This window comes from Chiroxiphia lanceolata, chromosome 6 (assembly GCF_009829145.1).
Source record: "Chiroxiphia lanceolata isolate bChiLan1 chromosome 6, bChiLan1.pri, whole genome shotgun sequence".
In the NCBI taxonomy this organism is placed as follows: Eukaryota; Metazoa; Chordata; class Aves; order Passeriformes; family Pipridae; genus Chiroxiphia; species Chiroxiphia lanceolata.
The window spans coordinates 25,922,302-26,064,102 of record NC_045642.1 but is presented as its reverse complement, the minus strand read 5'-3'; the positions used below and the strand labels follow the sequence as shown (position 1 = coordinate 26,064,102).

Genomic DNA, 141,801 nt, shown 5'->3' with positions numbered 1-141,801 from the left:
TTCTGAGCCTAAACAATTAAAACAAAACATCTAAGTCTCTGTTTTGTTAATCTCTTAAAAGTATAATTGTGGCCAGATGTATGATGCCTATTTTTTCAAAGTAAACTGAATTTTAGAGAAAAAAGCCTAATTTCACAATCTGCCGATGCAGTACATCAAGTTAATGCCAGAGAAGAGTTGGCTGACATGCAAATTTTCCAGTTCATGCATCTTACGGGTAAATTATCATATTTATCCTTCTGTGCTTAGTTCAATACTAGAAACCTTTCTGTGGGGTCACTAGAAAAGTTTATACCATGCCTGAACAGTGATTGCCTGATGCACAGTATGACTTGCCATTCAAGTACTGCATCGCACGGGTGTGTAGATACAGCTTGGTACAATGATACTGGACACAAAACTGTGTGGTTCTCCACCTGGGAGCCTTGAAGGTCCCAGTGGTCAGATAGTAGGAACCTGTCTCAGGAGGGGCAAATGAACTACAAAAGGGGTAAAGGCATTCCCTGACATGACACAGCTGCAAAAATGTGCACCTGAGCAGACCGAGCCAGAGAGGAGACTGAAGACAGACTAGCCTTAAGCTGCAGTGGAGCTAATCCCAGCTGCCCCTGTGGCAGGTGACAACTGAGGCAGAGACTGGGATATTTTGTGTGCCTGTCAGTCATGTGCCATCGCCACAAGAGCAGATGGGGCAGGCATGGCACACAGGGACCTGCCTGTGTGGCAAGTAAATACACAGAGCTCATTCAAGGCTCTTTCCCTGAATACACTCACTGGTTCACCCTCAGCCCAGTCCTGTGTGTGGACAGTCGGCAAATTTGGCCTCAGGCCCAGCCTTGAGGCTGCTCTTAAAATTCAGCGTGGATGCAGCGACAGTGTCAGCTTTAGCATTGCATGTCTCAGGAACTCAGCCTCCCTGCATGCTCTCTGGGCAGGACTGCGGGCTCCATGCTCTGCTCCCACATGCAGATACACCAGACCAAACATTTTTCCAAGGTAACTGCTGTTTGCTCCTCAGAGGGTTGCAATTGCAGAGCAGAAGGAACTCAAGTCTTCCTGACAAAGCAAGCTGCATGGAAGCAACGTGTTAGCTTACCCCAAACTGTGAATCACTTCTGAAAAGGCAGACCTCTTCCTAGTGTGTTCATACATATAGAGAATCTGCATAAACATGCCACATGTCTAAGCACATGGACTCAGCCATATGCACCCATGAATACACACACTTCCTTCCGTGTGCGTGCGTGTGCGTATGTATCCCTCTGCCAGCACCAGATTTCTGGCAGGAGCTCCTTCTGCCCTTGCCCCACAAACAGCAGGCACTAATTCTCCCATCTGCAGGCTTCACCCTTTTCCTTGCCTTGCTTTCTTGCCTGCCAGCAGACATGCCCTCTCTTTACCTAGGCAGTCTTGCAGTCTCCCCACTGTTTCCTAAACTGGTGCTTTTTAATCAAGCAAATTTTCTGTTGAAGCCTGGTGTCATCAGGGGAAGTGCTGGAAGGACCAAACGCTGCAGTGATTAGATAGCATGACATCTGAAGCCTGTCCACATCCTGCCTCTGACTGGCACCCCAGTGGCACAGCTGGGCACACCTAAAAGCCCCAGAACCACACACCCTGAGCAATTACACACCACTTGTCTCTGCCTTGGCTTATAGCGGACTGTATTGCATACTGATGATACAAACACAATAGCAAGAGATCACAAACAGAGGTGTCAAATATGATGATTTCTATTTTTCTTTTGTTTTCTAAATTTGTCTATAGGCTATTGTAATTTTGTGTAGCTTAGTGATGCTTTGGCTCAAAGCCAAAGGCAATAGTATTTTGAGGCAGCTGACTGCAAGGTTAGAAATTGGGTTAATACATTTTCAAAACCAGCCTTAATATTAGGTGGTCATCTGCTTTTCCTATTAGATCAGTCTTTTTAACCTTTAGCTATGCTGTTTTGCTGTATGCTGTTCATAGAGTTTCACAGTTATTTGAAAACCAGACTTTGGCCCAGCACTTCTATTGTATGTGTTTCAAGAAACAGCATCAAATCTAGCCTCATCCACTGCAAAGATTAAAACTTCACAGAGGACTGAGTTAGGTCTGATTAAAGTAGAAATGCAATTACACTTTCTTTTCCTGAGTCTTCAGTTTTTTTAACCCATACAAGTGTTAAATGCAGTCTGGGGTGGAGGTGGTGTGGATATTTGTTCTGAATGGTTGTTCACTTTTTAGCACTTTCAAACAAGAATGATGGATTTGAGACCAAATCCTGTAATATTTGTTTTGATAGCACTGCTGAATTCAAAAAGCTTGAATGACCATTGTGATATTGGTTCAAACCCCCTTTGTATAATTATATCAGGCATGATTTCCATGCCTCTTTGTAGCACCATCTCCTGAAGAAAAACAAGCAAATACTAAGGAGGGTAAAAAGAAAACAGAAAGTGTAGATGAGGATAACTGCAATTTTTTTTCTTACAATAAAAACAGACCCAACTCTGGCCAGAATGTCTCTCACATGTTTTATCCTCCCCCCAAATCCTTCCTAGGTTGTGTCATTTTAAAAACCTGCAAGCTGGGACATCAAAGAGAGGCTAGGCATAAGAGGAAAGCAAGCACAGAGGCACTGTAAAGAATTAATACACAAAGACCTGTGGGATTAGTGGCTGGAGATTTAGGTCTGTGCACAGTCACAGAGGAGACTGTGCAGACAGACCATGTGAGAAGATTTGCCTTGAATATCAGAGTATCCTGGACAAGGGTTTTCTCAGCTCTGCCTTGCAGGATGGGAAGGCAAAGGCAGCACAAGGAGATCTACACTGAAACAACAGCTGAGTTACTGCCCCAAAGCCAGATCCCTTCCTCCCAGTCAGGGCTGTCACATAGGGAGGTTTGGTTTTGTTGGGGCAGTTTGTTTTGGTTTTGGAAGGATATGCTTTGTCCTTGAGATTTTTTCTTTTTGGACAACCAACATTTGGGGCGAGGCCATAGATTCCATCAATGCAGGAGACTGCTGCGTCTTTTCTTTCTAGACTGAGCCCCCAGCCTGCGAGATCAGCATGGTGTCTCTTGATCCTTCCAAATGAAATTAGGAAAATGGGCTGGCTGACTTGCATCTGTCCTACGCTGCACGAAATGGCCTTGCAGAGGGGGCGCATTTGCTAGGAGAAGTAATAAATGTAATTTCCTCCATGAATTAGCTGTGCCACACTGGCTCCAAAGGGGTCGAAGGGAGAAAAAGAAAAGAGCCACTGTCTGTTAAAATACCAGCCCCTGACTTATCAAAGGAAACTGGATATCAGGTCACACTTCAAAACCTAATGACAGCCGTTCAGGGGATTTGATCAGACCCATTTTCTTAGCTCAATTTTTACAGGGCACTAGGTACCTTAGAGTGAGCAAGGAGCCCTCTGTGCCTTTGAGGAGAAGGTGCCTGGAGGATAGACCAAGGGGATGGAGGGAAGGGCAAAGCAGGGCACCGGGTTGTAGCCCTGGCTCTGTTGGTGCCTAAAGTGACCTTGTGTAGAAGCAGGAAGAATTTCAGGTCGGCAGAATGTAATTACTCTGGTTGGAAAGTTGCCAAGATTCTGGCATTAACATCCCCATGCCTCTAAAAAATGCCACAGGGCCAGAACTATAGATTTCTCCATAGCTGAAAAAAAACAGCACTGGAGAGGTAGAGGAGCCTGTAAGCTTTGTGAGCAGCTTGAATTGTTATATAGTGGGGGTTGCAAAAGCAGTTACACTTTCCAAATCTCTCTTTTAACTTAGAAAACATGGCTAAATTAAAGATATTCCCCCCTCTCCCCTTTTTCTCTCTTCTAGGAAAGGAAGAAGAAATTCCCTTAATTGTGGCATATACTCCTGGTGTAATAGCACACACAGATTGTGTTTGCACCAGATTATTTCTTCTCCTCTTCCCCCACCCTCATTGCTTTTGCAAATCAATCTCATTCAGGACAAAGTCTACAGCAGACAGAACAACACTCAATTTTAGCACTGTTCCGGTACCAGATGAAGACTGAGGAGCTACAGTGCCCTCAAAAACCACAGGTGAAGTCCTTTTTTCTAAGCACCTCCTTCTACTTTGCAGCAGCTCAGAGGAAGCCAAACTGTGTCCGACACTTGGCCAAAGTTTTAACAGGCCTTCTGTAGCACCAGAGCACCCTAATAACACTATTATAGGGTATTGGGTCCTGCTGAGTTTCATTGCAAGCAGAAACACTTTATACAACCAGGTGTGGAGGCTTCCTAGATAGGTCTTCAAAACCCAGAGGCCTGGATCTGGTGCCAGAGGAGAGGAAGGGACACGCTAGCACAACAGCTGTATTGGATTATATTCATAATTCTCAGAAATGTACAGAAACACTTTCCAGCATGCAAACACTTGCATGTCAGGATTAGTCTTGAAAAGGCAGAATTGAATTCTTCCCTTTCCTGGCACAGTATTCTTGACCCACAGGGGATCAATCAGCTTGTAAGCTACAGAAGAAAATATCTTTTCATATACAGCATTTGCCAGGGGTTCATTAGGGGGGAAAAACGGCACTGCTTTAGACAAGGAGTGGCATTAACTTTTCTTCTTGCAAAAGGCAAAGGATATGAGTTACACAGAAACAGGCATGAAGTTCTGAGGATGGGGACCCCAATAGGCAAGCCTGATGGACTTCGAGACCCACATGGCATCACCATACATTGCATATGCAGCTATGACAAAGTTGTGGATGTGCAGCATGACTTCACTTTTAGATAAGGGTTGGGTCTCCTTACATGACAGTTGTACAGAAGAGCTTGATAAAGCAACATGGAACAGTCACTGACGCCATCTCTTGCATTTTTCTTTTCACGTTTTGTTTTCAAGCCCAGACTCTGAAAGCAGATAATGATGAAATACTTGTATTTTCAAAGATAGCTTCTGTCCTTCTCTGCTGTAAAAGGAAGTGTAAAAAATGTTGGCAGCCCAAAACAGAAGCAATAGAACCTCATTTTCTAAGTGTCAAGATTTCTTGATCTCAGCTCTTCACCTGGCAAGATTGCTTGAAAGCCTTGGGGGCTCCTGCCTCAGGAGCTTGCTTTCATACCTGACCTGCAACATCTAAACAAACATGCAGGAACACATTCATTGCTTTCCTACAATTTTTGTTCTTATAGTTATTCCTATTTTATGAAAGCTAACAAGAGAGATGCATAGTCTAACTCTCCATGAGAGCTGGTTTTATTCTAGGGGAAAAATCTGTAGCGTTGTTGCTCTTGTTTGTACCTGAAGAGTCAATGAAAGTCAACCACTCCTGCATAGATTTTTGGTGGAAGTGCATTTGCTACTTTTTCTAACAAGGGAAAACAGGAACAGACTGCTAGAGAAACTCACATGACTGCAAGTGAATCACTCAGTGCTATTTCTTGTATATGCACAAAGTTTTTCAGTCCCAGCATGCCCAATCCTCAGAGAAGACTATACCCCTTACTGTTTTGACTCACTACAATACCTGTAGGATAAGACTGAAGCCCAGACTGTGCTGTGTGCCAGAGAGAATAGTTCTACTGGATAGATTAAAAAGGACAAAAAAAGGCAGTCATGAGATGTCTCAGAATATGCAAGATGATGCTCTGCTGTAATACAGAAAACCCCCTAAGAAGATGATAAGCATAAGCTCAAGTGTAAAAAAAAAAAAGGCAGGAAAAACTGACCACAGGCTTGGATATTAGGTAGGAAAAGGAAGCTCAGCTAGTGTCATTCCAGCACAGACCACTTTATTTCAATCACATTTTAAACTAGGAAAGAAAGCTGTCCGTGGAAGCCCTGAGTGCCTCAGAGGCATTCTGTAGGTTCAAGCCCCGCTGAGATTGTGTGATAGTAATTCTTTCACAACACCACAGAATATGCTGAGCTGGAAGGGAACCTCAAGGATCACTGAGTCCAACCCATAGCCCTGCACAGGACCATCCCCAAGAGTCACACCATGTGCCTGAGTGCGCTGTCCAAATGCTTCTTGAACTCAGTCAGGCTTGGTGCTGTGACCACTTCCTGGGGAGCCTGTTCCAGTGCCCAACCACTCTCTGAGTGAAGAACCTCTTTCTAATATTGAACCTAAACCTCTCCTGACACAACTTCAGGCCAGTTTTCCCTCCTGGCTGCCGGGGCACTGCTGACTCATATTCAACTTGCCTTCAACCACGACCCCCAGGTCCCTTTCCCCAGCACTGCTTTCCAGTACCTCATTCCCCAGACTGTATGCCCTGAGGCATCCAGGGTTATCCCATCCCAGGTGCAGAATCCAGCACTTTCCCTTGTTAAACTTCATATGATTGGGGGATTGCCCAGTCCTCTAATTCATCAAGGTCTCTCTGTAGGGCCTCCCTGCCTTCAAGGTATTCAACACCTTCTCTGAGTTTTGTATCATCTGCAAACTCACTCAGTATCCCTTCCAGTCCTGTGTCAAAGTCATTTGTGAAGATGTTGAAGAGCAAAGGGCCCACGACGGAGCCCTGCAGAACCCTACTAGTGACAGGTCACCAGTCTGATGTCACCCCATTCACTGTTACCCTCTGTGCTCAACCTGTGAGCCAATTGCTCACCCACTGCATGATGTGTTTATCCAGCTGTGGGCTGGACATTTTGTGCAGAACTGTGAGAGGTGGTATCAAAAACTTTACTGAAATCCAAAAAGATTACAGCAACTGGCTTCCCTTGATCAACTAGGCAGATTACCTTCTCATAAAAGAAAATCAGGTTTGATGAGCAGGACTTTCCTCTCATGAAGCCGTGCTGGCTGTGACCAATGACAGAGTTGTCTTTCAGGTGTTTTTCAATACTTCCCAGAACAATCTTCTCCATAACTTTACCAGGCACTGAAGTGGGACTTACAGGCCTGTAGTTTCCAGGGTTCTTCTTCTTGCCCTTCTTGAAAATCGTGTTTGATTATGCTCAAGCAATATATCTGCACCCTGAAACCCCAAGCCTGTAGCTTAGGGTAGTTAGATAACCATTGCAGGTGCTGCTTTTATAAATAAAAACTTTCAAAAACTTATGCATATCTTAATCAAGGTGCAATACTGAAAGGATATTCACAGATGGCAGCCTTTAGAGTATTCCTCATTCCTGAGGAATGAAGACATGAAGCAAGAGCAGCAAGAAACCACCAAAGACTTACTAGGTGCTCACCATAAGGTCATCGGATTGCAATATGATAGTCCCAGTGGAACATTAGGAAAGAGTATTTTCTTTTTTAGAATGGCAACAGTCTAATTTTCTGGCCTCCTCATGAATGATTGGAGGTCTCGCATTTCTGGATGATCTGGATTAGTGTAACTTTAATCTGCCGCAGCACTCATTCCGTCACCAGCTCTGGCAGCAATCCAGACAGAGGACAGAAAACCTCCAACAGACTTTCTTTGGGAGCTTTCTTTTCCCAATACCCTTCATGGGCATGGTGACAGAGCTTTTTCTGACTCAGAAATAATTGTGTCTTACACTCCCGTTGGCTTTGAGAGCCTGAGATAGCCACACAGCCATCTGCCACAGATCCATTCCTCCCATTTTATCATATAATTATGTGACTCAAAGGCCACAGAGTAAGCAGGTATCACAACCAGGAACACATACTAAGATTTTTACACCTTCAAGGGACAAGAGCATTAGGCAAATGGCAACTTATCATGAGCTATTTTATTTGGTTCTGGTTAGTATCAGTTTTGAGAAAAAGGTGTTGATGGCATGAAGTCCTTCATGATATATTATACTATAAAAAGAGGGAAAGGGGGAAAATAATCAATACTCAGTTAAAAATAGACTCTTAATCTTTCCTTTCATCAGCCCAGTAACTGAGACCAGGAAGCAGAGCCCTGCTGAACAAAAACTAGAATTGTGGCACTTCTCATATGTGGTGGCAGATTAAACTATGACAGTTATGAAAAAATACCCCTTCTTTATGAAGTATCCTGTCTTACCACGGCCTGACCAAGACTCAGGATGTATAGCAGAGTAGAATGCTTTGTGGGAGACTCAAAAACTTACACCACTTGCAGCTGCAAAGCTTCCTAGCTCTTATTAAAGAGAAAGATTAGCCTCTACAAGTACCCAGTCCTGAGTCAGAATCACACATCATACACAAAACACATTCAGATTCACTCTAGAGTTGGGACTGCTATGAATGAGTTCCTTTAAAGACGAATTAAAAGTGTGGCATCTGTAAATAAAGCAACCTGCACTTATGAAGCCAGACATCTTCACTAGGAAGAAAGGGTCTCAAGCCAAAGGCAATAAAATATCTCAGTAGGACTATTGCAGAGTTTAAATTCCGTCTTTGAAGTACCACATAGTACTGTTGTTATGTGTGCTAATGAATAGCTCAGCATTCTCAACTAACTCTCAGTTAAGCACTACAAGGAATTAGAAATGCCTTGTGCCAGCCACTGTTTCTGTGAAGTCACTGGCAATGTTTTTGTGGTAGTTTGACTCTCTGAAGCCTTAAAAGTGGCATTCCTGAGGGTTTCCATAGAAGAAGGGAAGAAGAACGTGGAAGCAGGTGTACTGGATAAATAACAATAACCCTAAAATTTATTTCTGAACAGTTCTGAGCACCGATTTCAGCAGCAGCAAACACAAGTGTTCAGCAGCACTCTGGATATGCATGTGCAAATAAGGATGAGACAGAGACATGTAGAAATGTGAGTTATCTGTTCTCTAATTCCTCTTACTCCTTTTGGTTATGTTCATTTGCAAGAGACTAAGGCCAGAGAAAGCAGTTAGGTATACTGTAATCAATAACAAATCAATTGCTTTTGAACATGAAACTCTGCACCTCTCTGCTATCTAAAAATACACTGCACAGGACATCTTTCACAGGAGATGCACAGTATCACTAAGTGGACCAAAGCCAGGAAGCAAAGCCAGGATAATAGCAGAGAGAAAATAACTGTCATAAGCTATTAACAGTAGCTCAGTGGCTTCTAAGCTGAGCCTCACTTTTGCTAGCAAGAAAGGTTCTGGATACTGCTTCATTGAATACACTGCCCTAAGAAATACTGCCTCATTCATTTGAGCCTCTCTTTCACCTGCTAAAGAGCAGCATTTTTGATCTTGTATAGGCTTGAAGTGACTTTACACTGCGCAACAGCCTTGAAAACACTTTCAAAGAAATGTACAGAGAGGGATGCTTTTAAAAACATTGAAGTTCCTCTGGTTTTATTTCTGAACTCTAGAGGCACTTCTGTTTGTTCCCTAATTAAACCCTCACTCTCCATTCCTTCACTTAAAAGGTTGATGTAGAAGTTCCAATACATCTGTGAAGCATTGTAAGTAGTGTGACAGCCTCAATCTACACATAGTCCTTGGGAATTCAGTGGCTGGAGCAGTCCTGCTCGAGCTCCCTAAGAAGGAAGCAAGCTCAGCAGCATTACCTTTTGCCAGCAGTGAAGTAACTCAGCTCTACCAGCTAACAAATATAGCTGTCTTTTGCAAAGATTAAGGGGGGGGGGGGGGGGCAATGGACACAATCCAGACTCCATCTCTTCTCCTGGAAAACCTCCCTTCCCCCCCCCACACACCCCTAACCCAGTTAATGAAATCCCCTTTAAGAATGAGACACATCTCTCCCCAGTCTCTGCTGCCTGACAGAGCTTTGTGCATTACCAGCAGAGCATTAACAGCATTACCTGTGCTGTTACCATCTCCCAAGTGGCCTGTGCAGAGTCAAAGAAGCAGTCCTGCTGCAGAGTGCCCCAGTCTCCCTCAGCAGAGAATCATTAACCCTGCATCAATACTGAACTTTAAAGTCTGCCAATTCCCCTGGAATCAGTTAACACCAGGCAGGTCTCTGGGTACCAGCAAAGAAAGAAGTATTAACAGACAGTGCTCTTTGGGAGAAACATAAAACCCAAAAACAACTCCCCCCTGCATACTTGTTTTTACTTACACTCTGATCAGTTCCAAGAAGTCTGTTTTTCACCCAGCATGCTGCTGTCAGGATACACACAGTCTCGCAGTTGACTCCCATTTGTCATGATTATTGTTTCCATCAAGAGAGATCCTGCCTTAGGAATACACATTATCTTTACATATCCAAACTCTCAGCAGCCTGAGAAACAGTAAACTAAATAGCTCACTATCACCAAGAGATGAAAGATGAAAGTTCTCCTCCCTTTTCTCACCTCTTCACTCCCTACACATACCTTGTCAGGTCCTATTGCCCATTGCTGCCATCCACAAGCCAGAAGAAACGAATGTCAGATCAGATGCACATGAAATCTCTGCCTCAGGCTTTTCTCCCTCCCTGCAGGGTTTCTGGGCAAGACCCAACTTAATCAAGGGTCACCTGTTCAACAGAACAGCTAAAGGCTCCATTTTTCTTCAGAAACATTGGTCTCTCTATCACAGGACATGGTTCAGCCATTCTCTTTCCAGAAAATAAATAGAACATATTAGTAAGTGTCCCACAGCCATCTACAAGGATAGTCTGTCATGTTGCAGTGGTGCTAAATTAGGACAGTCATAGATAGTCTCTGAAAAGTACAAGAAATTTAGGTTTTTTCCCTTCACAGTGACTACTGTGACTAGTTTTCACAAGCAGTTGCAGAAGTCGAATTAGAGAAAATGGCTGTTATATGAATTAGCATTTGGACTTGCATGTGTCTAACAAGCCACAGCATCAGAAGTTGTTTTTCCTCTGGCTGCAGCCTCCCCTATTTTTCTTTCATACAGATTGCCTAGTAACTCAAACTTTGAGCATACATCATGGGCATTGTTTATAGACCCACAAGTAAGAGACACTCTCTATCACCTATTTTCAGGAAACTTACAGCAAATCAGCAACTTCACAATGTATGTGTCAAATAAAATTGCACTTGGCAAATAAATTCAGAAATTGGAGAGGAAAAAACGTGGACACAGAAAAAAAGGATATAACAAATGTGCACAAGCTCAGATGGCCAGGAGCCGTTTCCTTAGAAACCGGGCTAAGGACAGGAAAATCCTCTAACCAACAGCAATTTCTGTAGCTGGGCATCCAGATTTAATAGTAAAGCCTTGTGTTTTAGAGTACAAGCTCAAAAAAACAAAAATTCTCCCTCTCCTCCAGATTATACAGGCGTAACACACTGACAGGAGTAGATAGTGATGGCCTTGTAAGGTTCAGATGCTAGAACTACTAGTGACAAGTGCATGACTGTACACGATACAGCTGAGATTCTGATAAACACCATCCTTCCAGAGAATTGGCAGGAGGGTGCTGCATTATCAGCACCCAGTGTAATTCTCAGGGAAATAAGCTGCATTTACTGTTCTGTGGAATCAAGTCCGAATTTCAAAACCTTCCATCTAGATCATCTTAAATGAAGAAAGAGATTTCACAAAGTAAAGGGGTTCAATGGAAACTTGTGCCCTTTATCTACCAGTCCTCCTGGGGGATAAATGTAGAACAGCTCAGCATTAGCAATCACCTCCTGTACATGTCTAAGGCAACTTTTTGGGAAAAGTTCTTCAATCCAAATCCTTTGCCAAAATTCACTGTAGATGGCACCAAGACAATTTTTGGGTTTTACATGTCTTGTTTCATATAGGGATAGTTACTAATAGAAAGAGTCTAAGTGTATATAGATTTCAAGTAGTAAAAATCTGTACTACAGGTCTTGTGCAGCATAGGAAACTGGTGCCATAAAATATATAACTCCAGTAACACTGCTCTAGAGTATGCCAGGGAAGACTTGTTCCTGCAAGGACTCCAGAATAATTTAGATATAGACATGTGGCAGTGGTGTGGTTGTCTCAATGCGCAGAGCAGCAGAATTTGGTTAAAGAACTCCAAAACACAGTAGGAAGTTATTTTTACAGACTAGATATTGGAGAGTGCAAAGGTGATGCTGGTCCAAGGAAAACAAGGGTCTTCCTGCCTCATGATAAGGTGGGAAAAATTGTCTCAGTAAACAGAAAAGGAAAGTCTTTCTGACTACATTGGTTGGTTAGAGGTCTTGATCGCAAGAGGACTGAATGTTCATTCCTAGCACTCTGGGCACAACCTGTGACTGACTAAATCTTAATCTGTATGGTGGAGAGTACATGTATCTTCAGAAATCTTAACAGTAGCTGAAAGAAATGGGTTCTTCCCTTACTATTTCTTTAACTCAAGAGGTGTCTAGTTGTCCGACAGTGCAATCTTTGAGCCAGTGGAAACAGGAAAAAAACCACAAAACCTGTTCACAAGCTGATTATTATGCAGATCAGCAATCGTTATCCTTTCTCTCATTACCTCAAATGCTTTCTGCCATCTGTTGGTAACAAACCTGCATCTGGCAGATTACCAGAGGAGCCCTAATCAATGGGTAATTGGGGTAGAGGATTGTGTGGACAATCATGGACGAAAGCACAGAAAAACTTACAGCAGGAGAAGAAACTTTGTCCATCACAAGTGTGAGATCCTATACCCAGCATTTGTCTACCATTGTGATAGAAATCCTTCTTGTTGGGAAGAGTGTGGAGGGGGGGGTACAGAGATTTGTCACAGGCAGTGGGATGAATTATACCAGCCTCTGTAATGATACCTCGTGCAAAAGGTTAATTTCCAACAGATTATGCCAGTGAGTGCTGCCAGGAGAGGCACAAGCAGAGCAAGCACAAACATGCATGAGTTTGCATTTCCACAGTTGCCTCTTAGAACCATCTGTTAATGAGACATAGAGGATACTACGCACTCTTTCAAGTACTGTCTCCTACTCAAGTCTCTTAGTGCCTTCTTGTAAGAAATGCTCAAAATATGTCCACTGCAGGTTTTCCTTTTCCAGCCATGCATTCAAGGTCCTGCCCCATTCCGTGTAGTCCTTCCAAATCTTGATTACAGCAGCTCAGATCTAATGTTCACATTATTCCCCTGGCTTCCAAAAGAAACAAAGCTTTTTAAATCCTACTTCTGATGCCAAACTCCCAACAGAGACATACTGACAGATTTCAGCTGAATTTCAGAATGAGGTAGAGTTACCAGAGTCCTACAAGTTTTGAGAGAAATGGTATGTGAGTCAAACAGAGAAACCCAGCCAGAACCTCCAGCAAGGGAAAGCAAAGGGGAAGTTGCTTCTCTGCATTCCCATCGTCAGCTGGCCTGATCAGTCAGCAAATGCTTTGAGCTACTCTGCACACGTGGAGCTGTCAAGTAGCTACCACTGCTGCTCTCCTTCTCTACCTAGAAAGTAAGATGAAACTTTAACAGGCAGTTGTAAAGATTTCTGCAAGAATCAGATTTTATTGATTCACCTTTCAAAGAACAGATCAAAACAAAACCATCACTGTACTGTTTGAAAGGTCCACCCTTCTGCCACTCTATAGACTCAGAGGACCATTTCAACCAGAAAAAACGGTCAGGGCATTTGACTCTCCCTCTCTAATCACATTATAATAGTGATAGAGATGTCAAGATATCTGCGTTTAATAATGACACAATAAATCAACAAGGCTGAGTAATCTCCCAAAACTAGATCTAAGGGTGTTAAAAAAGTAGTGCCTTTTTTTTTTCCCCTGTGCCTTGCAAACCAGTGCTGTGTTATACCTCTTTGCACTGGCCCTGGTAGCTGGGAAGGCACATACATAACATCTACTGCCCAGATACCACCCTAGGAGTGTTGCATTCATTGGGGCACAGAAGAAATAAGGAATTCTTGTAGTAAGAAAGTGGCCCAAAGAAAAGAAGGAAGTAGAAATCCCTATAAATATCCAAATCCTGCCAATGCCCACACATGCTGGGCTGGGATCCAAAGTAACTGTTTTGGGGCGATAAGAATCCTTATGAGGCACTCGAGCATGGGAGAGGAGCACCAACACCCAAGCTAAGATGTTAATGAGACTGTGACCAACAGTCAACATCCTAGAGTGATCTAATATCCAGGTTGTGGTGACTAAAAAGTGAGAATGTGAATTTTTACCATTCAAAGGCACCAAAAGGAGACATAGGAATGCAAGTGAAAGTTGGTTTTAGAAGCATGTTCCCAAGAGATACAGATCTTATTTCCTTCCTGATATTAAAGGAAAGGGGTGACTTTGATATGTACTGGACTACATTAGGGCAGAGAGCAACACCCCCATTTATTCAAATATTTGTCTTTTTTTTTTTTTAAATTCAGTGTTCCAGGGACATTACTGCAATCTCCATCTAACAGCTGCAGCCTGCGACATGTTGCATTTATGTCCCCACTCAGTAGGCATCTGGACACAATAACTTTTCATAGGCTACCAAACTGGACTGCTGCCAAAACCCAAGGGTTCTGTATAGCTTGTGACCCAAATCATCTAACTTAAAACTTTCAGAGATGGAACAGAAAGAGAGTTGGTAGAGAGGTTTGCCACACTGCTTTTTGGGAGGGTTGTTTTTGTTTTGACCCACCTCAGTCACTTCTCTGCAAGATGGGATACCTGTTTGTCAACAGAAGGAATACCTTCTCCAGCCATCTTGAGCCTCCCATACTCATTAATAGTATAAGTCAGAAAGATGAGGGGCATAGTGAAAAGCCAAATCCCCTTCATATGTTAGTTGTGGCACCAAAAAAGCAGGGAAAAAAACTCAAAAACCTCAGACTCAGTTCTTCAACAAGACCATGCTACTGTGGGCAATCTCTGTAGATTTAAATATCAAACTTTGTTAAAACAGCCATCCTATTGCTCTGCTGCTCAGACAGCCCAGCACAGCTACTCCAAACAAGAGTGCGTTGGTATTAATTCAGACATGACACTGAATTGTCCTGCTGACACCTCAGCAGTGACTCAGCTGCGTAAGCATCTAAGAACATTTTAAAGATCCTAGTATTTCCATACACAGACAGCATAGTTTAGGAAATAAAACCACCTAAAAGCCAGGTATGACACTCAGCAGCATCTAGGAGAGCTGTTTATACATCAGTAAGTCTCCTGAATCCAAAGTATGCTCTGTCCTACTGTCCTACTCTCCAACTCCTCCTCATTCCACCAATATAGGAGGCTTGTAGATCATCCTCTTGTCTGCTGCAAATGATAAAATCTGACACACCCTTCCCAGCCACAACGTTGTGATGCTCCTGTCTATGACTCAGAGAAAAGTGATACACACTTCAGGCAAGAGAGATTGGCCAGAAGCAAGAATTTTCAGAGCCTGTACTATTCTGCTGTATTGGAATAAAGACTGCGAGCTACATTCACTACCCTCGCACAGCTTTGGTCTGTCTCCTGTGTTTCATCCTTCTGAAATCTGAAAGTCAGTGGGCATCTTGTTACCTTCTCCACATAATTCTCTTCCTTTCTTCCTTAGTTTTCAAGCTTAGTGGAAGGGAGCTTCGCCACTCACCCCATATTAACTCTTTCTATATTTAGTATTTATGTCAGAATCAAACAGTTCTTTGCTAAAGCAATAAGCAGAGAAGGTGAAAGAAGTGAGTGAGAGACAAAGGTGGCTGCTAAGATGGTACCTGCCCCAGTGACAGAGAATGAATAAAAAAGGTACATGTCAATCATCGCTGTTGATTTGTGCCTACTCAAGTTCACAGAAGAGAACATTTCTGTTCCCCCTTCATTAGATGTTTCCTGTACTAAAATATTTTTTGCTTTGGAAACCCTGCCACTGCAAGTCTTTGAAGTATATACTGAGGATTACCATAAACAACCTTTCAGAAGAACACAGAAAGATGACATGGTCCTAGTTATTCCAATCTCATTAACTGGGCAAGCAGGCAAGTTTGAAACAGACTGAAGAACATAAGGAATTGTTTTTCTCCCAAAAAGGCTGCTCAGCAGAAAGTATCACTGTAACACAAATGCAGATGTCGATGTGAGACAGTCATGCTGTGACACACAGGCAAGTATTAAACAAAGAATTGGGACATCTAGGAGAGTAAGCCTCAAGTCTCTGTTTCCTCCTCACCCAGCAACATTCTGCTCAACTCTCTCAAACAGCATGAGCAGATCGAAGTTTACAGCCCTGTTATCAATGATGGCAACATATGGTTCAGCTACATGTGGAATATTTTATTTAGATAAAAATTATGTCGATAGTTACTATGAGAAAAATTGGACAACAGCTATTTTGCTAAAATCACATTAATTAGCCAACAATTTTTTACTACTCATGACTTCACAGGCTCTTACCAGAGAGTATCTTGTTCACATGGTGAAAAACAATACAGCAGCCACCTAACCCAGTCAGGCCAGCTGCTAATAATCGTCATGTAGAGTCTGTAGAGTCCTAAAGAATTAATCCATCAATCCTCACGCTCTTTGTCTGTGACATCCCTCAAAACCACACTGTGCACCTTGCTTTTAATAAATGTGAGAAAATAAAAGAAGAATCTGTAGATTGAAGAACAACTTTATTTTGAACCCAGTTCCACTGCAGTAACTTATTTATTAGAAAATCTATTCAGTATGTACACACAAAGAGATGAAAAAAGACTGTTGAATAACTGACTAATTGGGAAACACAGATGTCTGCTTAAGTAGAGTCCAGCAGCCTCCAAATTCAGGCTGTGTTCTGAAGATCATGCCCCATGCCAAGTGACCAGCACTTGGAATTGAATTGCATGAAGTAGAGAATACCTGTTGTTGGATACCAAACCAGTTGTTCAACCCTTTTTCTATAAGCCACCACCTACAATGAACCATTCAATATGAAATGAGGGCTAGGCTATGGTTCAGCTTCTCCTGAATACTTTCAATTGTAATAAACCTCTACCAACAAATAGTATTCTGAGCTCAGAAGAAGCAAACAAATCATGTGTTAAACAAACAAAAGGCTAGATCTAATCCTCTTCTGAAGACAACACAGCCTACAGCCACCACAGCAGCACAGCAGGAATATATGAATTCCTGCAAAGTAGGGAAATGGTAAAATTACTATCTGTCACATATCAGGTACAGCCTGTATGCTCCTTTACAAAACAAGGATATTTATGTGATGCTTGGAAGCATATGATGAAAACCTCTCTGTGCAGTGAGACAGCCTGATGTTCTACAGACACATCAAGCTGTGCTTATTCCCACACCAGCCAAGCTCTGCAGCTCAAGTGTTAAATTCAAACAGCTCTACCACCATCATCATAGGGGTTGTGAAGCTCTGTGGCAAGTCTGAACCCAATACCGACTTGTTGCAACTTGGAAACTGTCCTCTGCTGAGCTGTCCCACAATGACAAAGAGAGTGTGTAGGATCAATTACAGCTCTGCTTGTAACTTTAGAATGTTCCCATAGATTCCCTGTTCCTAAGGATCCAGTCTTACTTAAACAAGCTGCCTCCAATACCTTTGGCCATTACAGAGAGGAAATGCCTGAGCCCCTTTTTCTCTCCATCCCAGCCAGTTTCAACACGTAGATCTAACAAGTTTGTTTAATCTTTTTGCCCTCCTTTCACCTGAAAGCAGCTGCAGGCCAGGTTGCCTTAAAGCTTATTCTCTAAATAAGTAGCCTGATGCCCTTCCATGAAATCTGGGAGTGAAAAAAAACAAACACTGAGTCGAGGGGGAAGTATCACACACCTCCAAAATCACAGTACAGGCATGAAACTCAAATCCTGCAGGGTTCCCAGTCTGGACTGGGCACACCCAGAGACAGCAGACAGCTTAGGAGCTGAACCCATACATAATTCACTGCAAATTTAGGGCATGCCTGTAATGTTCCACTTTCAAGCCTAAGCTTTTCAATTTTATCAAAATTCTTACTCCAAAGAAAATGAATTTTTTCTTCCTCAGTACCTCAGTGTGAACAGTACAGATCCATCAATATTACAGTTTCATTGGGGAAGCCTCCCTGAAGTCAGATACATAAAGTTTGGCCAAATTATTTTACAGAAACCACCATTCCCTTTCCTTTCTAGGGTGCCCCTTCCTTGATGTACAAAAACAACAGAAGATCCTTGCCAGCCTCTCTCTGCAGATGCCTTAAGATTCTCCCATAAACACTACACATACCACAGTGAATCACATGGTACTCCATCTATTCTGGGTAAAAATACTTAATGCATCTGAATAATAACAAATTAAAAATAAAAAACACTGTAAGTCCTGTACGTTTCAAACCTAAAATTTCAGCTCAGCATTCTTGTTGCAAGGAAGAGGCCTAGTTTTATTCTGCCTTCCCACAGCTCAGTACAGGCTTGTTGGATGAAGTGATGCAAGGAATGAAACCCCACTAGAAACTAAGAATTTGCACTTGTAAACAAAGACAGTCTATATGTTTACATTGACAGTACAGTGGTGACTGGGAACTACCCATTCCAAGAAATACATGCTAATGCATGACTACAGTCTGAGTCAAACTACAACATCTTATTTTGATGGAGTACAAGATGTACTTACTCCCACACTTGCAGTTTTATTGGGATTATGACCCCCTACTCAGAGGCAAAAGCAAACATACTAACTTACCTGTTTATGCAAGCCAATGTCCAATATCATATTACAAATCCAGCTTTACTGGTGCTTTTAACAAGACACACTAAATATGAACTGAGGCAACTAAGGAGCTGTCTCACAGTCTGTGCATCTGCTGTCAGGACAAAGTGAAGAGGAAGCAAGCAAAAATGGCCAGGCCCGAGGCCACCAGATATTGCAACTCCAAGCCCAAGGATGATCTCTCTACAGTTTATTAAATCAACTAGGTCTGTAGGGAACTTACACTACAATACAGCACCGTGTTCAGTTTTGGGCCTCCCACCACAAGACAGATATTGAGGTGCTGGAGCGTGTCCAAAGAGTAACAACAGTCTGGAGCAGAAGTCTTAGGAGGAGTGGCTGAGGGAACTGTGGTTGTTTAGCTGGGAGAAAAGGAGGCTTAGAAGGGATCTTATTGCTCTTTACAACTACCTGAAAGGAGGTTGTAGCAAGGGGGAGGTTGGTCCCTTCTCCCAGGTAACAAATAACAGGATAAGAGGAAATAGCCTCAAGTTGTGCCAGGAGAGACTTAGATTGGATATCAGGAAAAATTTCTTCACTGAAAGAGTGGTCAGGCATTGGAACAGGATGTCCAGGGAAGTGACGGAATCACCATCCTGGGAGGTATTTAAAAGGCATGTGGATGTGGCACTTGGGGACATGGTTTAGTGGTGGACTTGGCAGTGCTCGGTGAGCAGTTGGACTTCATGATCTTAGAGGTCTTTTCAAACATAAATGATTTTACAATTTTATGATACTTACTTAATTAACAGAGTAAATGCATCTTTTGATACTCAAAACCTGAAAAACAGTGATCTGGGAACAAAATTGCCTTTTAGTTAAAGACAATTTTTTAACATCTTTACCTCCAGTAACTACCTTACAGGTCTGTATCCACACACCTCCAAAGGCGCTGGGATCCTGGTTCAGTTCCTCGCTTTTGTACCATTCTTTCTTCTGCTACAGAACACCTCTCTGCAGCAAACCTCAGTATTTAAATGGACAGCAATGACATCTAGTGGCTTGTTAAGAATTTGCCTTTCTAAATTTCCAGCCTGGGCATTCATTTTTCGAAAGGAGACAGAACACACTACTCTCCAAGTTTCAGTTAGCTGCTTCCAACAACACAGATCAACAGCAAGTGCACCTGAAATTCTCTGCAAACTCTTTCAACACACACACTTGCCATTGTCTCCCTCAACTCTGAGTATTTCCCCCCATCCCTTGCTCAAGACCTAGGAGAGGTGATGTAGTAGGCACAAGTTTGCTTTAGGTCTTGCCTGCACAATTAAATTTCTTCAGTGTAGATCTAGCTATAGGTATTTTTTCTGGGTACACAGGGCTGGGGGTCCCACCCACCTTTTTGGTTATGCTGTTCTTTAGTTGCATTAAACTAAATGGTAGGGGTTATTCACACAGACAAGGACAAAGCCCAAGGCCACACCATTTGTAACAGCTGGTATACAGTTCATTCATAGCTAAAAAAAACAAAGGACTGAGTCCTAAAATGTACCTATGTTGAAATTACAAGGAGAAAAGATAAAAACACTATTCTGAAAGCAAAGAGAAAGACCTTGCAGATTAGATTTATGGGAGAACAGTAAGCAATTCACTTCCCTCCACCACCACATACCCACTTGCCTCCCAAAAAAACAAACCCTCTTACCTTTTTCACTGAGTGACACTGCAAAATTGCCAAGAAGTACGAGTGGTTACTGAAACTTTTGAAACATGTGACAATGCAAAGAAAGTTCAAAAGATACCTTTATGTAGCTTCCTGTACTACTGGCACCAGTCATTTAATCACTGCTGCAGTCTTTGCTGGCAGTAACACTCTCCACAACCTTGACAACAAATCATGTAAATGATTTTTCAGTTAACAATGGTGAGGAGGCATGAGATTTGTAGTATATGCATCTGGTGTGCACTCCTAGAGCCAAAGAAAACTACATATGGGGGTTTCTGAGCCGCCTCTTAATGGAACCACTGAAACAGTGGTTTCTGATAAGCCAAGAAACACACACCACCAGGTGGTAACAAGACTGCCTATCCCATGGCTCCAACAAAGGAAAGAGGATTTCAAAACCTCAGGTCTTCCTACCGTCAGATCTGTTCTTTATTACTCATGTCATTTTACACAGATAAAATTCATTCATTCCAGGCTAGTTCCCAATAAAAGCATAGAAGTTCTTCTGAAGTTCTGAACTGTTACCATAATTCTTAGGTCAGATCCTTGAGGACACCAATTTATACTAACACGAAGACCCATTTCTACAACCCTATAAACAGGGAGATTAGGAGATTGAGAGAGGTACTCAAGACAAGCACATTCATATGAAAGAACTGAAAAGGTTTTTCAGAAGACTGTATTTTCTATTGTCTTAATTACAAGAGTATGATTTTCTCCTTTTAGAACATTCAATTCTTCTGTCAATTACTACCTTTGTGATTCAGCCCGAAACAGCAAAACTTAATTAAAATTTTATTTTCTTTAAATGAATAAGGAACCCTTGTTAAATCTTTCAAGAAAATATTTTGTTCCCTCACTCACAAGTAGTGATTGCTATCTTCTGGGAAGAATTTTCCAAATTGGAGCAATAGATAGAAGCAGTGACTTACAGCCATTTCCAGAAAGTATCAAATACTACCAGGAAAGCAAAAGACTTTTTAAGCACAAGGTACTGGCTTTAAAGGGCAAAGCAAAATTTCACAGCACAGAACTTTTCCATAGACTACGACTGAGTGAAACTCTGACTAGATCTCTAGTCTAGTATCAAGTGCAGCTTGAAGAGAACCACTTCAGGATAATACAAACAGGTTTTGTTTCTGCTTGCAGAACATCAGTTGAAACCTTATTACTGCACATATCAATTTTGGTTTGGGGTGAAGACAAAACCAAGACCCGCTATACAAAGGCAGTCATAGTAGGAACAGCATGGAGAGAGGGAGAAATGGGTGAACAAGCATTTCCAGAAACAGTACCTAGAGAAAATTCAAATGGATTAGGCTTGTGCATAAAGCTTGTGAGAAAGAGAATTACACATCTTGAATTGCAGGCAAATTATTTTAGTGTATTATGAGACACTCCTGCTTGAGAATTATACACATTCTTACATCGCCATTGCATAGAAACATGTATTTGTGTAGCATGATGTTTACAAAATACATACGCAAGAGCATTTGTCCTTTCATGTTCCTCCCATGTATGTGGTTATAGATTCTCAGCAAAAAGGAAAGAGATGACAATTCCAGCTTTGAAAGTGATAAATGAAGGCTACATTGCTTAGTGTCCTTCACTATCTTTCCCTTTAAGCTTGTCTTCACCAAAACAAATACCACACAACAAGGAACACAGATCATGGGCTATTCCCAATTCCTTCTGGACAAGACACTCCATTAGCTTCCCATTGAGAACCTCAGAAGAACTGCAAGCAGCAAACATCTCCTAAATATATTCCAGGATGTAAGTTAGTTCTAACTATTGCTCAAGTTCTTAAACAGCCATAGTTGTATCTCCCCATTTTTCAGGACTACTTCTCTGTAATCCTGATAAAAAGACCCCCCTACTCTCCTTAGAGTTCCACAGAAGCCACCGTGTTCCTGCTCCTGGAGGTTACACTGCCACCACGGAAGTTTCACAAGTTGTGAACAAAACTACTCTCACACACTGACAGCTGCAGATTTGGGAAAAACTACAGCCAGCTTTGCATCTCCTCTTCATACTTTTGGGGATCAATAAAAGGTTTGTCAATGGATCGGATCATCAGCTCACCACAGTACACACATTCTGCTGCCACGATATCATCAATGTCAGCTTTAATCTGTTCCCGACTCTGCTGCCCCTTCCCCAGGCTAATGGTATCTGCATCCTTGGGACGATGGTGGCTCTTGGACGGCTGACTGGTAGCTGCCAGCTTCTTCTGAAGATCTTCAAGTTTTGCCTGCTTATAAGCAGGAAGGTTTGGCAAAACTGCTTGGAGGAGACAGTCATAGTGAAACATGTGACCACACAGGAAAAGGTAAAAAGGGCGGTTTAGAAGTGGAAAGTCACAAGCAGCACATTTTTCCTGAGGTTCCACAGACCCATATTTATTTCTCATTTCTTGGATGTCCTCTCGGATCCTCTTGGCACTCTGGGTGGCTTCCTCCATCTCCCTTTTCAGCTCCTCAATGTGTTTGTTGTAGTCCTCCAGTGAGTTACAGATTGCCTCCTTGAAATGGTCAATAGTGACAAAGTCTGGAAAGAATGGCAGCACATCTTCAATCTTCAGCAGGGCACAACTGGACAGGCAGGCCATTGCCTTCTTGACATCCTTCTCTTCCTGAACAACATGCCGAGCGATCTTCAACCACAGCTTCTTTCGGAGTTCCTCATCATCTTCAGGAAGATCTGCACAGGACTTGGCAAGATCAACATCCACCTAGAAGTTGGACAGACAAGGAAACAGAGTTAAGTTTCCCTCTTTGTTTATCCACCATTCAACTTCAAAGCCAGCTGTCCATTATAGGAGGAATTAACAGAAAACTTCTCTTTGCCTAGGACTGCACTACAGACCTGCTCCTTGTTTACATGTCAAACATCTCTCCTCTCCACTAGTATTCCCCCATGATGATTCGCTTGCTACCCAACGGAGAACAAAGCCCAGGACAAAAAGGGCAAATCCATGTTAGAGTATCTTTGCTGGTCACACATTTCAGCTAAGACATAGCAAGGCCAATAGAAAAAAATCCAGCATCTCAGTGAACATCAGATTAAGCTGACGAAGGCATTCTTCTGTGACAATTTTCACAGCTAGGAACAGGAAGTAATTAGAATCCTTAACAGTAGCTATACAAGTCTTCCATAAAGGCAGATATGTTAAAGGTATTTTATGTCAGAGACTGAGTTTAAGACAGACAGTACTCCCCCTTGTGCTTTCCACGCCCCTACCCTCAGTTATGGCTTGTAACAGTCAGCTCTCTACTTAAAACAATCGTGAAAGCATAGAAGTATGCTGATAGAGACAGGTCTTTCCTCCTAGCCTTAGCTGCACAGCTTCAATCCTGATGAGTCTGTCCAGTTCCTCTCAATGCTCCATTGTTCAAGGTAACTTGAATAAGCTACATTGCTGTATATCATAGCATGCACAGATACACACACACACACCTGTAAAGCGAGATCCACAGCCTCCTCATATAATTCCATCACTTTGTAAATATGGACACATGCATGGTGGTGCCCATGCTCTGCACACAGGCGCAATGCATACTTCAGGTCATAGTGGATCCTGTTTGGGTTGGTTCCTGCTTGCTCCAGGTATGACAGCAGTGAGTCTGGCCGACATAAAGCGTAAAGAGACAACAGGTAGTTGTGAATGGCTTGCTGGGTTTCCTCCAACTGATAGACACAGAACTCCATATATCTAATGGCTTCATTGATCTGCTGGGTGCTGGCACTCTGGCTATAGTTAACAAGGGCTGGAATGAGGTTCCTGGCATCCAGTCTAGAGCCCATAGAAATCCAAGCATCAACTACCTTCTTGGGAATATGCTGGATGAGAACTGGAGAGAACTTGTAGAACAGCTTCTCGTCTCTGTGCCTGGACAACACATTTAGAGCCTCATCATACTCATCATGCTGGCAGTGGTGAGCTACTACACGCTCGTAATCCTGCATGATGACTGCAAAGTACACCATGTGCTCTGTGTCGCCATGGCTTGCCAACAGCTCATAAATAGATGCCCGATTATTAAAAAGACAGTCTTTGTTTTTAGGACTGCTCAGGAAAGTGCGAAACTTCTCCCGTGTATCTAAATAGAGATTTCGCTGTGAGGGATCTCCTTCCAATATACCCAGCCAGTTCAGGTACAGTTCCGTCAACCACGTGGTCAGCAGAGTGGTCTGTGTCTTCTCTGAAGGTTTTAGGTTACTTAGCTTCTTAATCAGAAACTCCATCAGGGCCTCTTCTTGCTTAGCTTCAATGAACTTCAGAGCAATTTCCTCAAAGTAGTTCTGGGTCAGTGCGTAACATTTGGCACTGTCTAGATATCTTTTGTTTTGGAAACAGTGCTCTGCCTCCTTTGCCAGTACAATATCTAGACACTCTGGACGGTCCTTACAATACTCTTTAGCTAAATCAAATTTGTTCATATTCATATACATCTTCCACACATCTCTAGATTCCCGTTGGACATGGTAGCGGAACACTACTTTCTCAGTGTGGATCCATATCTGCTGGACTGTGGGATCTTTGATCATGCACGTCAGCAGGCCAAACTTCTCCAGGAAGAGATCTTGGAAAACAACCTGCCCATTCAGAGTGCATACAGCCTTCACCCGGTCAGGCAGCAGCAACAGGAAGTGGAACTGGGTAAGTACAATGGATATTGGCTTGTTCACAGTTATGTCAATATCAGAAGGATAAACCCAGACCCGTTCATCACTCAAAATGGAATCAGGACGACTATAATCCAATGTACCATATAAAACACCATTTCCCATCATCCAGGCAAAGGAGCGTGGGTTGGAGCGCAGTTTTGGAGTGTAAAAGGCTATCTCGCTGAATCCCAAGTTGGCCGGAAACTCCCGAAAGCTGGGCAAATGGTCAGCATGCATAGCAAATATGGAGCTGAAGCCTTGCTGCTCTGTTCCTTCAGGCACTTTGCCAACAAACTGGAAGAGTCTCTTCCTAGTGGTTGCGATAATAAAAAATTTCCCTTCTATCCCTCGTTCAATCTCCAAGCAGCAGACTGGGGCAGGTCCTGATTCCTCCTCCAGAGTGTAGACCTGTCGGAAGTACTGGTCAGGGTTAGTGCTGAAGAGGCTTCCTTCGCTGACAGAGATTTCAGCCTCATAGATCTGCCCCTGGGATGTCCCCACCAGGATGGGCCCAGTGTTGGTCTCTGAACCAAGAAATTTGTTCCAGCCCACACTTTCAATCAAGTGTCCTTTCCAGCGAGAGAGTGCCCGCACTTTCTGAACACTTCTGTTCAGGTAAAGGCATTCACTGGTGTTCAGAGCAATCAGGAGATGGGAGCCTGCCAACAGGAGATGGGTATGGGAAGGAGAAGGAGAGAACAAATTTAGACTGTGCCTAAGCAAGCCAAATTCCTGAGGCTTCTAATCCTAACATTTGATAAATTCTAATATCAACATACTTAATCCAACACTTTCCCAGGCATTCACAGGAATGTGGGGGATTTCCATGTTGGATCAGAATGGTAGTCCATATGTTGCAAACTTACATTACTAGTCCCAGATGTTTTAGCAAGAAGTTAGTGTTTCAATAAATGTCCTAAGGATAAACAGTTCCCAGAGTTCCCTGCTACACCTGGGAGTTGGTGAGAGATACAAGCATCTCCTTCCAAAATTTCATTTAGTTTTTTAAAATCAGTCAAGGCTACAAACTGCAGATGTTTTATGGTCCTTTTTAAAAATCCTTATATAAACCATACAGCACAGAGTGATGGCCAAAAATTTCCTTTTACTGGCTTTAGCAGCCTTGCTTACAACAGCCCAATTGCATGTGTTCATTTTAGAGAGTTCTGAAACACAACACAGACACGACAAGCCAGTGTTTTACTACTAGCAAAAGGGCAAATCAGTAAGCAGGGTCCCTGGGCAACAGAGCCTGGCCCAGAAGATTGACCTGTTCTCCTTATATACAGAACAGAAAGCAAACTTCACCAGAGCTTTGTTATGCATGCTGAATTGCACCACTGACCACTGTCTGTAAATGTACATGGTCCACTGCCTCACCTGTGTGGTCCAAAAACATCTTGTAGACTCTGGCTTCATCTTTGCGTCCCAGCTCTACCTGATTAGGTTCATCTGGCTTCCCAAGATCAATCCTGCAAAGAGAAACCATGAAAGCGTGCTTCCAACAGAAGTCCATGTCCATGTAACTCCTTACCTGTTTTCCATATTTGGCTCATGGCTTCTTATCCAGTTTGCAAATATAAGTTCTCTAATAACTTCAGAAAAAAAAAAAAAACAAACAGGCAGGGGAAAACAAGCAGTAACTTCAGGACCCTGGCAGCATTACCTGAGAATGGTGTCTTTGCCAAGGCTCATACAGAGCTGGTTAGAGGAGACCACTAAGCTGTTAATTTTCTCTGGAGGAGCAAAATCAATCCTTTGCTTGTTAAATATTGGTGTTTCCTTCTCCAGTCGTGCATTCACATAGCCTGGAGAAAGAATGCGAACACTTAAAAACTAAATAAGACAAAACCCCGCAACAATAATCCCATACTGCATCAAAATCCAACCTAAAAGACTAGAAGGATCATTGCCTGCTCCAAGTTTTACTGAAAAATGCGTGCTCCATGGAGCATGAACACAGAGAGCAGCACTCATGTAGATATGTATAACAGGAAAGAAAAGTAATAATATGCTTTACTGTCTTGTCACAGAACTGCAGACTTGTTGTAAGTATTAATTTGAAAGCACATCGAATTGCAGGGGATGCCAGAAAACTGTCACATAAACTGCAAAAAGAGCTGAAAATGAGAGTAGAATCACATAATAATTTGTTTTCCTTGATTGACAGTTTATTTGTTCAAGACAGGAAAGAATGGTTGGTATCACACAGCACAAAGAGGGCTCTGAGCAGACACTACCATAGAAGCTACCCCAGAGACCATTGTGCTGTTAATTGAAATATGTTTCTCTCTCATTCCATGTTGGAATTGAATGAGCTACCATACTTTACATCCATCACACACAAGCTAAAGCTTTTTTTAAAGCCACGTGGGGTTCATCGCAGAGAGAAGTCTGTTGGATCATTTGCTATGGGAACACAGCTGGAGCCACAATGATGTCTTTACCATGACCCTGTTTACCAACCATAACACCATCCTAATTGCAACTTTCCAGCTTTTGCAGGACAGCATGGGACCTACTTATTAGAGCCAAAACAACAGCTAAGACTTGGTGATTGCTGAATCAGTGATCCAGCCGTGTCATAAATCACTTCCTGAGCCAAGACCCATTCAGACTGGTTTATTGTTTCATGGCAAATCCCAACATGGAGTCAGACTAACCTATCCTCAGATCTTTTCAAAAACCATGCCTGAATTCTAAGAAATGCCCAATGAAGTTAAGGTTAGAGTTACAAAGTTTTACAAGACACAGCTACCTAATAGGACACATGCTGCGTTTTAAGCCCAAAGAAGCAAACCTGGCAAATCAATGAACTGAAAATGGGCATGTGTACAACCAGAGCAAGTTAACTAATGTGACTAATTAAGTATTCAGCTAGTCAGTTTAGTCCCAGCCAGCTTGGGAAATGTGGTATACATGGTAAGGCACATTGAGGGATTATTTATAAAAGAGATCTAGGTGGAAAAGGCAGAGAATGGAGGAAGTCTGACCTGAGAGAAGCGACATACTTTTGGAGAAATGTGTTAATAAATAAATAAATCTTAGAGGTACAATGCTTTAAAAACCTCTTATGATCTTCAGTACAGATGGACAAAGCACAAGATGCAGTTCCTTTGGCTATGACAATTGCAAAAGTCCAGCCAAAGGCAAGCGGTCAACAAACAAACTTTAAGACAGGTGAATCTTTAATACATGTGGCAGTGCAGAAAAGCAGCACACCAGATTTAGTTTTCACTGCACGTGGGTAGACCTCAGCACCAAGAAACATGGGACTTGAAGAGGCCATGCCAATCTACTCCTAAATGAGAACAGCACTCTCAGCTTCCTCCTTATGAGGAAGCAAAAAACTACAAAGGTGCTCAGATAACCCAGTGAACTGTAAAATAAGAACACATTCAGATAAAACCAAACCCAGATGATGATACTCATTAGCAAAATACTGGAACATAAGATCCACCAACAGATCTTATCACAAAGTTTCATCCACATCTGTCCCACGAGTTTTTCCAGTGACTGAATTTTCCATATGCACAAAGTCTTACACAACTCTCTGTCAAAGAAAACCACAGAGGATCTCAATTTGACCAAACCACCTCAATCCTGGAAGCAACACAGACTGATACTTTGCTAGGTTAACACATGGGCTTTGCTCCATATGCAAGTGAAGGATCTCTAAAGCAAGCAGATCCATGCAGCAGTTAGCCTGGACAGGATGATCAAACCCCAAAAGAGCTAGAGCAAGTTAAGGCTGTCCATGGTCAAACCAGTTAACTAGGAAGGTGTAAACTTAAAGAAAAAAGAAATCTGGAATTGTATCTGAGAGAAAACATACTACTTCAGCCATACAGAGCATAGGCCTAACATTCTCTAAACTGGGACTACCAGCACCACTTTGAAGCACACTCAATACACAATGCAGCAGGACTTTAGGTTGGATAGAGAGTCACTGCTTGGTTATCTACAACTTTGACAAACAATACCTGCAGTTTAACAAATGCAGGGGACAACTAACTGAAACTGAGAAATATGTTTCAATATCTTCCAAATTTTCCAATCTAACCTTATGGACTGCTTTCAGGAAATTAACTATTGTATCTTTTTCCAAAATAAATTTGCTTAAACTTCAGATTGCCCACAAGTTTTACCAGTCCAAGTTTTATTAAAAATTGCCAGTCTGGTCTGATTTAAGAATAATTAAAATGCTGATTAGGCTGTGCCTTTGACATTTACCAGTTTTCCCAATTTCCTTTGCCAACATCAGCTGTCAGCAAACAGGCAGATTTCTCAACTGTAAAGCAGCCATGACTGGAGACAGGTGTTGCAGCAGTCAAGAAGAGAAGCTGAGGCCTTGAAAATTTATTTTCAGTGACCTAGCCTGTCCCAACACTGTTCTGCACAACAGTCTTCAGGCCACTTATTCTTTATCTAACATTACAATACAAAATAACAATTTATGTCAAAACAAACAAGAGGAACATACCTACTTCAGTACTTAGGCTCAGAGTAATTCTGCCAGTGTATTTACACTCAATAATATCCACAGCATGACAGAATTCATCAATTCTTACTGCATATATGAACCTCACAACCTGGTTTCCCTGAAGATTCACAGTGGGCAAGACTATATGAAGAAAAAATTTGAAAGAATGTGTCCATATATTTCCAAACTTGTAACTCAAAAATGCCAGCTCTGCACAGCAGCTGGTATTACCATGACAATACCAGATAGAACAGAATCGTCTCATAACCTACATTTCCCTGCCACACCCAACAAAATGTTGAATGGTGGCATCTAATAGGGAATGGTTATGGAACCTAATAAAGCTTGAATTTATCATGGAATATTCCTGCCATTTGTTTGCTTTCTCTCACAGGAAAGAAACAACTGACTAGTGATCACACCATCACTTTACATCAATTGGACACCTCCCTGAATAGGACCGTACACCAAAGCTTCACAGATCTTGACAGAAAAGTTTAACAGCGATACAGACTGCTTTCTTGGTAACCTTGCCATCATGTAGTCAGCCTAAGGGAACCACTCAAAAGAAATGAAGTCTTCGGAAACTGCTCCTGAGTTAGGAAACTAACTTCATACAGGTACAGCTGTGCACACATCCATAACACCGTAACAGCTGGCTTCCTCAGAGAGGAGATAAAAAAAGAAGCAAAGTGATTAAATGTTCTCAACCAGCTACCATAGCTCTGAGCTGGGCAGGGCTGAGGTGTGGCTGGTTATAACTTGTGACTACAAAGGCATACGCCACTTGGTGCACGCGTGTTCGCACCGCACGGCACAGGGGCCGTGCAGACCCTCCCACAGGCAGCAGCACCTCAGTTCTGCTAAGGGGCTGCATCACCCCTGTGCTCCACCAGCAATCAGGTGCTCCCTGTGTCAAAGTATTTCACCCAGCAAACAACGGAGAAACAAATCGCAGCTGAAAGCTGTGCGACACACGCACAGCGATACACCTTTCCCTGGAAGCACTCCCCACAGCCTGACACATCCTAGTCACCACCCGGAGCTGCCCGCTCGCCTCCTCGCTCTCAGCAGGAAGACCCGCACACGGAAGGCCCCGCCGAGTGGAGGAGGACGCCTACCGGAGTGCGGGATGCCCACGCTGGCGCGGCTCTGCTGCACAGAGGCGGAGCGGTGTAGGGAATCCTCGTACTCGTCCAGGATGGAGGCCATGGCCGACGCCGACACCGCTTCCAGTCCCGGCCCCGGCCTCGGCGCCCCCCGAGCCGCGCCGGCCGCTCCCCCGCGCTCAGCTGACCCGTCACGTGGCCGCACCGCGCCTGCGGGCCGGGCCTGCCGGGCGGGAAGGGCCGCTCCCTCCTCAAAATGGCGCTGGATTTAGTCGCGCCTGTATTCGCATCCCGGACTTTCGTGTCCCTGACCTTCCCCCGAGAATGGCTAACTGTCCTGTACCCTTGCTTCCAGGCCTTGGGCTCCGTGCAGTGCCCGCGGCTTCTGCTCGCTGCCGTTGATGCCAAAAAGCCTCTGTTGAAATAAGAAAGGGCCTGCTCAAATAAACAAAGGAGTTTTATATGTCAGTAATAATCAGATGATCTTTTATCGGCAGTTTTTTATGCCAGTGATAAACCAGAAGTTCCTCTATGGGAGTTGGACAGTCTGGTTTCGTTGCTGAATATAACAAGATAGAACCATGCCAAACTTGAAAACCTGTATTTATGACCAAATAACGATAAAAAGAGGTAGGGTACCATCCCAAATGAATACTAGAGACCCCTCAAATGACCCCTTCCCAGATACGTGTGCATGTGTAATAAGATCTATGTAATTAATTACCATATGAATAAAGATTCTTGGAAATAGGCATAAACTTCTGAGAACGTAAGTACATATGCATACAATACTGTACCTGGTGCTGTAACAAAGTAATGTTGGCTTTCTAAGCTGTAGCTCTGGTTTGAAAGTTTTCTTTCCCCTTTTTCGGTGGGGCTGTCCTGTTGCGTGCAGCTGTGTGCACGAGAAATCCCTTCTGAGTGCAACAGCGTGCAGCACTAGAATCAGTCCTGATGGTCCTCCAAACACAGTATTTCATAGTGATTCTACTTACTGCAACTAGGGATTGTCTGTTTTTAAACACTCCTGTAAAAACTCCTGTGTTGTGGCTCATGTGTAGTACTGAGTGGTAAAATCTTGCCTCTATTGCTAGAATGATGATTGAGGCACAGCATATGGGGATCCAGCTGTTCTTGAACTATACTAGACTTGCTCTGCAAGTTTATCCCAGCTTTCTAGACTAAATGTGTTGGACCCAGCTTCTGTATTGCTAAATAGTGCTTATAACTTGAGGGTTTCTTTTGTTCTGGTGTGCTAACAATTGTTATTTACAATTTTACCTGCTAGATTAAACTAGTGGAATTTATAACAATGTATAAAAGACTAATCTTTTATACAACCCTTTGGGTTTCACAGAATCACAGAATATGCCAAGTTGGAAGGGACCCACAAGGATCCATGAGTCCAACTCTTAGCCCTGCACAGGACCATCTCCAAGAGTCACACCATGTGCCTGAGAGTATTGTCCAAATGATTCCTGAACTCAGTCAGGCTTGGTGCTGCGACCACTTCCCTGAGGAGCCTTTTCCAGTGCCCAACCACCTCTGGGTGAAGAACCTCTTTCTAATATCCAACCTAAACCTCCCCTGACACAACTTCAGGCCGTTCCCTCAGGCTCTGTCACTGGTCACCACAGAGAAGAGATCAATGCCTGCCTCTCCTCTTCCTCTCATGAGGAAGTTGTAGACTGCAATGAGGTCTCCCCTCAGTCTCCTCCAGGCTATATAAAATGAATAGAGATGTCTATGTGTATACTATATGTATGCTGTATACTATATGTATGCTATATACTATACTGTGAGTTTATACTGTATATTAGATGTAATTTTCACTTTCTGGAAGGAACAGAGAAATGTTGTCCCACAGGATACAGGACAGTTTGCAACACGGAGGGATCCATTACAAGATCGAGGAGGTCTTCCCAAACTTAGTTTGGACATCAGGTGGCAGTGAGGCACCACTAGCAGCAGTGGCATGTGATTGCCTTTGGACAAAGTTATATCTCCTTTTTCTCTGGTCTTTTACTGGACACCTCACTCCCATAAACTAGGGCTGTGGTCTGCATCACTCAACCTCAGGCCTTCTCCCCAGTGCTTAGCCAAATATGCAGGTCCCACGCTAGCAGGGTTCCTGGAGGCTCCAATGGTATGCCTCCACAGGGTCACCTCTGCCTGCTTTGCTAAAAACAGAACATGGCTTTTGCTGACTCTGCCTGCCTGCAAGCACTGACAGGAGCCAAGACCCAGTTCCAGCTTCTGCTCTTTAGCTTCTTTATGTGGCAGCTCTGAGCCAAAATAACAAAACCACATTCTTTTGCTGTCTAATCATCCTGATCATCATAAGCAGCAACTGTTCTCCTTCAGCTTCTTAAAAGGTACATACAAATTACATTAGGTTTAGGGTAATGAGTTAGGAAGGGACTTCTTGGACTATCAGATCCATTCTCCCACTCTTGCAGATACCACATCATATAGTCCTTTCTCTAGTCCTATCAAGCTCTGTCTGAGAGCGTGGGTATTTTTTCCCCCAACTGCTCCAGCTCGTACCTGTTCCAAATGCTCTCAGGACTTCAAACTCTGATTTCAAGCTCTGATTCCCAGCCTAACATAAGCTGTGGCTAGTCTGAATCCTTTTGTTCTTGTTCAAACGCTGTCCTTTAGCATACAGGACATCTGAGAACGTTCATTTCCTCTGCAAAAGTCATAACCAATGATAGCCTTCATTCAGATGTACCAAATCCAGGATTTATCAAGAAGTTCCTGCCTTTCTCATCTTAAAAAGATGAGGTGATTAGTTTCCTGGAGCATCCAATAGTTCTCTGCATCAGTTGCAGCTTCAGCTTATGTTTATGTAACAGGGCTGAGCATAGTTTAACCCCTTATTTCAGGTGAGGTCTCCCCCTGTTGCCTTCAACAATGATGCTCATACTTTTTCTTTTCTTAGTCATATTTTTAGCAGTAGAAGACTGAAGGGTTATTTGGTAGGGGGGAAGTAAACTGTCTTGAAATATATCTAGAAATTAGGCTAAACTGACATTTTGCACAAATTTCTCAGTGTCCAGCTCTATGGGCTGTTTCCACTCAAAGCCTAGATTAGGACATATCTTTATAATTTTTTTTCTTGGTCATGTCCAGAAATGAAAGAGATTTTCTTTCTTATTCTGGCAGCTGTTATAGCCTGTTAGGGCTGATAGCTAATGAGAAACCTGTGTCTGATTTTAGTGTGGTTAAATTGGAAGCCAGATTCTCACCTTATTTGGAAATGAAACACCAGCCTAAAGCTAATCCAGGCCCACAATCCTGCTCTGTCCATCTACACTATCATCTGCTGTGAGTATTTAATTTACAAACATATACAATAATTATATCCCAGTGCTACATTCACAGATTTGGTATTCTGAAAAGGAGAGCAAGGGTTGCAGGCAAAAGATTTATCAGTTCTTTGATTCACCAGGAATGTGTGGAGAATCAGATGATTACATTTTGTGTGTAGCAGTGGTATAAGTCTAGAAGAGGAATTTGTGGGAGAGAACCTAGGTGATTTCGGTGATATGTTTGGATTGGAAACCTAAATCCTGGTCTTGTTTTGGTGTGACTGTGGTCACAGCTGCAGTAATTTGCAGTAATTTTAATTTACACAGTTAACATTTTCTCCAAGCTATGGACACAGCTATCAACATCCAGATGCTGTATGACATGCTGATCTCTTCAGTTGTCTTGAGGAACAGATTCTAGATAATGGTCTTGACAAACATATAATGTGTCCAAGGTCCAGAATTCCAGAATATTTAGCCTGTCTGAATCTGGGCTTCCTCAACACTGTCTGTGTCATTCCTGGCTGCCCTGTCCAGCCCACACTTTGTGCACCTCAGGGCGTGTATGACTGTAGAGTGAGACAGTTCATTGCCCTACAGCAGATGAGTATGTGATCCACAATCCGAACATGAGTGCTGATGCAGAGGAGACAGCCGGAAGATGTGGCTGTGGGAAGAGGTAAGGGCAGAACCTAGTGACACAATTATAATTTGAATTAAACCCTGGACTTCCTCTTACATTTCCACTACAGATGCAGTACTGATCATCATTCCACCTCACTGTACATAGAATATTCCTTCGCTGTGATCAACATAAAAAATACACTGCATTCATAAAAGCCATAGGCAAATAGGTGTAATTCCCCGAATCCAACAGCCTCCATAAGATACCAGCAAAGATACAGCCAGGCTCTCAGACACCCCTTTACCTGCTTTGAGGATAGCGCTGCAGATACCTATGTTCTCCATCCAATCAAGAGACTTTCTCCCAGGAGAAGGGGGAATGTTTTTGAGTGACCACTTGAATGCTATGTACAAATTAATGCAGTAAAAGAAGTCTCAGTGGCTGTGTATCCATGGGTATTACAGTTACCCATGAGAACCTGAATTGAAACCTACATGGGGAGCCATACAACAATTATAATTTATCCTGAAAGAGATCAAAGCTAACAATGAGTTTGCCAGAGCCCACCTCCTAATGATTAACCAACCTCCCAAGCTCCTCAAACTCATTGTCAGAAGCAGACTTCCTGCAGACTGGTAAACGCTGGGTGCAACCATGTTATGCCAGAGCAGCAATTGCAGACTTGCATACCCTGACACCTTAAGAAGTTCTCCCACAAGTGAACTACCAAGGTCTGTTGATGCTACGTATGCATTCCAGATCATTCTACCCTTTGTAAGCCCACTAAGTGCCCCATGGAAACCTAGAGCGTAACCTCTCAGTCCTACAATGAGGATAAAAAGGACAGGAACCTTTTTCTGGTCACCAAGACCCTGTAGCTAATCCCTCAGTTCTGATCTTCAAGGAAGATCCATAAAGGATAAGCTTGAGAGCCGAAACTGGTAACTTGGTTGAGACAGTGGTCTTATAGCATTTTATGGTTTTCCTAGCAATCCCTCTTCAACCCAGCTCCTCACTGTTTGGTGTTAACTGCCTTTCCCTGTTTCACAGTGGGATATGAACTTTATCACCTTCCTCTTGTTAATTCCCTCGCCCATTCCAGTTAATTGTTAACTCCTCTTTTTTGATAAAGTGTCTAATTGATTGACATAATAATAAATTAAGCTCAGACCATTGTCTCCCGACCTGTCTGTAGTCTGAAATTTGCTGTTTCTCTTTCAGATTTAAAGAAAGGGCTTTGAGTGCCTTAAATCTTGCCTGTTCTTTCACATTTATCAGTTGATGTATTAAAAGATGTACCTTCTCCAGCAGATGGCAACACACTTCTAGATTATTTATAGAACAGATGAGAGGTAGGACTCGTTCCTGTGCAAGTCAGATGGGAAATGAATTTCTCTTTGAGAAGGGGGCTTAGTACAATACAGGTGCTTGTCTCTCCTTGGAACATTTAAGAAAATATTTTCTGAGCTAGTGACATTGTCATGTCATTTAAACTTATTATTCTGTAGTCTTAAATTGTTGTGGCTCTTTGCCTCCCTGTTTAATTGGAGTGGCAGTGAACAGATGAACCAGAACATCTCTGTGCATCTCCCATGGCATGCTCTTATTTTGAAGAAGCACTGGGGTAATTCAAAGGCCAGGATAGTGAGAGCTGTATTAAATGTTGTTTGTCTCCCTTTTTTTTTTTTTTAATTTCCCAAAAGGTATTTCAAAACCACACATCTCCAGTTCACACCAGAAGTACCCATTAGCTGCTCTAGGATTGTAAAGTATTTTTATTGCTATGAACTCAGAAACTACAGAGTTCCTATCAATCAAGAACTCTATATTGGAAAGCAAATACTAGAATATTATTTCCTTTGATTTCAGTTGTAGTAATTTTTCTGTCAATAGCCACAGCCTGATTTTTCACTGACTTTTGTGTTGTGTCTGTTTCTGTCTCTGTGAAGTTGATAGAAAATGATATGAAGAAGCATTTGACATCACTTCCTGCAGGTTGCAGTGACCAGACAAGGCACACCGCAAGGGAAAACTGAGCTCAGGCTCTTGTCTTCACCCTTTTGTCTGTCACTTCTTTTAACTGGTAATTACACTTGATTTTTCCCAGGGAGGATACTCACTCAGGTGCATGACAAAACACTGGGTGACTCAGCACTGGTTGTCTCATTGCTTATGACTATGAATGCGACCAGCTGGGCAGCGGCTGTATCTTGATTTCTTCAATGTATCCCTTGGCATCGCAGGACCCAGGTTGCTCTGGAACCTGCACTCCAGTTTAGCCCCGTTCTCAGTCTTAGATCCCCCCTCACCAGCCCTAATGCACAATGACATTGTCACCTGTTCTCACCGTCCCCCCATTTCTCATCATTTAAGGTTTTTCTTGCACAGCACCATAAAAGGATTCAGAAATGTGATCCAAGGGCACCACTTGCAAAGGGAGCATACTGACATACGCAGCCCACCTGCACAAATGCAAGCAACGCTGAAGGCTGCGTTTGCTCACTACTGTGTTAAGAGTGGCTGATAATTTTTTCCCTCTCTCTTGGTAAGAGGGGAACCCTAATATTTTTAAAACTGAGTTCTGCCAACTCCCGTAACATGAGATACTTTTTCTGAGGCAATGTGAGTAGATCGGTAGGCTTTGCAAAAATGATAGTGGCTTCCAGTCTGTGACTTTCAGACAGGAGTCAGGAGCAGAATATCAGCCAGGTACAAAGAAGACAACGTTGTCAGAGGTGAAGACTAAGGGATTGTTGGAGGTGAAATATTTCTCAGGAGCCCATGAAGTCAGGACCAGTAGCTGCAAAAAAAAAGTGTCACAATTTCCCAAAATTATAACACTGCATTTCAGAAGGGAAACTATGTGGAATAGTTTGAGCTGATCCATAGTTTTTCCCCACAAGGGACAAGCCCTAGTTTCCTCCTCATCCAAATTGGTTTATGTACTGGTCTTAATTTGGTCAATAGGTGAATTTCTCCTTCCACACGAGCAGTGAGAAAAATGGCTATAATTATGAGAAAAAGGAAGAAAAGGAAGTGTCTTCCTCTAAATGACTGTTTCTTTTAAAAACAAGACTTCTACAGATGTATAAAGTTGGTTTGATGGTAACAATCACACAGTGCCTAAATATGTAGACTTATTTCCACTGTAAATCACTTTGTACTCTAATGAAGCAGCTTTTCTATTTCATTTTAGAAGCTACACATGATAGTGCAGCTCAGCTGAGTAACAGCTAAACGTTAACAGTACCTGAAATCTATATTTGATCTGCCTGAAAAGAGTTTGACCTTCTGCACTTAATTCCTGGTGGATGGGAATTCACATCATGAGAAAGACCATCATAATTTGTACTAATTATAATTCTTGGGAGAGAAGCCAAATACAGCCTTGCAGACTGTGTATTTCCCACTCAGACACAGCTGATTTTGGCAGAGGAGCATGTCAGGCAAGCAGCATGCAGTGGGGCTTTCCTGCTGTGCCTGCTACCTACCTGGCAGAGCTGGTCCCTGTGACTGTCGGTTCAGCAGCTCAGGGAATGGGACAGAGTTTCACTGCAAAAAACCCTAAACTGTACAAAAAAATCTAGAAAACCCAAAATGTCTGACTCCTCCCTGTGTTGTGAAACTAAACTTGCATCTTCGGTTCACTGTCAGGAGCAAGGCAAGACCTGAGAAATGAACCCATGGGAGCTGCCCTGTTTGTTTGCTTAATCACTTAGTTTAAATATAGATTAAAAATCACTTAACACATTGACAAGTTGTGTGTGCCAGCCAACGGCTGTCAGAAGCTGCAAGGAAAAAAGAACGTAGTCTCAGAGCATGGTCTCAGAAGGAAGAAATTTTAGGAGAGGAATGAGAGAAAAAGAGTGGAGTGGGGCAACAGTGTATCTTCTTAAGGGACATCCATTCCCAAGTAAACAGTATACAGGAAACAAGAACTGTCAGCTTCATCTCTTCCCCCTGCTACTGCTAACAGCGAACAATTTGGTGAATAATCCCTCATTTACATTCATTTCTTCTGATTGAATGGAAATGTCATAGTTCACAGAATGTTAGCCTGTGTCTGAAGTGCACTGAAAAAGCTCTGCAAAGTCCTCACTTGATGTGCTGCCTGCCCTGGGGTAGTGTGTCCTTGCCTGTCCCATTGGAGGCAGAGCCACACCTCACACGTTGCAGCACTTTTTGCCTTTTCTGGAGCAGTTCAGCTGTCACCTGGCTCTGAACTAGCACTGGAGAGTGTGGCACCAGAAAAAGCTAATCTAATACAAGCCAGTCCCTTGAGACTGCAGCCACTTGCTGTAGCAAGACTATCTGTCATATGTTTTAGCAGCAGTCTAATTTCTAATACCATCACCTTTTTTTGTGGCTGTGTGAAAACACAGAAGGGGTTGATTAAAGCAAACTGCTAGAGAAAACTGCAAAGAAAAAGCCTTCTTCCTTCTTGTTCCCAGGAAGCTTGTGGGCTGTCTCCAAAGAGTGGTTGTACTTTGTCCACTGAATCTGAAGGGTTGCAGCGCTTGTGACTTTCTGTCAACCATAGGGAAAAGCATTCTAGACTGTGCCTGGCTTAAAGATGTCTTCTCAAGTTTAGTGTTAATACAGGTGAAACACCTGTGTATCTTCTCAGTGTGGATGCAAACCACAGCAAGACACAAGCTCAGGAACTGCTAATCAGAGGCTCCTTGCAGCACAAACCTGCCTAGTGCAGACAGGTCTTCCTTGCTGAGAGCACCATGAAGGACATCATGGTAACTAAATTAGTGGTTCATAGACAGCCGGAGTTTAGCTCCTCCATTAGGACACAGATCCATTTTCAAAGCTGATGTTGCAATACTGGGTATTGCTGGCATTAATATTTTCCCTCTAGTGTTTTCAATCACTTGGAGGTGCTATGGCTGGTGTGCAATGATTGCTGCGATAGTGTGGCCACATCTCTCCTTTTAAGTGGTGTGCTTCCAACCTTCTGTTTGTTTAGTCCTACTTCTTTAGACAGAAGGCTCCTGAGGGCAGGGATGGAGCCGTCTTCTTAGCTGCCAAGGGCACAGTGTGGTTTTTGAGCTACCAAAGGTGAATATGAAAAAAAGGCAGCAGGCTGGGAACTCCTGCACATGTCCATGCAGCTGGAAAAATACACTCTGTGGCTTTTGTCAGCATATAGCAAGAGCTTGGCTGGATCAGATAAATGACCGTAATGACAATCACACAGTTAACAGATGTGATGTGTTTCGGGCATTTGTTTTTCATTGTCCCTCGGAATATTGACCAGCGCTATTGGCTTTATTCCTTTCCTGATTTTATGGCAGAAATCACAGATGCCCCAGGTGGGGCAATGGCCCTGCTTCTTTTGAAAAGGAAGCAGGAGAGGGACGGATGGAGTGCAGCTTTCCCATGTGTGCACGATACAAAGCACGGCGTGGCCCCCACCGAAATTCCGAGGGCAGGAGCTGCTCGGAGGGCATCGCGGCGGATGGGGGTGCAGGACCGGGGCTCTCGCCCGCGGGACGAGGCGGGAGGAGGCGGCTGGGTCGAGCAGGGCTGAGCCAGGCCACCTCCCGGCGGGGCGGACCGGGGCGGGACTAGGGAAATAGGGGCCGGTTTTGTGCGTAGGGTGGCAAGTGTAGTGATGAGGAGCGAGGCTCGGCGGGCTGGAGAAGGTGGCCCCGCACGGCAGCCCCGACAGCGGCCCGCTCGCACGGGATGGCAGTGACCTCGCCGCGCTGTTCCCGTCGCTGAGTCCTGCGGAGCCCCCTCTGCCAGTGCCATTGCAATTGCCATGCCTCCCCAGGAGCTCCTGGATTACGCGCCCGCCCTGCGGAGACACAGCCCTCCCCGGGGCAGCGGCCCGGAGCTGGGCATCAAGTGCGTGCTGGTGGGCGATGGCGCCGTGGGCAAGACCAGCCTGGTGGTCAGCTACACCACCAACGGGTACCCCGACGAGTACCAGCCCACCGCCCTTGACACCTTCTCCGGTAGGTGCCCTCCCGGGCTGCGCGGGGTCTGGGGCGGCGGGGGATGATCCCCATCCGCCGCGGCATCGGGACGAGCGGGGCGGAGGTGAGCGCTCCCAGTGCCGCAGCTGCCGGCGGTGCTGCGCGCCGGGTGCTCTGCGGTCAGCGCAGCCCGGGGGCCCACAGCCCGAGGGCGTTTTTGTGACTCGGACCGAGTCCTTCGGGCGTTTCCGAGGTTTAGCAGATGGAGGTCCTGCGTTCTGCAGCTCTGTGTCAACCCAGCGTGTATCGAGTTGGTTTGCAAGTGCCATGACCTTGGGCACCTTCCTGGTTTTGTGGTGTTGTTATGACATAGATGGGGGCTTAATTTTTTCGTTATTGTTGTTTGTGGTGGTTTTAGCTTCAGAAATATCACAGCATTGCACTGTAGGCTTTGTAGCTTCAACTGACATTCAGGAAAACCATCCTATTCCCCACGTGTGTGCTGAAGTTAGCATTGAAGAGAAGTTGGCAAAAAGTTGAAGAGCTTTGTAAGTCAGGCTAGAATTGCCTTCCCTGTCAGCTGATGAGCTCTCATTAGTTTCCACTTTTCTAAATGCTATCTTTGTTCTTGTTCTACATTCCTCTTCCTTTGGGCTCCGATTTCTAATATAAACCCCAGAAGGATACAAAGCCCTTTGAAAGATTTCTTATCTTTATTTGATACGAAGAAACACAACAGTACTTGATAATACAGATTGGTAGATTAGAGATGTGCTCGAGTCAGACCAGGAATGAGACATGTAATGTGTCATAGTCTCAGGGTGCTTAGAGGGAGTGTTTAGTTTGTCTGAATGTCCCCCCACTTGCTCAGTTTTATACTGGGAATTGTTGATTTACCAAGATCTTCCACTGTCACTTGAAGGAAATAAACTGGGAACATGTTGCTGTTCACGGTCCAGCAGCCCTTTGGGAACAAATGTAAGGAGTCCTGAGTTCTTCAAGGGAAAGGTTACTTCTCTCTCTGCTCGCTTTACATTGATGTGTATGGTTTGGGCTAAGAGAGGCTAAAAATTACCGTATTAGCCTGCACATTTTTTTTGAAAGGGCAAATCCATAATAAAATTATCCAGAAAGGTGAAAGCAGCATAAGTGCAGAGATGCCCACATCAGCAATAGGCAATTTGAAAATAGCTGCACATGGGTTTAGTCCCACTCTGGATGTCCCAAGTACTAAGCCTGCCTTCAGAGGTGCATAGGATTTGCTACTGATAGAAATCAAAAACATTAAAAATAGGTATTCTGAAGTTCAGTTTCTGCTTCTTGTGAGGAAATGGGAGAATAGATAAGTTTCCCTTCCCACCCTTGCTCTTAACGCGAATAAATCTGAGGAAAGTCCCTTCCTGGATTCAAAAATTATGGTTCAGGATCCACTTCAGAAATTTCAACCCAATTCCTCCCACTCTTGGGGAATACCTGCAATTGCAACTGCCAGCAGAACTGAGCAGTTTACATCCTGACTTTAATCCTGGTCATGGGACTGTGATGCCAATAACAAGATAGGGCAAGGTATTGCATTATTAGGGAAACGGCTCTGGGACAGTGACCCAGCCACATAGATCTCTTTGGGTGCTACCTCCTGCTGGGTGTCACTGCCAGGTAGAGCAGCCTTGGGTGAAACGCGTACTCGGTGACCTTTCTCCACCAGGCTATCCTGTTCTGCCGGCCCCTTCGCTATTGTACCATGATCCATCCTCATCCTGAGGGCGCGGACCTTGTGAGGGCGGTATTTGGAGGGCTGTTGCAGAGTTGCTAGTGTAGCTCAGGCTAGCAGGAGATATGACAAAACTTCGTGCAAACGCTGGAGCAGTAGGTAATATATGTGGTGCCTGTCTTCTGAAGACGGCAAAACATTTCAGAGATGCTAATTCCTTCTCTCAATGCACTTATGAGACAGAGGAAACCAGATACTAGAAAGGCAAATGCCTGCTGCCTTGAAGATCAAGTCAGGATCTAGCAGGTTCTTTGATCAGGAACAGGTTTCTCTTCCTCCTCTGGGGCAAAGATATGGTAACAACCCAACTTTTCCCAGTCACAAGGAAGCAATGACTTTCAGCTATGCCGTGAGGAGTGGCACTGTGGTGGACGCACCCACCCCTTCATTTTTCCTCCAGTCTCCCACCAAAGTTCAGGCCATCTTTTGTCTGTGTCTCCCTCTTCCTCCCCCCCGCCACTGCTTTCAGGGAGGAGTGTTCTCCTTCAGAAGCTTGTGTTAAACTCTCTGAGTCAGTTGTTTCTATCAGTTTTCTCGCCTGACTGATTACTTCAAGAATTCCAAAAACTTGATCTGGCTTCTGGTTGGGAGTTTTTTTGTTTGCTTTTGCTTTTGTTTTTAATGAAGAAGACAATAAAGCCTCCTCTTTGCACAGAGAAATGGAGTTTTGCTAGCTCGTGTCAAGTGCCAGCCATTGTCACCTTAGCCTCGATGTCTGCCTCTATTCACCCAACCACAACCCCATCCACTTTGTCTGGACTTTCAAGTGACTTCCAGCTCCCCAACCATTTTCTCCTTTTCCTCAATTCCTAACCAGTCTCTGTGGTATCTATGTGCTTAAACATCTAACAGTTTCATTCCAGATTTCCATCAGAGGTCCTGCCAGCCCTCAGTCTGAGTCAGCTGATACCACATGAAGGCTTACTGTGATTAGGGAGTGAAATGGGAGCAAACTTTACATGTGTAACTAAGCAGTTTTCCAGTTTTCAGTGTGTGGATAGTCTCTAAAGGGGATGTCACTCATCACTGTTTCCTTAATAGCTTCTTCATTTCAAAGATGGATTTAGGTCTTGGTTTTACCTTAGCTAGGACACTCACAGAATTTTTTTTTAAAAGCCAAATTTCTGATCTGAATGGGAAAAATCTCTCAAGTTTCCTTGGCCAAGAAGCTAGGAGCAAGTTGCTGAAGTTCTCAGTTTGTTTTTTATCCTTATCTTCTTTCCTGTGTTGTGGAAGAAGGACGAGTGGTTAATGAGGACACTGTTTGGCTAAGGGTTCCTCTTCTCTAGAGGAACAGTTGTTCAGTAATGTGGAACTATTCTTTCAAAATACTGGACAAGTACACAAAACACCTGAGAGCCAACAAAATCAGAGGGTCTGTTGCAGGTCTCTTAATGTTCCTAGTGCAAGCTCCAGCTGTTTTAGTGAGGTTTGGGAGGATGGTCAGCTAGGAGGACAGACTTAAGTGACTTCAGTGAGTCTGTTCAATGGGATACGACCCACAGTGCTCGGGAATGGCCCATACAAGTGTGTGTGTGAATGCTGATCAACTGCTTTAGACTCATCCTCATTCTCTTTCTGCTACAGTGCAGGTCCTTGTGGATGGAGCCCCTGTCCGGATTCAGCTGTGGGACACTGCTGGACAGGTAAGCTCTATCAAAGCATATTCCAGTTCTGATCCTGTGGGACAGGGACTGTTGCAGGCTTTGAGGAAGGCAGTGTTGAACTGGGAAGAAAGGAAATGCACTACCCCAGCACCAGCCATTTGGTGAATGGCTCTGAAACTTGTGTCTGAAACGTGGCATGGCCACAAAATCAGCACAATGCTCTGCCTCTGAGGGTCTTTCTATCCTAGTTAACATGTGGAAAAGCTACCGAAGTATCATGCTGTTAGAAGATCAGTCCAGTGAAGACTTCTTTTTTCTTCCCCCCCTCTTCCGTTTCCCCCCCTTCCTTTTCTACAGGAGGACTTTGACTGTTTGCGTTCTCTTTGTTATCCTGACACCGACGTCTTCCTTGTCTGCTTCAGTGTGGTAAACCCAAGCTCCTTCCAAAATATTACTGAGAAGTGGATCCCTGAGATACGAACTCACAACCCCCGGGCACCAGTGCTGCTAGTGGGGACACAGGCAGACTTGCGGGACGATGTCAATGTCCTCATCAGCCTGGATCGCTACCATGTGAAGCCTGTGCCCCGGCCTCAGGCAGAAGGTCTAGCTGACAAAATCCGGGCTGAAGCCTACCTGGAATGCTCAGCACTGACTCAAAAGAACCTCAAAGAAGTTTTTGACATGGCCATTGTCAGTGGTGTTGAGCACAAAGCACGGCAGGAAAAGAAGATGACCGCCAAAGGCATCAAGACTCTCTCCAAGTGCCGCTGGAAGAAGTTCTTTTGCTTTGTCTGAAGCTGCTTTAAAGGAAGGGGAAAGAAACACCTAAAGCCAGTATTGGCTCTGCACCTTCTTGGAGTGACTGCTCCTATGGCCCCAGCAAGGAGGGTATGATAAGCTGCTGGGCTTGGAAACCTGTGTCTTGCTGGGTACAGTATCAGATGCCTGGGAGACATGAACTCGATTGCCACTGTGCCAAGATGTAGAATGGTCCAGGCAGCTATAATACCTGCTGGACATGTCTGTAGTGTCCCAGACTAAGGGGAGCCTTTAATACATGAAGACTCAGTACCCCAGAACAGGCAGGTTCCTTACATTGTTCAAAATTACCAGTTTCCTGGTCGAAGCTCACACTCTTTTGAAGCTCTGATGCAGCATAATAAATGTGGGGGACTTTCGAAATCGGCCTGTGTTTTGGCTGATTTACAGGCTTGGCAGAGATTAGGGCAGGGGCGACAGCAATGTGGTCAGACATGGGCTGCAGAGTTTGTAACATGAGACTTGGGTTCCCCCTCTGATTCTGTTTGCCAAAGGTAGAAGTTACATGGCTGTGAAAAAGCAGCACTCTTTCTTAAAGGCCCTCTATTGAGAGTACCCTTGAGAAGGTATTTCCTAAATAAATGCCATTAGCAGGCTGAAGAGAAAATGGACTGGGAGCTACAGTAATACTTGGAGCAAAACTTTTTTTGAGAGGACTGTCTACTGGGGGCCAGTGTTACAGTCCTATCCTAAGAGGTAGTTGTGAACTTGGGGACCTACTTTGGAAGGCTTTTTGTGTGTGTGGTGTTTTGAGAGAAAGAACAGGTGAGGAACAGTGATGAGTGGCTCTGTCTAGCAGCGACAAAACTCTGTCAGCAAAGGCTTTATAACACTACCAAGGGGTGAAATGTAGAGGGAGAGCCATGCATGTAATGGAAGAACAGAGAAGGAAGAAAAAGAAGAGAATAAAAAGGAAAAAGATGGAATGGAAAAAGGGAGATGGAGAAGGAAAGAAGAATGAATGTTATTAAATGAAAGTTGTGATTCTACTTAGCTGAGATGCTAATATTCAGGGAATATTCTAGGGACCTGAAAAATTTGCTAGTGGTATCAATTTCAAAGTAATATTATCCATACATTCAGTTCGGAATCAAAAGGAGGATGTTGTAGTGAGAGAGAGTTCCTCTTCATCAGTAAAATCCTCCATTTCAGATCTACACAAGAGAACAGAATTTACCTCGTACAGTTCTTTCTGAGGCTGCAGAACAGGAAGGGAGGGTACAGGGCTTATTTCTGTTGTGCTTCCATTTCTTAAAAGTCACTGTTTGATCTGCTGAAATCAAAAGCAAAGGCAATCCATGAAATTTCTGCTGGAGAAAAACATTCACTGTGTTTGCTCCCTTCCCCTCTCACCTGTTTCTCAGGGGATTAATATCGTTGTGGGTCTATTCACATTTTATTACAGAACTTTCATCAATTTCTAAATCTTCATTTGCAGAGACATTTCATTTTGGTTTATGTAGCAGAGGGCGTGACAGGTCTGTCAAGCAATACTTTCAATACTCGGGGTTCTCTGCATCTGGCCATGACCCATCACTTTGGGAATGTTATGGAGTGATGTGACAGAAAGAGATATAGCTATGGATGGTTTGCCCTGGACCAAAAGCAAGCTTACACGAGCTAGTGAGCCTGTAAAAAGACAAATGCAAGTAATGCAGTCTGGCTCTAAATAAATGCCTGCAAACATCTCTCACAACTATCTCTTTTTGTGGTGCAGCACACTTAGTCCCTAGGACATGAGACAAGACTGCTGTCTCCCTGGGCAGTATTGCAGGATGAAAGAGGTGGACGAGTTTTCCTGCAAAGGGAAGTTGCCCACAGCCTTGGAGCTACTTGCAGGGTAAAGCTTCGAGACCTGAAAAGGATGGTGTAGCAAAATGAGCTGAATGTTGAAAGACTCCTCCTACTGAAATGCCATTCAGGTCCAGGAGGAGTCCTAAGAGGTGGTGAGTATAGAGGCAGTAGCTAGGAGTGACATGTCTGACAAAGGTTTAGGTAGGACACCGCTTCCTGAACAAAGCCCTCAGCAATGCATCCCTGCATGTATTCCTACCTGTACAGGCACCTTTGCTGTATGACTAGTTCAGTTTGTTGGGTCTTTACACATTTCTTTAGCCTGTGAGAGCGGGAGCTGTGGTGTGACCTGCCAAAGAGCATGCCATACTCCTATGGAGAAAATCCACAGGTGGAAAGAGCACCAGCCTCTCTCCTGCTGAGGAGAGCAAGGGTTGTCCTGCAGTAGCTTGGTATGAAACAGGGATTATTTCATTCTGGAAAAGAAACTGTACTAAGAGCTACTTTCTTCCTCTGTGATTGCATCTAATATTTGGTCAAATAAATTTTTTTAATGTCCACAATTTGTGTTTGTAATTTTGTCAGTGCAAATCAAGTTGGGCTTTAACATGGAGGAAGAGTTATTCCATTTTACTGACAATAGCATAAGAGGGAAAATAGCCTCAATTCTCACTCCATGTCCTAACCACCATTAGCAATGGTAAAAATCGCCTCATACCTGAAACCTTCCTAGTTCCTTCTGTCGCCTCAGTTAATCTTTCTCTACCTCAGCAGCCACTCAGGGTGAAAGTTCCTGGGGGTGATGGAGTAGCAAACATCCAAAGCTTTCAATGCCTCTCCCCAGAAGCCACCATCCAGGGGTCAGTCAGGAGGCCCTCCCAGCACTCTCTGAATCAAGCCCATGTAGGACTTGCATTTGGAGCCTTAATAACAGCATGCTGCTCTGTCATTAGGCTGGTGGGTAATTTAGCAACCAGTTTCATTTAATGTACCTTGGTAGTTAAACACTGTTCAAGTGCTGAAAAATTTTGCCTGTGTCACACAGGATGAAAAGGTTCTATCCAAGACAGCTCACAGGACTCCTCCTTTTAGCCCCATCTTCAGCATTAAAGATAGGTCAAGACCCCTGCCTGTCCACATCTGGGCTCCCTTAGCTGCTCCAGAGTCAGAGGACTGGGAAATGAGGCTACTGAGGGGGCAGTGTGGTGGTTCACCAGAGAGCTAGGAGAGAAAATAGACAAAAACCCCAAAGTGTAACAGAGGTAGTGAGCAAATAGAATTCAGAAATTAGAAGGGAATAGGAAACTAATGCCAACAAAACACAATTGGGGAACTTGTGTTTTGTGTGGGGAGGTTGTTGTGGGGTTTTGGGGGTAGTGGTGTTGTGTGATTGTTTTTTGGTTTGTTTGTCATTGGGGGGTTTTTTGGTTGGTTTTTTGCTTTTGTTTAACAAAGTCTGAGATCACACTGTCCTCCTGCAATCTACTGTTTGCTAGATGTAAAGTAACCTGTGGGAATATTTGGAACAGGCTCCCAGCTTTGCAGCTTCCTGGCACTAAAGCTTACAGAAGAACCTGTGAATGGAAATAGCAGCAAAGTGTGAATTAACTTTACTGTGGAGTGAGTCATTCCACTGAGCCATATCCTGTCATGTGCACAATAAGCACTCTAAAACTCCCTGAAACCCGTGAACAAAGCTGAACTCCTGGGTGGGGGTGTGAATCTATCTCGTTAAATGGAGTTTCCTACTAAAGCCACCTGAAGTGTCTGTAAAGCCTTGCTCTAGTCCTCTCCTTGGTGCAGTACTGGATCTGTGCTTTGGTAGTTTGGGCTTGTTTCTGCCTTGCAGTGTTGCTTGACCAACCTGTATTTTCAGATGCTGCTGGGAGCACAGGGGAGTTCCTGGGATATGGTTGCTAACACAAACCGCCCCACCAAGCTGGATGAAGCTAGCTCAGCCCATTACTAGGCCAGCACAATTCCTCACAAGTGATGCTTACTTTCATGCCAGAAAGGACCTGTATGATTAGTTGATCTGACTTGCTCCATCAGAGCAAGTTCCATCAGAGCAAGTTCAGCATCAGATGTTAAAAGTACCTTCTTTCTTTCTCAGGACTCTAACTTGGATCCTGGACAGCAGACTGGTTCACAGTCCTTGCATCCAGCAGAGTAACTGATCAGGGATTCCCACCTGCATAGGCAACACTGCAAGTACTTCAGGTACATACCATGTTGTATAAATCCACATGAAAGCCAGTGTGCTTGCTGCCACTCTCAGCTGCCATCTCCAGAGGAGCTGAGCTCGGGTGTCAGCAATGGTAGGAACACAGTATAGAAAGGAAGGACCCTTTAGTTTCCTTTTTCAGTAGGTAGCACACCCTAAATAGGCTTAATTATGCCAAGAAGGTTCCCAGCTGGCAACACTTTCCTGAGCTTCCACTGAACCCTGACTGGGAATTAATCCCCAAAATAATACCAAGTTTCGTCTGACTCAGCACAGCCTCCTTCCAGCACCAGAAGGGCAGGTCTAAAAGTCCTTTCGGAGATCTTTATGCCCTGTAAGTTACATCCTATTTACTTTGAAGGGACAGGCTGAATTATTATGAAGTGAGCTGACGAGAGTCCAGCAGGAGGAACCCTGCTGAAATGCAATTACCCGTGAATGGCATCCTCTCCCATTTCCTGAGAGGGGTGTGATTGCATTAACAACCTTATCAGTTTCTTAACACCCCTCAATATAATCCTCAGGTGCTAACCGGCTTTTTTCTTCAGATTGCTCCAAGTTTAATGCTATGTATGAATTAAGCAACCATTTCCAGCTTGGAAGCAGGGTCTGGCTTGACTTTCCTCAGCTGTAGTGGCAGCTAAGTAACCTTCTTCACCTTTGTTCTTCATACCTCTCTGCTAGGTTGGCCCCCTCCCGTGATCCTCTCTGCAGCCTCTCAAAGAGCAGCATGGGAACACCAGAGGAGCAGGAGAGAGCAGAGACAATGCTTAAACAGACACTGTCATCACAAGGAATGTTTGTCCTGTCACAGACAGTGTGTTAATGGAACTGCTGCTCTTCCATCCTGCTGAGAGGTCCCCTCTGCCCAATATACTGTCCTTATGGTCTGCTTATACATCTTAGCTCTCCTTTACAGCATTTCCTCTCCTGGAGCCCTGCTAAATCACTCAGTAGTGAGGCTGGGAGATAAAGCAGATATACAAAGAAACCACTTGAACTTTACAATATGGTTCCAAGACTATTCTCGCTGCACCAGAGGATGTTTGTTGAGACCCAGCACCTAGTCTGCATCTGCTCACAGAAAAGGAATCAAAGAGCTGGCCCAGCTGGTACCTGGCCCTCTTGGAAGCTGCTTACTCATGACTCTGCTGAGTCCTGCCCTGGGCTCTCCGTTCCCACAGTATAAATACAGCATTTTACTTGCAAAGACCTATTGCACAAGAGAGCAAGGTATGTTTCAACGTATCCCTGAGACAGGTTGCCTTTGCTGCAGACCCACGTGATCCCCGTTCCCAGGGTGACACCATGCCCTTTACAGCTCCTGGACTGAGCTGCTCGGCATCTAAACTTGCTGGACTTGTTCTGGAGGAGCAGGAGGAGATGTGGGTCCCATCCTCCCCCTCCAACCCCTTATCCCCAGCACTGCCCCTAGGGCAGTGTTGTGAACTGAAGTACTCTGTTTTCTGCTGCTATGGAGGAACATCAGGTGCAGACAAATTTGGCTCGCGGACAAGTTTCACCACGAGTCACTAAGCCAGGCTTTTCTTTCCCATGAGATAATCTTGGGCGGGGCAGACAATCTCTTAAAATTAAAATACAATGAAAAGACAAGGGCTTCCCAGGGTCTAGGGTAAAGCTCCCTTTCCTTGTTTTCTCAGAAAGCAAGCCAGGTTCTGCTGAAACCTTCCCCAGGCTTTTGGTGCAGCAGGAAATGCTTCAGTGGCAGCCTCAGAGTCAGACCTGGTTTCTTGGCCAGGGTACAGTACCTGCTGCTCCCCCAGCTCCCAGCTGGCAGCCAGGGCCCACCCATGGGACCTGGCTCTGCTGGTGGTGAGGGTGGAAGAGCTTGACCTCCCATGGAGGAACCTCCACAGACCTGCAGAGGAGGACAGTGGGAGAATGCAGTTTAGCGAATCAGGCATGGACAGCAAAGCCCGTGGCACCCCAACGGCTGCACTGCCGTCATTGTGCTGGTGACACAGTGGGGCTTTCTGGTGGGGGCAGCACTGCTGATTTACAGGCAATTACCTACATGTGAATGCTTGTGGCGGTCGTTTAACAACACAGATGTTAGACTTTGGGGAGCTCAGGGCACTCAAGTTGTGGGCTTGCCCCTTCTTCCGCCATCCGCATAAGCATCTTGCCCTGCCACCGAGCATAACCCTCTGCTTCACCAGGTAAACACCTAGTTACAAAGCTCAGTGGCAGCAGGGACACAGGGGCTGGGATCTGTCAGGGATCTAACTTGGAACTCATTTGCGATGCTTCAACACCTCAGCCCCGGAGACTGAGGTGCTTTCTCATACAAAAGGGAAAGTCAGCTTCACGTGCTGCAGCAGGGCTCATTGTGGGAGGATTTGGTTTTCCAGTCACAGACTGCATCCCTGCAGGGCTGGATGGGAGAGAGGCTGGGAAAATGCTGCCCAAGCAGCGAAAATGGGTTTCTGGTGGTATTGCAGAATCCTTGCTGCTCTCCTGCAGCAAAGCCCTTTGCTGGGCCCCCTGCCTGGGGAGCACTGTGTGCCTGGGGGTAGCTGGTGCCTGCTGTGGCCAGAACCGCTGGGATGGCTCTTCACAGCGCTGAGGCAGGAGGAGTAGCCAGCTACCAGCAGGGCTTCAGAAACAGCGCATTCATCTTCCCTGCCAGTAAGCCAGAGAGCGCCTGGGGCGGGCTGATGACGCACAGCACACCTGAGATCATTTTCATGGGAATAGACCCGTGAGAGACAGCGAGAGGAAGAGTCAGGGAAACTCTCCCAGCACTTCAGTCAGTGTCAGCATTCACAGGGCAGATTTCACAAGATAAACAAAAGCCTTTAATAACTGCACTGGAGGGAGACACTGAAACCCTGTGAAACCTCTGCCAGGAAAGAAGAGCAGCAGGCTTCTCACGGAGCACCAACGCCACCAGCCAGCCAGAGACTTGGCAGGCACAGAGAAAAAAAGGCTTGCAAAAACCAAACCATAAAGATCCAAGTGTGGGTACCCAAGCTGTACTCCCAGCTGTGGATAGTAGTACACATGGTGCTATATATAGCACAGAGGAATATTCATTCCACTTGCTAAGGGGTTTTAATAACAGGGAGCAGATGAAAGACATCAGCCACCCTGGAATATTATCTGGGCAGCAGTGTATAATTTGAAGGGAGGGTAGGAGAGGATATCTAATGTTGTGATATCTTCTGTAGGATGATTTGGTTTATTTCTTGTAAGCCGAATAGATTTGTAGAATAACAAGTTATTAGCATCTAACAGTAAAGTCTTACATGTACAAGACTCCTTTCACAGGATGCTAAGCCTGAAATATGGGTGCTGTATGCTAACCAATAAAATACAACCATACCTTGGGAGGAAGAGGACATCCTGCAGTGCCTGCCTGGCTGCCTTATAAGTACCAGCAGCAGCAGTATTCTACCTCTTTCTGTGCAGTGCATTTATTCACCATCTCCAGACATTTCTTTTTGGATTATAAAGACACTGCATTAGGTATTGGAGAGAGGGTAAGTCTAGATATAATTTTTGTTGTCAGAAACCTGGAAATGCAGACCCAGGCATTAACATCATTTCCCTGTGTGGTTTTGGGGGAATGACTTTCCCTTTTCCATTTGCAAGAGACAGTTCCTTGCCCTCCATAGTATGGTATTCATGGAGTGCCACAGCAGGATAAGGGTTATTGCCAGGAATATCAGAGCACTTCTCCACACAGTCCTCAAAATGGGCCTAAGGTTCTGAAATGTGTCCAGACACCTGTCTCCATTATTGTCTTCTGTGAGTTTCCAGAGAGAACTGGAAAGCCAGACTCTCTTGATTATAGCTCGAGATCTGGGGTTTAGGTAATTAAGGGAGAAATTCAGTATTCATTTAGAGCAAATGTCTTCAACCTTTAGAGCTGTTGAAGGAAACACAAAAACTGTAGTCTGCAAAATTAGGAGGTGATTAAAAGAAAGCCCTATATCTATTGCTATTTAAATGGTACATATGCCACCTTGGTGATATGGTAGGACAGGAGGAAGACTGAAACACAGTGTCTTTATATAGCTATCAAGTCCCCCAAGAATAATAAAGAGTTGGACCCAAAATGCAGAATGTGGGATGTTCATGTGTGCTCTGCTGCTTCCACCTGATATCTGTAACTCAGGCAGAATTATCTGAGCATAGCCACAGCCAGGGAGGATGAGAGGACACCACACAGGAGGTCTGGGGACCCAGCAGCAGCAAGAACTGTTTTTGAACAAGACTCAGAACTAGTTTTAATCAAGGATGAAGAAAGAGCATCCCACTCTGAGTTTATCATTTTTAGGATGGGCAGAGGAGGAAGAGATATTCTGACTATTGAGACACCTCTGCAGAGCTTAGTAGACAAGAGCGACTGACAGGAGCAGCACATGCTTCCAAGGCCAGCTCTCTGGGTAAGCAGCTGATGGCCCAGGCAGGTGTGCCTGAACCCATACTGAATTCTGTGTTGCTGGGCTGTCATGATACATGGCTGGATGAAGCTAGCTTACCACCACCAAACTCTGATCATGCCTCCCAACTAAGGTACAGCCAGATTCTCAGGTGCAAAAAGATATATTTGAGGGGCACAAAACTCTCCTGTTAACACTTGCTGTCAGGCATATATTGGACTGTTTCCCTCTTCCTTTTCCAGAGGTGAGACCAGAATGGAGCTGCAGAGCACCTTGACAATGTGTTCATCAGGAGGGAATGGCACACTCTGAGGTGCAGCCTTCCTTCTTCTTCATCCAGATACATAGCCAGTAAAGAGGAAGTTTTGCTTCTGCTAAATATCAGTGCTGACTTCACTGCTGCTGCTCTTCTGTATTTTATTGGCACCTACTGGAAATCTCTGGCCACATCTGCGGTCTAAATAATTACATCCTCCAAGCAAGAAAGGGTGAGGGGGCAGCATGACCATTTAAATTTTACAAATAGGACTCTACAGCAAGCCCTGTTTACTCTTCCCTAAACTCATTTCTATACATCAAGAAGCATGAACTAGTAGGAAGAGACCGAATTCTGCTCTCAACCTTCCATCCTAGAGCATGGCTTCATTGGTAATTAAAAACTACATCTTAGCTTAATTTTCTTCCCCCACTTGGCTGTACTCTATCTTACCCCCATCTCAAAGAGGCATGTCAGTCCTTTCATATCCTCACTGGAGTTCACAGAGGTTTGCCGGCATTAATCAGAGGCAATTACCTCTGCCTCTTTAGGCAGGGATATCAGACCTGAGCCTAGAGTGACTCATCGCAAGATCGCTTTCCCCTCTAAGGTTCTTCCAGACATCTCCTTTGACTGAAGACCTCAGCTGGTGCCTTTGGTCATTCTACACCTGGGAAACTCTCCTGGCAAGGAACAAACCCCAACTACTACACAGCCTCATGTGCTCCACATTCCTTTCTTTTCATCTCACTTGGTGGAACTGATAAGAGTGTTACAGGCAGATGATGGCCAGGAATTATCTAAACAACATTTTCACATTTTGATAGATTATCTTTTTTTAATGGATTTTTGGGTGGAACTATCCCGTTTTGGTGACCACCTATATCAGTGCAGCCGGGGCTGCTGGATCACAGGCCTGTTCTCAGCAGTGAGTCTGTATGAACCTTGGAGGAACCCAATCACACTGACCACTCCTGATGCAGACATCTCCAGGATTCCCGCCTTCTGGCTGAGAAGAAATGAGTTGCGCCTTCAACCTTTGCACCTCTGATGCTCTAAAAGCCCTGGCTAGAAGGACATCCCTTTCGAAATCCCTTGTCTCTGTGGGAAGAGGGATCCCTCAGAGGTGAACAGACCATGCTGCTTCTTTCATTTATGAGAGAAAGAACTCATGATTTCCTAGAGGGAAAGTTTTCCGTCCTATAGAAATCCCAGGGTTCAGTGTGGGTCATAAGAAAAATATACATTGGAATGTTTGCTAGGAATATTCCAAAGTAGTAGAAACATATGTCCCAGAGAAGAAATGGAGTTCCAGCAAGCTGTAGCACTTGAAAGTGAAAAATTATAACTATGCACAATATGAAAGGGATACTTTGTTACCACTAATGTTACTACCACTTACTAAATAATGTTTTTGTTATTCACCTCAGCCTGCCAACACCTACTCTTGAGTGTTGGCTGTAGAGACCCTTCCCATTGAAGCCTGTGTCAACCTCATTGAGATCCTGACTGCGAATAACACCCAGGTGGCCCTGGCCCACCAACCTGCATGTACCTCCAGAGCTCCAAGCAAGTGTTTGCAGGAGAGCAAAAGAAATCTGATGATTTAAAAAGGAACAAACTTTCAACACAAACTCTCTGGGTCGTCAGGGAGCAGAGCATTTCACATCACACCTGCCATGCTGTGAAATGAAGTTGGAAAAGTATGAGTGTTAGGGGCCTGCTGGGATAATGGCATGAGGATTGCTGCCCTTTTATTTCTTCCCTTTTCCTCCCAGCAGCCCACCAGCTGGGACAGATTTCTCTGCTGTTCTGAAATAATGTGGATGTTCTGTCTGTAGATCTGGCTTTGGAGTGCTTCTGTGCAAATACACTGCTTTGGTATTCTGGGGTCAAGAAGATAAAATGAGCAGGAAGGAAAGCAACTGACTGAAAATAAAGCACGTCTCAGTAAAGAGATGAAAAATACTAAGAGGTAATCCAGTTTTATGTAGAAGGACCAGAGTTCTCAGAAACCCAGAGAGCTAGAAAAGGGCCTACCTCTCACAAGGGCTGGAAAGCTCCTTGTGGGGGACTCAGCCCATGTGTAGGGTGCTGCACGCAGAATCCTGTCTCAGCAGTGCTGAGTGAGCAGGGTATGAATGCTTTATGCAAAGCATTCCCCTGCAAAATAAATATTGCTCTGGATGCAAGGAAGCTGCCCAGTCATAATATGCATCGCTGATTGCAGAGTTGCACAAGAAGAAGATGGTTCTGAAGTTGATGAAAGCAGCTCTGTAAGCACCCTGAACTGGCAGGGACTGGCTGGACAGCAGCTCACATCCCACAGTTTACCAGTTCATGCTGAACACTGACCTATTTTCAAAGGCAGAACCTTGACTCAGTGAGCAGAGAGGAAAAATGGACATGAGGCAAAAGTGCAAATGTCTTCTGCCTTTTTTTTTGGACTGGCTCTTCCCTGTTTACTAAAACCTTTTTTCATCTTCTTAGCCAGAATATATATCCCTGTTCTTAAAAGGTGGACAGTAGCCTCCTTACAGTAGAAATTACCTCTGTGTTGTGAAGAGGACAGGGACACGGAAAGCAGGCTTCTCTGACAGGGCAAGCCTTTCCATCACAGCAAAACACTGCGGTGTATAACAGGCTACAACACTGTTTTGGTGCCCATTGTTCCTTTGCATAAAAGCCTTTGAAGGAGAGTTAGTAATTATGGGAGCCACACTGTGCACAGTTCCTCAGCTGCTGATATGTTTATCTGTGGAGCATCAATCTGACTTGCTTCCAGGAGGTTTAGATGGCATGGGGTCATGCTTGCATCAGCTCATAAACTCCTCAGAGCTGGGTTGATCTCTTTCTTTTGTATCTGTGAAGCACACAGCATCAATGAATTCCCACCCCTGATTTAAATAGCTGCCTCAATTCAGCAATGACAACGGGCAAGGCTTTAAGGCGTGGGGACTGGAGAGGCACTGCAAAGGTGCAGGAGTGTTTCCTGGCAGTTTCAGGAGGTTGAAAACAGAGGGGCTTTTAAACGAAATGAACAAACAGATCTTGCTATGCTAAAATACATTTTGTCATGAAAACATGCTTCCTCACACCCTGTCTGGACTTTGGCCAAGCATGACTGACAAACAAATGACTTAGAAACAGTCACTGGCCATGGCAGGATCCTCTTTGACATGTACCTTTACCTGGGAGGAACAGGGATGCTTGGGCAGCAGGGCAGTCCCTCTGATTTGTCCTAGGATGAATCAGCAATGTTAGCTTCATTAGACACACTAAGGATTTCTAAAATCTCTCTTATTTTGTGAGATTTTTGCTAATCCTATGGAGCCAGGAGATCCAGTGCTCTAATCATCGGATATGTGGGGCACACTGTAAGAAGAGGTTGAGGCATAGCCTCTTTGTGAGATACTCAGCTTGCTCATGCTAGGGGTAGAAAAAAAGCTTTTTTAAAAAAAGAAAAATTTTTGGCACAAATGAAATGGGTGTGAACAGGACAAAATTCAAGACAGGTTAGAAAGCAGGAGATTTCTTTTGGTCACAAAGCCTGGAATTTCTGGAGAAGTTTTCAAATGGAACACTGTGAGAACAAACCCCTCCCCGTGGAGACTGAGCATGTCTTGTTTGTGATGACAAAGTTGTCTAAAATATAAGGTAAGTGGACGTGAGTCAGGAGGCCCTTTCCAGCCCGGTATTCAAAGGAGTTTCAGAGAACTGCTGTACCTTACAATTACAATCACACTGGGGATGGCTCCTGTGCTTTGCCCAGATCCACAACACTCATCTCTTCAGAAATTTGGACCATACTATGTGCAACATGTATTACTCCACTCTAATTGCAGCACAGACAAGCATAGACTCGGTTAGAAAGCAAACATCCCTTGTCTCATTGCTTTCAGTGGCCACTTTTAAGATGCACTGAGCGTCATCTCTTCGCTTGTAACAGAGTCAGGAGCCTGACCTTCCAATCATCACTTTTTTTTTCGAGAGACAGCTGGGCAGAGAGCTGATTTCCTTACTGCTTGGACTGGGACAAGAACTCTGTCCCCATCAGTCACCCACAGGTTTGGACTCACAAAAATCCACCTAAGACATCAGGAGCATAGCATCTCGGAAGACAGCCCCAAACCCTTGCCATGGAGGCAGCAGTCTGGTCACAGGGAGGTGGCTAGTCAAGCTCTGAACGTTTCAAGGAGAAGTTGTTTTGTCCTCTGCTCCAGGAAGATGAAAGGTACCCTGGAGAGGACAATTTGGTTCATCTTTGCTGAAAAACACCATTAAGCTGGGTGAGAAGGCAGCCAAGTTGTTTTTACCTTCACACAGCTGCTGGACATCTCCCACAGATAGGAGTGTGGGTCCCATATGGATACACTGGGGTGAACATTTCCTTGTCTTGAATTTTGCTGTAGGACACTCAGCTGAAGTTAGCTTTCTGGGAATGAGAGGCACTGTTTTTTTCAGCCAAGCATATTTTCAATCATTAGGGCTTCCATGATGCTCTCTGCAAGGTTTACAAGTATCCCACCCAAATTGCTGTTGGAGCGCTTTGAACAGTGTCAAAAATCTCCTTAGTCACTCAAACTGGAAAAATCTATTACCACTTCCTTTCTTGACACCAGTACATCTGGTGCAGAACATTTACAGTGTCCAGGAACATACAGAGAGATACAGTGCTTCCGCGATTGGAGAAAGATGCTATCTCCTGCCTGATGCTGTGATACTTGGATTGTGCCACATGGTCTGGCAGTTCCAGACGTCTTGCAATGCATATCAGAAGTCTCTGGGGCAAAACCCAAAGAGAGAGGAAAGAAGGGTGTACTGAGAGTCAAACAAAGGTAGAGTTTATGGGAAAGTGAAGAGGAGGGGGGCAAACAAGCAATAGGAAGTTAAGACTTTGAACAAGCCCAGTCATGACTCCAGTACCAGTTTTACCTGTCTGCTGCCTGACCACAGCCCAGTCTGCCCAATGACTTCAGTGGGAACTGGGCTGCTGAGCAGCACTGAGTATGGAGTTTGTCTGCTGGTGGTGTTCCTGTGGAGGAGAGGTGGCTGAGACATGATTCAATGAGTGTGTCAGTCAGCTGGCAGCCCTTGCAACAGGTCCATATGCAGGAACCAGAAGTAGCTCTGGAGAGGAAACACTGATCCACATATAAAATCTCTATTGCAGGACTTGGGAATCAAGTGGATATTGACAGAGGAGGATTCAGTGATCTCTGCAGCCCACCTCAAGCTTCATATGGTTGCTGAAAGGGAGACCCTGGTTACAGAACTAGGTATATTCACAAGTCATTACAGCTTAACATGATCCCCCCTTTCTTCCATTAGGGAGAAATGACTCTCCCTATCCAAAACATCTTCCTTTCTCCTACCCAACAGAGTGTAATGATCTGGCCAAGCCTTGAGCTTGGTAAGAAGCAGCAGCACTCAATTAAAACAGCAAACCATCTGGGCACACAAGCCCTTCTGCATTTTGAAACAGAAACAACATACTGTTTTGGATTTCATTAGTTACCTGTCAGTTAGGCCTTTTTCTCTTTTCTCAGGAGGAAAGGACCTATGAAGTAGAAAGGGCATTAGTTGGATAGAGTCAGGAAAAACAGTTATCTCCCAGGGAAGGACAGGCATCCTATGCTCCCTGCTATCCTCATTTCCCTGGTTACTTCTCAAGGTCTGGAGATGATAACTCCAATGCATTTCTGCTTTGCTTCTGCTAAAGAGAACAAGTGAAGGGGGGCTCAAGTACCCAATCTACAGGTTGTCTGAGGCCTGTGAGCACCTCAGCCACAAAAATCTTCTGGAGGAATTTCATTGGAGTGCAGGAAGGGGAGCAGGGACAAGGGGCTTCATTACCTCTAGACTAGAAACCTGCTGAGCTCTTCAGGGCTACAGAAATAATAATTAAAAGAAACAAACCAAAAACAAAAAACCCCCCACAAATCAAACTGGTACTACCACTTTCTTTTTCCCCACCCAGAGGGAAATGATGATCAAGTCGCCTTTTGTACCTGCTTTATATATGATACTGCGTGGATGAAATGTCGGAGCGTGCACTTCCAGGGATGCAGGCCCTGCCAGCCAGGGCTCAGAGCATCCCTTCCTAACTGGGAGAGGCTTTTCTTCTGACTTACTGATGGTCACACACACAAGCCTACCAGGAAGTACTTGGCCTGCTGTCTCAGGTGACTTATGCAAAATAATTGATCCCTTTTGCCCCACTCACAGGTTCTACTTGACCATACACTCCTGGGCATTTGTAGCCCACTCATCCTGCTGCAGAAGTCCAGGCTCAAGGGAGAAGCTTTTGCAGTTTTACATGCGTGTTTCACCACTCCTGTTTCCTGGCTCTTTCCTCATGACTTCCTTGGAACAGACAGTCAGAAGAGTTTCCAGCCCACAGCTGGCTAATCATGCACAATTAACATAAACCTGAACATAGCGGGGAATAAATGAAAGCTGGGAAAGCCCCCTTTTCTCAGCAGCTGGATGAGGCAATTTACAGAAAGCCTGGAGGCATGGGAAACAAATGAGCCTTTCATGAGGTTGTGGATCCATGTGAAAGAGCAGATGAGGGCAGTTTAGGGAAGTGCTTCTGTACCCATTAGCCCCAGTGATGTGGGCCAAGGCAGGACAGCAGGTGAGCTCCCTGCCCCAGACACCAGCCCTGCTGAAAACGGTGCAGGGGTGCAGAGTAAAGCACTCCGAACCATGGGGAGGGCCAAGGGGTGAGATGGCAATGTTACTCACAGCCTGCCAATGAAGAGATACACTGAGCAGGGACTTGCAGGCCAACGGGCAGAAGCTGGATGCAGTTTTCTAGAGCTTCAGTCCAGTGCTGTGGAGCCAGGGCATATAGGGCTAGGAGAGATGTTGGGGCTGATAGGTATGGTTGATGTTTCTGGGCAGCTTCCCTCAGAGATGCTCTCCAAGCCATGTTCCTGTAGGTTCTCTTCTGCCAGTGCTGGTGGCAGAAGAGCTGGGATGCCCTGGGGAGTTGGTTCAAGGAGCTGTACTAGCAGAAAACAGGTCCCTGAAAAGTGAATAGCTTTTTGCCAGAATGTTTTGAGGGGAGCAGTGATAATGTGAAGAAAGCAGCCTGAGCATGGGACTACTCCTTCAGCTGGGGCTAGCTGCAGGACAGAATGAGTTGTAATGCTGAACTACTCCGTTGGACTCAATTTTCACCATGAGCTCTGCAGGCTTCTGTTTACCCAGGGGTCCTGCCCTGTCTTACACCCTTGGCCGGAGGCTCCCACCACAGAGAGGCCCGGGCCAGCCTAGCAGGAAACTCACCCAGCAGAGAAACAGAATGTCCCACCAAGTGGACTTGCCTGGCACTTGGCGATATGAAGACCAGCACCTATGTAATGGAGCCCAGCTCACCTCCAGTGTGCAGAGACAAACGTGTGCAGCCATCAGGAAGAGATCCTAGATCAGTTCCTTGCATCCAGGGCCTTGTGGAGGAAGAGGAGCCTAGTGGTGAAAAAATACTGATGAAAACAAATAGTTATTTTCTTGATACTTGGGCTTCCCTTTGGACTACTTGCCCCAGGGTTGGCCAAGAGTGGAATTTTCCCCAGTACACAGTGCTTTTGGTATTCAAATGACGGTGTCTGGAACACTGACTATTTCTAAGCACAGTCCTTTAGGTGCTTACTGATTTTCTGATGACCAGGTATTTGCATGGGTTTTACAGTCTTGTGTGTTTAAGGACAGTAATGCCATGAGAATGCAATGAAAAAGGAATAAGATAAAGCCTCCCTGCCTGAGAGTGCATATACAAGGTGATGGGAAGGATGATATTGGGCACACACATTGTGCCAGCTCTTCCCTTTATCTAAGGGGTTGTTCTCTGACTCTCACTCTGTCTCTGACTTAGTAGTTGAATGGGGAGATAAGTGGAAGTAGGATAAAAACAGCATGGCTGAGCAGCATAGGATTGGTGGATGAATCAGCTGGCAGAAGACATGGCAGGCAAGAGGCGATTCCTTGGCAAATCTGTTTTTCATTTAAAGCAGATTAGCCCAGGTTTTGGGGTAAAGGGAAAAAGACTCCCTCCTGTCCCAAAATACTAAGATGAGAGGGAAAGAAAGATTTGTCGACAGGGTGTAATTCTACAGCATAAGCAGGGATAGTTTCTAAATATGAGAACCAGTTCAAACTGGTTTAACAGAAACTTCATGCACCAAAAACCTCTAGCGAGGACATTAGAATAAGAGCATTGCATCCTCTCTGGCAGCTCCCGTCTGCTCAGCTGCGGAGCCACATGGTCCACACAATGACCCCATAGCTCCCCAAAGCATCTACCTCTGTTGTTCATTGTGTCAGAAATGCCACTCCATCTCTAATATAGATTTGCAGCTGCCTCCAAGGCAAAGAAGGGTTGTGTGATGAAGCTTAGGAGACATAGCTACCAGCTTCCAAATTTGATGACAGTCTACAAAAGAACTGTTTTGGCTTACTTGGGTTTTAATGAAGACTCTACTTATTGCAGTCCTCTGATTACAGGAAAAAAATCTCTTATTTCTTTCAAAACGTAGTCTGTACGTTGGGAGCAGTAGAAGTCAGCAAAAAAATCTGGGAAACTTATTCAGAAGATAAAGAGCACTCACAAATAGATAAAAGCACCCACATGTTTGTTTTTTTCAAAGTCTCATTGAAAAGTTTTTGGGGCTGGACTGGTGACCCCAGTATCTGGTGTAACCCATAGAAAACCAAGGGAAAGCAGACCCAGGGCACAGAGGACCCTTAAGAGGTTTGGGAGACCTTAGGTCCATTCTCTGTTCTTTTGAATGTTGTACCAGCTCCCCCCTGTCTTGCAGGTGATTGTGATATTTCAAGAACCTGTGGAGTATGGGAATATGGACAATAACATTACCATAGACGGGGAAGAAGGGAACAGGACCTCACATCTAATGGAGCTCATAGAGGCTTACATCTCACACCTGAGCACCAACTCCAGCAGTGCACAATGTCCCTGCTGGTTTTACAGTACAGTGTCCAAAGCAATCCCAGTGGGATATTAAGATATTGCTGCCCCCTCTTGTGGACATCTCAAAGGAGCCAGCAAACCACCCTGGGCAGCTGGGCTGGCTGAACAATACTCCATACTGAATAAAAAATGCAGCAGTGCAGCCTGCAGCCGCTGGTAGAGGCAGGAGGCAGGCAGAAGAGCTCTGAGCTCCAGGCCCCTGGGGGCGCAGCTGGGGGAGGGAAGGGCTCCCACGATGCCTATGTGAGAGGGACACTATCGTTTAATTTAGAGTTTCTGACTGCTGGAGTCCCAGCAGCTCAAATTTCTGTGCCAGTGTTTTGCTTCAACTGGTCACAAGTATTTTTTAACAATCCTGAAGCAGCTGTCATGTGGGTCAGGTGTATCAGGGCAGAGAACAAAGACACAAATGCTTTTGCATGCACTGAGACTTGTGAAAAAATTCCCTACTTACTGGAACGCCTGGCTGGCTCCAGCAGGACTCCTGGCCTCTGCATCTCCTGTCATCATTTTGTATATCCTCTCATGTAGGCTGGCTCTGGGCAAATTAGCAAAGATGGTAATTAAACACTAGGTCGTGCCCCTGCAAAATCTTCTAGACCTGTTACAGGAACTGATGGTTAGTCTCAAAACTCCTGACACAGCTGGAGATGAGGACATCTTGGAGAGGAAACCACTGAATGAGGGCCACAGAAACTGTCACGCCTGAGGTGGCACCTTGCCCAGGAAATACTTACTGGTCAAGCTTCCTTGCAGAAAGGTTCTTCCAAGCCCTGTTACATACTGCGGAAGAGATCAGAGTTGCTAGAATTTCTGGAGCTGACTGTATTTCTCTGTGACTATAAGCTATTACAGTAACATTACAGTTCTGTACTTGATGAACAAGGGAGAATATTTCCAATTTCTCCATTTCTTCAGGGAGAAAAAGGGAAAAAAAAGAGTTTCTGGAAAGTTTTCACAGGTTATTTCTCACACAGGCACTACTTTAGTGAGCAGTGTTTGCTACCACGTGCTGGACTAGCCATGGTACTTCAAATCCACATCTGCTCCATTTAGGAGCTCCAAGCACACTGCAGTAGGAGCCTGCCACAGTGGGGCCATTGCTTGTCACGTCGGGACAGCTAATGTGTTTATTTGCAGAGCCATTGTGCCACAGGGAAGCCAGAGATACCCAATACTTAGCTGTGAGCTGATGCTTCCTGCATCCCAGCCACACAAATATGAGGTCCCCTCCAGCCTGCTGGGATTATCTCAGCCAAAAGCTCAGTAAAGTCCTCTTTCCTGACAGTCAGAGCAAGGTGGGTAAAAAGCTTTGCTGGTCAGGAAGGTCAGAGAGGCTCCGTGGTCATCCTTTTGCAGAAATGGAGACCACCAACAGGCCAGACTGGACACTTGTGGAGGGGCAGTAGGTTCTGCTCGGTGGGGCAGCATGGAGGGCAGCAGCTCTCGGGGTCTGGCAGGAGTCTGCCTCTGCAAGGCATGCAAATGATCCCCTGGAAAACACTAACCTTCGTGGGGAAGGCATTGCCTGCACGCACTGCAAGGACAAGGGGCAGCTCCAGACCTTGGAGCCTCCTGCACTGCAGAGCAGCTGTGGGGGGACACACTGGCAAGCTCTGTACCAGGAGGAGCAGCTCTGCCCCAAACCATCCAACAGCTTCACACAACTGTGTTTTCCTGGCCACAGCTGAGGATTAGAGGATCCTCACAGAGGGTCCATATAGAGGATGTGCTCCCTGTCTGGCATAGCTAGCAGAATGGGGCAACTCAGCTTTCACTCAACAGTGTTCCTGCTTAGTGTGCAGTGAGGCAGCCACCCTTCACCACTGGTCTTTCAGGAGTGGGATTCTCATTTTGCAGAAAGTTTCAAACTCTGGGCTCCCGTTCCTGTCCAAAAAACAAACACATTTTCCAGAGCTGGGATTTCCTGGGAAGCAGGGAGTATGGGGGCTGAAGACAGGTGGGACTTAGGGGGTGCAGGCCCGCAAACTGCAAAGGGAAAGGCTCAGGCTGGACCTGCAGCCTCCAGCAGGACCTTGCCCAACACCAGGGGACACAAAGGTGTGCCGTAAGTGAAAGAGACGGCCAAGCACATACCCACCTCTCTCTGGAGAGTCAAGAGAAGCAGCCATGGTTTCAGGTAGCACTCCCAAGCCAGGCTCCCTCTGGGAGCAGTGACCCCATTGGCTAAGCTGAGCTGGGCTCAGCAGAGCTGCTCCTGGGGCAGCACTTCAGAGGACAAGGGGAATAATGTCTGTACTTATGTCTAGAAATAGCTGGAGACAGCTGGACAGGAGACCTGTGTAGCGTGAGTGGTCATGACAGAGCAAAGTCCACAGCCCAGAGCAGGGTGCAGGGAGAAAAGCACTCCTGCTGTGCTTGGAGGCTCAGCCAGTGCTGCCAGGTCAGTGATACAGGGCAGGTCTGCCTGGTTCCCGTACATACCCACTGCCGATTAGCCAGTTAGATTTAGCTGACTTTACACTGCAGTGCCTGGAGACACAGCTAGAGCAACTCCTGTTTGAAAAATAGTGTCTGCTTTTGGTTTCAGACCCAAAGCCCAAACCAGTCTGACCAGCTGGAACCCAGTTTCAGGTTACACCCTGCCTTGCTCTCTGGGTGACTTAGTGGGTAATGATCTCGCTCCCAGCACACCTCATGCAGTAGTTGCCTCTCCAGATATCCACATATGTTGTATCCCGCACTCCCAGCCCTCCCCAAGCCATGGGACCGCCACTCCTGCAGCTCTCCCTGAGATACCGCAGTCAGGGCAGATGAAAGGGTGGGAGATAAGCAGGCATGGGAACAGTACCTTCCCCCTCTGCAGGTCATTGCTCCTCAGACACCACTCCCAAGCCAGATAAAACAAACAATTCCTTTTTATTATCAGAGTGAATACACACAAAAAAAAAATAAATCAAGACACTAGGTTTATTGCATAGGCCATGATAGGCTGTGGGAAAAACAAAAAGATGGAAGAAATGGTATGAGACAGATCATGAAAAGCCATGGAGGAATCTGACCAGCCCCAGGGACACTCAGGCAGATGCCCATCACAGGAAGAGGCATGCAGTCAGATTGCCAGCAGGCTCTGGACAGTGGTTTCTTTACTTCCAGCCCAGGCATCAGCCCAAGGAGGCAGCTCTCCTGGCACTGCACTTGAGAGGACCTGAGTCACGTCTTGAGCTGGGCATGGCTTCACCAGAGCCTTCCAGAGCCACTCTGCCCTCGGCCCTGAACCAGTCCAAGCACTGAAACTAAAGTCTGTCATAGATTTATGCTTCTTTCACGCACACACACGCACGCACACACACACACATACACACATATGCGAACATATGCACCAGTTTCCTCTTTCTTCACAGCAGTTTTCCAAGAGCAGCAGGCACTGGAAGTTTGGGGACTGGTGCTGACCCCATATCCAACAAAGCACATCAGGCACTTCACAAATAGCTACTTCTGTCCCAACAGAAGTCCTCAGCTTACTGAGGTACAAGCCTGGACCACAGAGATACCGCAGTACAGAACTAGGAAGTATCTCGTTGCAAAGGGACTACGGGGGAACACAATACCTTGCCAAAGTGGGGATTTGGTATGCTGCCCTTGGGCCAGGGATGAGCTCTGGACCTCCCAGGGTCAGGCTTATCTTGCACAGGGAGGGACAAGCCAGCAGGAACAAGGAAGCCTGTAGAGATTAGCTGGTGGTATCTAGTCCACTCCTGTGCTCTGGGAGGTGCCAGGGACTCAGGTCAGGCTTTGTGCTGGGAGAAACACACGGTAAAATCAGAGCTGAGGCAAAGTTTTAACTGCGAGGCAGCTGGGTCCTTCCACCCTCCCCTCATCATCAGCAGGAAAAGTAGGGACATTTACTTTCCTTTCATGTGAGAATAAACAGCTATTTTCTCAATGTGTCTGGGTTCAGACTGAACACTGGAAAAGCAACCAGGGCAACTCACAGAGAAAATAGTGGACATGTAGTATATACAGGAGGCTGAAACACAACAGCCAGGTAGAAAAAAGTCTAGGTGTGCTTTTCTGTTAAAAAGCAAAGCCTAGTGATTAAAGCAGGTATTTCTGCTTCCATCCATCTTGAAAACAGGAACCGCTGCAGAGTGTCACAGAACTATGCAGGTCTGGACAGTTATGTGACTCCCACAGTCCTCAAGAGACTCGCCATGGCCAGGAAGACTGCTGTGAGGCAGGGCCACCTTGCAGAGGACTGGGAGAAAGGGAGGAAAGTACAAGGTTGGCTGGAAGAAAGTGGCACTGCAAACAGATGGCTGGCTCTGGTGAGCTTGCACCATTCACCAACATAAACGCTACACAGATCCAGTCCCAGGGTCCTTCAGGAAGCTGAATAGAATAGTGCTCCAGGTTTAAGCAGGAAGAAAGATGTAATTCAGAGTTTCACTGGATTGTTTGAGGTTAGGAAGGGATGGATATCAGAGAGGATCAGAATGCTCCCAGATCCTCACTTTCCAGAGCAGCCATTTAGCCAAGACAATCACAAATACTAGTAGTGCCAAATCATGGCTAGATCTTGGCCTGATGCTACAAATGTCTTCACAGAGAAAAAGTCCTTCAGGCACAGGCCCATGCATAAAAACAGAACTCCAGAAGTTCTGGGGGGTGCCCCAGTGTTGAGCTGGAGAGAGACAGGCTGTAGGTCAGACTGGTTTGGTGGCACTGCTGTAAAATAGATGCTCAGTGTCCTCTGTGGTGGAGAGGGTTGAGTTGGTAGCAGTGGCAGGCTGACGGCGATGGCTGTTCTTCTTCTTTTTCTTCAAGAAGAAGTAGCCAATGATCACCAAGACCACCATGATGCAGATCCCAAGGAGTACAGCAATCACTACCTCAAAGGCACCTGCAGGGATACATGAACACGTTAGGAGGGATGCTCTGATGTGGCAGGAGTGGTCAGGAGGAAGCAAGCACAAAAACCACTGCTGAAATTGTGCTGGCTAAGAGAAGAGTTAGGCAACAGCTGGCATGACAGCAGGGTGGTCACTGAACAACTAGGAAAGGAGAAAGATGGCAAACACATGGCATAAAGGTATGGCCAAGGTTCAGCCAGCCTGTCTCTCCCAAATGATGGTTCTCAGTGTTTCCCAGAGGCACCACGCCCTCTAAAGGCTGTTCCCAGACTTCAGCAGACTTGGCCATTTGACACCTGGAGAAATAACAAGTCCTTCTGCAATGCTGGCCTTGTGTCATACCTCAACAGGCCACCAAAGGGTGGTCACAGAAGGCACCTCCTGGTTAGGACAATGCTGAGGAAGTGAGCTATGGTGGATAGGCTGAATGTTTGGGAAAGCGCTTGTAGCACCGGTGTGAGCACCTGTTCTTCTCCAGCCAAACAAACTCCTGCATTATCAGTGGAGACAGTCAAACATGAAGAAAAAGGCCTACAGCTCTGCAGTAAAAGGACACCGACCTTCATGTGCTATTCTTTAAAGAACTTGTATTTTATTAGCTGTGGACTTTTTTAGTGTTGTAGAGAGGGTGTACAGGGTTGCCGCATTTCCCCACATTCTAGCACCCAACATTATTGCCATATCTGCTTGAACCTTCTTTCTTGCAGAAGTTAGTAGTCCTTATGTGAACTTAGCCCTTAGGAAGAATTTTACTTGCCATTTTTTGATGTTGAACAGTGGAGCATTCATGTGTATTGATGGAAAAAAAATCAGGACCCTCTATATGAGCTACTGAGTCACAGGCACAGGTGACACTGTTGCACTTTTCAGGACAGGGAAAAGCAACAAGCAAAATCTGTAGGAAAAACTGTTACTCACTTAAGATAGCAGTTTGGGACTCAAATGATTCCCATCTTCGGCCAATGACATCTGCTTCTGAATTGGGAACACAGAGGGGGAAAAAAAGGTTGGCAACAAGGGATAAGACAGGTTTCTGATGACTATATTTCCAGCACTCCGAAGTGACTGAATGCATACAGCATCCCTTCTTGACAACCATGGTACTGAGCTCTGAGGGCAGGCTATGAGGCATAATGTAGCTGAGGGTGGCAGAAAATCAGAAAATCAGCAACAGTTTGCCTCTAACAGATACAGTTTGGCAGAATTCCTCCTGTTAGCCTCCACAGCAGCACACACAAAGCTCTACAGTGTAAACCTTTCCCTTGTTTATTTAAAACTTCAGCCTAGTATATGTCATTGAGGATTTTCATAATTTCTCCCCTCTCACTTGAGATCTGGAGCCAAGCTAGAAGGTTAGATTTTCTGTAGACCACCTATACCACGTCTCTGGTTAGTTTTGTTATCCTCCTTTGTCTCTTTTTCAACATCAGTACCCAAAATGCAACCTGTAATTTCTCAGAGCTGGAAAGCATTGCAGAAAGATGCTGTAGATACACCATTCCCCATAAGCCATTGGTCACTGTGGGTCATGGCCAGGGTTTGAGAGCAGAGCTGCTTTGACTGAAAGCTCCCAAGGCACCACCTCTTTGGGACCACAGAACTTAATCTGAAGGATTTTCACAGTTTGATCAGTAAAACTCTAGCCCTCGCTATATATGCTTACTTGTGATGCCTGAACACGATTTCATGCACTCTTCCTCTTCTTTGAAGTTGTTGTTGTTGCCACCACAGCCTCCATAGGTGAAGGGGTCACATTTCTCCGAGAATGGGTTATAGTACCAGCGGGGGATGCTTTCGCTGCACTGTCCAGTATCAGGCAAATCCACACAGTGACCTGGCAAAGCAAGGGAGAGGTGTTTTAGCATGCTTTCAACAAAAGAGCACAAGCACTATGGCACACTATAGCCAGAACAGCGGCTTTCAGGTCCCCACTGCCCAGCTGCCAGCTGCTCAAATTGGTGTTGTCAAGACGAGCGGCCACCTGCCCATAAACCCAACTAGCAAGGAGGAAAAAGGAACATTAGAGCGTGCAGTTATGCAAAAGCCTGGATTCAATCCCCCATGGAAATGACCTGTCCTCCTTGGGAGGCAGAAGGGAACACGAAGAGCCTGGACACATAGAAACCACAGATTGGCTCAGGTCTCCTCTAGAAGCAAGCTCTATTTCAGTTGACTTGGAATATACTCTTTTAGCCCAGTGATAGGTCCACTGTCTACACTAGTACAAACAAGGCAAAGGTATGGGATTGAACACAGGCATTGTTGTGTCCCTCACACTGCTTTGGTTTGCACTACTTCCAAAAAGCTGCTGCAGGGTTTTGTAGAGTCCATGTACTGTGCCCAGCAGGTAACATGCGTGAGACTTGCTTGGGTGGAAAAAGTTTAAGCAGGACAGTGAAAGCCTGCTCTCAACAGCTGTCCTCAAGGCCAGGGAACAGGACCTTGCTCATTTTTAATACAAAGACTACCCAGATGCTACATCTGGTTTTGGATTTATACAGGCAAGCAGTTTTCCATGAAGAAACAGACCAAACTAAAAACCAAAAGCTGGTAGAGGTTCAGCCTTTGTGCTCTGGACTGTACATACCTTGCTTATGTGTGACATTGATTTTCTGCAGTCTATTGAACTCACGAGCATCTGTGAAGGAAACATTGCATGTTAAAACTTCTTTCAGCATTTGAAAAGAAATGCCTCCATCCATGTAGACATGGGCAGAGGGGTCTTTCCTGCACATTCCTTTGCTATCACAAGCCAGGGAAAGGGAGATATCATTTGATATTCTTAAATATCTCAAAGCTATGAGAGCAACATGGGAAAAATAAAATGTAACAAACAGAAACTATTCCAAATTTCCATTCCACAAATACAGAGACATAACTAAGGAAAATGAAGGCTGTTCTAGCTTTTGTTTTCCATTGAGAAGTATGGGAAAACTGCTACCACTCCAGGTTTTAAGAAGTACAAAAGAGCACTAATGTAGAATATAAGAAGGGCAAAAGAGATGAATTGTAGGCTTGCAGCCTAAAAAGGCAGCAAAACACTCACATATAGGAAAGAGATTATGGCAATTCTGTCACAAGAGGGGAGGAAGGATGGAGGGAGTGAGGAGAGAGTGTGGACTTAGGCACTTAGGCATCTCACCACTATGCATTTACATTAGCATAACATGAGGACGTTAAGGGGACTGTGTCACTGGACAGACCGGGAGAAATCATGGTTTCCTTTCCCACTTCTCAACTCTATGAGAGCAGGTAAGGTCACTCAGTGAGAAAAATACTGGAAGGGGAGGGAAGGGCAGGCTCTGAAGTCTTACAGACAGGTGCAAAGAAGACAGTCAAAGAGTATTTAAGAGGCAGGAAACATCACAGAAGGAAGGTCATCTTTTGCAGTCAGCAGAGATACAGGAGATGGCAGAACCTGCAAATATAATCCTGCAGAAAGAGATAATGCAGTATCAGGAGATAAAAACAGAAGACACCAAAAAGCATTGATTTAGCACCTTTAACTTACATTGCAGTCATCCCTGGGCAGATACTACAAAGTACTTACATTGTTCACAGTACATCTCATCCGATCCATCAGCACAGTCAAGAGTTTCATCACACTCCAGATAGGCATCAATGCAGCAGCCATCCTTGCATCTGAAGAAGGGGGCCTGACAGTTCCCATTGCATACTGCATCAGAAACAGTTCAGATAGCTCATTAAGACTGATTGTTTCTCCCTGCCACACAGCTGCTTTATGAAGAACTTAAAAGCTGCTGAGAGGGTTGGCAAACAAGAAACAAGGCAGATTGGTAAAGGTCTCTTCTCAGTGTCACCCTAGACTCAAAAAAAAAAAAATTCCTGATTATAAATGAAACATTGCTCTGGGAACAGCCATGCTTCATCTCAGGAAAGAAGTACACAGACAGTGGAAGCAAGAAAGAGCTACTCAGGAAGAATATGGAGACATTGTCCAAGCATGGGGGATTAAATTAGGAAAGCCAAACCAAAACCTACACACTGGACTGCAAGAGCTTCAAACCCCTTTGCTCCAGAGGTATTCCCAAGTGCTGAGTACTGTACCCAGTTCTGAGCTCCCCAGTGCACAAAAGACATTGGCATAATAGAGTGAATCCAGTAGAGACTCAGCAAGGGCCTGACGCACAAGACCTAGCATGAGGTTATGGAGAACACAGAGGTTATGGAGAGGACAGACTCATTTCAGAGGTGCAGCAACAGGATGAGCAGCAACAGATAGGAGTTGCAACAAGAAAAGCGATTCAGTGTAAGGGTAAAACATTTTAATGAGGGTCAAACACTGGCACAGTTTGACCAGAGAAAGTGTAAAATCTCCTTCAACTGGATGACTACAGTCCTGAACAACATAACGTGACTCAAAGTTGGTAGATTTTGAGTAGTGGGCTGGACCAGATGACCTCCATAGGTAATTCCAACCTGAGTTATCCTGTGACATGAACGTAAAAGGCTTACTAAAGAAACTAGTCTCCCGTGCCTCACTTTCCACACTGACTGAGTCCTAATCAAAAGCCACAGCAATGGACATGAGACACTGAGCCCAAGCTCACAGCAGGATTACACCATGGTACAGGAGACTCACCTGGCTGTTGTCGCCCACCAACAGAACCTGAAGAGACAAGGGGAAAAAATAAAATAAATTTACCACTACGTCATTTTGTCAGCTCAATATCAGCATTATATTGCCTTCATATGTCATCTAAGGAGTGTATATTTTCTGGAAGGAAGCCCTGGATGGGTTAGGAAGGTGAAATACAGATGCTCCCCACCCAGGGACCCCAGACTGGCAGGCCTGGAAGAGCAGAGAAGAACTTCCCACCACTAGCTAGACCATTTCCAAATGCTCTTTCTTTTCCAAGGCTTTTGCCGCCTCCTTAAGCTATTCACTGCAAAGGGCCTGTTTATCTGAGGCAGCACTACATGGTTCTCAGAACTTGGCCAAGAGGGTACTAAGGAGGGAGATTAATTTCATTTGGGGAGTGAAGCACTTCTGGCCCCCCATAGCACAATGCTGCCCTCTGAATTTAGGTTTCAGATGACACAAAGGTTTGGTGAGGGCTTTTGCAGGCAGAGGCATACCAGGGACACTGCCCAGTGGAGCAGTGCTTCAGGAGCTGGGTCAGATATGTTGGCAGCATAAGAAAAGGACTGCCCATCCATAATTAGCCCAGTCTCCTCAGCTTACTGGGCTCTAACTAGCCATCAGCCAAGAAGCTGCAATACCTGTCCACAGGGTCATCCCAATCCTAAGAGAAAGAGGGGACTGGATTTTCAGAGAAGACTCACCTCTAACATTCTTGCAGGCGAGTGTACACTCCTCTTCCCGTAAGTAGTTATTCTTGTTGGGCTTGCAGCCACCAAAAATGAACTCCTCACACTGCTGAAGGCTTGGGTTGTAAAACCAGCGTGGAAAAGATCCCCGACACCAACCCACCTTCTTAGGGGTCAAACAATGCTCTGTCAAGAAAGTTAACATAAAAGGCTCTAGTTAGACAAGTCCTTTGGAAGACTTTCTCCTTTGTATATGTGAAGGCAAAGGAAGTCTTCCAAAGGACTTGTCTGAAAGATTTGTAAAATCTTGAGCAGCATGGAGAAGTAGAGCAGGGAATCACGGAATGCATTTTTTAATATGAAAGGCAGGGTCACAAAACCAAACCAGAAGGTGTCATATCCATAAAACAAAAGGAGCTGCTTCTCCACAAAGCACAGTTAAGCTGTGAAACTCCTTGTTTCAGGATGTTGCTGCTGCGCAAATATTATATGAAGTCAAAAAGGGATTAATCCATGGTTATTAAACAAAAAGACACCATCTTCTGCTTAAAAAAATATTCCACCTGCAAAATCCTTAGGGATTAGTCAATAGTAGGGATATACTGATTAGTCAATAGTAGGGATATATTGATTAGTCAATAGTAGGGATATATTGATCGCATCTCATGTTCTTGTACTCTTTCCAAAGTATCAACTGCTGGACACCGTTGAATGCAGTGTACTGGAGTTTGGTCAGACCATTAGTGTCACTTGACATGACTGTTCTTATGCTTTTATGGTACCTGTGGTAAGAGGAGAAATCCCCTGCTTAGCTACTAGTCAACCATTTGTCCACGAACTCCTTGCTTCTAATGCACTTGTAGTGCTGAACATTTTTTTCATTAAACAAGGACATTAAAGGAAAAAACATAGAAATAAAGCCAGGGACACTATGAATGTCTTGCAAACGGCTCTACCTACCCTGTGACCCAAGGGATTTCACAGCAAAATCACAGAGTCAACAAGACCTTTCAGGTTCTCCTGTTTTACCCCCTCAGCTGCACCCAGGCTTCAGACCCTCTGGTGTCACCCAGCAGAGGACAATGACAGGCAGAGCGGGTGGGGTTATTGCAGGCCACTTCTGCTGCAGGAGTATGTGAAAACCCTAAAACAGACCACTATGAATGTGGAGACCTTTCACTACTGGTCCGGGATTTTACTGGAAAAAGCTGGCATTCAAGTCCAGCCTCTTAGTTGTGCTCTTCTTTCATCTACCCCTCTGAGAAGAGCACCAGTAATGCCAGAGCAGCACCCAGGCTTAAGAACTCCAGCTAGACCTCTGTGGGCTCAGGCTCACCTTCCGTCTGTTCAGAGTTCAGGACCATGATGGTGATGTTGGTGAAGTCTTGCTGTTGTGCAGTGTCCGTGACAGTAAGCTGGAAGACGTAAGTCCCCACCTCCAGGTTGGAGATTTCTACCTGGTCTTCTTCGTGCTTCTAAGAATGCAAAAGAAAGGCTTATGCACGAGAAAGTACCTCTAATGAAGGAGTGAGGGAAGCCATGCAAGGCCCATGTTCCTGCATTAAGGAGAAAGGAGCTTGGATGGAAACCTTCAAGCAGATGTCTGGCATGAAAAATGTCTCAGTGCTACACAATCCCCTCAAAATCATGGGCTGGTACCCAGCTGGAATAGCAGAGAGAACAAGTACCGCAGCGTAATTAGATATTTTATATTTTCGGTTGTTGTGAAAGCACAAGGGGAAAAAAAATCTCTTTGGAGAGGACTGAAATACCTGTCGTTTTTATTTTCCTTTTTAAAACATAAAACCTATTAGTATATAGGGAATAAGGTAGGTGTATTTAATTATTTTGTCAGAATATAAAGCTACAATATTATTGACACAAACTTTTCTCTATATTTACCTAGAAAATTGCACCTTCATTTCCACACTATCTCTGGTTTTGGTTACATTTCAAAGGAACACAGCCTTGTCATACACTATTTTAATATAGTATTAGGGGACTCTTCCCCCTCTCCCCCACAATGCTTTGGTTGGGTTAGGGCAAAGGGAAAAGGAAAGGAGCACTTACTGATTTCCACAGACCCCTTAGCACTCTAGAGCTTGTCATTGCTGATGTTCAAAATCAGCTGTGGGCCTGATGTACTCATTTGTTAATTCTTCCAAAAGGTGCCACAAGAACTCCATGTGAGTTTCAAGGCTTTCCAAAGCATTTTGCAGAAGTTTAACAGAAATAATTAGCTCTTCTAAAGCCACAATTCACTTCTCACATCTATCAAATAGGCAGTGTTCACACCCCAGAAATCTTGGATCTGGACAGGAGACATGACTTTTGCTCCAGCTCAGATAAAATAGGAGGAAGAACCTATGCTCTAAAGAGAGAGACAAAGTCCAGGAAAAGCCCCAGGAGAACAGAAGCAGAGTCTGAGACTGGATTATTCAGAAACAGAGGAGGAGATGCATCACAGTGGACAGAGCAAAACTAACTGCAGGCCCCGCACTGAACTACAGGATCTTGGGACCAGAGGCAGCTCTTGCAACAAAGCTGCTGCCTCTCAGCTGCTCCCACCCAGGCAGACCAGGTGTTGCTCAGGGAGGTTTGAGACAGCATTCTGTGCAGGGAGCCTGAGACCTGACAGGCCAAGAAATGCCACTTCCAAGTAGTGTGCAAGAGTGTAGGGGCAACCACAAGGAGTGCTCCATAGCTTTTGGGAACAGGCTCGTTGGTGGACTGGCTTGAAGAGGGAAGGACAAGGTAACTTCTAAGTCAGGGCTGTGACCACCCAACCTAGTGCAGACCACAGGTGACACTGAGCAAACCGCTTACTTCCAGCAGCTCCCTACCTTCATCTCCACTGAAGGGTTGCCAAGGATCTGTTTCCATTCATAGCTGACTATCCCTCGGTCATCTGTGCTCTCTGTGCCTCTCAGGATCACTGGCTCCCCTGGCTGTACCCTCATGTCCTTGACAGCGCGGGCTATTGGAGGATGGTCATCTGCAGAAGAAATGTAGAACAAGGAATGGGTAAGAGGTTGAAGGGTCCAGTCCTTGTCTCCATTACAGGAAGACAAGGGAGGGGGATTCTTCCAGGCTAAATCGATACAGACTTCTACTGCTGAAAGGAAAACACTTTTATACAGCTGTACTCCTTGCAGCCTGAGTAAGCAACAGGCAATCAGTACCGTTAATACTGCACTCACTAATTTAGTAACTCCAAAACCCACGCTGGCAGTGTCTTTGAGTCAGTTGGCTCCCTGGCCACTTCTGTCCACAGGAACCACCATAAGAGGGTCACCTTGTGGGTACAGCCATTGTGCTTCTGACTGTTGAACCACATCCTCGCAAAACAGCACAGAGCAATTCCCACCCTTCGCTTAGGGAGATGGCCTGATGTGGGTGCTGAAGAATGTGGAACTGACTCTCATCATTCCTACTACCATCCCTAAGGACCACATTAGTGTATTTAGCCAGAGCTACACATTGTGGGACTTGGATGGGAAATATCAGCTCATCTTCCACCTCACTCTCTGATATGCATGCCTTTAAAACAGCATAAAAATGCCATTCATGGGGCTGTTATTTTTGTACCATCTTATGGACTAGCTTACCAGCAACCACCACAACCTATTAAACATTTTTCCAGACTGTAAGTGCAAGAGATGAAAATTGATCCCTGCCTGTGCCAGCAAGAACAGCCTATACAATAACACCATTGAGCTTGACTCATAACTCCTTTTGGCCTGAATGTCTCTGATCACAGGCTTAGTACATAGCTCAGCCCATAAAACTCCACCTGGTAGCGCCCCTACCAAGTCCAAGTCTCAATGTCCAAGACTCAACCTGAGTCTTTTGTAAAGGCACTCACCATCATTTATAAGCTAGATATAAATCACTCTGCCATTACACTGTTATATCAACTGTGATTGAGAAGGGAAATAGTGTTCAAACGCCTTAGAAAATTACTCCCTTAGCTGATTATTTTCACTGTTGCAGACTTGCTCCTAATTTCCTGTTTGAGTGTATTTAGATTCAGATCCCAGCTGCTGGCTCTTACTGGAGTTTACTGAAGGGATATTTAATATAAAGCATATAGATGAATAAACCTGGCATTCAAAACAAGCTACTTAATTCTTTTGTCACTAAATGCAGTAGGATAGAGGGCTTTGCAAGAAGTATTCCAGAGCAGTTACCACAAACTCACCCAGAATCTTCTGCTATCTTTTGCCAAATGAAGACATACTCATTCTATTCTGGTCTTGCTGCCACCAAAAAATCTCAGGGGAAGCAAAACTGTTTACACATCCAAGCATTGCACTCAGCCTGTCTGGCTGCAGAAAGAGGGCACTTGTGTGCCAGTCCCCTGAGTGCCAGTCCCCTGGGGCTCCCCATGCAGCCTGCTCCCAGCTGCAGCCCTGCAGTCTGGTTTTATCTTTTCCCTTTTCATGTAAGTATTGGGTGGGAACAATATGGAATCAAGCTCATATTGTTGAGCTTGATCCATCCACCGAAACAAGCAGAGGAGACCAAGCTGGACTGAAAGAGGTCAGGAAGATGACACAAGCAGAGATGCCCACCCTGGTATCCTCTCACCTTTGGGTGAGCTGCAGCTCCCTACCACTCCTTCCTCAGGGCTGTGTGCCAGAGTGATGGGTCCTGTCTCAGTCAAGCACAAAGACTACTGAAAGACATAGAGCAGGGACAAGAGTGCCTGGCACCTCTTGGTTTTGAGCAGGGCCAGTAGGACAGATCAATGGAATTTTGCCTTCATGAGAACATTCATAAGCAAAAGCGATGACTGGAGCTGGCGACACCTTCCAAACCAAACAGCCCCACAAACACCTTGCAGTACACAGCACTGCAAGCTCTGGAAAGGGGAGACATTCCTGCCATTCCTGCCAGGCAAATGATGCCAGGAGCCTGCTAGGAGAAAGGCAGCCTACTCCCTCCCACTCTCCTGCCAGGGTGAGCCCAGTAGGTGGGTGCAATTGCACAAGGCCACTTTTCAACAACACAGAGGCTGATCATTAACTCATGACTCCAAATCATATTTTTAACTTACATTTTTAAGCACATACACTTTAAACAAAAAATTGCAGGCCAAGCAGTTACTTTGCGTTGTGAATAGCACAGTGAAGTAAAAGTTCAGTTCTGATCAATGGTCAGCAATTTCTCCAGATTCCATCACTGATTAGCCAAATTTTCTGACTCTCCTCACCTCCAGAAAAATAGTCAAGAGTATTTCCTTATCTGTGGTGACTGACAAGGAGGAACGCTCACTTGAAATTAAGGACTTCTTTTTCAATTCTATCCTTTTTCTCCTTAGGACGTCTAAAAGCTCAGTGACTGGAGTATTTCTGCCACACTGACTATATGAAGCGTTCCACAGCAAATGGCTGTTGTCCACCTCAGCTTCAGAAACAAGTGCTTACTGAGCCAGAGCGAGTATCAACAAACTGCTTGTGGAAGGGAGATTCTCCATTCAGTTTGTTTTGCTCTGAAAGTCTGTTGGTAAAATGAAAGTTACTTTTGCTATAATGCTCTTTTGACTATGGAAAGTTTCTGCTGTAAAACTCTGTAATTAATGGGGAGGTTAAAGCTTTATGATGCTGTTCCGCAGGGTGCTCCTTACTGTGAAGCATGTGCTGCTGGAGTCACATCATTAAGTGACAACTTCTGCTTCCATTTACAGAATGCATCAGAAGGGGAAATCCAAAATGCTTAAAAAGTTTTTTTATTACTCACAGTGTATTCATGCCTCAGTCTCTGATTTTTGCTTTTTTAAAAATTTCATCTAGTTTAAAGGCTTATGGAGTGGTTTGTCTGGCTTCACCTCTAGTGAGTGAACTTGAACCAATGTTGAATGGGGAACAGGAATTTAAGAGATAATAAATTCCTACAAGGGCTGCAAAAGTAAGCATCTAGGTGGGGGGAGAGACCCCACTAGGGACCTTGCTATCCGAACCTGCAGGCACCAGTGAAATCCCATGGCAGAAAGCACTTGCGAAGCTTCCAGTTTGGGGGTTCTCTTTCGGAGCTGGGATATTAGCTCTTGCCCTCAATATACAAATCCACAGAAAACCAGATTTCCTCCATTCCAGGGCTCATGCAGATACACCCTTGAGTAGCTGAGACTACAAAGCAATGCTTAAAAATACCTGAGAATAATTTGAGGTTGTCACTAGAAAGAGCTAGAAAGCTTTCTCGTGGTGACTGAGGGGCTCTTCCAGCCCCATGCTGATTGCCTTTGCAGAAGCAGTTTGCAAACGAGACAAGTGTGGCTTGTGCTGGGAACACTGAGGCACTGAGAAGGGAAAGACCTCACTGGAGACAAAAGCCACTGATCAGGCCAAGAGTAGAGACAGGAGCAGAAATGAGGCCACCTAAATTCCAGCATTCAAAGACACACAGCCTTGGAGATTTCAAGTGACAGAAGCCAGCTGAACCTGCCTGCTGCAAAAGCAGGCGGGCAGCAGTGTGGCTCTTCCCACAAATGCTAAAGCTCTGCTCTTGCATTGCTTTCAGGGAAGTCATTCAAAAGCAAACAGCTTTCTCACCCATGGACACTAGAAAACTCTCCACTTCAATAAGCAAAATGAGGGATGACACTCCTGCCACAGTGTTAATTTGCCTGAGGATGGACAGAGAGAGAAGGAACAAGGCAATGCAACATAGTGCCTGGAGAAAGAGAAATATAGGCTCTTTTTCTAGGGCTTCATCCTGGCTGGGCAGCAAAAACAGTTATGATAAAGCCATACAGTTTTCCAACAACTCATGCAGAGCCAAGCAGCTCCCAGCATTAGTTCCCAGATGTTTCTGTAGTGGTTTGTAAGAGGTGTACAAGGCAGGTCAACTTAACCTCTCTAAAATAACACAGTACGACTGAACAGATTATATTTTCAGAATAATGTAAATTGCTGGTCCCCTCCATCCTTCCTCAGGCTGTGGGAAACCAGTCATATTTGCTTTAGCACAAGTCTTTGTGCCATTTTAGTAAAGATCGGTTTGTTCCTCCAGTCTCTTTAGACTGGAGCTCCAGTGACAAGACATGGTGTAGCCACTTCAGTAAATGCTGCAGGACAAAACACTGTTTCAGAGCAAGTGGAGGAGAAGCTGCACATCACCCACTCTGAGCAGGAAGCTGGACCATATGGTCTTCCAGGGCCCTTCCAGTACACATTATCCTCTGAATCTGTGGTGTGGGTACCAAATGTGCAACTCCCCCTCTCCTGGTCTGAGCTGAGAGCTGAAGGATGAGCAGCTGGCTCAGGGCTGGGGATCATCCAAGGGTAGACCTGTCTCAGCCAAGCTGGAATCCCACCACTGCTCATTTTAGTTGCACTGTGCCCACAGAATGGAAAGCAGTGTGGGACCAAACACTTGAGGAGGGATGAGCTTCAGACTTGGGGAGCTCTCTTTTTTTGAATGCATTACTAAAGTTTTAGCTTGAAAATCTCTTTCCACAGTGAGGCAGAAGTAGACACATCCTGAAGCCTGCGGTTCCCCAGCACTTCCCATCTCCCACTCACAAGCCCTGAATTCAAGAGGAGGAGAGTGTTACTGAGCATTTCACAACCACCGCAAAAGGTTCAGCTCAAAAAATGGACAAAGGTTCAAGGAGGTTATTTTCCAGTTTCACATCCAAAGCTGGTTTGCCTAGACTAGAATAAACTGGGGCTAGTCACTTAAACACTGGCCTCCATTATTACCAATAAAGTGCATGGTGAGCCTGCCCCTCCCGAATGAGCCAGGCAGAAAACTCGCACCAAAGTTCAGCCAGGGAATCATTTAAGATCGTGCCTTTTAACAATAACATCAGAGACTTCAGGCTGTACGTTAGATAGAAGAGGCAAGAGAGTCCCAAGCTGTGGTCACCAGCTTATAGAGAACTCAGAAGCTCTTCTTCTCCAAAATACTGAAAATACACTCAGATGATGTCCAGAAACCAGATTTCAGCTGTATTCATTATTGCCTGTACCCACAGGTTTTTCTAAAGTCATAACAGCATAAGAATGGCCACGGTGGGTTAGAGCATGGGTACCCCATCCCTGCGTTCAGTTGCCAACAGTCTTGCTGTGGATGCTTGAGCAAGAACAGTGCAAGTATATACATTAATTTTCCCATAGCACTCTCCCAGCTTTCAGCTACTTCCATCAGGTTTCAGAAACACTCCAAGACTAAACTTGCCCATTCAGCAGCCCCCAACTGTATGCTCTCTTTCAAGTGTTACCTAATCTCCTCCAGAACGTATATAAATCTCTTAATTCAATGAGTCTGCTCTCTGTAGTAGTAGTGTGGGTCTTGCAACATGTGACTTTTTTGTTTAATGCCACCCACTGGGATCACTAAATGGATATTCACTATTCACAAGAAAAAACATGCTTTTAATCCTCATTATTGCAGACAATGTCTGAAGATTGCCACAGGCAAAGGCTCCTAGGACACCTGACAAGCAGCACATACAGGAAAGGAATGAATGATAAAGCAGCAAATAAACTTCCTGCAGACACTTAGAGCCAGTCTCAGGAGGCTGACAGTAACCTGGGCTCCCAAGCAGCCATGAAACTTCACACTGATACAGCACAACAGTAAGAAAAGCACACAATTTTGTCTCCAGTTCAAAGCCTGGGCCAAGATTTTTCACCTGTAAACATTTGGGAGGAAAACCTCACATGCCAAAAACAGCTTCCTTAACCCTTGTTTCACCTTACCTCTTCAGGCATTCTCAAAAGGTCAGAAGCAAAAATGCTGTAGAGCTTCCTTATGCTGCCAGGTGGATACACTCAGTGCCTGAAGCCTCCTTCATCCTGCCTCCTGTACCTGCCCTGTTGTGCTCTTCCCCTTTCCCCCTCAGTGACAGCTAGGCATCCACCTTCCTGCCCAGACAGGCCCATTCCTTCTGCATGGACCCAATCCCAGCATCACAGCTGGAGGGGCGTGGGGCTTTGTTTGGGTTTTTTTTGGTTTGTATCTGAACCAAAATGGAGATCTGCATTCTTAAGTGTCTCATCAACTGCTGTGGGGAGGAGGGCCCAGATGATTTAACTGTTGTTATTATTTTCTATTTCTCCAGTAAAATAACTCCCTTCATCTCTTTCCCTGCCACCCTCTGATATCATTCAACGAGATTCAGCATCAGTCAAAGACAATGCCTAAAATTTTCAGGAGAGAAAGGAAATGTGTTTCCTATCAAAGCACAGCGTGAACACTGCAACTGATCCAAATACACAGACATTGCCCAGTGTCTGTCGCTACAGCTGGAGACCTGCCTGGCACCCACCAAGAGTCAAACAGGGGTGTAGAAGAGACTGAGCCCTTCCTACACCTGCAGCGGTATCATGGCGCAAGCCCCACGTGAGCAAGGAGGGGCATGCCCGCCTCGGCAGGCAGAGTAACCCGAACTGCATTTCTGGCATGTTTTTCACTTCTCACTGATAAGTCCTCCTGGGTCTACCTGCTCCACCACAGCCGTCCCAGCATCTGTGAAAGGAGCGTTAGGGTTTGCAAGGCAGCACTTGCCTATTGGTGGCTGGGATGCTGCAGCTTGGGGCTGTAGGTTGGCAAACACATCACTGCTGGTCGCACAGGGAGGTCAGTGACCCAGGGACACTCTAAAGACTCGCACCCATGCAATGCCAAGCCCTGGGACCAGCCAAAGGAGAGGGAGTTTGCAGTCTCCTGGTATGTGCACTGGTCCACAGAGATGAAGAGACTGAATTGCTCAACAGTACGTTGTATTTTAATCTAATCTTGTGAAATCAGGATGTTCTGGAGATGATGCATTCCCCTTTCCTCCTACAGTGAAGCATATAGGAGTTCAGACAGCTGCTAGCATGCCACCTCCAGTCCTGGTGCTGCGGCCTTCAGTTCCTCCCTAACTGCAGCTCCCAAAAAGGATTTTGAGCCTGAGGTGGAGGTGCAGGAGAACTAATGCAACAGTGAGACACCTTTTTCCACAAGGTCCTAAAATCCAGTGGGAAGCCACTAGTAGGGACAGAAGACAGGAGGGCCACTTCCTTCACACTGCTGTTCAAACCAGAAACACCTAAGGGCTGCTCCGGAGAAGTCATGCCCTGCTCTGAAACCCCCACACTGCTACTCAGGATGGATGAAGTGGACAGTATGGGTTTGGTGCCATTTTCCATCTCCAGCACCCAGAAGGCTCACAGGCTGTTACATCCCAGCAGAAGATCAAAGACCTATTCAGCTCACATCATCGAGCCCAAGCCCTTGCACCCACCTGGATGCTCCCCTTGTCATCCTCACAGATCCTTTCCTTCCCTCAGGTGGGCTGGGAGGGGGTGTGAGAAGGATTACCAGTACAGATATCCCGTAATAGCCCTGCCCAGGCTTCAACAAATAATAAACTGGTTATGGTTGCCAAAGACCCAGCCAGGCTTAGAAACATCTTGGCCTCATTAGGCTTCAGCCAAAACATGGAAGGAGGCAAAAGGAGGACTGATGTGTTTTCAGTGTTTCTGAACACACTTGCAATTCTTTGGGGACAGTAGAGTGCATAGCAAGTGGCCAGCTTCCAATTAGTTTGTTTTCCACCTGGTTCTCTAAGTCCTGGTGCAATCTTTCAGACCAGGGAAACAGGAACTGGGGAAGAGAAACCCACCTCCAAAGGGGAAATTTTAACCAACCTCCCCCAGCTGCTCCTATCTCTCCCCCAGCAGCAGGGACCAGCCCCAACAAGCAGAGCATACTGAGACACCTCACCACCCAGAGTGCTGTTAAAGGTAAGTGGATTGCGTCCTGCCTCTAGCCCCTGAGCAATTAAGAGATTAATGCAGCCCTTTAAAACCCGGTGATGTGTAGATTTTCAGAGGATTTCACTTTCCAACCTCAAAGGCCAACGGGGAGGGAGAAGAAAAACAATACCTTTTTCTACATTGCCAAGTAGTAAAACCTCAGACTGCGTCTGGTAATCACACTCCACCCGTTTCAAATAGGTTAAAGAATGATTCCTTCTCCATTTACTAATAGGTAAACTGAGGCACGGATTTTAAATGAGTATCAAGGTTGGGGAAAACCTTTGTGGCAGAGAAACATACAGAAACACCATCTTTAGCATCACTTTATCCCGGCTGTTTGGCAGCACTGCTGCACAAATGATGGCTGGAGGAGCTGGCACCAGTGACCATTAATGCTCTTCCAGACCCGCTTTGCAGGAATCCCTTATGGGCACCTTACCACTGGATCCGTGATTCTGCATTGCCAGGTAGGAATCATACACGTCCTTCTTCAAGAAGTTGAGAAAGCCGATCTTCCTGGCAAATCTGCAGACGAAAGCCTGCTCATAGAGGCAGTTGAGGAGAAAGCAGCCCCGGATATGGTCTTCCTCCGTGCTCGAGCCTTGCTCCACGAGAGCCAGGTTACAAGCGGGGTCCTTACAGCAGGCTCTCATGCAGTCCCTGCTCCGATGGACCATGGGGGACGATAAGAAGGTGGCTCCATTCTGGACAGAGGCATCTGTATCCAGCACCCAATCTGGCAGTCCTGCCGTAAAGTCCTCCAGGCACATTTCACCGAAGGGTCTTTCCTGCCCTTCGCCGAAATCCAGCGCCAGTAGGAAGCACATCCACGATACAAACCATGGACCCGGTCTCCCTCTGGCCATCTTGGCGCCCCGATTCCCACTGTCTTGAGACCTTAATCCTTTCCTAAAGGAAGGGAGAAGACAGATGAAGATAAGAGGGACGGTGTTCAAGTGTATGTCACCCCGGGGCGAGAGGGGAGCCGAGCATGGCTGAGGCCGCTCTCTGGATTCCAGCTCGTCCCTGGGGTAGCCAGCGTGTCCCCCGACCCTGCAACTCATCCCCAGGCATGTGCTGTCAGCCCCCCACCTGGGAGGTCTCCCGTGAAACTGATCCTGAGAGGGGGTGTCCCCCTCGTCCCGCTGCGCCTTCACCCCCCAGGTGTGCCTCCCGTTGCGTCCAGCGGAGACAAAGGCACGGCGAGCGCAGGAAGTGAAAACCAACTCCCTCAGAGGAAAAAAAAAAAAAAAAAAAAAAAAAAATCAAGTCACTCCCCTGCGTGGTGAATTGCGTAAGAGGAAGGGGAGGAGAGACAAGCTGATACCATCTTCTCGCCTGTTGGAGGAGGGCCCGTGCGGTTCATTAGCTCCCGCAGGGGCAAGGGCCCCCACTCCAAATGAGCATCTCACCAGCTGGGTGCGTGTTGCATCCCCATGCTAAGGATGCTTCAAAGGAACTGAAAGCCGGGGAGCAGGCGGTCTGTGTCCTCTGGCAGTTGCCCTTGTGCTCTGATGTTTGAGTGAAAGCACTTGGGATCATATTTGGAGGCTGCCTGCCACCGCAGCAGTGAAAACTTTTAGTAATCGCACCCCACTGACGTCCAGCATTTCACTGTTCTCCTCAATCTCATATAGATCACCCATGGTCCGTTTACAGTGCCATTGTCTTGCAGGACAGTGATGTTTGGGGTCACAGGAACACAAAGGCTGCCTGTCCATGTATATTTTCCTTTTCTGCTTCTGCTTACAGGTCCATGATCAAATTCCTCTGTTCAACAGATACACCTGTGTCATCTGCCCCCTCTGTCTGTAAACAGTCCTAAAGTCTCCAGGCAAACTGTTCTTATCCTTCTGTCATTGTCCTTATGAAAGCAGGGAGTGCTGGTAATTTGCTTGGACACTATTTGTAATGAAATATTTCATCACTTAAAACAACAACAAATGTGAGATGGCATTTCATGGTATGTCTTTGAAAAGAGGTGGCGAGCAGCAGCTATGTATCAAACAACAGTTTGCTTTGGGGATCATTCTGGTGTCCACCATTTCAGTTCTTGCCGCTTCTTTCTGTACCTCTGATCCAGTCTCATGTATATTCATAGAATTTGTTGAGAGTCCTTAGAGACATGTTTACCACCTCCTGGCTGTCATAAACACCATGGGAACATAATATTGTGGTAACATTATTTTTCAGTACCTCTCGTGACTTTCTATGAGAAAAGTTTTAAGAAAATACCTTCTGTGGCCTGACATTGACATTTGTGTATAGTACTGACTTCTGTTTGGAAAAGGAAATTGCTTTGATTTGGCTATGGTAGTGTATTAAAAAAATATATCAGCAAAGCCTAACCTGTGAAAGTGGATAGTAGGAAACATGCACATCTAGAAAGCAGAGATGTTTGTTTTCTTAGTTGGCTTTAAGAATCTTTGTCAGAAGAAGCATGGATGCCTCTCATTCCATACTCAGACCCCATCTCTATACCAGGTCTTTTGGACCTGCCTACAGACTGTGCAAGGAGTAAAGAGGGAGTTGACCTTGCTGTCCTGAACATCTTCCAAATACGGGCAGGAGAAATAAAAACAACAACAAGGTTGTCTCCTTCTTGTATTCTGAACTGCCTGAGGCTTTCTGCTGGGGGCTCTCTCTTGTATTTAATCTGGAGGAGATTTTTCCTTGATAAATATTCAAAGCCTCCCACGTGGAGCCAGGTGAGTCTCAGTGCAGTTCCCCAGCACTAGACCAAGTGTTCAGTTGGCCCCATGGCAAACCAGCCATGGACATCCACACTGGCGGATATCCACACTGGCAGATATCCACATCCATGTTTGGATATCCACACTGGCAGACCTGGCCCTAAACAGTCTGGTTTGGTATTTTTGTCTTACTGGCAATTACCTAACCTACCTCAGTAGTAGTGTTGTGTTACAAAATCTGTCAAAGGTTTCCTGCAACTGTGAAGGACATGACATCTCTTCTACTTGTGCCACATAATATAACTCCTACAAGATCAGAGCTGGGAGAATTCCTTGACTGGCATCTTGAGAGTGTGTGTGTGTGTGTCCTTCCATCTCCCTGCTTTTTTTTTCAACATTTATGAAAGGATGAGGCACTTCATAAGATGATCTAGCCTAGCCTTTACAGTTTTAATAGCTTTTGCTCTCAGTAGAAAGCTGTGCTAATGTTCTGCTGCAAAATTTTCTGCTGCTCACTGTAAATGTCTTTATAGTTACTTTATATTTGGTTTTATTCAATATATTTAGTAACAGTAGCATAGTTTCTAAATATGCCCAGTTGCTTCCGGAGGGATTCAGTAATTGAGATTTTCATTGAGATTAGTCCTGAGGTTAAGGATTTCTACTAGGACTTCTACTCTCTGTTGCAGCAGCTTTTCTCCCAACTTGTTAACTCAATTTTTGCTCTTCTAACATAGAAACCCCGTTACAGCCCTCATCTGCAAAATTAATAAATTCCCATGACTTCAGCTGAGACGTGTTATTTATATTAGCGTGAAGGGAAAGTAGGGTGTGTGATTTTATAACTTGGGAGTGTTTTTAAGGGGTCCTGAAACAGTGAGTCATTGTTAGCTTCTGCCTGTCTTTGAAGTGTCTGCTCTCAGTCTGGCAATAACTTTGCAGGAGATGACTCAGGGGGGTAAGCCACACCATAGTTTAATATTTGACTAAGATTAAAAGAGCTCTTAGACACAGATGGCTTATAAGAAGCTTGGTGTATCATCTACCTTCTTTCTATGTGATCACTCTTGAGATCCCAGCACCTGTTAGCAGCTGGATGCTCACCTTCCAGCAACAGGCAGAAAAATAAGGATGAATTGGTTCAGGTTCCCTTTTGCCACACTGTACAACCCATCTCCCTGGCATCACCACCTGCAATGACTTCCTCACAGAAGCTTGTCCCACCGGCTGCTACAGACTAATCCATTCTGCTGTGTTTTACCTGGGAACCACTCCATGTATTATTAATGCTTGGGAGACAGGTCTGCTTGCTTGCTTGTTTTGTTGGATTTGCCTCAGGTTAAACATCCTGGTGTGGTTTAGGGGTGAGACCCGGATGCAAGTGACAGCACAAAGATGTGGCAAAGGAAGGAGACAGGAAGGGATCTCATTAGGCTATGACTAATCACTGATCCTGTGGAACAAAGCAAGAGAAAGGATGACAGGCTGCTGAGTCCTCCTGAGAGCCATTCCCATTGCATCAAGGGTAGCTTTGGGGAAGGGAGGTACAATGAAGGTATGTAGTTTCTGTGGAGAAGTTCTTGTCTACAGTCCTGCGTGGCACTGGCTTTTATTTCAATGTTACTAACCAAGGTAAATCCTTAAGGGTGAGAGCACTGGGAAAGGAAGAAGGGGAAACTGGTTACATGGAGAAAGTATCTGTTCTGTCTATACTAGGCTTTTACAGGGAGAGAGGTATGGAAATGTGAAGCAAAGAACCTTCAATTTTCAGAAACTAGAATAAACTTACATTTCCCACTGAACTTCACAGTTCACAGGCAACTTTATCTGTTCTTCAAAACACCTGTGAGTGGAATTGGATTTTCCATGAAGTTCCCCATGGTCTCTCCGTCACTTTCCACAACTTCAGCATCGCTGGAAACCTTCTCTCAACACCTTCAGCCCAGCTGCCAGTGGAAAAGTCTGCTCTCCCATCTGTTTGTAGATGGAGATTTCCCTGCAGGTGTGAGCAGTACAGTCCCTGCAAATGTAACTGCATCCTTTCAAGGGGATCAGGTCATCATAAACTTCTTGGTGCAAGAGCTGTACATTGTCTGCAAGCCTGAAATGCTGAAAGCAGGCTGGAAAACAAGGAAGATCCCCTTCAACTATTCAGCCAGTGTTTTTCTTGTCTTTACCCTTCAAAGACTTCCTGAAACCTCTGTGCCACATGAAAACACTGATCATGCTATCAGTGCTGTGGGCTTCTTTCTGTAGGGAAACAGCAAAGCAATGAAAGAGGGAGAGCAATAAAACAATATGGGCAGTTTTTTACAGATTCCCCAAATAATCCATTTGGCATCTAATTCACATTGTCAGCTTCACCTAAGTATTCAAGGGGAAGGGAGGGCTTCTTCCTCAGTGGAGATGCTTACTTATTTCACCACAGGATGTCTGAGGATGGACACAGATAAGGACAATTACTTTCCTGAATAAGGAGAGGGTCTAGGGTTTGCTCCTCCTGTGGTCTTCCAAAGCAGTAGGTAAAACTATTTCTCATTTACCCTTCTCAGCTGCTGCTGAGCTATTAGCCTTTACGGTTCACTTGACTTCCAGTAAAGGAGACCTGAGGCAGGGCAGGTGGGCAGGCTAGCTTGTCTGACCTCGTTATTGCTGAGACCTGTCTATTTCCTGAGGCAGTGCCAAATGGTGCAATTTTGGGTTGATCAGTCAAATACTAAATTGGGAAATATTTTCCTCTGTCACTTGTCATTCTTCCTTCTCAGTGTCCTTTCATTGCCTTGTGAAAGGTGAGACTGTCGGTGGGAAGGAGTAAGTCTGATTACTGACATCTGACTGAAGAATATATAGGCTCCTCTCTGCATATTGGTGGGAAGGTAGTAGTACTTCTCAGGTGAGAGGTGAGGACTGTTTGAGCTGGAAATCCCTGTGTGTTCCTGAAGTCTCCACAAGCTGAGGGTGAGAGATGATACACTCTCCCTTGTTAGAACTCAGGGGCAATGGTGCAGCCTTTTTGGTTTCCATGCTCCCATGGAGACACCGAAAAATAAGGGAAGTGGAGGATGGACATCAAGATGCTGGGTGTACTGGTATTGCTTACTTGGGACTCTGGATTTTTTAAATCTCCAGTCCTGGCTACACTTTCTGATCTGCACAACTTTTTTTTCTGTGCCTGTTCCTGCTCACAGGAAATTGCAGAACCTCTTTACCTTGTGGTGTCACTGTAGTATTGATACAGTCACCTCTGCTGGCTTCACTGGTTTAATTTGTGTTAACTATCATGTTTGTAACCACAGTGAAAGTGATTATTTTCTAAAGCAGGTGGAGAGTGGCTTCTGCTGTCCTGAAGGGAAACATTTCTCCCTAGGCTGGGACTCAAGGGAAAGGGGCCAACCTGGTTCTCTGGAAAGATGAGCTGGGGCTCTGCTGAATTATTAAGTACACACCACAGCCATCAGCTCGGAGAGAAAGAGAAGCACCAGCTTAGGTCACAGGTGCAGGATGGAGATTACTAAGAACAGAGGAGTGTAACTGGATCTAACTCATGCCCTTGGATGCTCTGCTGCCTCGATCAGTGTCACAGCTGCTTGGCACTAGGATGCATATGCTTGGCTTGGTTTGGTGGGCCTCTCTGGCATCACAGACAGTTGGAAAAGTCCAACTCCACAGCACTGAATCCTCCTGCTCCTTTCAGGGGCATCTCACTCTTAGAGCAAGCCTGGAGGAACAGCAACCCTAGGTCACACACATGGAAACTGAGGCACAATGTTTCAGTCTAACAACTCAAATGTGTTGACCATGTTTAAACTCCATTTGTTCACCAACATAAATGATACGCAGATTTGCAGAGGACACAGTCACAAGCAGCTGCAGCAGGAGGTCCACTGGAGCTTATGTATCTGCAGCTCTTGTGAAAAAACAGGTTGTCTGATTAGATGACTTTGTTGCCCAAGTATATGTGTCCACTCCAGAAGTTTTGGGCAAGGTTGTATAGCCCTAGGCTATAGGGAAAGATAACTAGGTTGAAAATAAGATCACATCTCCCAGTCATGCCTGAGATCTCTGAGATCCTTCCACTGTGCATGTCCAAACAAAATGGTGAATGTCTTTCTGTCCCTTTGGCCATGTGAATCTGCTGTGATGTGAGGAAAGGACAGGATGGGGTGTTGCACTGTGAAGAGAGTCATGCAGCTGCTTCTTGTTCGGTGGCAGCTGGCACTTACCAGCACTGGCAGGTGGCTGGTGCACCCATAGGAGATGCTGCCTCATTCAAGGGGACAATATCCCTTACTCTGAATGAGGCACCCAGTCCTGTTCCTGCAGGAACTTCTACCACACACTTAAGGATTGATCTTGCACTGTTTTTGCTTATTCCTCTTGCTTTAATCATAGATTGAAATAGTTTACTACTGGAGGAGGTCTACTTTATCAGTAAATATTTATTTCTATATTGCCACCTTGTAAGTCTCGTCCTCTTTCTCTGCTGTTAATGCCAGCCTCTCTAGAGTTCCTTGGGACAAGGAATTATAGGTTGTTTTCCTATGTTTTCCCCTTTCAAGTATGTCAGTCCTTGAACACCAAAATAGAGCACTTCTAACTGGAGACAGGAACTTGTCATCTGACAGTGTTTCTCCTTGTTTCACAAGTTACCTTGTGAAAATCTGTCTGTGTTGGGCCATATTAACCTTTGAAATGTCAATAGTTGTAAATGCATTATAAGATGTTCAATGGGTTTTGCAAGGTTTCAAACAGTTAAGAATCTCTGAAGAATCTGCACTCACTGAGCAGGCTCTGAGCCTCTCACAACACAGATTTTTTGGTTTAAATAAGACAGTTTTAGGAGTGAGATTAGAGGGAGGATATAGTCAAGCAGTGAGGAAAAATGAGTAAAGCTGCTTAAAGTAAATAGCTAACAATTGTCTTCTGAACAGAAGTTTTAGGCTGTCTGAAAAGCGGAGGAGATATTATCAGTTTCAGGTATACTTTAATACTTTATTCTTCACTGATGTGAAAGCAAGTTTCAGAATCAGCATTTTGTGGAACTTCCCGTCAGAAAAGGCTTTTATTTTTTGCTCACATTAAGGATGAAAAGAAGGACTGTAATGGCCCTGCTCATTCTTCTATCACCCTGTGCACAAGATGTTGCTGGCTGGCAGTACCACCATCCCTCTGTGGACAGAACTGTGGCAGAGGGACTGAGTAAGACTTCCAAAGGAGACCAGCTACCTTGCAGACTGTCCTATGCTGCCTGGCAGCAGCTATCAGTGGGACAAGGGTTAGTTGTTTTTCCTTTGGTTTATCTAGCTCTTGGTCTCCAAACTGGAAATACCTTGGCTGTCAGGAGCAGCAGAGGCTTATTTGCTTTTTCCACACGAATCATGAGACTGGAGATGTTCAATCTGCTTCATGATAGAGGGTCTCAGCCTGTTTCTCTGTTCAGTGGGGCAGCTCCCTGGGCAGATTGCTGGAAAGCTCTGGGAACAGATGAATAAAGAGGTGTGACAGGATCTGGAGGGACCACAGGTGTCCCAGTGCCCTGGCACCCTGTAAACACAGCCAGCCTGATTTCTGTTCCTCTGAACTGTGCTGCTCACATGTATCCTTCTAAATGGTATAGGGCAATAATGCTGCAGACCTTTAACCTGTATTCCAGTTAGGAAGAAACTGTAAACCAAGCAATGATAATATATAGTCTGATAGCAGTTTATGATGCTTCAGCAGGTGAACCTGTTTACCATGAATAATACTTTTCTATGGGAAAGAGATGGTGCTATATCCTGAATCAGGCTTTCCCCTGCAGTGTCATCACGTGTACAGTGTCAACATTGTACTATTTTTCTAATAGGAGCACAAATATTTTCTTTTATTCCAGAAGCCTCTTGCTCAGATGATTTCAAATTCAGGCCACTGGGATTTCTACAGAAATTTTTGAGAAAGCTGGAATAAACTTAGAGAATGTAGAACAATGTAAAATGAAACTGCTGAGCCCAAGTTTGGGTTGCAGTGTCATTTCCTGACCTACTGTAAAATAGTGGATGTAGCCAGCTAACTCCAGACCACTTCTTATGTGTGTGATGGGTCCAGTGCTTTAGCTGGAAAATGCCAAATACACCATTTCAATGGGAGCTAAACCCTGTAGCTACAGGCAAAGTAGTTTACAGTTGAGTATGAACTGCAGCAGGATTCAATGCATTATGTATGGATCAACCCTCTGGAATTGCACATGCATGTAAGTTATGCCTGTAGGAAAACAGTAATTTAAAACCTCCTTCTTCTCCGCCTCTTGGAGCTGACTTACGTTAAATATTAACAAACTTGGTTCATCAATTCCCTGGTTCACTTGGCTTCTTTTAACAACAGACGTTACTACAACAAGAACTCTGTCTGCCTCCCTGCTTCTGTCAGCACAGCCAATGGTGAAACCCAAGAATCTGCAGCTGTAACTCTGCCTGCAGAGCCTGGCTGCTGCCCTAGTCCTATAGTCATCCCCAACTTTCTTCCTGAGATCACAAATGCATCCCACCTTTGGCATCTCTGAGTAGTTTGTACTGAGAGACACTTGTTGCGGAGAGGCTTTGGTTAAAGAAGACTGAGGAAAGGTGTGAGTGAGCCCACAGGAAGGTGAGTTCCTCTTGTCAGAGGAGGAAGCAGTGAGCATGGCCAGCAACCCCAGTGCACTGCCCCGGGTAACCTTCCAGACGCCAGAGAAACCTGGGGAGGAATCATCACACAGGAAACTGGGCAAGTTGACCATAAAGTATAACCGCAAAGACCTACAGCGCTGGCTAGACCTGGAGGAATGGATCAACGCCCAGCTGCAGGAGCTATACCAATGCCGGGTGAGTAGCTGGGGCAAATCAGCTTGTTAGGTAAATGGGTCTAGAGATCCTGTGTGCTGGGACAGAGGTTTGCTTGCTCTGCCTCACTGGAAATAGTTTCTCATCTTCATTCTTCAGTAGTATCTTCTTGCCACCTGCTGCAGTCCTCTCTCTGACTGGTGTGTCGGCAGGCAGAGAAGCTTGCACTGATACAATCCAACCAGCTTTAAATTGCCTGGCGTTGCACCCACTGAGGGGATGTAGCTATTGCTCAGCACGAGTAGCAGAACCTGGGGAGATGTATAAACCCAGGATGCTTCTTGTTGCTGCACTCCATGTGGTGAGTGGCTTTGCTGCGAGCAGTATTTAAGCTAGCTGGGTTAGAGTTATCAGTGTATCCCTGTTCCTTTTTGACACAACAGTGAGCCTCTACCTGCTGTTTGAAAGAGACACTTCGATAATGCTGTATCTGTAGGTGCAGAGTCTGGACACACTACTGACAGAAGGAGAAGGGAAAAAACCCCCCTATGAGCAAATGTGTAGATCTTATGCCTTCTTCTTCACAAATCCCCAGAGCCGTCTTCCTTGCCTGAACTTCCCTTTGCAACAGGAATAGTCCTTCTTAAATTCTTTCTGCCTACCTGAGAGTTGTCCCACTAAGAAAGATCCAGGAGTGCCTAGGTCCAGCACCTGAATGGTGCGGGTCTTTATTTCAGCTGTTGCAGACTAGATGACAGTTTTTTATTGGGTAGGGTGACATTTAAGTCAAGTTCCAGCACTGGCTGCGTACACTGAAATTTTAACCTTGTACTGTCACTTCTATGCATATACTGTGCTTAGATGGATGGCTCTTATGCTGGGTGCTTTCATAAGTGATAGTGCTTTTCCATTCCTTTGGAGTGTGGTACAGGAAAAGGTGAAAGGATTTCCTACACTGTACATCATGACCTTACACCCATTTAAATAGCTTGATTAAGAGTTTTTCTTTACTCTGTAGGGCAATGGCCAATACAGTAAGAGAACAAAGCTTTCTTGACTCAGAGCCCAGTACATCTTCAGTGGAAGACATAGATGAGTCTAACAAATTGTGTAAAACAGCTTATTCATGTCCTGGATGGGGATGGACTAAATGAACTGCCAAGGCCTTTCTGTCCTGTTTTCTGTATTTGCACCTCAGCACAGTGCTAAGCACATTTAAGGAAAAAAGAGTTGATGATTGCTTAGAGTCTTCCACTCTGAGCATCAGCACTTTCAAATTGCAATCAACAATGGAAGTGGATGTGTTAGCACAGACCAGGAAAGGCAGTTTTTGTGTTATATGCCACGATGGTATAGAGAAACTTTTGCCTGCCCAGGGTGATTTTCTTAGCCTGAGAGCCATAGAACGATGTCAGCTCCATAGCTGAAGAGCCAAACTTCAGGAACTGTCTCAGGGCTGTCTTTATTATTGTTGTTGCTGTTGTTTTTTACTATTGTAATCATTATTAGCATAATTTTCTGTGTGAATTTTCCTATTTGATATTTGTGGGAAGGTAGCAGATTCTCATGCCACGTTGGGAGATAAAAATAGTTCATTTCTGTTTTAATTTATGCCATAGGCAAATAACAGACAGCAGAAAACAAATATGGAGAAAAGGTCCTTCCTTCTGCTGCAAATGAATGGCTCCTCTGAAAATTCCCCCTATGGGGAATTATTGCAGTGTTAAAGAGTTAAGTTTTTGGGACTTTTTTGGAGACAGACAAGAAGCACTTGGTAGCACCAGTCACATGACCCAAGATGGGGCTCCCTATGTGCTACTCTTACTTGCTGAAGTTTAGCGAGATAGACCTTTACACTTGTAAAGGTGTAAGAAAAACAAGTCAGCTTACGTTATCACTTCTGCTTTTCTGAAAATTAAGATCTGTTTACTGTCATCAGAGCGGCTGCCCAAAGGGGACATTTTTTTCCCTACTACAAAGTGCCAGCAGGCACAAGTGAGAAACCCAGCCATGCCCTTACAGAAACAGATTGCCAGTGGATTGCCTTTGCTAGCACCTCTCCAGCACAACAGATTTCCCTACTTCCTGATGTATTCAGGCCAGTCTAAGAGATTTGCTACCAGGAACTACATAACATGATGCTGTGCCAGGTCAGAGACTATTAATAGGGTACAACAGGGGGGGTTACATAGGATCTTTTCCAATACATACATGTGTCACAGTAATTGCTTATAATCACCCAGGTGTCCAGCAGGTCCTCCTGCTCTCCTCTGTGCATTGTGGCAAGACTATTTAGCTAACCTTGCTACTCCAGGCTTCCTTGTGTCCATGAACTTCCATTACATTTACCATTTTCTGCTACCTCTTACTTTGCTCCACCTGCCCTTGGCAGTGCAGTGCTCCTCAGTGTCTTCTAGACATTCAAATGCCAGCAAGGTTAGTTCAAACATCACCTCCTGATACAAGTAATATGAATGCTATGATGTTTACTATCATGAAGCTTTTTTGCAACCAAACTAAGACTTGGTGATTTTCAAAATAATTCCTTGCACATGGAATCCAGAACAGCATCCACACTAGGACCAAAAAGCCACAGGGAATTACTAACCTGTCTCACCCTCCTGGCCTATTTAGCTTCTCAGCCAAAGTTGAATTGGATCAACAGCTGCTTTCTAAACAGTTACATGAAAACTATTACTTTAGAAAAAAATGCTGTGTGGGTCACAATGCAATATATTTAACTCTGGTTTATTATTTATTGTTAAGTTAGCTGCATATTAAAGTTAAACAAAGGCTTTCTACTTCCTCTCTGGCATACAGAGAAATATCAGACACTGCTAAGAAAAAGTTTCTTTTTTTCCTGTAAGTATTGCCTTTATGTTTAATGTTTTACACATACATCTGTAAATGCTAGTTCGCAATCAGGTACCGTGCTGTTTACCCAGTATTCTTACTCTGCTGATTATTATGTCAAAATATCACTAGTGTTGTGCTGTGAAAGATTCATTTTGCAAATACACTGGAAAACCATAACCTACTTTCCTTAAAGACTTGTAGAGACTTTTGAAGCTTTAATGTGTCCGTGATCAAGTTTTACAAATGTTTCCAACTAACACCCCAATGTAGTACAAGATTATTACTTCAGTCACCAAAACTTGGGGTCCCTCTTACATTAAAGAAGACTATTATGTCCCACTCATGTCTGTTAGAGAAAGCTGGCAAAATACTGTTAGGTCTTTCAACAGCATAATTGTTTTTCTCTCTATTGCTGCAAAAAGCCTTAGTATAAATACAAAGTATGTGAATGTAATTAGCATAAAAGCCTAATATCTTCCTGTATTATTTGTGCCTCTCAAACACTAAGCCTGCTGGATTTGTTTGGTGAACACTTCATAGATGAGGGGTGTCACAGGCTGTCTTAAATTGCACTGCAGTTGGATAGTCTTGAAAGGGTCTTTCCATGATGGATTATGACCCCTGAGCAGTGTAGTGGTGGGAAAAGATGAAGAATGCGTACATCAGGAGGTGTGGTTCTAGCAGACTATGCAAAAGGACTGGAATCTGTGCCCTCTTTATAAGAACCTCCTTATTTTGAGATGATTTATATCATGACTTCAATTTTGCAGCACAGTTTTATTGTAACTCAGCTGCTCAGTTCTTTAAAGATGGACTCTAGAGTTCTTAGATGTTGGAAGGTTTATTAACTGTGGTGGGTTTTTTTCTTTTTAGCTAAGGGAAGAAACAGAGACAGCAGCTCCTGAACCACAAATTGATCTTGAAGATCTCCTGGAGGTCCCTAATGAAGAACAGAAATTAAAACTACAGGTCAGATAGAGAGACTTGGTGACTTTAGATTAGGGACTTCTTAGAGTAGTGGTGTGGGGGGTAGAGAATATGTGTTTCCAGTGCTGTATGATGCTTCCCTGTGTTTTCACTTGTCAAAGGTAGTAAGATTCTATACATTTTTTGTAGAGAGGAGAGGATTAGATCAACTCATAAATACTAAAATGATGACTCCTTGTTTTTTTAGGAAATCCTCCATGAGTGCTCCAGCCCTACAGAGGTGAGTGAAGCACCATATACATGTATGTATGTTAGTTATATATTATACTGTGCTGCTACAGTGTGTCTTTGTTGCTGCTTGGCTGAATAGCCAAGATATTACTGTGCTGTAGATTCATTTAATCCTAATGGGAGGTGTTTGCCACTTTATTCTGCTGTGTTACAAAATTACATGTAAATCTACATGGGTGAGCTGAAGGCAGAGCACTGGAGGAAATAAGGAATTATGCTTTACAACCAAAGAAAGTTCATTCATTCCATGTTTTGGAATTTTGGAATGACTACGCTGGGTTGCTATTTGGTCCTCAGTGTAGAAAAGCCATAGATAGCGATACAGTTCACGTAACAATATTGCACACTGCCAGCTAAATGCATTCTTAGCTTTAACCACTCTATGGTTATGAATGACAAGAATGTCAGATGGTCCTCATGTTGGACTGGGCAGATAACTGCTGAGCAATGGCCATGTAAGTTAGTTATACATGTGGGTTTCTTTTTCCCATGTGAACTTTACAAGTATTGATCTTGAGTTAGAGAGTTAAAAAGTCCCACAAGCAGCCACAACGTCCAGAGGAGTGGAGCCTAATACTTTGCAGTGTAGTGCATGCATCACAGAGGAACTGCCTTTGCTGCATTGAATACCTGTGCAAAATGGGGTCCCCCATCACTGCTTCAGCCACATGCACTGCATGTGAACATTGTGCTCAGACATCGTTCCCCAGACTCCACATCTTGTTGAGCCTATGTAGCTGTACAGTGATGAATATACAGAAAATGAGATGAATGCATGACTATCACTGAAATTAAACTGGGCTGTAGCAATCATTACAGATAGTCTCCTAGCAGGGGTTCAACAAAGCTGGCAATACAGAAATAGTTTTCAGAGTGTGTGAATTTCAGATCTGAGGCAAGAATCCCACATTCCCTGAGTGATAATTGAAAAGAGTTTGCTCTACTGACTCATAAGCCACGAAGGTGTCTTGTGGGCAGCAGGGTACCTGCTGAATACAGATACTGCTACCCCATTGGCAAACCCATGTACTTTTACCCTGGTGATCTTGAATCCTCTTGAAAGATCTCAGCAACCTAATTCCAGAAGGCAGACAAGAAACAAAGTGGTTTCCTCTGAAAGGACTAACCGAAAAGGAATGAATGATCCTAGGCATTTACTTCCAGAGCAAGTTGTGGCAACGTCTGATACCAAAGTGAGGAACCTGGGCTTCCACACAGCACAAATGCTAATAAGCTGCAGTACTTCCAGTGACCTTGCCTAATTACAAGGACATGTAGCTATGTCTTTGGGTGAAGAAAGGCTGCACACTTCTCTATGGTGATGTTACTTGTCATGCAGAGAGTAAAGTTTGCACATTGCCCTCTGCTTGGAATAACCAGTTGGTCCAGTTTAGTTCATAGTCCTTGGTTGTGTCAGCAAAGTATTCAGGGTTTATCTCCATTAACTGCTCATCTATCTGCTCTGCCTCCCCTCAACCCCTGCTCAACGTTATCATTAGTCCTACATGTATTTTGCTCCACCTCTTCTCTGCCAGCCACTTCCTTGTAGAGCTGGCACAGCTCCAAGATGGTTTGCAATCCACAACATGGAGCTTTACAGGTTCAACAAGAGGGACAGCTTGCTTTGCCCTAGATTGGAAGGGCAGAAGAAGTGGGCAGGAGGTTATGGTGGCAACAGGAAGCAGTGGAACCTAACAGAGGACAACAGCATCCCGAGGTCATCTCAAGGTAGAAAAAGCAGGTATCTGGGATGAAGAGGGGCAGGCTAGCTCCTAGGGAGAAAATAAACATGGCTGTTCCAGAGGGAAACAGGGGAAGGGAAGTAGAGGAGTTTTTAAGATCCTTTTGATCCATCAAAAGGTCTCCTTTCCTAAGCTAAAAGATAGGTTTGCTCAATAGATGTCAAAATTCTGGTTTCTGCTCAACATAAAGGCAAATGTGGGAATGATGCAAGTGCCATAGTACTTTTGGGGCTGGTGAGCACTGGAATTAATGACATCCTTCTTTAACCAATTCTTACTGTAGGACTTCATTACGGAATTGCTTAGTCGATTGAAAGGTCTCCGGAGAGTCACCAATCCTCAGAAGAAATGACCTTGCTCACATGGAACACCCAGCTTTGGTCACGAGGAAACGTGTGTCTTCTCTACAAAAACCAGGATCAGCAACAGCATTTCTGAATATGTTTAGGACTTATTACTGAGAAACATCACCAAGTTTGTGAACTTTGTACCAGTGGTTTGAAGTCTCCACTGCTTCCAGATCTACACACATAGCAGGCAGCTAGAGTGTACTTTTTCTTGATTCTTAAAGAGCATGTTAGCCTGGGGAACAGGACAAGGTGTCCTTCCTTTAGTTTCTTCTAGGAATTTCCATGCTGGCCAAGGAGCACTGAACACAATTCTCAGGAGCTCATTGAGACTTCTTTTGTTCTGTCCGCTGCAAGGAAAACAAGGCATTGGTTATCACTCATTCATCAACATGGAAAATCAGTCACTGTTAAGCTGCACCCCATTTCAGTCTGGCTGGGACCCAACTGCGATCTCCTGCCTGTTACCACCGTACCTGACTCTACAGCATTGCACCTACTTTGTAAGTCTTATTAAGCCTCTGTTATTTATGAAGGTTGGACAGAAAATATCCAGTATGATGGAAGGAAAATGGTCAAGTGCACCTGGTCTCTCCTTAAGGGGAAGTTTGTGAAACAGCTGCTAAGGCTAATGGAAGACATTTTCTTTTTTCTAAGTCTTTTTTCTATAAGACTTAATGATTTAGAAGTGTCTTCTAAAGGAGCAAGGTCTGGGAATGATTTATCTCATAATTTAAAAAGATGTTGTAAAAATACTTATTTTGTATATTAAACCAGAGAAAACCAGCTGTGCATTGCTTGCTTTTGTTCTCTCTTTAGGTACTAAAGAAAAACTGAAGTAAAAAAATATCTGCTCCCAATTTCCCTTCAGGGAGCACCTCAGAGTGAGTCTTTTACAGACAAGGTAGGTCTCACAAATGAGCAGTGAAGTAGGACACATTGTCTTACTGGACAAACTCTTTTGGCTACAACTAATGTTTGTCTGGAAAAGTACAGAGGAAACTACATCCAGCCTCTCAGCAGGTCAGTAATTTGACACATGTGACTAGGAAATAAGGTAGCAAATGGAGGCCGATTGCTTAGGCAGAGCACTCTGACATTACGCCTGCCCCTACGCTCATGCCTGCCACTCACAACACAAGAGTTGCTGAGTCACATGCAGAGGGGTTTCTATGTACCAGTACATTCAAGGCCAGCTTTTGAGTACATGTTTTGTTTGTTTGTCAGACAGAGGCAGAAGGGACCAACTCTGGAACAGGAGGGACATGCAGGTTAGCTATCAAACACAAACAAGAATTCTTGGGTTGGACCAGTAATATCTTAAATACATTAGTCTTTCCATCTTTATCAGTAGCAGAGTGATGACTATTATCTTTTGCTTCCCTCCTATTTTCCAGGTGTCAGTGAACAAGCTGTGGGCCCTGTCCTCTGAGAGGACAAAATCCAAGCTGCAATAACAACTGTGATGTAAGGGCTTGCTTCCCTTCAATGCTGTTCTTGTAGCTGACTGGCTCCTGGAAGTTAGCAAGCCATGCGGATCATGTCTTGTTCTAAGGCTGCTCCAAGATGCTCTAAGCCTCATCCACTAGGTTGGAGAAATGGTCTTCCTTTATCAGGCCCAATATATATCTATGGTAGTCCTGAGAACAGGCCATTTTTCACCTAGAAAAGGACTAATAGGACATGCCTGCCCTTCTGAAATCTCAGCTTTGTAAGTAAAATAACAACAAAATTAAATCCAGAGCTGCAACGGTTGTAGATCTGGCACTGATCGTGGATTGACACCTGCTAAGACTCAAGGGAGTCATTGAGACAGGAGAGCAGCACACGGACAAAAAAGCTCTGAGCATGGTTAAAAACAGACTGGGATCAAACAGAAGTTCAGGTAGAAGATCTAGGTAGACAGGCCATGAGCAGAGTGTCCTAGAGATGTAACTGGTTACACACAGTAGTACATAGGAGTCCAGATTACTTACACACCCTACCAAGAGGCTTTGTTTTACTCTGCTGAGCAGCAACAGCATAAAGACCTGACATGCCTCTCCTCTAGCCCAAAAGAGATATTCTTCTCTCCCCTGGGCATTGTTCTATATATCCTCAATATGGAGTAATGCAAAGAAAATTTTTGTCTATGCATTAAGGCAGACATTGTTAGAACCAAGGAAAAAGGAAGTTCTCAAAACTCTGCTTGACAGAAGTTGTCTTTGTGCTTACTCTGCAAGTAGCAGGAAAGGAGTAAGCTGCAGCCCCTATGATGTGCAGTTGGGTCTGATCCATAAGGACACCAGTACCACATGAGAGAACTTCAAATGAGCACAGTGTTCACTGGGAACAAGGCAACACGTGGCCAGGGGCAGATGATTTCTCAGCTCACTGGTGCAAAAGAAAAAGCAACACAAGGCAATTAGAGCAACTTGGTTTTTGTTTAGTTCTTAAACAGCAGTAACTCATACTTGCTTTTATTTACACATTGGCTGTTCTCACCCTAGACCACAAGTATAGACTAAAATCAGCATTTTAAAATTTTTTTACAAATATCTTCCAGTTAACTTTGCTTCTTCTCAGCACCACCATTAGCACCGCCACTGCAATGTTTAGTATGTACATACTGTGCAAGAATGTTGCTTTAAAGGACCTTTGCCTTCTTGATTACACCAAGATAACTCAGAACGTATGAAAGTTCATGTGCTTTTCTAATTTCAATTCTTGTTGGGGTAAAGCCTACATAAAAAACATTTTGAGTGGGAAAGAAAATCTCATCCCTTATGACATGCTACAAAGACAGAAGCAAAGAAGGTGAATCTCTTTCTGGAAGATGCCAAGGTGTCTTCAGTCCTTGAATGGCTATGACTGAAGTTGACCTGGCCTATCAGGAACTGATTGTTTACCAGTATCTTTTCAAAGACAAGGATGAGGAGTAAGCAACACAGCCAAAAGTGCACTGCACACTTAAAGGTCATGCAGCATTCATCTTACACAAAAACAGATTCAGCTAGGTGTGCCTCCTGCAGACAGCTATCTGGATACCCTTTTACCCCTCCTCCGTGGAGGAGGCAACAGCTACAGTGGGGAAGGTTTTTCAGAGGAAAGTGACTGAGCTGCTACTAAAACAGCCAATTACATGCAGAAAGTGCAGCAGCCACAAAAATGTCCATTAGTGCTGCAAGGAAAGCAGCAGCATGTGTATGACCAAAGAGATTCCTCCATGTGTGACTAAGTTCTATTTCAGGCATTGGGTTGGGTGCATTTCTGAATTCCTTGGGATGGCCCCAGAGAAACCAATCTGGAATCTAATTAAACTGCTTCCGGCTGTAACCTGCTCCATTACGACTGATGTGAACAGGGCAGGGCTTACAAGACATAGGCTACCTAACTGCACAGGAGCTCAAAGTTTGGTTGTGGCTGATGAAGCATCCAAAATGTTGCAAGTAGCACTCCAGCTCATACTAAGTTTTTAAAAAAAAATAGAAGCAGCTGTAAATCAAGAGGCTGAAGCCCAAAGGAATGGATCAGTCTTAAGAGAGATATAAGAACAGATATTTGCACCTTCCCTTGTATATACAAAACACAAAGGATTTAATCTAAGACAAAACTGGACTGTCTTACTACCAGACTAATTATCCATGTCAAATAGCAATGAAAAAGTGTCATTCCTATGGTGACACAGATCCAGAAGAGCATTTTGTTTTTAAGACTGCAAGCTTCTCAGGGCTGTAACTTATCTAAATTTTGTGTAACGCAGGGCTCATTGTGAGCTCTCACATTAGAACAACTCAAATAGTTTTCCCATCTACCTGTCCCAAAGAGACAGGTGCTGGTGAAGCAAGGACTGCCAGGAGAAAGAAGATCCTCCACAGAAGCGAGGCTTTGCCACCCCTTCCTAACAAAAGTTTTTGATGGCACTGCTGTATACACTTGCAATTTTTAGTGTGTTACCCTGCAGTATCACTATTCTACGTTGTCTGAATCAGGTTTCTGTTGAAGGGCCTGAGCCAGTGCAGCACTTTAGCACAAACCCAGCTTCAACAGCAGTTTAATTAATTTGCTGTGCTCTGACCAGGGGTGACAGAGGTGCAGGCAAACACTGTTTTGTAAGTTCACCTTGGAGGTGAACTTAAGTGACCTTAAGCAGAGGGGCAGGGCAGACAGCTGGGAGTGGCAGTGTCAAACCAGACAGGCAAGATTCATTGGAAATTCCCTGTCAAAGGCAAATCCTTTATTTTGTTGCCATTGGAATTTGTCAGCCTTAGAGAGCTCTCTCAGAAGTTCACATTACTCTGGAAAGGGCTCATCCTGATGGAATAATAAAGCATGTTTACAGCAAGTTTAGTTGGGTATCTGAAGCAATTCTGGGTGCTCTGGACACAGGCAAGTGCCACTTGCATCTGGATTGTCTCCAGGGAGGGATATGAACATATGCAACTGAGCTTCTCTCATAGCCAGAGAAAGAGTATCACACAGGTAAGATAATTATTCTACCAGGGGAACAAATAATTAACAAAGCTAAATCCTGCTTTCAGACTAATGCACACCTCTTCCAGACTGATAGGTTGCTCTTACAGACCACATGACCTTGGCACAGCCAATGCAGATCACAACACTGTGTATCAGTGTATCCTTTACAAAGGATCCTTCAACTGAGCAAGGCTGCCCATCAAGGCAGAGTAGCCCCTGCACCTTTTCCAAACACACCACAGAAATATTTTTGATGACTTCATGATTCTTCATTTCTTTCCCTAAGCCACTTGGCACAAGGACTAACATACCATTATAAGAAGGCAACAATTTGTAAAAGGCTATCAGGCGTTTCCAGGAGAGACTTTAACCACAGGCCTCTGTAAATAATTTTTATTACACTTTGAAAGTTCTCATCACACACATGATCACAAAGTAGACAGTTTTCTCAGTGCAAAGTGTTTTGCTGCCTGTTGAACCAGTGTGTAAGCTGTTAGCAAAAGCAGGAAGTTACTTATCAGCCAGTCAGTACTGCCTTAAACACTCATCTTTACTGCAACCCACATTGCCTTACCGTCTGTATTTATGGACTCGTATCCACCTCCTCATTTATTCCCAAGTATACACAGCAAACCATGCACTTCTCTGGAGTATTTGTGAGGACAAAGTCATATGCCCTCCAAGCCTCTCTCAGATTACAGCACATCCTTTAACTGTCCAAAACATCACCCGTTTTGGCTGCAAATCCACTTGGACTCTTCCTCCCATCTGGCCGGCTCCTCTGTTTTCCCATTCTCCACCTTCTTTACTGCCTATGAAGAATGTGATCACTTCTGCTTGCAAGGAAGCTGATAGCGGGAGGTGTGGTGGTCCATCAGGTCAAACTCATCGTGGCCTTCCCTGAGAAGCAAATACAAAGTGCAGTCAAAAGTAAATACCCAGGCTGGGAATTTGCCCTTAGCTACTGCACAAGGTATCTCCCAGCAGCCCTTACCTAGAAACTTATCTCAAGGGAGATAAGTTGTGAGGACCTGACTGGCAGCCACGTGGACTGACTACTTAAGGTATTTGCTTGTAACAGAAACCTCTGAGGTGCTTTGTGGAAAGATCTGCTCAGCCTTGCCTGATGGATTTGAAAATGACAACAGATCTCTCTGTCTCTTTGCCTCTTGGAGAGATTCACTTAACTGATGGCTCATTTGCAGCACTATGCCTATGATTCCAGGGATATAAGCAACTCCTGTGACAACAGACAAAATGACAGTCTGCTCTGCACAGCTCTGTTGTGGCTAAAACGCAGTGTACCGGCAGCTGCCTGAACCATGCTCAGCAGCGGGCAGTGTTGAGACACAAGTCTGCATCTGCAGGGAGCAACTTATACACTTGTTCACCTTCCAGACTGCTGATTCTGCTTTTACTGATGTCTGCTGTTGGATATTTTTGTTTGTTTGCTTTGTTCTTAATGATCTAATACAGCCAATCACATACTTTCTTAACATTTTCATATTTTTCCCATTCCATTTCCATTTTTTGAAGGAAATCAGAGAATATACACAAAAGCATCTCTTGTTATCCCAACCAGATTCTAAGCAACTTGCTGTCTAAATGTCTTCCAGCCAACTACCCAAAAGTTTTGAGGCATGAAAAAAGAGAAGTCACACAAACTGTTAGGAAAAGCTTTATATTCAAAGGAATTAACCCTCCAAATCTTGAGACATGCAATATTTTTCAGAAATCAAACTAGAAACATTTAAGAACCAAGACTACAGCTGCTGCAAGGCCTGACTGATGAAAAAGGATTCACACATACATATTTCAATAAAGATCTTTTTAATATAGTTTAATATTGCAAAGTCTCAACCTAAGAAAAGCTTCAGGAGTTTATACTATCTGATCTCCCCTCTCAAGGGAACGCAGCCCAGATCATCCATCAATGGCATTAACAAGCCATAGGAGTCACTGAACAATAGTCTCATTTATCCCATCCCACGTAATGCAGCACACCAGCTGATCCAGAGAACACTCAGACAATGTGCCCAAACATGCACTGAGGCAGTACACACAGAACACTCCTGCCTAGGGTCAGTTTAGTCCCTGAAGCCCGGGATAACTACTTATCACACAAAGTATTTCCATAACAACTAGCATTCAGCTCAGATCTGGGTTCCTTAAATATTCCCTCCTACTGCCTGTTTTATTGCCCAACAGGAAAAACAAACAAAAAGGGCCAAGCTTTCCTTTTACCTGCCTCTAAGACCAAGAGGAACTGCGAGACTTACCGAAAACAGCGCTGGCAGTAGAGGTCGCCATCACAGCCGTGGCAGCGCAAAGTGGCATCTTCGTTGCAGATACAGCACCAGGGTAACTCATCCTCATCACTATCTGCCCTGGCAAGAGCTGTGGTGGTTGGAGTCTGGCTCTAATTCACAAAGAAAACAGAGACACAGAGTTCAAACCCCAGCAGAGAAAATACAGGACTTTTCATTGTAATGCATGATGGCCACAATGACCTGTCATATGGTCCATAGTTTACTCTCTGCTGATGCTAAGTCTGTGAGAAGAACTTGCCCAGAGCCCAAGGATAGGCTCCATATGCATCTTTGAATAAAACCCCAAGGTACTTGCTAGAATTTAGTTGTGAAACTATGTTGCTTGGAATGTAAACAGGTATTCACCCTCATTTGGTGTCTACAGCAATACACACCCACATTGTCTGTACTGTGTTAAGGGCATGAAGACCAGATCTTCTGGCAGGCACCACAACAATACCATGTGACACACAATTCCTGCTGTAAAAGCAAGCAATCAAGCAGTTTTGCTGAAAGCAGTTATGGGGGAAGGGAAAGTAATGGGAGGTTGGGTGTGTTTTTCTCCCTGTTATAGAAAAAAACCTGTGGAACAAAGGAAGTGATTTGCCAAAAGGCCTCTACTATTGATTTGTACCTGTGGCTGGAACAAAAAGATCTTCTGAAATCATAATCTAAATATATCCATAAGGCAAACTGTTGACTTCTTCTCCCTTACAGAGAACTCCTGTGAAACTGAACAGTCATAAAAACACTGAGACACAATGCTTGGACACTGTCAAAGGCAGCTTTCTAACATAATCTTTTCCTAACGCTATCTTTTACATCAGTAATCCCAGAAACGCAAGGTGGCATACCTATGAGATGGATGTTTTCAATAATGCTTACAATTAAATTATTTCTTCCATGGGGGATAAGCCTGACAGGTGACTGCCAGTCACAGGTCCATTTAATTCTTTTAATATACATTAGAGAACATGTTTGTATTTCCATAGTAGGCCAGAATCCACTCTGAGCATAGGATATCTTGCTACTAATTCCTTCTTCTGACATTATATGAGAACACAGACAGTGTATTACTGACTAGAGGTTCTATTCTGCACAAGCTGAAAGCACCAGCAAACCTCCCATTTACTCAGGTTCAGGATGTATGGTACTAGACTGTGGCCTTGTCAGTCTAATTTTTTATATATATATATATATATATATATATATTCTCTAATATTCATACTGTGAGGTCTCTGCTGACTTCTCCAGATTTAGATGACACCATAACATTCAACAGAAAGCCAGCCTGAAAGAAATAGTATTCCAGGGAGCAATTCCTCTTAAATGGATGATTCACAGCTGAGCTCAGGGCTGGTCAGCCTTGCAGAAGCTGCTTGGCTTGTCTGCCCTGGAAAAACTGGTTGGTTAATCTTTTTCTGCATTAAGCCCAGGATACAGCAAACTTCTGCTGCAGAACTGTACTCTCTTAAGACCCTGGAATACACCAATTCAAGAGATCCTGACCAGCTCACTGACCTTTTGCTTTGCTTTCTTACACAGGTTCTGTTGTGAGGGTCCTGGTTGGGTGGTCTGATCTGGAGGAATGTTGAATCCACTTGCTTCATCCAGGGCTGCTTCCTCTGTGAGCTGGTAACAAGAGAAAGCAAGAAGCCTCTTGTTTCAAACACAGCTGCGATCCTCATTCTAGGCCCTAAACCTCCCGCCCTTCTTGCTCTCATGCAATAACAGGAGATAAGAAGTCTGAATACATCTTGTGTTATCCAGACAGATGTGAGCTCTCTGCATTAGGAACACTGTGTGTACTCTGTGGACAGTCAGTGCAGCAGCAGGGGCCTGTAACAAACACACTCTGCTTTGCAGCACAACTATCAGGAGACCCTCAACATCATGCTAATCACACGTGTATGATGTATCAGACACAGCAATTGTCTGATTAGCACAGCAAACGTGGGTCTGCCTGCCAAGACAATTCCGAGACATTTTAGAGAAAAATAAGCTGTGCTACACAGCACACATGTCATCATCCATGTTCTAACTGGCTAGGGAAGCAGAAGAAACAAGAAGCAAGGAAGTAGCAGCAGAGTGAGGTTGTAAAGAAGACACACACACCACAAGAGACACTAAGCATGAGTGAGAAAGACAATGTGACAGACTAGAAACATTGTTGTCAATCGCCTGCCAAAATAGCTGAATGGCCCATGGGAGCTAGCATTGGGAAAGCATTAGGAGGGGAAGGAGTGACACTCTTCCCAGAAACACAAACACATCCTTTATGTATGCTCATCAGGTAACAGACACACTGGGCGTAACTGAGAGGAAGATAAACAAGGCCACAGCTCCCACTTCTGACCTGTTTTAGCACTCTGCGAATGGCTTCCTCCTCAGCCACTTCCTCATCACTGTCAGGAAGTTTATAGTTTTCCAGTGTAACTGTAGGAGTAAGAAATGGGAGACTGTAACCCACACCTGCTTCAAATCTTGTGCCCCTTATGTACCAGAGACAATTGCTTGTGCTGTGAGCTTGTTTTGGCATTCTGGCTCTGACGCAGACAGATCCTTTTCAGGTGCAAACTCGTCAAAAAGGGTGTTATTGTTTGGTTTTAATAATGGAAGAGGGAAGAAAAAAATCCCCACCAAACCCAGAGCTTTGCTTTTAAAAGCTTTGTTAACCTCACCAGAGCATGCTAGAACTACCTTAGAGAAGGGTGCAAGACAAAGCAGTCTGACCTTACAGCTCCAGCCTTTACCCTCAACTTAGATCTTTCACACTGATTTCATAATGAACCAACTTGTACAACTTTACAGATAAAATCAAATCTCAGTCTGTTTCTTGCAGAACATAGGAATTAAATGGATAAACACTTCTCAGAAAAGAAATTACTGTCACAGCAACTTGATTCCTCTCTTGGCACTGTGTTCTCATCTGCTGCTCACCTTTCTCTGGGTCCTCGCCTTTGAGTGCTGCCAGTCTCTTGGCAACCTGTAAGATCTTCTCCTGCCTAGTATTCTCTTCCTGCAGCTCGGCAGCAGCTTCTGCCAGAAGTTTGTTCTTCTCTTCCTCTAGCTGTTTTGGGTCCAGATTTGCAGGGCAAACACAATCTTCACTTTCTCGATTGAGATCATTCAAACTTTGGCTACTAACAGCTGCAGACAGACACACAGAACATGCTGGTGACTCAGCAGCAATGTTCTTTGGGCACAGAAAACACAATGCAGAAAACACAGAAAGCAATGATATGAGAGAAGCTTGCTGCTTTCCATGAATCCACGTAATAATAGGAGAAGGCATGCCAGTAGGATCCTCACTGTACATGAAGAGAAGAAAGTGAGCTAATCTGTGGTCTACAGTGAGATTACAGAGAAAGCACTGCAGCTAGGAAGATAATGGTATGCCAAATTCCAATGTTTTGTAACAGTGCACAGGTGCATTAGGAGTAGCAACACCTCCTCCCCAAGGAAGGGTCACCTTAGAGAAATAGAGAGGAGTGATCTGTGTACAACAACCCTGACAACAAGGAATCATCTCCAGGCAAAGACACTGAGACCCAGTATGGAGCCAGATGGCTGCTCTTAGTCAATTTGGTAGTTATAAGGGGGAGAGATGGACAAACTGGACACCCAGCTCACCTGTAAGCTAGATAGGGAGGCACATATTGCCTTCTCAATATAGCACATACATTATTAGATATAAACAGGTCTTTGGAAGCCAAAATAAATACCTTGAGGCTGAACTCTTGGTCTGTAATGCTCATCAATGGCAACTTCCTCAGATAGTTGAGTTAACAGGTCATCTGTCCGCTGGACCAGACTTCTGGTATCAGGAGGCTGGTGTACCTAAGAAACAAGGGGGGGCGTGGGAAAAGGCAAATGAGAGGAAAGTGGCATACTCAGTCAAAGGAAAGTTTGGCAACCAAGATCACCCTGGATGGAAGCAGCATAAAAAGATGCCTCCATTGATATTGAGATTCTCAGCTTACAGCTTTATGTGGTGTAAGACTTTCAAGGGTTTCATTTTTAGAGGTGCTGAATGCACACAGCTCTAAGAGCAGTCACCCAAACAATGCGAAGTGGTGCTGAACGTATAGGAGTACACGCTGCTGGGTCCCAATCCCAGCTCTGTCACTACCTTCAATGCAAACAAAGTGCTGTTCTCAACAGTGCCAGCCAGCAGCCCCACTAAAACCTACAATAACATCTGGGCATGCAGCTGAAAAAAGAACCATAAGGAAATGATATTCTGGGGACAAGATAATTCCCACAGGCTTTCAATCCAACTGATTCCTCTGCAACTTCAGACAAACCATGCTGAACTTCCATTTCTGGAATAATTAACAGGATTTTGCCTAGCTGGTGTGCAGTAACGACTACAAGATACAATTAGAAGGTAGGGCTGATAAGCCCCAAACACAGACAAACAGCTCTGAAATACTATGACCACTTAGGTATACAAATGGGTTGAGAGTAAAAAACTTAGCAACTATTGTTAAGAATATACACATGAACTACACCTGACATGAAGGAGCACATTGGATTCAAATTGAGGCAGCGAACTGGTAAAGGCTGACCATTTGATTCTGAAGCAACGACACAATCAGGAAACAGAGATTTTTGAGTTAAGCTACCTGGACACAAAAAGGCTGAAGAAGGAAGAACAGTTAACATGCTGGGACACCAGTTACTGTGTCAGCTCAGAATAAATTGCTGACTAAAGAGCTGAGGGATCTTACAGGTCTGCGAGCCTGGGAAGGAGGATCTCTCCCCTGCAGGACAGCCAACCGATCCTCCATCTCCTCTGTGGATGGAATAGGTCCCCGGCCATCCTCCTTCAGGGCAGCCAGCCTAGCTTCAATCTCAGCCTGAGTAGGGATGGACTCTGCAATTCAGAATAACCCAAGAGAAGAGATTATCCTGTTAATGAAAACAAAACACTTCAATTTTTTTTTTCTTAAAATTGTATTTCTTTCTGGAATCAGACTCTGAACACTTGAGCAAAAACCTCCCTCAGCCCTGATGTGAATAAGGGGTCATACTGCAGTGACTCAGAGACTACCCTAATGCTATCCTTGCCTTCAGAGTCCTTGCCTCCATCACAGTTTATCTCCTAGCCATAAGGTGAGTATTAGGGTAACATCATTTGGCAATCAGCTGACTTTGAATACTAGGGACAGGCAGAGAAATAAGAGTCTTTTAGGCAGTATAGTCCATCTCCTAATGCCAACCTAGACATATATCAGACTGAAACCCTCCCCTGCCACGTAACAGACGAGAAGCAATGGCCTCAAATTGTGCCAGGGGGAATTTAGATTGGGTATTAGGAAAAATTTCTTCACAGAAAGGGCTGTCAAGCACCGAAACAGGCTGCCCAGGGAAGTGGTTGAGTCACCGTCCTTGGAGATATTCAAAAGATGTGTAGTTGTCGCACTTAGGGACACGGTTTAGCAGTGGACTTGGTAGTGCTGGGTTAATGGTTGGACTTCATGATCTTAAAGGCCTTTTCCAACCTAAATGATTCTGTAATAACCAGGTAACCACTTTGCAGTGTGTTCTTTCTCTTCTAGGGATCCCATATAATTTTAAAACTAGTTTATTCTCCTGCAAGCACCTCAAGGCTGTCCCAGAACCTGACAGCTGTGGACTGGGATGAGAATCTTTTTCCTTCTCTGTGAGACAAGGCTGGCCAGAACATAGTCCCACAGAGAATGGAACCCAGGACAATGACCCACAGGAAACCTTCTAAAAAATACTTTGGCCAAAGACTTTCATTTCATTCTGCTCCAAGCGGCCTTGACACAGGCTTTTACCCCACAAAAAGGAAATGAGAAAGTGATTTTACACATCAGATACTGCCCCAAAATTGAGTTGTAGTTTCAAGGGAAACCCCAAGAAGCAAAATGAAACTGGAACATTGACCTAAAATCATTGTAGAATTGGGCCATTGTGGCAGCAGTACTTGGATGCTCTGTCCTATTTTAAGCCTTCATTTCCCTAAAACAGCAGCCTCTTAACACCCAGAACTCCCCTCTCCCTCCAGATTCCATGTTTCCCAAGTAGCAGTGTTCCCACCCAAGGTATTTACAGTATTCTCTACAACTCACTCGGTTTCCTTTCCTCCCTGAGCCTCTCCAGTCTCTCTGCAATAGCTCTGTCCTCTTTTGAGAGCCCCTGGTATCTGGAGCCTGTTCGACCTGGGGGTTTTGCAGCTGCTTTCTGTTGCTCTTTCAGCTGGTTTTGCTTAGCCTCAAAAGCTGCTACACGCCTGTGACAAGGATGGAAAAAAGACACGACAATTGAGAACAGGGATTTTAACCTGGAGATATGAAAACATCCTCTGTGAACCCAACAGAAATGAAACCACTCTCTCTCATACCAGGCTCTCTAACATCAGCACAATGAGGTATTGCTAAGAGTAAGGAAAACCTTAGCTCACAGGAGCAGCACGCCTGGCACTGCTTCCCAGAAGATATGGAACATTTCACCACCGGGTTCCTGTTTCCAAGCCAGCTCTGATCAGTCACAGATAATTGCAGGCAGGTGGCTTTTCAGGAGTCTATTCAAAAGAGCTCATGCCCCACCCCTAAAACAAACTAACAACCCAAACAACAAAACAGAAGCTCTGACCTTAATCTAATTCTGAATCCAAGCAAATACCCACATCAAAAGACCCACTTTTGCAGGTCTCCACAGGGGAAAAGGAAAGCCTAAAAGGCTACTCTGCAGCAGAAACAACTGATTGTCAAGTGCAACTCACTTTTTGTAGTTTTCTGGTGGTGACCATTTTGCTGAACTGCTTTGAGTTCCCTCTCTGAAAGACAAAACCAATGATTTTTCTGAACTCAAGATACTGACAATACTTCAATTACCTAGTCTCTCAACTTAAGAAGAATCAGCAGACTTTTCTTGACCTCTTGATACACCTCCTTTCATAACCTCATTAACACTGAGAGCAATCATCTTATGAACTGGATCACGATAAGATAACTGCCTGGGACAGCAGGGGACTTCGTTTCTAGTCCTTTGGTCCAATTGTTTTGCATTGTGACTTAATACAGTCACCAGTGATCCAAAGGAGGTGGGGCTGAAATACCCTTGCCTCCCACAGCCTGCACCTCCCACTTCAGAAAGCAGGTAGACAGTAGTTAGGTAAGACTCCCAGCGTAACTAGCTTCCATGCAGCAGAACACTCTGGAAGTAGCTGGGGCATGCAACAAAACCAGAATCATATCATGCACAACCAAAACAAAATGTTACAGAAGTTATTATATAATCACCTATGACATCTTCTAGCACACTTGAACACTGCACACCACAAGCACATATTGTATAACTATCTTCTACTTCACTGTATTCAGGTTGAGGGGCTAAACTACACACTTAGGTGAGGTAGTTGTAGTTGGCATATTTCACTCATTCTTGGAAGCAACAGCTACAAACACAGCTAAGGCCTGTATAGTAATGAATGAATGTAACATTGTTGAACTGTTTTTCGGTTCTAAGGTTTCAGTTCTGAAATTTATTTGCATAACAACATATGCAGCTTACAGAATGGGGTGCCATCCAGAGGGACCTCGACAAGCTCAGTAAGTGAGTCTATGTGACTGATTAAACAATAGGTCCCATGGTTTAACAAGGCCCAGTGCAAAGTGCTGCACCTGGGTTGGGGCAACCCCTAGTATCAGCACAGACTGGGGGATGAACAAATCAAGAGCAGCCATGCTGAGAAGGACTTGGGGGTGCTGGTGGGAGAGAGACTGGACATGAGTCAGCAATGTGCACTCACAGCCCAGAAAGCCAATTGTGTCCTGAGCTGCAACAAAAGCACCGTGGCCAGCAGGTTGAGGGAGTGGATTCTGTCCCTCTACTCTGATCTTCTGAGACCCCACCTGGAATGCTGCATGGCTGGCATTCCCAGCTAAGGAAGGACACAGACCTGTTGGAGTGAGTCCAGAGGAGGCTACCAAGTTGATCAGAGGGATGGAACACCTCTCCCATGAGGAAAGGTTGACAGAGTTGGGATTATTCAGCCCAGAAAAGAGAAGGCTTCAGGGTGACCTAATTGTGGCCTTCTAGTACCTGAACGGAACTTAATGGAAAGACAGAAAGGGACTTCCTACAAGAGTATGTAGTGACAGGACAAGGGGGAATGTTTTTAAATGGAGAGTAGCTTTAGACTAGATATTAGAAAAAAATTCTTAACTGTGAGGTTAGTGAGGCACTGGCATAGGTTGCCCAGAGAAGTTGTGGATGCCCCATCCCTGGAAGTGTTTAAGGACAAGTTGGATGGAGGGAGCTCTGAGCAATCAGGTCTAGCGCAAGGTGCCCCTGCCCACAGCAGGCAGGCTGGAAAGAGATTTGTCTTTAAGGTCCCTCCCAACCCAGGCCATTCTATGATTCTGTGATCTACCTGGTATCTGCTCAGGGAGAATTTTTTTTCTTCTGTAACTCTATAGTACTGATATTAAAATGATGAGAAAAAAAGGCCCCCAAGAAACACGGAGAAAGGCTGCCTTGTTTTTTTAATGGCTTTGAAGTTGTAAAGGGAAATCAGAAAATTTCAAAACTGAAACGACTGAATACTGTATTTCACTGTTTCCATGAGGCAGTGGAGATGAAGACCTTCGCTAATGAGAGGCTCCTCTCCTTTAGACACCGGCAGAGCCAGAAAATTCCCCACTAATTGGTGAAAATTCCTTGCTATATGAGAGAAGCGGAGAAGAGAAGGAAGAGTACACCAAGGAATTGGCTAACTGAGGGATTCTGGTGTATACTTGTTTTCTTGTGTTACTTGTTCCCATGTATAACTCATGCTGCTTCTGAATTACTTTTTTTTGTTTTCAACAAGCAATCTAAAAGTTATGTTTGCAAATTTTTTTTTCTTTGAAAAGCAAACTGATTTTATGCTACAAAATTTTAAATCTTCAGGCTACGTGTAACGGACACCCCTCAACACTGACGATTTGTGTCACCGCCCACAAAGGTAATAACACTTTGAACATCTTATTGTCAGCCCATTCGACTACTACACTTCTGAAAAGACTGCCCGTGCTTTTAGAGGGGTGTAGATTTCTGGGCAAAAACACAGTGGGGCTTAACCTGGGCTCATCTAGCTAAGATGTCCACAGTAATTCAGTGTCCTTCTGTGAAGTTTCAAACCTGCTTCCTTCTGACTACTCTGTCATAATAGAAAACAGGCACAAATCCTGATTCGTATCTTTGGACTACACAACTCACAAAACAACAGTTCAGAAATAGCCTGGCTTGAAACTCAGGGTACAGACAGCATCCGTGCACAAATGGAAGGCACAGCTCTCATGCATAAATCTGCAACACAACACTGGGATGTAAACTGAAGATACAAAGCAGGAAACTGTCTTTGGGTGAAGAAACACTCACACCTTACCCAGTTAGTTTTTCATGACACTCCTTGCACACCTTCTGCTGCGTGTTTCCACAGCGGGGAACAACAGCAGTGAAGCTCCGGCAGCCCGAGCAGAACGACCGTCCGCAGTTCTTGCAGCCACACTGCAGAGACAGAGAGAGGGGCAGGGCAGGGCTTCACCAACCCGTCATCACACACCCCCACCGCTCTGCCCGGCCGCACGCAGGCACAGTGCCCGTGACAAGGCACACACAAAATAACGCTGGGGCTGTGCTGATTTTTTGTAAGAGAACTGTATCACCAGCTGCTGATGAAGATACGGAGACTTTCGAGAACCAGCACGTAACTCCTGCTGGGAGCTGAGTCACCACTTCATCCCATAGTATAACAAAGTGTGTGCGTGGGAATTGTCTGAGACAATGACCGAATGCTGGATTAGAGGGATGATATGATGATTTTTTTTCTCTTTTTTCTTGTTTTTGTCAGTAATCTCTCATATTTGAAGACATATTGCAATTAGGCACCACAATAGCTCAGTAAGCAAGGACAACAACGCCGGGATGCTGGCCAGGAAGATGTCTCGGCGCAGGGCGAGGCGGTTCCCGGTTCCCCTCTCAGACCCTCGCATTGTGGGGGCGTCACCCGCGGGACCGGCCGGTCCTGACCCCCCGCAGCCGGACTTGCCTCTTTCTTGAAGACAGAGAACTTGGACGCGCATCCATAGCACCGGCTATCCATGGCGCTACCGGAGGCGCGGCCCAGCCTCAGGCGTGGCGCTGCACGCCCGCTGAGGCAAGCTCCATAGTCCTCCCCCCGGGTCCCTTGGCTGCCTCAGGCCCGAGGGTCGGCGACGATCGGGGCTGGCACTAGCGGGGAGGTGCGGAAAGCGCCCGCCCGTCCTCAACACACGGGGCTGAAGGCGCACGGCCCGACGGGAGTTGTAGTCCCTCGCCCCGCCCTTCCCGGCGCCAGCCGACGGGCAGCTCTCCGTGGATAAACTACACTGCCCAGGGCTCCGCACGGTCCCACTGCCGGGCCTCCCGGGCCACCACCCAGGGCACCATCGCCGCACGATGCATTGTGGTACCTGTGGTCTGGTGCCGCCGGCAGCGCCATGTCCCGGTGGACATTAGCCGTGGGTGTTAATTAGACCAAAAAGCGTCTTCTCTAATGCTGACAGGGTTGCCCCCGACTTACTCTGGTTTTGGGGTCTTTTTTGTCTTAAACCTGTGGCGAGATCCTGGTTCAGAACAGCAAGAATCGACTGAATTGCAAAACTCCTGTTATCTCCAGCCCATCCTTGCCAGTGTTGGTCTATGTGCCCTCAGAAGGGAATGTCCTGCAGGGTTTCCAGAAAGAGTTACTGAGTGTACCATGAGTCATCCTGCTAACCGCGTGAGTTTGCAGGTACATTTTGCATTCTTTTCAGTTTAATATATAAGTCCACATTGTAAAAAGCTACACAATTAAATTAGGAAACTGACTGATTTATTCAAGGAAGTAAGACTTGTTAATACCTGAACAAAGCTAAATTTAAAGAAAAAAACAATGGAGGTTTCCCCTCTCAATTTTTTATTTGTTTCATTTTTGTTTGTATTTTTGGTTTGGTTGGTTGGGTGGTTTTTTTGGTTGGTTTTGGTTGGTTTTTTGTTTTCAAAAAACATTGGAAAGACGACTGTATCAAACTTGGAAGTTAAACTTTGCACCGGTTCAGCAATTATGCTAGAGATCACCCGGAAATTCCACGTATCGTAGGCATAAAGCAGGGAATCGAGACAAATATAAACTCAAACAAAAGACTTCATTGTCTTCGCTGTTGAGCTGATCAATAGGAAAAGAGGAAGTTTGAATCTTAATGTTATAGTGCAACCTACCGACTGACAGGTGGAATTTGGAATGCCGCTCTTTAAGACAAAAATACAGTGAACGAAAGAACCTTCCTAACCAGACAGCACCACCAACAGAGAGGCACGGGAGGAAGCAACTTAGAGAAACTGAACATCCTTGTTGAGAAACGCCTCGGCTGAATTTGCCGGATGGACCTGAGCGCCGTGACCAGGGCAGGAGAAAAGCTCACTGTCCCGTGAGAAGAGGTACGACACGTTCCCATTCCCTTTCCCTTGCAGGTGTCCGCCAGAGGGGGCCCGGCCCCCGCAGTTCTCCAGCTCCTACACCAAAAGCCATTTGGCAACGGAATAGCAGGAGCTTTCCTTTATTTCTTCTCTTACCCGCTGATGTTTCCCATGATAAAGCGAACTCGATTATAAAATCCTATGTGACAACTTAGCCTGTAAGGTTTTCAATTTCTTTTTGAAGTCCAGGAGAGATTAAATCGTCTTTGGTTCATGTGTCTTCTCCTTGCCAAACTCAGTTGTTGCATTCTCTGTCCTACATAGTTATAGCTGCAAAAGCTGTGCTCTTCTCTAACTCGTTGTGAAACTGTGCCCCAGTGTATTAGACTTGGCCTTGGTAATCTTGGGGTTTGATTACTATAATGGAACATTATAGTAAAGCTTTGGATCTGAAAAATTTTAAATTAAGTAAAAATGTGACTGTTTGCCTACTAAGTCTCCCAGGCTGTAATGTTTTTCCTTGCAGTTCAGTGTGGGAAATAGGGCAGATCATCACCAGAGTGAAATTGAAAACTGAGTTTCGGTACTCTCTTGCTGTTGCAATAGGCTCATTTTCTTCTATTAGATGAGGAAACAACTGTATTACAGCCCATCAAAAGCTACCCTTGTTTTCTGTCAGACATTATTTGCAGTCCTGAGCGATATGGATCAGACAGAGTAAAGTCAGGACCCTGAATTTCAGGAAAACAAACTTCCAGCTCTTAAAAGGAGTTAGTTAATAGGACCCTTTGGGAAACTGCCCTATGGGACAAGGGACCAGAACCAAGCTGGTAGATCTTTAAGATCTGGTAGATCATAAAGCACAAGAGCTCTTGATCCCCAGGTGTAAGAAATCAGAAAAAGAAGGCAAGAGACTGGCATGGCTGAGTTGAGACTAAAGGGCAAAAAGGAAATGCACAGGCAGTGGAAGCAGGAAAGGGTGTCCTGGGAAGAGCATAGGGATGCTGCCTGGTTGTATAGGAATGGGGTCAGGAAGGCTAAGGTGTGGATGGGGCTCAGCTTGGCAAGGGATGCAAAGAATAGTAACAAGGTCTTCTACAGGTATGTCAGCCAGAAAAGGAAGGTCAAAGAAAGCGTCGCCCCCAATGAACACAACTCTAATGTACACAACAATGGATAAGGAGAAGGCTGAGATACACAAAAAAATTCTTCTTGCCTCAGTTTTCACTGTCAACCTCTCTTCCTGCACTTCTTGAGTGGAGGGACTGCAAGACATGGACTGGGGGAGCCAAGTCCAGAAGAGAAGACCAGGTTTGTGTGACCACCTGAGGAACCTGTCTATGAGAACTGAGAAGATGCATCCCAGAGACATGAGAGAATTGGCAGATGTAGTTGCCAAGCCTCTCTCCATGATATCTGAAAAGTCATGAGAATCAGGTGAAGTCCCAGGTGGCTGGAAGGGAAACACTGCACCTTTTAAAAAAGGGTAAAAAGGAGGACTCTGGGAATTACTGATCTGTCAGCCTCACCTCTGGGCCTGGGAAGATCATGGAACAGGTCCTCCTAGAAGCTGTGCTAAGCACATGGGGACAGGGAGGTTATTAAGACAGCCAGGACAGCTTCACCAAGGGCAAGTCCTGCCTGAACAACCTAGTGGCCTTCCATCATGGAGCAATTACATCAGTGGACAAGGGAAGAGCTACAGGTGTTGTCTGTTTGGACTGCTGCAAGGTCTTTTCTGTTCAGTGGATGAGGAATTGGTTGCATGGTCATATCCGGGGGTAGTGGTCAATGGCTCAATGTCCAGATGGAGATGCGTGACAAGTGGTGTCCCTCAGGGGTCCATATTGGTTTGATACTGTTTAATATCTTCACCAATGCAGTGGGATCAAGTGCACCCTCAGCAAGCTTGCCAATGACACCAGGCTGAGTGGTGTAGATGACATGCCTGAGGGAAGACATGCCATCCAGAGGGACCTGGACAAGCTCAAGAAGTAGGCCCTTGTGAATCTCATGAGGTTCCAAAAGACCAAATGCAAGGTCCTGCACCTGGGTTGGGGCAACCTCAGGTACCAGTCCAGGCTGGGTGATGAACAGGAGAGCAGCCCTGCTGAGGACTTGAGGTATTTACTGGTTGAAAAGCTGGAGCCAGCAATGTGCACTCGCAGCCCAGAAAGCCAATTCTATCCTGGGCTTCATCAAAAGCAGTGTGGCCAGCAGGGCGAGGGAGGTGATTCTGACTCTCTCCTCTGTCTGGTGAGACCCTACCTGGAGTACTATGCCCAGGCCTGGAGTCCTCAGCACAGAAAAGACATGGACCTGGTGGAGAAGGTCCAGAGGAAGGACACAAAGATGATTGTGGAGCTGAAGCACCTGTCCTATGAGAGCAATCTGAGAGAGTTGGGGTTGTTCAATGGAGACATGAAGGCTCTGGGGAGACCTTCTTGTAGCCTTTCAGTACTTAAAGGGGGCTTATAAGAGAGATGGGAACAAGCATTTTAGCAGGGCCTGTTGTGATAGCACAAAGGGCAATGGTTTTAAACTAAAAGAGGGTTGATTTAGACTAGAGATAAGGAATATTTTTTTTACAATGAGGGTGGTGAGACACTGTAACAGGTTGCGCAGTGAATGCCCAGTCCCTGGAAGCATTCAACATCAGGCTGGACAAGGCTCTGAGCAACCTGGTCTAGTTGAAGATGACTCTGCTCATTGCAGAGTTTTGGGCTAGATGACCTTTAAATGTCCCTTCCAACACAAACTATTCTATGATTCTATGATTCAATGACTAGGGTTGTAGTCATGCAAGTGTCGTCTCAACCACAGTTATTTATGTAAGGCAAACATGTTTTAAATTAAACACAAAAAAGGACCTATGAGTAGTGCATTTTTGTGTGTTTCTGTAGTGCTTTATTCCAGGCTATTTTTCTCCTACAGCAGTAATTGACAGATCACTGTTCTGGTTCTTACAGACTACAAAAGCATAACGCTTGAAGGCTCTGATTTGCCTCCCGGATAGGAACCAGGACAGTCTCAAAGCTGGTAAGAGCGGAACATATGGACACAAACACTCTTGTTTCTACCACACACATAGGCTTCTGGAAGCGTGTCTCTCTTTAAATATGTCTGGGTTTGTACACAATTAAGGTAATACCTGTTTGTGCCATGAGGTATGTACCTCTATGGGAATACATATATAAATTCCTCACTGCTAGATACCTCTGGTTTTTAAGGTTAAATTCTTACATGTTAGATTTCAAAAGTGTGTTGAGTGCTGAACTTTCATTAGAACCTCTGAAAATCCTCTTATGGTGGTATTTGAATCTCAACTTTTGGCTATAATGTCCATTGTTTCTACTGGCTGGTTACTCTTAATTCATACATCTCAGACTGTAAATCTTAAGAGCAAGCTTATATATAATATTTATATATATGGGCAATGCCTGTTGTGGAAGGATTATTGTCTGTTAGATGCAAGTCCCCTTACACTGTGCATTTGGGTTACACCTAAGCTCTTAGGAGGGTTTGTGAATCCTACAGCTTCTCCATTTTTGATTCACAACTAACTGTGGATCAAGCTGAGTGGCCATCATTTTAAGAAGGAAGGATGCCATTCATGAGGATGTTTTCTATCTTGCATTTTCCTGTTTGGTGGGCCACAGATTTATAGATGAGTAATGGAAACCTAAAGTAGAGACTGCTGTCAGGAAACCAGAGATTTTAGAAATAATGAGAGGTTTTGATATCTGCAGGGGGTCAGGAGGTGGTTTGAAGCATGTGTGGAAGCTCCATATCCCTTAAGGAAAGCAGTTAGCAAGGACTCCTAACAGAAATCATTAAAAGAAGAACCTTAGATCTCATGCTGAAAAGTCTTTTCTGTGAAAGAGAGAACTTATTCATCATGTTATATTTCAGCCTGTCTGCACATTCAGGAATGCATTTCTGTACTATTACTGTTGAAGAGCTTGCTTACAAATAAAGCACCCTGATCGTCACATTGCCATATCTACTTAAAACCATATTTCTAGGAACAAATTGCAAGACCAATGTTCCTATATGTGGTACATTGCTGTTTAGACATGTTGTTCACGCTCTTTTACTAAATATGGGTGAACACCTAAAACACTCGACCTATGTAGGGCCCCACATCAGGCCACGGGAAGGGAATCTAAAGCAATAGTCAAGTTACAAAGCTGTTCAGCACTATCTATTTAAAACAGGGATTCATTCAACGTTGTTATACAATGAGACTTGTCACGGGGTTATTACTTTTGCACCTCCATGAAAGTCCTCAGAGAGAAGAATTAGCATTTTTACAGTCTGAAGTTGAAGTTAAAAATAGAAGACAGGAACTTGTAAGAACTACAAATATTTGTTGCCTGCTGTGCATGCACTTTCGTACCATGATGCAAGAAAGCTCTAGACCCTGATGTCCATAATTTATCAATTATCAGTCTGCCGTGGGTGAAAATTAACCAGTGCTTAAAGAGCAAGACATTACAGATCCTTAAAAAAAACCCCAAAACCACACACACACACAAAAGTCATCATAATTCAAAATTTTCTTGGCTGCCTTCCTAGCACCAGGAAAGCAAATGGGCATTTTCCACATGCTCTTCTTCACAAAGGCATAATTTCAGCAAAAACTTTTATTATTTATTACATTTTGGTATCTCTCAGTTTGGCATTAGCAATTAATTCTGAATACATCAAATCAAGGCAAAGTGCTAGCTGTTTATGGTGGTGATTTCTTTCTCCTCTTCAGCTGTCTTCTCAGAGGAGGAAGATTTCTCTCTACAGACAAGGTACTTCACACCTAAAATGTTCTCCAAAGAGAACATTCAATAAATGCACTCTGCATTAAGTTTTCAGGCCTCATTTTTAAAGAGTATTTTGGTAATACCCCATGGACAATTTCAATACCTGACTCAGGCCACAGCAAAGTGGCAACAATAGGTGCTTCACTCCATTTCCTCTTCCTCACTGCTTCTTCCTGCCACTCTTAACTGTTTCTTTAGTTAAATTTGTTCCCTGACCTCGTTCATCTCACAGAGGTTAGTGCAATTCTTCAAGTTGAGATGCTGTACAAACATCCTAGTTTGCACCTTCAGTGTAAAATGGAGATTTCCAGGCTGAGCTCAGGTACTTATAGGAACTGTGTAAGTGATCTTGGCTTCAAAGCATAAGTATGTGTCTGAAGGTTTTTCTGTATGTATGCTGGAATGCAAATTAGGGTTGGGTAATAACATTTACCAGAATACAGGCTAAAGTTGCTACATAGCCATACTCTGGATTTTTTTATGGGCACAGTTTCTACCACTAGAAGTTCTTAAAAATCTGTTTACATAGTTTCAGCTCTGCTATTGAATTTGGCCATGCAACACCAGCAATGGGATTAGTAAAACAAAAAGCCTACAATCTCAGACAGAAGCATCCCATGGGCAGGAACATTTCTGTCCATGATTCACCATGCAAATTACACCACTGCAGATGTAAGACTAAGAGATCAAGCTTCAAGCTTGTGAAAGGTATCAGGGAGCTATATTTTTTTTCTGAAATTGGTGGCATTCTGACTTTCACCTTTGGCTAGCTGGACTCTTATTTTCATCCTGTGTTTTTCAACCCCCATCTGTATAGGACTTACCTACCAAATGTATAACTCATCACAAATCCGGGCAACTCCCAAACTATATCACTGTGAAATTCAACCAGCACAAAGTTCCCAGTCGAAGTAAAGTCTGCAACCTTCTCTGTCCCACAGTAAGGGCCAACTGCAGGTGATGTAGGTTGGCTTCCATCATGTATGAGCAAGTAGTCATAGGTGCATCTGTCACTATATTCCAGCTCAAAGGATAACATTTTGAGAGATATCTGGAGAAAATACAAAGAAAGCACTTTGCTTCCAGGTTACAGCCTTTTCTCTTACCCTTTGTATGTAACAAGGACAAATAATCTAAAATACTTGTGTGCAGGCACTGTTTTTTATTCTGTGGTTGCACCACATCCTGATCCCATATGGCAATGCAAATAAGTATCAAATTATTTGCTTAGTTCATCAGTATTTGGATTGGAAGAAGAAGCAAGGGACAAGACTGATCCTCTACGCTTTATGTTCTTTTCTCTAGAGAAATATAAAAACAACACCTGTGCAATGTCTGAGTTTTCTAGTGGGAACTCTTACTTAGGGATTATTTTGAACAAAGCTTGTACCTACTGGTACAAGCTAAATTCATGAGTTCACACGCACATGTAAAGGTTTTCCCTTGCTGAGCACTTCAGATTCCAAGATCCAACATAAGTTCTTAAAATGAATTTTTGCTTTCAGATTTTTACTCTGAGAATGCCTACTGAAAAAGTGACATTTCAGCTCTTATCCTCCAAGGGAAACACATTGCATCAGAGAACAGTGATGAAACCCATAACTGAATTCATCTGTGTCTTACCTTGTATCCTACTGGAGAACTGATGATCCAGAAGCATGCTCTGTTTTTGGGGTATTTATTAGGGTAGTTTGGAGAAGTGATGATTCCATTTGAATCTCTGAAAGTGGCTCCACAATTCACTGAAGAGTGAAAAACAGAGAAAGACATATTAACAGGAGCATTTTGTCAGTAGAAATGAGCTTGCATATATTCAATTGTATTATTTCTTCAAGCCAAGAAAAAAATGTACTACCATGAAAATTGACTGCTGAAATATTTTATTTCTTTGCTTAATATTTGTATCAGCAGCTGTACTGAAGGAACTTAGAAACATATCTGATAAATAACCTTTGGGGAACAGAGAACAGCTGCATCTAAAGCTGTATCTGTCTTTAAAATTGAGTGTTACCATATTAGCATAGCATTCTAATGGCACTACCTGCACTTCAGAAAAGAATTAGCTCAAGTATTCAAGACTGCATTATCAAGCTAGATCTAGTGCTTTCTAAAAATGACTCCATCAAATAATGCAAAAGGAGTAAAAATTACACATTTCTAAGACTTCTTCAATTTATGCTGTAAAAAGGTTTGGATTTTCAGTTGAAATAAAGCAGCAGCAAGTTATTTGGGCTACTGCCTAACTGAAAGCATGCTGCAGCACAACAGAATTTTGTCTGGCAGTCCATAACGCATTTGTGCATTTGCAAAACAGACACCCCTCAAGTGACTACAGTAAGCACTGTGTTTCATGCACATAACAAAAGCTTTTGATTCAGAAAGTGTAAGTTACCCAAGGTCAGTACCTCTCCCATTGCATAAAATCCTACAAAACCTTGCATAACATCTTGCCTGGTTACTGGCTTTACATCTCATTGGTTGAGATCTCTTGTTGAGTTCTGCAGTCTTTGTGCTCTTTGGCTGCACCACTCCTATTAATTAAAGTCATTGCATTGTTTTTATTTAAAGAAATGGTTCTGGAGATATGAAGAAGCCTAACACAGGCTCTCAGAAGAATGTGAGTGGGATCTCAGGATTACTAACATGAGATCCATGCAATACCCCATTTTATATTTCCTCTGAGACTTCGGACCCATCATTGCCTGGCCTTCTGCATTAGCAATTGCTGGGAAAGTCTAAAGTATGACAGAGACCTACTCTGGAGTATATGGTAAAAATTTTAAATTCTTACATACAAATACTATTAATGCTGTTCTGTAAACTTTGTAAAGGAGAGTTCATACCCCTGTTGTAGGAGGCTCTGAATCCTGTGGCTGTAATGTTCTCATCACTTGCAAACTCTACCAGCATTGTTGATCCAGATGCCACTAAGGAGGGCAGTGAATCCTTCCCACAGTACTTGTCCAGCAAGACAGGGGAATTCCTGCTGTTTCCGTTGTAAATTTTTATATAGTCAGAAGAACAGTCTGGGGAGGGTTGAAGATCAAAAGCCTCAAACTGCAGGAAAACCTTGAGAAACAAGAAAGCAGATGTGGGGTTTAATGCTATCCACAGGGAAAGCCTCAAACCATCTAATGGTTATCAAGTGAACCAGAACTTCATATTTATTTTACTATCCATGTATCATTGAAACTTTACTTTCTTTATTAAAAGAGATTAGAATTTCACCTAGCTATCCTATTACTGAGCCCCTGGAGATTGATGTTTCACTGTTGCTTGTCTTTGAAAAGCTATCCAATCTGAACTGGATAAAAATCAAGTTAAATAAGGCATCTCATAGTCTTAAGTCTTATGAAAATTGTTGAGACTGTCTTTCATTCACTGCATAACAAAATAAATGTCCTGACCCATGAAATTGACTCCCAGGGGGTACTCACGATAATGAAATAATGCTGCATAGTCCAGACACTGAGGTTCAAAGCTCTTTTCTCCTAATAAAAGTTACCTTACTTCGACGGATGCGGATCAACCACAGACAGTTGCTGTTGTTCGGATATGGAGATGGGTAATTGACAGAGGAGAATGAGCCTTTGGATTTAGGCAACACAGAACTACAGCAATCTGAAGGGAAGAACCAAACAGTGTTGAAGAGAATGAAAACTGCACAAAAATCTTCCCGGAATGCCTGACAAGTCTCTCCAACCATTTGCATCAATGAAGCTTGCAAAAGAGAAATTAATTATAATGCTTACAATTGTGTTGATGTTCCTAATGTAAAACTTATTGAAAAACTGCAAGTGAAATAAAGGTAGTTAAAGTACTTATCTGATTCAGCTACTAATGGTTTTCTAAAGATAGTAGGGCTTCACTCTTTTCACATTTTAGTTTACCGAAAAAGGCCTGGATCAGCCGTGACTTCCTTAACCTCAATGACAGAACTAGTTTCAATGAAATCAGTATATCAATTCCCATCAGCAAATGTGTGTATTTATAAGTATATGCAAAAATTAAGCTTGAAAACTAGACACTGTCAAATCAAGGAGGGGTAGTCACTGGGGGAAAATAGTAACAGCACTGAAGTCTAGCAACAGACGTAGTGACTGATATACAAAGTCTGATCTCATCTGTCTTTCATCTTTCCACATCTTCATTTTTTGCACTTTGTGTAACTCCCTCAATTACAAAACACGAATATATGACATCTGATCATATGAATTTATGACATATTTCTCTTGCTCCCCGCTTTTCCTGAAACAACTGGATTTTTTCCTGTTTGGTTTTTGCTTTGCACCTGAGTTTTTCTCTCTTTTTTTTTTTTAATTTAATTTAGTTCTTCCAGACATACAGATCTAATTATGAAATTACATAATAATGGTATTGAAGTGTGATTCATTCCCAGTCCCACTGTCAAGAATAAATATAATTAAATATTTTTATCACTATCTTTGAGACTATGACAGCCATTGTAAAGTTGTCTTATCTGAAGTTAAGGATTTAGAGGAATCACTCTCTGCAATGATTTCTGTACCTAACTATCCAAAGGAAGGAATGCTGTTTCCTTCTAATTTCTAATTATTTAACTAGGTTCTAACAGAATTCAGAGCAGAATTTAGTACACTAATATTTGGGCCTTGTTAATGTTTCTTCCTGTTTTGGTGGAAACTAATTGAATAACATGCCATAAAAGTCAAATACCATATAAATCAATTAGCCTATGTACTGGGAGTTCAGGCAAAACCCATGCATTGCAGGAGCACGATGTTATACCTGTTTTGTGCATCTCAGCTGAAGAGTTCCTGCTTACAGAGGAATGCTAGGTATTTCTAGACCTTAAGATACCACAGGGATGAGTTAAGAAATGGATGGAGCAAGGAATTAGATAGCTATACAAAAAGCCTGTGGTTTTCTCCTCAAAGAGGTTTCTGAATGGCACCCATACTTACAACCCTTCAGTCATTTTCTAGTTGAGAGAAATGGCAAGCCTGCTGGCACTACTGAGGCACATGACCCTAAGCTATAATCATGGCTGAGAAGAGGTTACATGCTTTACAACCTTCCAAGCTCTCCTGAAATTAGAATTTGCCAGAAGTAGCACCCGTGATTTCTCTAATAGATTTTGCTTATGTCAAAGAGCAGGGATTAGGTGAGGATACCTCAGAATGACAGTGAATTATTGAAAGTAAATTGTCCTTTCCAAGAAGGCAGGGGTTTTGCACAGGGATAGTTGTTTCCTCTTGTAGAGTGAGGGAGAGATGTATTGAAGGGACTGATGGCTGAGTTCCTTTGGGGGATGTCTGTCAGTGCCCACAGACATCAGCTGTATAAGGATTCACATGCCTTCTATCTACAGCACTTACTGCACTTGTAGAGCTTGTTGATTTTGGCTACATCCAAATTACTCAGCCCTTCTCTTTGCCCAATGGGTATAGAAGGGTCAGGAACTGGTACAATAGTTGGTTTCCCCGGAGTGCTGGAGAAATCGTACCTGTAGGAATAAGGAAATCACATTTCTAGATTACTTCTCTTAGACAGTGAAGTTCTCTAACTGCATAATCATATTCATGTATCACATGAACAGAATTAATAGAATGGAAAAGAACAAGAAGCTTCTCAGAGATCAGCTCGTCTTCCCTGAAGAGGATCAGCGTGGCAGCCATTTGGTGTGCAGCAGCTGAAGGCAAGGAAGCAGAAAAAGCTGCACTTTCCTGAGTCAAGAGAGTTCACCAATGTCCTGGCAAAATGAACTGAATCCCACATTCTTGGTTCCCGAGGCAGAGGAGCAGAAGTAGTTCTGTCTCAGTTACTAATTGCCTATTTGCTGTTTGCAATTTCCTGCTTTTGGCTAGGCAAGTTTTATTTCACAGTTTTGTTCAGAAGTTGTTACTTGCTCATGGAAATAAAGGAGAAGGCATATAATATAAGCTTGTACATTATGGACTAAAATGCAGCCTTAGGCAGTGCTCCCTGATGAGTATAAGGCAGCATACAACATCTTAATGATATAAAAAAATAAATCCATCTTTCTTGCCTCTATACTTAAATGTTGTTGTCTATGATCAGCTATTACTATATTAATGAAATAATTTAGTCTTCAGAACTAGTTTAGATCAGTGACTCAAAACAGTTAGACTTTGGACCACAGCCATGTCAAAGGCCTCTGCTAGCAAGAGGCAGGAGTACGGTGAAAGAAAATGTTGTCCTGTGTTTTTCTTCTGTCCATATCAATTCTTGTTTTCCAGGACTCCTGCTGACAAAGGAAGTATGCTCACTCTTAATTATGTCCATTCACTCAATTTTAAATGAACAGCAAATTAATTCCCTGCACAGAGCAACTGCTTCTTCCTAGATCTGAAAGCTGTTTGCTCCTTTGAAAAGACATTTCAGAAAACAACTTACGCGCCATAGTGCATCACTGAAGAGTAGTCATAGGGAAGACCCAGGTTTCTGGAATTCATTTTTCCAAAGTTCCCTTGTTCCCCTGTAAGGTAGGAAAGCAACATTTCAGTCAGAACAATTATTGCTGCTCTAATAGTACACTGCCTGCTGTCATAATCCTAAGAGCAACTTTGGATACTAATACTTGTTCTCATGAGATCTCGGATCTGGCAAAACCACCTGAGATTTTTGAAGCCCATGGGAATCCATTTTTACAGTCTAGTAGGTTTCAGAATATAAAGTGAATCAAGTAAGTCAAAGTTTTGATATAATCAATGAATCCATTACACTCTTCAAGCAAAACTACTCATCTGTCCATCTTCTTTAGGATGTCTCCAAATACATTTCAGAGCATTATCTTGAATATTATAAACACCCAACCTATATCTCTAAAGCTGCATCCATACCTTTAGAGGGAAATCTGGCTACCCATGTAGGTAAAAAATTTAGAGCTATGCATGGGTCTTGCTGAGTCCTTCCACCACAGGGTTATAAGACCACAAAAGAAAGGGATTCCTTGCCCCAGAGGTCAAGTTATCAGTCATGTTCTGGCTTTGTCTCTTATCAAACCCATCGGCAATGACTACAGTGAGAGATATGATTCACATGAAGCAGAGAAACTCAGCTAAACAAATTCTGTCTGAACATAGCTGCTTTTCATCTGTTTAACCTTAAAAAGCCAATATGAGATAAAAAAGTGTTACACTGATACAGGACTGAGGACCAGGGACCGAGACAGGAATTCATGTCACCTAGCTTTATTTCTCTAAGTTAGGCACTGAAGCTATTCCTCAAGGCTTCCAGGTTAGTCAGAGGAGAGGGAAAGAAAGAGAGACACAGTTGGAGGGAGTTTTATCTGAAGAAGACACCTCGTTCTCTCCATGGACTGTAGAGCATGAATATGAATTACATTCTGGGTCTCTTGGCCATGGTAAGACAGGCAGGCAAGCAAGCACTGTCAGAGCAGGGAGCTGAATGAAGTCAGTCTGGCATTGAAGCTAAAGCCCTAACCACTGGGCACTCCTTTCCAGTTCTGTACTTTGTTATTGTAACTGTAAATGTGGTTTGTAAACCACGGACCATCTGGACAAGAGTTCAGAACTGGATATCTTTGCAGCCTACACAACTCAGCAGGGTTGCAACAAGAGGAAATCTCAGCCAGTAATGCCCTTCAGCGCTGGTCCTGGGCTGAGGGCTAAGATATGCAAAAAGAAGATTCAAAATCCTCAGTCATATAAAATTTGGGGATAAACACAACTTTGGAGCTTTTCATAGATCAAAGCCTCATTAAGGCTTAAACTGTTTCTCAACGGCATTGGCCCTCCTGACTATGTTTTAATCTCAGTTCTTCTTATCTGCTATACTGACTTCAGAAAGAATTATCAGCAAGTGCACAGCTTCTTTTGAGGTGATGAACAGAGAACACAGTTCAAATGCAGTGAAATATCAGAGCATGTGGCTACTGTTTGGCACAGAAGTGCTTTGCTGAATTTTTTTGCTAAATGAAGAAAAAGTATTGGCATCCTGGCTGGACTGAGGTGCTGCCAACAAACAACCATCTCCCTCATCACATATCAGAGAGATCTGGCTGTCTAGACCTGCACATGTGTGGGGACTTACCCTATCTTTTCCACTATATAAAAAAAAAAAAAATAAAATCTACCTCTGCCAGAATCTAAGTGTAATGACTCTTCTGAATATTTTTTTCCCCCAAAAGTTTGGGAAAAACAAGCTGAGTTTCAAGTAGCTAAGTGGACAGCAACCAATTGGGCTGCATTTTGTCAAAACAAAGAAGTAGGATGGTTTCCAAGGTAAATTACTGGATAAAAACAAAATCCAGAAAACATCCACAGTACGGAAGTCCTGGCAAGAGAACAGCTTGTGTGAGAGAGCTGGGAAGCTGCAAAAGGTCTTGAGGTCTACTTCTGCACCACCAAAGTCAGAAGGAGCTCTGCTATGAGCACAGCAGCATGTTTTTAGAGGAGATGTATGCTAACAGTCCTCATGAACATAACTGTGTTTCTTTATTTCCTTTTCCCTTTATATCTTCGCCTTTTTCCCTACAGTGCTTGAGCTGCATACACTCTGCATTCTAACTCCCTTGTCACACAAATCATCTCATTCTCCACCCATGGTGAACACTGTTAAAACACTGAAGATATAGCCCATCTCCTTTTGCATAGTCTTGTCTTCTTTATGTCTTTCCCCTCATTTATCCTTTCATGATACTGTGCCTGAATTAGAGCTTGGTTACATCTGGCTCAGGGGTTGAGCACAGAGGGTAATAGTGAATGGGGTAACATCAGACTGGCAACCTGTCACCAGTGGGGGTTCCACAGGGCTCCATTTTAGGCCCTGTGCTCTTCAACATCTTTATAAATGACTTAGACACAGGACTGGAAGGGATACTAAGAGAGTTTGCAGATGACAGAAAACTGGGAGGACCTGTTGAGTCCCTCGAAGGCAGGGAGGCCCTGCAGAGAGACCTCGACAAATTAGAGGACTGAGCAATCCCCAACCATATGAAGTTCAACAAGGGGAAATGCCGGATTCTGCACCCAGAAGGAATGACATTAAGCCATTAGAGAGTGTTCAAGGAAGGGCAATGAAGAAGGTGAAGGGCCTTGAGAGGAAGCCATATGAGGAGCAGCTTAGGTCACTTGGTCTGTTCAGCCTGGAGGACACCAGTGACAGGACCCAAGGGAATGGCCTGAAGTTGTGTCAGGGGAGGTTTAGGCTGGCTATTAGAAAAAAGGTCTTCACCCAGAAGGTGGTTGGGCACTGGAACAGGCTCCCCAGGGAAGTGGTCACAGCACCAAGTCTGACAGAGTTTAAGAAGGATTTGGATGATACTCTCAAGTACATGGTGTCACTCTTGGGGATGGTCCTGTGCAAGGCTTGATGATCCTTGTGTGTCCCTTCCAACTCAGCATAGTCTGTGATTCTCTGTCCTTCAGAAATTATGACATCTGTACGTGTGGACTTCCCTCTGCAAAACTAGTGTAAGATTCTGTGTGTCTAATATCTATAACTTAATGTTTTCAATTCCTCTTTTCTAGTATATCCTTTGCTGGCATTTCAAACATGGCACACCCTTGTACAGTGGCAAACAACTCACAGCAAAATTATACCTTAACACTAGAGCTGAAACCTCAATAAAGACCAGCACAAATGGAATTTACTTAGGATATCATGGGAATAGCTGAAAAAAGTTTGGAGAGCAGTGTGTTAGGAATTTTCAATAAAAACAATCAAGTTCCATCTGGAGAAAAAGATAGATATATTTTCAGCTGTGCCTGACAGTGAAGAGCTGAATAACTCATTTGTTGAAGAGGTGTATGAGAATTTGGTATTTGATTGTCCAGCCCCATTTACTATTATTTTCTATAATGAACTAAATACACTGTTTTATTTTTACAATTGTTTTGAGTTGTCCAGCTCTCTCACAGCTGTCAGATAAGTGATTCCCTCCATACTTTCTTCTGATATTTTCCTTCTGTGTACCACTTTCTCACTTTCCCTTTGATCTCTTGCTGTTCTCTCTACCCTTTATTGCCCAGACCCTGGAGTTGTGTATATGAGCCCACGTTTCCAGCACACAGATCATGGGCACATGCCCAAACTATTTATCCTTCATTCCTTTCCCTAAATAACATCCACTTGTTTTTCCTCTATAGATTTACCCATCCTGATTGCTCCCCATGGCTCCTTCTTTTCATGGGAGCGTATATTATTCTGTCCACAAGGAGGAAATAATTGCAGTCTTTCCTCTCACATCACACCAGGTCCCAGAATTTTGCACATGCTAGTGGTTGCATGTGCTTCCATTGTCTCAGTATTGAGTCCCTCGTTCATATACATTTTAGGATATGTGCATTTCACTCACTGCCAGTGCCAAGATGTCTGCTTGCTGCCTTCCCTTATTTCCATGGTTTTCCCCAGGATAGAGTTGCTGCGTGATTCCCCACCATGATCTCGAATGTCACGTTTCACCCAGTTAAGAGTCCTATAGTCTCACTTCATGGCCAAGTCTTATCTATAACATTTTGCATTCCTGATGATCTTGGTATTTTGAAGTCTGGGCTCAAGATGGCAATCAGAATAAGAATGTAGAGCTACTTTTAGACTGTATGTTCCACACTACCATAGATGTAGCCACAGAAATTTCCCTAGTACAAACATTCTCCTTTATTTGAAAGTATATATTTTCTCTTAAGATTTAGTGGACATACCTGCCACTATGTGTTCCCACATAATCTTGACAAATCTGTCCCGATCACTCCGTGCCTGTTCGTGGATGAAACCCAGCGCGTGGTTCATTTCATGCTGAATTGCTCCTTTATCCATGCAACCATTTTTCACCAGGCCTACTGCTTGACGTCCTCCAATTTTTCCAAAGTAAGACCAGCAACTAAGAATAGGCAATCAATAACCAAAATTATTATATTCAGCAAATACAAATATGTAGATGTACTGTTTATGTCACCAAGGTCCTTTAGATATGCAGCCACAGAAGGGGATATTCAGATAGTCACTAGCATGAGATAAAATTTTTACAATAAAGAAAATGTCTCATTTTTGAATTACACCCTGTTACTTTTAAGTCCACACATGCATGTATTCCTGCAGCCTATTAACTGATTTAACTATCAGTATATCTGAAGAAAAATGAAAAATTGCACCTGCTCTCTGAATCTTTACTCCCAGGATAAAAAAAAAAGGCAATTCCTTAAGTCCAGAACAAAACAGAAAGGAGTCTGAAAGACCTTTTGAGTGCTTCCACTCTCAGGAGACAGGGAGCTTACCTCTGCCCGTGTTCGACATACACGTAGTCTGTTTCTGTAGTGCGATTTACAAACTGCACACAGGTCAGTGTGGAGATCTCTTGCAGAGCATCAGCAATCCAAGACCTCTCTGTTATGGCTAGAAAGAGAATGGGGCCAGGAGAGATCTTGCTTGGTTAATAAAAACCAAGGTGCATTGATGGGGTGCATTCCTTTAAAACTTCACAATGTTTTTTAGCTTTTTATCTTACAAGTATAGTAAAAAAAGGGCACAAAGCCTTCAGAGATCTTCAAGTTGATTGGACTTTTAAGGGGAGGTATAAGAATTACAGCTATCCATATGCATATTCTATAGGAAACCCCTGATGGAAAGCAAAAGATTTACTTTGTTTCTTCCATTAGACAGGACAGAAGAAGTGAGACAGTTTCAGATATAAATAATTAGATTAAAATATCCCAAATGAGCCAGTTGACTGTAGCTAAGCACCAAAACCTTATTTTGTTATCAGAAAAAAGAATGCCTGCCACAGCCCCTCTGGAATCACTTGAGACAGCCAAGGCTCTGATGATCACATGTGGTGTTTCTATTCAGCTACCAAATAAAGATCAGAGTGTTTATCTAGTTTGGAACATTTTGGCCTAATTTGGCTTCCTTAGTTATGAATCATCTATGACTGATTTGTATCTCAATTTCCTAACATTTAAAGTTTGGAGAGAAGGAAATAACCCTCACCTAACCACAAGAGTATATGCCGCAGTTCTGGAAGCGCATAGGCAGAGAAGCAGACTAGATAACTCAGAGACTGGGCTTTCCTCAGTTCCTTTCCCTGAGGAACTGGAATCAGGCACAGGCCGTATTTCACTTCCATGACATTTTCTCTCCGGGTAAGATCTTTTAAGAAGGGTCTGTATGGAAGCCCCAGTCCAGATTAAAGCATCACTCCTGCAGCCTTTTGCACAGGACAGAGCTATTGACTGACTAGAGGGAATTAACAAAGGAAAAATATCTTCAAGGATATCTTTTCCTCCATTTTTGCCTCTACAGGGTTTCTAGTGTGGGAATATTTCTATGAGAAATTTGAAAGAAAATTATGGAGTTCCAAAAAGTGCTCCTAGTGGTAATTTTGACAAAAATACATTCAGAATGTGAATAAATTATGTTTTTTCTTCTCTACTTCCTAAATATCAAAGTGCATTGTAGCTAGCAGGAATGGGCTAATATTTGAAATTACAATTAATTAGCTGACTACAGCCCAATTAACCACATATTTTAGTGTCTGTAACTGAAATGTTTGGAGTCTTAGCCAAACTACCACAGGGCTAACAGGACAGGAAAAGAGATGTGTCAGTAAACTCTCACTTGTGCAGAGGTTCCTTTTGGTGCGTGCCACAGAAAAATAAAATAACAGGGACTATAGGGACTGGATGATCAATGCTAACTTTACAGCATCCATTTGCATACACTCACAGAAATCAGAAGAGATGTTAACTGGAACCTTGACTAGTCCATCTTGTGACTTAGGCCATAAACAACTCTCACAGTTAATTGCACTGCGTCGTCCTCTTCTCAAGAGGATGTCTCCTTCATACACAGCTATTTCACTACCTGGCAGATGAAGAAGATAAAGAACATACAAGGCATCGAGAAGGCAAATACACGTAAATAAGGGAGACAAGAGGTACACACTAACCAAGCTTTTGGAAATTTCTTTCACTGAAGTTCATCTCCTAATAATGTGAGAAAGGATTAGTATGCCAAGAGTGGTTAGGTTTGCCTTGCTTCCTGGGTAGAAAAGTTTAATATTAATATAAATGTCATAGTGCAGCTGTAATCAGTCCTGACTAAATATATTTTAGCTTAAAAAGCTTTGGGAGCTTTCAGAGGGGACTGCTAAGTATTATAAGTCATTGTTCTCTTTATTAGAGATTGTGGAATTAAAGAAAAATCATAAATGACCTCTGTAAAAATGAGATGAATCATACACAAGAAGTTACTATTTTTATCATGCATATTGAATGCATGAAAGCTATTAATTTCCAGGTTAACTGTTAATTTGACGTAAGACATTGTGACATCCACCTCAGTTCTGACTCCAAAATACTTGGAATACATTTCTCACAGACAAGAGCTATCAGTTATTAGGCCAAAAAAAGTACAACAGTCTTGGATATAGCAGGCAGGGAACTGCTATATATCACATAGAAAAGAAAACAAAGTGAAGAATAATCTGATTTGCTGAAATTACATATAGAAAAGAACATTTCATGTAGCAATTGCTCTATAAGTCTTCTTAATTTCTTTATCCAAACAGCATAAATAATCACACTGAATATGACTTTAAAACACACTTGAATTCTGTGAATTGCCTTCCACTGATGCCAAAAAACATTTTCAAAGAGAAAAAAGTACCAGATAATGATGCTCAGGTATATAGATCCAGCCCCACCAAAATCTGCAGTTATTTATATAATAATTACAATCAAACTCACCTAAGTCATTGTTTCTTGTAGCTATCTGAAAAAAAAAGGCATATATTTTAATACATGTTCATCTCCATAGTAGAAGACTTCTATCATGTAGAATCACAACAGTAGGAGTTTGTAACTAATTTTAAGAGAGCAACTCAGCAGCAGCAATGTAAATTCTCAACATCTCAGAGCAGTGACACACCTGAACAGGTTTACTTAGTGCAAAGCTATAGAGAAATGCTAAATGAGTTGGCAGAAGAAAGTACTTCATCTTTAAGTTTCCAAGATGATCTTCTCTGCTCTGCAGCTCAGTTGTCAAAGTTGTAGTTAGTTTACTTGGGGCAAGTTTTATGGGAAAGCTGCTGCTGTTGTTAACAAGTGTAACAAAATTAGATAACAAGAAGTATTTTTACAAAACAAACAAGCTGCAGGACCTCTCAAGAGAATTTCCAGGCTCTCATTTCTTATTTATCTTTAGAAAACAGAGGAAGTGGAGCAATAGGAAAGAAAATTCCGTAACCTTAAAGTGACTCATCTTTAATTCTAAGAACCCATGAGCTGCTGTAGGTCCCCTCACTGCTGACCAAGGCAAGGATATCTGGTAGCAGTCTGTTTGCAGCAAAACTCAGTCTCAAACAACTCTTTGATCTATCCACACTACCTGTTCTAGTAATTCCCTAGTTTGCTGCCAGGAGCCACCCTGCTCTGCAGAGCCCATCTATAAGCTTGTCCCCTCTGTGCAACAGCTCTCAGCCAGGCATTGCTAGCCAGGAGCACTAGAAATCTGTTGGAGTCAGAGATGAATCCGATCGTTGATTAAAATTGTTTTTCCAGTACAGTATCTTGCAATATAATCACCACTGACAGCAATTGTATGTCTTTCTGGAATCTATAAATAAATAAAACCACCAGCTCACAGAGTTTTGGCTTCCCACCTTCTGGGAAGCCCTCCTTCCTTTGATGTCTATGAATAGAAACAAGACTAGAAAGACAGGCTGAATCCTAGCAAATCCTACACTGTAAGAGTAAGCCACAGAATGGGAATATTCATCTTGCAGATACATGAACCCCACCATAGGCAGGCATATCTTGCTTTCTCCTTCCAGCTTCAGCCCCTGCACAAATACTGAGGTGCTACAGAAAATCCTTAGGATTTGCTGTATCAGATCTTTAAGAAATAGCAAGAAAACCTTTGGAATTGCCTGCAGAGACAAATTTTTGAGGAACCTATGTGGTTCACAGCAAATTGAGATGGCAGAGAGCGCCTTTTCAGAGAGATGTATGGGCTGGTCCTTTGTTATTAGGGAGTACTTTGCTAGGAAAATTTTAGCTGATATTATGTAAAGCTTTGCTACTAATATTTTCATTTTACCCTATTAATAGTTTGCTCATAAAATTTCTAAAATATTCCACATTTCTGTGACTTCCACAATTCATCTACAGTTATAATTTCCATGTAGATTATACTGCAAAATGAAGTGCAACATAAAAGGCCCATTTTACTTTGGCTGATAAGAGGATGAAGTTCAGAAGTGTCATAGTTTGAGATGGCCCCCCCAGGAGTCAGGGGCTCAGAGGTGATTGGGTGCCAGGGCAGTTTTCCCTGGAGGGCCAGTCACCACTCATCTTGTTCGCTTCTGCTCAAAATCATATATACACAGCACCGGAACCTGTTGGCAGTTTCTGTTGGTGTCTGCCGGGTGTGGGTGTAGAAGGCCAGGGGGTGGCTGGGCTCCTTCTTCCCCCACTCTGGGGGGGAGAGGGGAGCCCTGCGGCCTCCCCAACTCTGCCTAGGCCAGAGTTAGAGACAGCATTGGAGTGAGTGAGTGTTTGTGAGGGACGTGACTCACAAAACAACTGGTAAGCGAGGAGAGAGAGGCAAGCCTTGCGGCCAGGCCCTCTTCTTCCCCCCCGCCTTTGCAACCAGGCTGCAGAAGGGGGCTGTTTTTTCCCTCTCACTCTTTTAGTGGGAGTGGATGCAAGGCTCAGCATTGAAGCAGAGCCAAGTGGACGGGCTGATAACGAAAGAGCTCGGCGCTTGGGAGAAGAATCCCAGGTGAAATTGGAGACGGGCCAAAAGGCCTGAGAGCTGCCCTGCCGAGTTTTGACCGGGGGCAGCCGAAAACTGACTTGGAGGAATGAAGATTCCAAACGCCTACTGTGATAAGCTACACTACAGCAGCAGCGAACCCAGGTATGAGACTGAGGTATGAGAGAGAGAATGACACAGCAGAGACTGACATGGGACCGAGGAGAAAGGACTCAAATCTACCTTCTTGGACTTCATGAGGAGAAAGACTGCAGTAAACAACTGAAGATTGGTGAGGGAGTGTTCAGGGGCTCCGAACACTCCCAAGAGAGAGAGACTGCGTTACATATCAGCCTTGAAGGGCTTCTCCTGGACTAAAGTTAAAGGGAGAGGCTTAAAAGGACTGATAGAAGTGTAATAATATATATATATAGTTGCCTTTAGTTTGTATAGTATTTATTTGTGTAAATAAATGTATATACTTCCCCTTCCCCCTATAGAAGCCTCTGGCCTGAAAGTTTTCTCTTCGGTATTGGGATAAATTGTGGAAAGGAGTGGGGGGAAGCCTGAAAATTGGATTCTGGATTTCTAATGTGGCTTATACTGTCCTTATGTTTATTATATTGTTAACCAGAGCTCTTTCTGTACAGTTCCAAGCAACCTTTGTGTCTATTCAAGATCAGGTTCAAAATAGAGACAGAAGGAGTCACAGGAGCATATTCCTGATGCTATACATCACAAAACGACAGAGGAAAGAGCAGAAGTTATTAGGCAGTAGAAGGAAGAAAAGACAACCTGTTCCAGCTGGGTCACTCCAGGTGTGCAGCAAGGAGGGATGGGAGGGTCCTTTGAAGTTCTGCCAGTTTTGCATATCCATTTCATGGGGAAAAGAAACCTTGAATGAAGAGATTTATCCCATGGTTTAATTAATTTTTCTGACTGCCAGAAACAACTGGGCATTTTTCAAGGCTAATTAATAGACCAAAGTCTCATATCACCTGATAGCACATTATCAGAAGTTGTTTCGTAGATGCAAATTTCCTTTTTGATGCTGCTTGTCTACAGTTGCCTGCTTCAATATTTTAGCAGAATAATATTCAGGTCTTGTTCTCATTATCTATCCAAATAATTTGATTACACAGCTGTAACTTGCATTCCTTCTCCCATATGCCTTTTCTTACACTGTCTTTTGGCATTTCTCATTGTTAGCCACACTGTCCTTGATCTGCCAGATATTTTATCACTGCCAGTGGTTAGAAATTTTAATATGATGTTCACCATATTCTTAGTGATGCTTGCTTAGTTTCAACTTTATTTCACATCATAGAATGGGCACTTCTTTCACCATGTAATCCAAGTACCTCTTGGCAAAATGTTAAATGATAAAGTTAGAAAAAACGAACACCTGTAGGTGTTTAAATATAGGGTTTTTCCCTAGCCCTGTATCAGTAATAGGTATCATCAGAAATTATGGGAATGGTATGTCCCATGACTTTTCCATAATGAGAAAGTACAGAGGCACTTTCCCTGGCTAAAGAATTAGAGCAAATGAACCTCAAGGGACACAAATTTCAGGAGAGTGAGTGGCTATGTGACTGTTTAAGTATCCAGTGCAATATCACTCTAAAACTCAGTTCCTCAGCTACTCACATAAAGGTCATGCAGGCAATTTCTAGTGAACAAACAGTTGGCATAACTCAACTGTGTTCACCTTAGGAAGCTTGTTACTTTTCAGGGGGATTCACAGTTATCTCTGCATGCTTAAAAAGGCCAATTATTCTTACTACATAAAAACCCCTAATTTTTAAAGTAACAATAACAGAAAATATTGCATTTACTACATGACAATTCTTTTTAAGGCTCTGAGCAGCTCTGCATTTAGACAGAAGTCAGATTCTGCCAAAGAGCATTTTAAAATAACTTTGTAGTCATTAAATGAAGGTATTATACTACACTATAACAGGCTGAAAAGAATTAAACAATAAAAACATACACAAAACCTCCTTTGCATTTAAAATTATGTTATTTAAGAGTTATCTGTTTACAGATATTATGTCTTTCAGGATGCTAGGATTAGTGAAAGCATGCAATTCATGCCTCATTAACGATTGGGAAAAGAAAATGAGCTTTCCTGCTTTTCTGTTGCCAGTAAGGTAATCAGTTTAGAATAATTAAATCATTGACCTTGATGAAGTGCAAAAAATGTTTTGGCTTTTGCAGAAAAGGTCAAAATCACAAAATTAAGATTTTGTAAATCTGGTCCCTGGTCCTTATTTTGTCCCAGTTGCCAGGCAACAAAAGCAAACCTTTTATAGAAAAGGTTACTATTGAGCATAGTATACACTTGATACATAAACACTTGAATGCTAATTTTAATATAATTATTCAATTGAGGTGTACTTTACAGCATCTTAGGCCACTGCATATATTGACATATTTCCACATTTTAGGTATGTTTTTATTTAAAAGAAAGATCTACTCTTTGAGAGAAAAAGTCTCCAGCGTAAATACTGAACTATGTTGAAATTAGTTTAAAACCAACATGTGTTTAGACTCTGTTTCTCCTAAACCACTCCTGCGCAGTGTGATCTTTGCTATTTTACGACCAGTTGCCTTTTACCTTTCCAATGTCAGAATGATACCATAATGTTAGAAAGGAGAGGCACAAGTCTACAGACCCTGATCTGAAGATAACTACATGTGTCAGTGAGCCTTAACTTGAGATGACAGCTAGAGACAAGAGTCAGCAGAAGCTTTTACAGCTAACTTGGTTTTGGAAGTAGCTGTAGGCTGAAGAGAACTTTACTATAGCTTTTTAACTTGATGCATGGAGGAAGTTGGGTTCCTGGAGACGAGCTACAAAGGTTGATTTCAGTATTTGAGTATCTACATACCCAAAGACTGAGCCAGATGGGACTGGCTTGTCTATAGCTGCCCTGGTTCTGGTACAACCTGATCTGAAACCAGTGTCCAATTGCAAACATCACACAAATGCATTGTTTTATGTAAAAGTTCTTCAGACACAAAACAGAAGTCCTGATTTAATGCTGCTCTCTAGTGGTTTGCCATTTGTGCAAGTGGGACACATTTCCGGAAACAATCAGGAACTCCCCATCATCACTCACAGCCTGTTAACTCTTTTGATCCCTCTCTCAGCACCAACCACTAACTGCAGAAAATGCTTGCAGGCATGAAAAGTCTGTCCTGTAATCTGTTCTGAGAAGTGATGCATCAGTCTTAGCCTGAACCACCTCAAAACTGTAGTTTAGCTTCTGCAGTCTTGTTACTATTCACCTTCTCCAGATACTTATAGATTATGCATACAGATGCCACAGTAGATTTCTGAAGTGCTCTGATGGCCCATTAGGAAAATGAACCATTTACCTGCACCATTTTCTCTAAAGGATTCTTAAACCTTCAGATTTGTTTTGTTGATGAGTCCTCCTAAAAGGTTTTAGTAAGCTTATACTGCAGAACCCAAATACTCCTCTGGCTCTGTCCTGGCTCCACTTTAACTTCACAACATAGGCCATTGCCCTTTTCCCTGGTTTGCCTTGAAAGAGAACCAAGACAAATGCGCCAGAGGGGAGCAGCCAGTAAAGGGCTACTCCATAAGGGAGGCTCCCTAGGATTTGTGGCCACAGCAGTCTCTCAGTAGCTCAGCATAACCAATTTGACATGGTGTTGAGGTGCATCCAGAGGCTGAAGGCACAGATAAGACTAAAAACAAGGACACAACACACATCCAAGGTCCAGGAAGGATACTAAGACTAGATCGAAGATACATGCTCCTATGACATAGCCCAAACAGTGAGCAAAAGCCAAAGCCTAAGCCTAAATGGAACCCCCAGGCCAAGGGGGAGAGGACCCCACGTGAGGCCAGTCAGGAACCATTAAGGTCTGTTGGCCCTCTCCATTCCTAAAAGCTACAATACGTTGCAATTCACTCCTTATACCACAGTGTGGGCTATCCAGTGAACACGACTGCAGCTTAGATAATGATATGCACTGGATCATCACAGGCTTCTTCAGAGACCCCTAGGAAATTGTATTGCAGGCTCTGGGAAAGCTACATTGACTCAGCACCAACATATATTTGTCCCTGAGTCTGCTACTTCTATTAAGTGTTTCTTCCAACAGTGTGTATGGAAGAAATACAGTCGCTCATCCTGCATCCTTTTTAAAGTTTGATTGCACTTTCCCATAGCTCTGGCACCATGGTGATGTAAGTAGCACTTACCAAGCTCACTCAGCAGCTGAACACTTTCATATGTGAGCTGCCTCTGAAGTCCTGAGTGAGCATCATCTGTTGTTACTGTTCACTGCACTGATTCGTGCTAAAACCTTTCCTTGTCAGCAGTGATATTTTCTCTGAGACATTCTTCCTGAACCTGAGATTTCCTCAAACCCTGTAAGG

At 44.0% G+C, this 141,801-nt stretch overlaps 6 protein-coding genes and 1 long non-coding RNA gene across 9 annotated transcripts; 3 read left to right on the top strand and 4 right to left on the bottom strand.

Moving 5' to 3' along the window:
- Positions 1–20,456: 20,456 nt before the first annotated feature.
- Positions 20,457–30,496, bottom strand: VPS18 (VPS18 core subunit of CORVET and HOPS complexes). Its single transcript, XM_032691572.1, has 5 exons — positions 30,325–30,496; positions 26,387–26,528; positions 26,101–26,192; positions 23,509–25,379; positions 20,457–22,783 (listed from the first exon to the last, which is right to left on the bottom strand). The coding sequence occupies exons 1-5, from the start codon at positions 30,413–30,415 to the stop codon at positions 22,055–22,057; spliced, it is 2,925 nt and encodes a 974-aa protein (XP_032547463.1). The 5' UTR covers positions 30,416–30,496; the 3' UTR covers positions 20,457–22,054.
- Positions 30,497–39,916: 9,420 nt separating this feature from the next.
- Positions 39,917–44,381, top strand: RHOV (ras homolog family member V). Its single transcript, XM_032691008.1, has 3 exons — positions 39,917–40,220; positions 43,540–43,598; positions 43,917–44,381. Exons 1-3 carry the CDS (start codon positions 40,025–40,027, stop codon positions 44,355–44,357), a joined length of 696 nt encoding a protein of 231 aa, XP_032546899.1. The 5' UTR covers positions 39,917–40,024; the 3' UTR covers positions 44,358–44,381.
- Positions 44,382–64,920: 20,539 nt separating this feature from the next.
- On the bottom strand, positions 64,921–84,212 carry SPINT1 (serine peptidase inhibitor, Kunitz type 1). Its single transcript, XM_032691836.1, has 11 exons — positions 84,072–84,212; positions 83,419–83,888; positions 75,069–75,220; positions 73,562–73,700; positions 72,241–72,411; positions 71,537–71,563; positions 70,484–70,609; positions 69,521–69,571; positions 68,597–68,767; positions 67,852–67,908; positions 64,921–66,923 (listed from the first exon to the last, which is right to left on the bottom strand). The coding sequence occupies exons 2-11, from the start codon at positions 83,843–83,845 to the stop codon at positions 66,727–66,729; spliced, it is 1,518 nt and encodes a 505-aa protein (XP_032547727.1). The 5' UTR covers positions 83,846–83,888; positions 84,072–84,212; the 3' UTR covers positions 64,921–66,726.
- Positions 84,213–92,021: 7,809 nt separating this feature from the next.
- PPP1R14D (protein phosphatase 1 regulatory inhibitor subunit 14D) lies at positions 92,022–98,818 on the top strand. The gene is made up of 4 exons (XM_032691437.1): positions 92,022–92,511; positions 96,199–96,294; positions 96,500–96,532; positions 98,569–98,818. Exons 1-4 carry the CDS (start codon positions 92,329–92,331, stop codon positions 98,635–98,637), a joined length of 381 nt encoding a protein of 126 aa, XP_032547328.1. The 5' UTR covers positions 92,022–92,328; the 3' UTR covers positions 98,638–98,818.
- A 4,647-nt stretch (positions 98,819–103,465) lies between these two features.
- On the bottom strand, positions 103,466–115,686 carry ZFYVE19 (zinc finger FYVE-type containing 19). Of its 2 annotated transcripts, none has more exons than XM_032691435.1 (11): positions 115,463–115,686; positions 114,800–114,921; positions 112,151–112,204; positions 111,498–111,658; positions 110,130–110,275; positions 109,122–109,236; positions 108,337–108,546; positions 107,709–107,832; positions 106,918–107,034; positions 105,367–105,506; positions 103,466–103,987 (listed from the first exon to the last, which is right to left on the bottom strand). In XM_032691435.1, the coding sequence occupies exons 1-11, from the start codon at positions 115,514–115,516 to the stop codon at positions 103,962–103,964; spliced, it is 1,269 nt and encodes a 422-aa protein (XP_032547326.1). In that variant the 5' UTR covers positions 115,517–115,686; the 3' UTR covers positions 103,466–103,961. The 2 variants fall into 2 exon arrangements, with proteins under 2 accessions (XP_032547326.1, XP_032547327.1); XM_032691436.1 differs by having other exon boundaries at positions 106,918–107,028; positions 107,753–107,832; positions 115,463–115,683.
- Positions 115,687–115,848: 162 nt separating this feature from the next.
- LOC116788969 lies at positions 115,849–127,457 on the top strand. The gene is made up of 3 exons (XR_004357818.1): positions 115,849–116,185; positions 119,820–119,889; positions 127,246–127,457. It is a non-coding gene; the product is annotated as an uncharacterized LOC116788969 (long non-coding RNA).
- LOC116788968 (embryonic protein UVS.2-like) lies at positions 121,172–137,820 on the bottom strand. 2 transcript variants are annotated; one of them, XM_032692244.1, is made up of 11 exons: positions 137,628–137,820; positions 135,377–135,401; positions 134,355–134,492; positions 132,908–133,025; positions 132,335–132,513; positions 128,064–128,145; positions 127,025–127,152; positions 125,173–125,288; positions 124,511–124,736; positions 123,291–123,409; positions 121,172–122,718 (listed from the first exon to the last, which is right to left on the bottom strand). In XM_032692244.1, the coding sequence occupies exons 1-11, from the start codon at positions 137,640–137,642 to the stop codon at positions 122,488–122,490; spliced, it is 1,377 nt and encodes a 458-aa protein (XP_032548135.1). In that variant the 5' UTR covers positions 137,643–137,820; the 3' UTR covers positions 121,172–122,487. The 2 variants fall into 2 exon arrangements, with proteins under 2 accessions (XP_032548135.1, XP_032548133.1); XM_032692242.1 differs by lacking the exon at positions 137,628–137,820 and adding an exon at positions 135,558–135,663.
- Positions 137,821–141,801: the final 3,981 nt, after the last annotated feature.

Excerpts from the sequence above, each read along its gene's own strand:
- PPP1R14D (XM_032691437.1), top strand. The coding sequence starts at position 92,329 with ATGGCCAGCAACCCCAGTGCACTGCCCCGGGTAACCTTCCAGACGCCA. Across the intron at positions 92,512-96,198 it reads AGGAGCTATACCAATGCCGG|CTAAGGGAAGAAACAGAGAC; the intron begins GTGAGTAGCTGG and ends TTTTCTTTTTAG. Across the intron at positions 96,295-96,499 it reads AACAGAAATTAAAACTACAG|GAAATCCTCCATGAGTGCTC; the intron begins GTCAGATAGAGA and ends TTGTTTTTTTAG.
- VPS18 (XM_032691572.1), bottom strand. The coding sequence starts at position 30,415 with ATGGCCTCCATCCTGGACGAGTACGAGGATTCCCTACACCGCTCCGCC. Across the intron at positions 26,193-26,386 it reads GGCAAAGACACCATTCTCAG|GATTGATCTTGGGAAGCCAG; the intron begins GTAATGCTGCCA and ends TTCTCTTTGCAG. Across the intron at positions 25,380-26,100 it reads GATGTTTTTGGACCACACAG|GCTCCCATCTCCTGATTGCT; the intron begins GTGAGGCAGTGG and ends TCCTGTTGGCAG.
- SPINT1 (XM_032691836.1), bottom strand. The coding sequence starts at position 83,845 with ATGGCCAGAGGGAGACCGGGTCCATGGTTTGTATCGTGGATGTGCTTC. Across the intron at positions 72,412-73,561 it reads GAACTCTGAACAGACGGAAG|AGCATTGTTTGACCCCTAAG; the intron begins GTGAGCCTGAGC and ends CTTTCTTGACAG. Across the intron at positions 67,909-68,596 it reads ATCGTGTTCAGGCATCACAA|AAGCAGATGTCATTGGCCGA; the intron begins GTAAGCATATAT and ends TTCCCAATTCAG.
- ZFYVE19 (XM_032691435.1), bottom strand. The coding sequence starts at position 115,516 with ATGGATAGCCGGTGCTATGGATGCGCGTCCAAGTTCTCTGTCTTCAAG. Across the intron at positions 111,659-112,150 it reads CCACCAGAAAACTACAAAAA|GCGTGTAGCAGCTTTTGAGG; the intron begins GTGAGTTGCACT and ends TCCTTGTCACAG. Across the intron at positions 105,507-106,917 it reads GTAAGAAAGCAAAGCAAAAG|AGCCAGACTCCAACCACCAC; the intron begins GTCAGTGAGCTG and ends TTTGTGAATTAG.
- RHOV (XM_032691008.1), top strand. The coding sequence starts at position 40,025 with ATGCCTCCCCAGGAGCTCCTGGATTACGCGCCCGCCCTGCGGAGACAC. Across the intron at positions 40,221-43,539 it reads CGCCCTTGACACCTTCTCCG|TGCAGGTCCTTGTGGATGGA; the intron begins GTAGGTGCCCTC and ends TTTCTGCTACAG. Across the intron at positions 43,599-43,916 it reads TGTGGGACACTGCTGGACAG|GAGGACTTTGACTGTTTGCG; the intron begins GTAAGCTCTATC and ends CCTTTTCTACAG.
- LOC116788968 (XM_032692242.1), bottom strand. The coding sequence starts at position 135,626 with ATGAAGTACTTTCTTCTGCCAACTCATTTAGCATTTCTCTATAGCTTT. Across the intron at positions 134,493-135,376 it reads TACAAGAAACAATGACTTAG|GTAGTGAAATAGCTGTGTAT; the intron begins GTGAGTTTGATT and ends TTCATCTGCCAG. Across the intron at positions 125,289-127,024 it reads CAACAAGCTCTACAAGTGCA|ATTGCTGTAGTTCTGTGTTG; the intron begins GTAAGTGCTGTA and ends TCTTCCCTTCAG.